Below are 144179 nucleotides of genomic sequence, written 5' to 3' on the forward strand. Positions count from 1 at the left end.
ACTGCAAGTGTGATTTAGTTATTGCCAACACCTGTTAGGTGCCACAGGTAAGTTACAGCACATTAATTACACAAATTAGAGAAGCATCACATGATTTTTTGAACAGTGCCAATACTTTTGTCCACCACCTTTTTATGTTTGGTGTGGAATTATATCCAATTTGGCTTTAGGACAATTCTTTTTGTGTTTTTTCATTTAAGACAAATTAAAGGAAGATAATACCAAATTTGCGTTTGTAATCATTTTCAGGAAGAAAATGAGTATTATCTGACAATTGCAGGGGTGTCAATACGTTTGGCCATGACTGTAGCTGCGAGGACTTGAACATGTTTTGAGCATGCCGAAAATAGGGATTTTTGTGTACTCACAGTAAATTCCTTTTCTCCGAGCCACTCATTGGGGGACACAGGACCATGGATGTTATGCTGCTGTCACTAGGAGGCTGACACTAAGTTAAGACAAAAAAGGTTAGCTCCTCCCCTGCAGTATACACCCTCATGCTGTCTTCCAGAGACCCAGTTCAGTGCAAAAGCAGTAGGAGATTAATAATAATATATCACGTAACATTAGAGTATAACATGTCAAAGAAAGTCAAAAGACCGAAAAAGGTAATGAGCTGAACAGGCTAACAGGGTGGGTGCTGTGTCCCCCAATGAGTGGCTCGGAGAAAAAGATTTTATGGTGAGTACACAAAAATCCCTATTTCTTCTGCGCCACATTGGGGGACACAGGACCATGGGACCTCCCAAAGAAGTCCCTGGATGGGAAACATTACAACCAAATAACTCCGTGTACCATCTGACTATAAATGGCGATGGCTGCTTGCAGAATACGTCTGCCAAGGGCCGCATCCGCAGAACAATGAACGTGGACATTGTAGTGTTTTGTGAAAGTATGCAGGCTGGACCACATGGCGGCCTTGCAAACCATCTCCGCCATTGTCTGGTGCCGGATGGCCCAGAAAGCACCCATCGACCGAGTGGAGTGTGCTCCAATCCCTGCCGGGATAGGACTGCCCCTGGCCCGGTAGGATTCTTGGATAGCAGACCGAATCCATCTGGATATCATGGCCTTAGACGCAGCCAAACCCTTTCTGTGACCCTCCGGGAGAACAAAGAGGGAGTCCGATTTGCGGAAATGAGCAGTTCTGGAAATGTACCTCCTAAGGGCCCGTACCACGTCCAGGGTACGAAGGGCCTTTTCGACCCTGTGTTTTGGCTGTGGGCAGAAGGAGGGAAGAATGATGTCCTCATTAAGGTGAAAAGATGAGACCACCTTAGGGAGAAAGTCCGGAAATGGGCGTAGGACTACCTTGTCTTGGTGGAAGGCAAGGAAAGGTACCCGGCAGGATAAAGCAGCCAAATTCTGAGACCTGTCTGATAGATGTTACTGCCACAAGGAAGGCAACCTTCCAGGAGAGGACAGTTAGCAGGACATCCTGCAGAGGTTCAAACGGAGGTTCCTGAAGAACGCACAGAACCAAATTGAGATCCCAGGTCTCTAACGGCATTCTGTAGGGGGGTACCACGTGGGAGACCCCTTGAATGAAGATCCTGACTTGCAAGTTGCAAGCGATCTTACGTTGGAACAACACAGAAAACGCTGAGATCTGACCCTTGAGGGAACTCAGCCCCAGGCCGGAATCTAAGCCGGACTGTAGGAAATCCAAAATGGAAGGGATTGAGAAAACAAGTGGAGGGCGACCTCAGAGCCTGCACCACGAGAAAAAGGTTTTCCAGGTGAGGTGATAGATGCAAGCGGAAGACGCTTTGTGAGCGCTTATCATGGTGGGAATGACCTGCTGAGAGAAACCAGCTTGAGTTAGAATCGAGGTTTCAACAGCCACGCCATTAAACGTAGGGCCCCTGAACTCTGGTGGAAGACTGGCCCTTGGCGAAGCAGATCTGGGCGGTCTGGTAACCGCCAGGGGACGTCGGATACGAGCTGAACGAGCTCCGTGTAGCATGTGTGACGTGGCCAATCCGGGGCGACAAGGATGACCTGAACCCCCTCCGTCTTGATTTTCCGGATCACCTTCGGCAGTAAGTGAAGTAGAGGAAACACATACGGGAGTTGGAACTGATGCCACGGGGATATCAGAGCATCCACTCCGATGGCCTGGGGATCCAGAGAACGTGCTATGAAGTTGTGGCGAAACGGAGGAACCTTTGATGTGGCGGGAAGATTGGGATATGAAGGTAAGCATCTTTGATGTCTATTGATGCTAGGAACTCCCCTCTCTCCATCGAGGAGATGACCGACCGGAGAGATTCCATCCTGAAGCGCCGTACTTTTACGTACTTGTTTAGGAGCTTCAGATCCAAAACGGGGCGTACCGTCCCGTCCTTTTTTGGCACGACGAAGAGGTTTGAGTAAAAACCTCTAAAGCTCTCGTGTTCCGGAACCGGAACGATGACCCCGCTTTGGCAGAGGGATTCGATGGCGCAGTGAAGGGCGTGAGACTGAGCTCCCGAACCTGGGAGACGAGAGGGAAAAAACCGTGCTGGAGGGGAGGTGGAGAATTCTATTTTGTAGCCAGAAGACACCAGATCCCTGACCCATTCGTCGTGGACGACGGAGAGCCAGACTTGTTGAAAAAGAAGCAGACGTCCGCCTACTTTGGAGGTGTCAACTGGAATAGTCCCCGAGTCATTGCGAAGGGAATCTGGCAGGCCTGGACCCTCTGGTTCTGAGTTGCCTAGGTTTTCCTCGCCAGGACTGATTTGGCCTGAAAGAAGGTCGAGAGTCTTTGTCTGTGGGTGCGGATCGTTCTGATCTGGATGAGGCGGCGGAATTGGACCAGAATGGGTTACAGTGAAAAGGCTGAAAGCGAAAATATTGTTGGCGCTGAAAAGCAGCTATGGGCCTGTGTTGCGGGAGGAACTTGCTCTTCCCTCCTGTAGCGTCGGAAATAAGCTGGTCTAATTTTTCTCCAAAAAGATGCCCGCTCTGAAAAGGAAGGGAAATCAGAGACTTTTTTGAGGAGGAATCTGCATGCCACTCTGAGCCAAATAGCTCTACTAATGGTGATGGAGTTCGAAGCCGCAGTTGCTGCACAGTCCGCTGCGTCGAGAGACGCATACATCATGTAGTCTCCTGCCATGACAATTTGTTTGGCAAGGTTCGCCACCTCAGACGGAAGTTCCTGTTCCTGAATGGATTTTGCAAGGGAATCTGCCCAGAACACCATTGCCTTGGCAACCCAAGCCGCAGCGAAGGAGGGAGATAGAGAGGAACCTGAGGCTTCGTACACTGAGCGAGCTAGGGAATCTAGCTGGCGTTCTGTGGGATTCTTAATTGAAGCACCATCAGGAATGGATAAGAGAGTTTTGGTAGCTAAGCACGAAACCAGAGGATCTACTAGTGGAGATTCCGTCCAATCTTTAACAAGATCTGTGGAAAAGGGATAATAGAATTAGTTCTAACTGGTAATTCAGTTTCTAGGAACCTTCCACGACAGCTGTATCGGAGGATGTCTCCCCGCCCTAATAGGGGACAGGAAACAAAGAGGTTAAATACCTCTCCCCTTCCTACAACCACCAGTGTTTTTTCTGGACACAGTAGCATGTATAGTTACCACTTAAGTGCAGGAATCAAGAAATAAATAAATCAGATAGGGAGGGAAATTAGTGCTGTTGTGGAAGGTTCCTAGAAACTGAATTACCGGTAAGAACTAATTCTATTTTCTCCAGTCACCTTCCAAGACAGCAGTATCGGAGTGATACCAACCGCTAATTTCTTTAGGGGGGACAACCGCTTGCAGAACACGTCTGCCAAACGATAGGTCCCTGTTGAAGTTGAGCCTATAGTGTCTGGTGAATGTATGGATTGACGACCAGGTGGCGGCTCTGCATATCTGCTGATATGCTTCCCCTCTCTGTCCAGGAAGTCGAGACTGAACGGGTGGAGTGGGCTTTCAGTGAAGCTGGAGGTGTAAAGGTACTGTCACACTCAGCGACGCTGCAGCGATATAGACAACGAGCCGATCGCTGGAGCGTCGCTGTTTAGGTCGCTATAGACGTCAAACACAGCAACTCCAGAACGATGCAGGAGCGATCCAGTAACGGCGACTCACTTATCGTTCTCGCTGGTTGTTAGCTCCATGTAAAACGTTGCTGGCATCGTTGCTTTTGATGTCAAACATGACGATACACGCCGACCTGACGACGAAATAAAGTTCTGGACTTCTAGCTCCGACCAGCGATGGCACAGCGGGATCCAGATCGCTGCTGCATGTCAAACACAACGAGATCGCTATCCAGGATGCTGCAACGTCACGGATCGTTGTCGTTCTCGTTGCAAAGTTGCTGAGTGTGACGGTACCTTAAGCATCTGAGATGAGTATGCCAGGCTAATGGCTTGCTTAATCCAATTAGCGATCGTGTTTTTGACAGCTTTCTTGCCTTTATTTCGTCCTGACCACTGGACGAACAGGTTTTGGTCCAACCTCCAACTTTCCGTCTGTTGGAGGTATAACAGGACCACCCTGCGGACGTCCAGGGTGTGAAAGACCTCTTCTTTTGGATTAGAGGGATCTGGACAAAATGAGGGTAATATGACGTCCTGATTTCTGTGAAAATCTGAAGCTACCTTAGGTGTAAAGGCAAGGCCTAATTTAAGGATTATACTATCCATGGTTATGGTCAGGAATGGTTCCTGGATTGATAAGGCCTGTAATTCCCCTATACGCCTGGCAGTAGTGATAGCTACCAGGAAGACGGTTTTAAGGGTCAGGATCTTTAAGCTAAAAGCTGATAGGGGTTCAAAGGGGTACTCGGTCAGACCTTTTAACACCAGGTTCAAGTCCCAAGGAGGGGTGTGGACATAGAGTCTTGGACGGATTCTAGTTGTTAATGTTATGAATTGTTTGATCCATCGATGGTTTGCTAGATCCTGGTCGAAGAAAGACCCAAGAGCTGACACCTGAACCTTTAGGGTGCTAGGTGAAAGCCCCAATTCTAAGCCCTTCTGGTGGAATTGAAGGATCTGTGCAATATTTGGGTTGAAAGGATCCGGTCTGTTTGGGGAACACCATAATGAGAACTTTTTTCCATATTTTGCCATAAATGGCGTTAGTTATTGGCTTCCTACTCTTTTGTAGGGTTTCGAGTCCTCTGGCTTTCAGGATCTCGGTTTCAGTAACCAGGCTGTCCGCTTTAGCTTGTGTAGGTCTGGATGGGTCAGGGGACCCTGTTGAAGGTCGCGTCTCTGGGGAAGCAGAATCGGGCCTTCTAGACACATGCTTGTCAATGCGCTGAACCAGCTTCTTCCTGGCCACAATGGGGCTACCAGAATCGTTGTTACTTGATCTATCCGGATCTTCTACAACATTCTGGGTAGCAATGGTATTGGCGGAAAAGCATATGCCAGGGTAAACTCCCAGGGGTGGGAGAAAGCGTCCAGTCCCTGTGCCTCGCTTGAGGGGGTCAGGGAGAAGAAGGTGTTTGATTTTTTGTTCCGATTGTTGGCAAACAAGTCCACATCGGGAGTTCCCCACCTCTGGACTAGGGTTAGGAATACATCCTGGTTTAGAGACCACTCCCCTGGATGGAAGTCCCTCCTGCTGAGGTAATCCGCCTGGGAATTATCCAATCCCTTTATATGTACTGCAGAGATGGACAGGTGATTTTCCGCCCAGGAAAAAATCCTTTCAGCAGTTAACTTCAGGCTCAATTGTCCTGTGCCCCCTTGGTGCCGGAGATAAGCCACAGTGGTCATATTGTCTGACATCACCCGTACATGGTGATCTTGGATGATGACAGATGCGGCTCTTAGCGCCTCTTCCACTGCTTTCAATTACCTCAGATTTGTCTCCTACATTTGGAGGCCACAACCCCTGAAAGTGGGAGCCTTCTATCACGGTGCCCCAACTTCTCTGACTTGCGTCTGTTGTGAGCACTCTGAGAGGAGTCTGATCCCAGCTGACTCCCCGATGTAGATTTCGGGAGTTCAGCCACCATGACAGGGAGGCAAAATAGGAAGAACAGCGCTCCAAACGGGTGTTCTCCAATAGAAAAGAACTTTATTCCAGCCATGGTACAACAGCTGTTGTACCATGGCTGGAATAAAGTTCTTTTCTATTGGATAACACCCGTTTGGAGCGCTGTTCTTCCTATTTTGCTGAACTTGTACTTTCCCAGGAGGGTTCCCTGGACTTTGAACGTGCGCCCTCAAGAGTGAGTGCTGTTGGTCATTCGTATACTGGATATACCATGACAGGGAGGATCTCACACGAGAGGGAAGGGGAATCTTCCTGGTTAAAGCCATCTGGCGTCCTCTTGAGTACATCAGGATGTGCGATTGGAGTATTCTCGTATGGGCCTGGGCCCAGGAGACTGCCTGGATGCATGATGTTAAAGAACCCAGGATTGACATAGAGTCCCTTAGAGTCGTTTTTTTTTTTTTATTTCTGAACCTGGAGATCCTGTGGACAAGATCGGTCCGAAGGTCCTTGGGTAGAAAGGACATTCTCTTCTCCGAGTCTAGAAGGACTCCTAGGAATTTCTTCCGTGGAGAAGGCTGAAGGTCTGATTTTGCCAGATTCGGGATCCACCCGAGCGATCCTAGGATGTCGAGGACCATTGTCACATCCTGATTGAGGCGTGAAGCGGATGGGGCAATGATAAGAAAGTCGTCCAGGTATGGAATGACACAGACCCCTTGCTGACGAATAAAGATTACCGCTTCTGACATGATCTTGGTGAAGACTCGTGGAGCAGACAAGACTCCGAACGGAAGAACATTGAATTGGTAATGGCTGATCCGCTTGTTTAGGGAAATCGCGAACCTGAGGAACTTCCTGTGGTCTGGATGTATCGGCACATGGTAGTATGCGTCCCTCATGTCCAACGTCGCCATCACCCAGTCCTGACCGATCAGCGGAATTGCTGATTTGATCGATTCCATTTTGAATCTTCGGTATCTTATTACATGATTTAGAGGTTTCAGGTTTATGATGATACGGTGTTTCCCAGAGGGTTTTTTCACCAGGAAGAGGTGGGAATAGTGACCTTCTCCTATTTCCCGATGTGGTACATGGGAAATCACCTCTGCCTAAAGCAGGTTTAAGATATCCGGCATCAGAGATTCCCGAAGTCCTGGGGATTGTAGAGGAGTGATAGTCAAATGGAGAGGACTCTCAAACTCCAATCTTAGGCCTTCCTGTATGGTACGCAGGACCCACTGATTTGTGGTGATCATCTGCCACTGGGAGAGGAATCCTGAGAGTCGACCTCCGACCGGAGAGCAGTCATTGCTTCTCAGAGGTCTGTTGAGGCTGGGGGACCAGGATATTTCTGGCTTTCCCTCCCTTGGGGTAACTCCACTGTCCCGATTTGCCCTTACCCCTGTAATTTTGCTGGGGGGTTTGGTCACGGGGGAACAAAAAAACAAAACGCTTTCTAGGGTTCTTTTGTTCCGGAAGGACCTTCTTATCTGAGGCTTTGTCCAAGATTTCGTCCAGAACTGGCCCAAATACATAATGACCCTGGAAGGGAATACCACAAAGCTTAGACTTTGAGGTAATATCGCCTCCCCAGGATTTCAGCCACAAAGCCCTTCTAGCTGAATTAGTGAGAACCGCTGATCTAGCGGCAACTCTTACTGATTCTGCGGAGGCGTCCGCGAGGAATCCAGTTGCCTTCTGGAGCAGAGGGAGAGAATTAAGAATATCTTCCCTAGATGTACCTTGAACAAGGTGATTCTCCAAGGTACGCAGCCAGAGAAACAAGGATCTGGCTACACATGTTGAAGCCACGTTGGATCTCAAATTAGTTGAAGTATCCCAAGATTTCCTCAAAAAGCTCTCAGTCTTGCGATCCATGGAATATTTCAGCTGAGAGGAATCTTCGAAGGGTAGTGCCGTTTTTTTGGTTACCCTTGACACTTGAACATCCATCTTAGGCATTTCAAATAGAGAACAGTCTCCCTCAAGGGGAAAACGGTTCTTAAACTCTGATGGGACGTTTAACCCCTTTTCCGGAAGGCCCCACTCATGGAGTTTAAGGCTTTCAATATTTTTGTGTATGGGGAATCCCTTCACAGATTTAGGCTTTAAACCCACAAACATGTCATCCTGCACAGAATGGCCATCCACCTCCTCTTCCACCCCCATGGTGCCCCTCACCATGGACACTAATTCCTCCAAATCCTCGGAAGAAAAAAGATATTTTTTATTTTCTGATTTGGGAGCAGAGGTAGAGGTAGAACTCTCATTATCCCAAATGTCCTCTGAACCTGAGGTATGCAATTCTCCCCATGGAGGACTGAACCTCCTGCCTGATGAGGGTTCTAATGCTGTCCATGAGTGAGGGCTGTTCAGTACACAGAACATCGTCTGTGCATGGTTGGCAGAGCTTCTTTTTATATGTGGAGGGAAGCTTGGACGCACATGCAGCACACTTGCGGCTGGGCACCTTATCCTTCTTAGGGGCATAGACCTTGTCTCCCTAAAAAGAGAAAGTCGGACTAAGTCGCTTAAAATTAAAAATGGACAGCAAGGGACATCATCCCACTACTTACAGCAGGGGGGTGAGCGCTGGGCTCCGCAGAAGCAGAGTGAAGGGATTTGTCGCCGTCCATATGGTCAGAGGTCCTGACTACAGAAGGTCTTACCTGGAGGCTTCCCTAGCCAGGAATAAATAGTATACCGAGGCTCCCAGCGAGATTGGTGGTGCTCCTCCTCCTCGTTAGGGTCCGTTTGGGGGGAGTCAGAGATGCCACTCCGGGTTGCCGCTGGATGTCCTAGACCAGGACGCTGATCGGCGCGCGCGGGAGCTGCAGCGCATGGCGCCGGGGAAAAAAACGGAAGTTCGGATGCGCGTCACTTCTGGTGCGCACGCGCCAGCAGCAGCGTGGAGGAAGGGTGGATGCCGGGCAGCTGCAGGAGGACCCCGGAGCACCGCACCGCCTTGCTTTGCCTCCCAAAAGAGGCGCGGGTAGGGCGGGTGAAGGTCCCAAGTTGCGTGGAAGACACTGAGATGGGAGCAGTCTGAAGGAGGAGAGCGGAGCCCCCGACCTAGACTGCCCGGCTACCAAGGTAACAGTGCTCACGATCGCCGGCTACGGCAGCACTATCAGAGAACCTCTTCATGCCCCATAGGGGACAGGAAAAACACTGGTGGTTGCAAGAAGGGGAGAGGTATTTAACCTCTTTGTTTCCTGTCCCCCATTAGGGTGGGAGACATCCTCCGATACTGCTGTCGTGGAAGGTGACTGGAGAAACTTCGATTCCAGGGCCTTTTTGCCCGTAAAACACTTATCCGGACGCTCCCTGTGTCGCCTGACTATATCCAGGAAATCTGGGTGAGAGGCGAACGTCTTATAGGAACACTTGGTTCTCGTAAAGGAGACGGAATGGTCCGGAGCAGAATAAGGGTCATCGTCCACTTTTAGTGCATGATTGACTGCCTCGATGAGGGAGTCAACAGTAGATCTAAACTCCAGAGCATCCGGGTCTAAGGATGCATCAGACTCATATTCAGAGTCGTGATCGCTACGAGCCCCTAGAGAGGGTGAGCGAGAAGTGTAGCTACCAGAGGCTGAATGGTGTGGTGAGTGCTCAGGAGAGGTAGTGCAGATCCGTTTTCTGGATGACCGTGCCTCCTTCCGGTGAGAGCAGCCCCTGCTGGCCGACGATTTCCCTGTTACGGAGGGATCTCTTAACCCATGAAAAAGAGTGCCCCGCTCCCCAGAGGTGTCATGAAGGGATTTAATCGCTTTGGCTAAAGTATCCATAGACTGTGACAGTGGCCCACTCAGGGGTGCTAGATACACTGGGGTCGGTGGCGGCGGAGGGCTCCTGGAGCATCGCAGGCTGAGCAGAGGGGGGAACTTTGAGGCCGAGGAAGTGGAGCCTGGCAGGTGGTACACGCGGTAATAAAGGTAGTATGCACCTTGGTGATCTTTTTGGCCCTTGACTGGGACATGATGTACCCCAATGTAAGTGATAGTCCTCAGGGTCTATACACTATGGAAGCGAGGGTGACGCTGCAAGGGAGAACCTAACGTGGTCTCCTTACCCGTGGTCCTGTGTCCCGCAAAGAGGTGAGGCGGCGGCGCTAATGAGAAGACAGCCGGCGTCCAGAGCGCTGCAGGTGGAGGAGCTGGAGCTGAGGTGTGCAGTGAAATGGAAGATGGCCGCCGGGGGTTGGGAGGGTAATCTCGCAGAGCGAGAAGTGCCAGGACCGGGGGCGGAGCCGCAGGATGATGCGAAAGGTGGGGCAGGGCCTATCGGGATGCGGCCTGTGCTAGGCCAAAGCCGGGGACTAAATTTGCGGCCTCGGCCCGGCGTGCAGCTCCGGCGCCAAGAAGGCCTATGGAGACCCTGAAAAAGAGTGCCCCGCTCCTGAGAAGGAGCCCTCCGGAACCGCTAGAACGACCGACCCCCCCATGTGGCACTTACCCCGAATAGAGGGGGATCGCAGAGTAGCTTGCAGCAGGTGAGCTGTGCCCAGGGTGGTTAGGACAGTGCAGGGTTGGGGAAACCTCTATCCACCATCCCCATGAGAGGGGGGTGGAGAGGAACAGTCCGCCTCCTTCCATCAGCCGCTTTCTCAGTGGCGATGCAGTGGGGGCTGCACGGACACCACAATGCAGAGTGCCTCTGAACAGCCGAGGGAAAACCTGGTGGGCAGGGCAGATGTCCAGCAAAAAAAGACCTGGCTGCAGGAGAGGATACTCCATGTGCTCGTCTGTAAGGAGGGGGGGGGGGGGAGATCGGTCCCTTGAAAGGAGCCCGGAACCCCCAAAAAATCAGCTCAGGCAGTGGCATCCCACGTCGCAAAAGAGGATAAGGAGAGGTAAAACTCCTGTGCTTGCCTGTTGTTGGTTCGGGGAGATCGGAGCCTTGAAAGGTTCCGTCGCCCCTTTGTCCGGTAACAAGAGAGTTAAATCCAGTGTGCCTCCTACGGACACTAAGCTTGAACTGGGTCTCTGGAAGCCAGCATGAGGGTGTATACTGCAGGGGAGGAGCTAACCTTTTTTTGTCTCAACTTAGTGTCAGTAGCATAACACCCATGGTCCATGGTCCTGTGTCCCCCAATGTGGCGAAGGAGAAATACTCGATTAGGACATGCGAGTGCTAGGACACCACCTTATCTGAGCACGCTCGCTCATCACTAGTCATTACGTGTGCTCCATGATGTGCTTAAAAACATACTGAACCCGCTGGAGGGCATTGGAATGGCAGCCACAGCTGGGGTTAAAATTTAAAGTAAAAGAGTGTGGACTTAGTGAAACTATTTGACCAGGTCAGATTTAGGAAAACCTAAGGTTTAGGTGTGTCAGTTTTTGGTTTGTAAGCTACAGTGCAGGAGCCCCCATGTAAGTCATGTCTATGTGAGACTGAACACGGGTCAGAGACAGAGCGCAAAGTCATTGCTGCACCCACAAGTACAGGGTGGTGCAGTCGCCCACGGCAATCGACTGTTCTGGATGATCCGGCTGTGACCTGGAGGATATTGTTTGAGTTATTTTCGTAAGTTGCCAAAATAAAGACATTACCGCCTGGTCATGAAATCCGCTACCTTACAACATTTTTTGTAGTTTTTTTTTGTTTGTTTTTTTTACATTGTTTGATACTTTTTGTATTACTGTATGTTATGTAATATGCAAGGTATTTTACTTATAATATGCAGGATATTTATCACATTTTCCATGTGTTCTTGTTTTAATCTCCCTTATGATGTCTCAATGTTATTACTATATGTCATTTTTAATTATAATTTAGTAGTAATTTGATTATTGATGTTGCTCTAAATGATACACATGGGTCTTACCACATGGATTGTATTTGTGGGGTTACTGTTACAGGGGAGCAAAGTGAAAGTTAGGCTAAGTTCCCATGATGAGTTTCGAAGCTGCGTATTTTTGAAAAAATGCAAATAACCCATCCTACTTAAAGGGTGCAGAAATGCTGCAGAAAATCTCCAACATCAAAAACTCACCAAAAAGCTCATGGTGGGAATTTGGCCTTACGTATTGGCCTACTTGCTCTAGGGCTGAACTGGATGCCTGTACAAGACGTATACTTAAAGGTACCTTCACACTGATCAACTTTCCAACGATCATGACCAGCGATACGACTTGGCCGTGATCGTTGGAAAGTCCTTCTGTGGCCGCTGGAGAGCAGTCACACAGACAGCTCTCCAGCGACCAACGATGCCGAAGTCCCCAGGTAACCAGGGTAAACATCGGGTTACTAAGCGCAGGGCCGCGCTTATTAACCCGATGTGTACCCTGGTTACCATTGTAAATGTAAAAAAAAAAACAAACAAAAAAAAAAAAAACACTACATAATCACATTCCGGTGTCTGTCATGTCCCTCGCCGTCAGCTTCCCGCACTGACTGTGAGCGCCGGCCGGACGTAAAGCAGAGCACAGCGGTGACGTCACCGCTGTGCTTTACGGCCGGCGCTCACAGTCAGTGCGGGAAGCTGACGGCGAGGGACGTGACAGACACCGGAATGTGAGTATGCAGTGTGTTTTTTTTTTTTACATTTACAATGGTAAACAGGGTAAATATCGGGTTACTAAGCGCGGCCCTGCGCTTAGTAACCCATTGTTTACCCTGGTTAGCAGTGAACACATCGCTGGATCGGCGTCACACACGCCGATCCAGCGACGAAATAAGGTGCTGGCCTTCTAGCTCTGACCAGCGATGTCACAGCAGGATCCAGATCGCTGCTGCGTGTCAAACACAACGAGATCGCTATCCAGGACGCTGCAACGTCACGGATCGCTATCGTTCAAAAGTTGCTGAGTGTGACGGTACCTTCAGTCCTCGCTGTAGCTGAAGGTTTCTAATGATCAGAGTAAGTAGTTACTGGCAGTCAATACAGTGTGAAGATAAAAATCAAGAAATTTTTAATCTTTCTCATCACCTACTAATTGGGTTAATTGGGCGATAAACACACAGATCTATGTAACATTTATTACAACCATTAAAAAGGCTTTAATTCCTCCGATATTGAGCACAGTACATTATGTAGTAATTATGCTATTTGCTTTATATCTAAATGTAAACAAAAAGAAAAGAAAACAATATTCAGCAGCCTTTGGTCAAACTAATTAATGAGTAAACCTGTCACTGAGTGGTACAACTGGGTAATCTTGAAATGTTTGCATTTTCCATCCACAACCACAGCATCTGTTCAATCACCGCAAACACACAAATTCCTGAGCTGGATCCAAAACAAAAACAGAACGTATTCAACATTGGAGGTGCCGGGATCTCAGAGCCGGATCCAACAGAACAGAACTTATCAGTGTAAGTGTCCCGATTCCTGAGATGGACCAAGTACAACAGAATTTGTTCGTCACCGCTGTGTATACAGATCACCTGAGCCAGATTTCCAGAATCGGCCGTCAGTTGTATATTGTGCACGGGCATCAAGATAATGGATAAAGAGCCAGGGAGTCTCCTTGAATAAGTGCTTTGTGTTTAAGGTTTCTTCTCATGGAGTCCAAGTGTACTGGAAGAGGGGACTAGCTCATAAGCCATCACAAAGTTCTATCTAGTCCATTAAACGTTTCGCCATTGCTTCAGCTAGGGATTTCATTCTCTCCAGGAATTACACGTATTTCCTACCTGACATTAACTGTAACATTATATCACCAGTACTCGCCTCGGCCCTCTTAGCCAGACTTTACACAAATATGTTACGAATGCCATGTATATGTGCTTGAAGAAAGGGCTTGTATGTTAAATTAAATAGAATAATAATATAATAAGTATCCGGCAGTTATAAGCCTCTTATACTCTTCTCTGAAACCAAATGTCATTTCATGGCTTATATAAAACCCGTAAAATTTCTAGCAGTCTGAAGGGCCTTAATTAAGAAGGTTAGAGAACAGTAGGAGTTCCAGAATTCTGTGCTTGTTCCCCGGATGCTTCCTCACTGCCAGGATCATCTGTGGAGGAAAAGACATTTCACAAGTCAATTGTGTATTCAGAATTACCAACAGTTCTAAAGAGACATCCAGGAAATAAGACAAGGAAGAGTACGATGCAGGTCACTTAGATAAAAACATTAATGATCCTAACTTTAATGATCTGGGCCATGAGTGATGATTTAGTACAAAATAATGTTGTAGCGCAATAGATATAAACAAAAAAAGCTACGCTTATTAGGGATCCACTCAAACAGAAGAAGAATATGAAGAACTCAAAAAGTGATTTAGTGCAAAACAAAGAAAAAAAAAAAAACACCAAAAAAATTATGTTTATCAGTTTGTCAAAAAAGTTTCAGCTGATAAAATGAGAAAAGACAAAAAAAAAACAAAACTGGTCATTAAGCCTCTCTGGCCTGATCATTTAATGGTTAAAATTGGAAATATAAACTATGGGGTTGAGTGAATTTTCTATGATCATGATAGGATTATGCAATTTAATATTTTGCAACACTAGTCAGCCATTAAAGGGAAGGTGCCATCAAATTATATTTTTTAATGCAGTAAAATATGAAAAATAATCTAAAAGGGTTTGATATTTTCCACTTTGAAACACTAGGGGGAGCAGCTGCAGAAATTTGCCATGAAAACCTTGCGTACAACTAGTTTACATTTTGACTGCATAAACTGGGGTTGGATTTGCGATTAATCCCAACGTGTGTTACACTCCGCGTATCTAATTGCACAGGTCTGCATTAGATACACCAGTCTGGGAAATATCACGCATGATGGGTTTAGATACACGGGTCTGGAGTGTATTACACATGATGGAATTAGATACATGGATCCGATGCATATCACAAAAGATGGGATTAGATACACGTGTCTGATCTACATATTGAGATTCTATAGATAACTCAGGGCACGTGTCCGCTCCTATAAACTGGTACAGCTGTATATTACCTTCAAAAATATACTTGTACCTTAACCCCTTTGTGACCGAGCCAATTTTGTACTTATTGACCAAGCCAATTTTTACAATTCTGACCACTGTCACTTTATGAGGTTATAGCTCTGGAACGCTTCAACGGATCCTACAGATTCTGAGAATGTTTTTTCATGAGATATTGTACTTCATGAGAGTGGTAACATTTAGTTGATATGAATTTTCTTTATTTATGAAAAAAATCGGAAATTTGGCAAAAATTTAGAAAACTCTGCAATTTTCAAATTTAAATTTTTGTGCCCTTAAATCAGTTTTTTTTGTTAGGAAGTTATAAGGGTTAAAAGTTGACCAGCGATTTCTCATTTTTCCAAGAAAATTTACAAACCATTTTTTTTTTTAGGGACCACCTCATATTTGAGGCAAGTTTGGGTGGTCAATATGACAGAAAATACCCAACAGTGACACCATTCTAAAAACTGCACCCCTCAAGGTGCGCAAAACCATATTCAAGAAGTTTATTAACCCTTCAGGTGCTTCACGAGAATTAAAGCAATGTGGAAGGAAAAAATGAACATTTTACTTTTTTCACAAAAAAATGTACTTTAGACCCAAACATTTTTATTTTCACAAGGGTAAAAGGAGAAAATGGACCAGAAAATTTGTTGTGCAATTTCTCCTGAGTACACCAATACCCCCTATTTGGGGGAAGGCCACTGTTGGGCGCATGGCAAGGCTCAGAAGGGAGGGAGCACTGTTTGACTTTTTGAACGCAAAATTGGCTGGAATTAATGGTGGGCGCCATGTTGCATTTGGAGACCCCTGATGTACCTAAACAGTTCAAGCTCCCTAATTCTAACTCCAACACTAACTCCATCACACCTCCTAACCCTAATCCCAACCGTAATCCCAACCATAACCACAACTCTAACCCCGACACCACAACCGCAACCCCCGACACCACAACCCCCGACACCACAACCGCTAACCAAACAAGAAAAGAGATATGCATAACAAATGGGATCAACCTTAAGAAAGTATAACTTTATTTATACAAAAAGGCACAACAGAGCAAGACATACACTTAAAAACCGAAAAACAGCACATGGCTGATAAGCCACATGCACCCGACACCACAACCCTAACCCCAACACCCCAACCCTAACCCTAGACCAACACCCTAACGGAAAATACTTTTTTTTAATTTTATTATTTTTTACCCAATTAGGGGGGCTATAAAGGGGGGTTTGATTTACTATTTTTTTTATTTTGATCACTGTGATAGACCATATCACAGTGATCAAGATGAAACAATAGGAAAAATCTCCTATTGTTGCCGAGTGCCGACAGGCAGATCTTGCCGGGCGCACTGAGCATGTACCCGCAATTTTCCTACAGGAAGAAGATGCCAAGGGCTGGGGGACAGAGCCAGAGGATGAGGATGCCACTAAAAGTGATGCAGGTCACAGACACCCCTGAGACTGAAAGCTGCGGTACAGTAAAGAGCTATTGACCTGCTTGGCAAAACAGTGATAGCACCGTTTGTATCTGGAAGCACAGAGGGGGGATTAGTACTATGTAGGTGCAGAATTTGGGGCACTATTACTATACAGAAGCACTAGGGGGCACAATTACTATGTAGAGGCACTAAGGCTACTTTCCACATCAGGTTTTCAGCGTCACGGTCAATCCGGCTAATTTTCAAAAAAACGGAACCAGCGAATGTTGCCGCCAGATCCGTTTTTTTCCCCATAAACTTGTATTAGTGCCGGATTGCACCGGATGACATTGCGTTTCGTCCGGTTTTCGCTGGATCCGGCAAATCTGCCATTTCTGAATTCTTGAAAAAACGTCCATAGCAACGTTTTTGGTCTCCAGCAAATAAGCCGGAAGTACCGGATCCGGAAAATGACGGATTCCTGAGCCAGATTCCGGTTTTTTAAACTGAGCATGCTCCAAATTTTTTTTAACCATTATTCTAGATATGCTACACGGATCCTTCGAAAAAAACCGGATCCGTCACATCAGTTTTTCACAATCTGCGCCGGATCCAGTTTTTACAACATTCGCCGGATTGTGCCTGATGCAAAAAACCTGATGTGTGAAAGTAGCCTAAGGGGCACAATTACCGTATTTTTCGGACTAAAAGACGCACTTTTTCCCCCCCAAAAAAGGGGGGGAAATGGGGGGTGCGTCTAATAGTCGCAATGCAGGCTTACCTAGGTGGCAGAGGTGCGGTGGCAGAGGTCCGGTGGCAGAGGTGCGGTTGCGGGGGTGTGGCGGCAGAGGAGGCGCAGTAAGCGGGGTCCCTTTCCCCGGTATAGTGATGCAGCAGGCCCGGTATGCAGCAGAGCCGGGTGAATCCTCTTGTTATCGGTGGTGGCGGCCATTTTCCGGAGGCCGCGCGTGCGCAGATGGAGCGCTCTGCTTCCCGGGGCTTCAGGAAAATGGCCGCCGCGATCTCCATCTGCGCACGCGCGGCCTCCCGCGGCCATTTTCCTGAAGCCCCGGGAGCAGAGCGCTTCATCTGCACACGCGCGGCCTCAGGAAGATGGCCGCGCCCACCGATAACAAGAGGATTCACCCGGCTCTGCTGCATACCGGGCCTGCTGCATCACCATACCGGGGAAAGGGACCCCGCTTACTACGCCTCCTCTGCCGCCACACCCCCGCCACCGCACCTCTGCCACCTAGGTAAGCCTGCATGGTACGCCAGGGACCCCTCTCACTGCACCTCCTGATCCCAGCACCTCCTGATCCCAGCACCTTCTCATCCCAGCACCTCCTGATCCCAGCACCTCCTGATCCCAGCACCTCCTGATCCCAGCACCTTCTCATCCCAGCACCTCCTGATCCCAGCACCTCCTGATCCCAGCACCTTCTCATCCCAGCACCTTCTCATCCCAGCACCTCATCCCAGCATCACCCCACCTTGCCTCCTGTGACCCTGCTCTGCCACCGCCATAAGATACTGTAAATTCGGACAATAAGACGGACCCCCATGTTATACAAAAATCTTTTTTTCTGCAATTTTCACCCCAAATTTGGGGTGCGTCTTATGGTCCGGTGCGTCTTATAGTCCGAAAAATACGGTACTATGTAGAAGCACTAAGGGGCACAATTACTATGTAGAAGCACTAAGGAGCACAATTACTATGTAGAAGCACTGAGAGGTACTATTACTACTGTATGTAGAAGCACTGGGGGGTACTATTACTATGAGAAAGCACTGGGGGTACTACTATTATGCAGAAACACTCAAAAAAAATGAAGGGAACACTAAAATACCACATCTATAATATAACGGTGGGAGCGTCACTCTGTCCGAAGCCTTTATAGACTGCGCAAGCGCGACGCACCGCGCCTGCAGTCTGGACCAGAGTGACGCAGCCAAGCTTACTTATCCCCCCCCCCCAATATACCGGCCATAGGGACTCCACACACCTGTGTATCCCCCATAATACAGCGGCCATGGGGGCTCCGTGCTCTGCAGCTCCAGGTCAAGGTAGATTTAGAGCCCAGCAGAGCTCCAGGACCTTCGATGATGTCACCAGCATGTGACCAGTGATGCGAGTGGGTGGAGTCAGCCCTCGCTGTGCTGGCTGCAGGGGTGCTGTATCCATTATAGCCAGCGCCGCACTCAGGCACTAAGCACAGCCGCACTCGGGCAGTACAGCCGGAGAGAGAAAGATGGGAGCAACATATGGCAGAATGGAAACAGGAACAGGCAGAATGGGTGCAGCACATTACAACAGAATGGGGGCACAGGATGGGAGCAGAACATGACAAAATGGGGTCGCAGGATGGGAACAGCACATGACAGAATGGTTGCGCACGATGGGAGCAGGATGGGAGCCGCACATGACAAGACGGGGGCGCAGGATGGGAGCACATGACAGCATGGGGACGCAGGATGGAGCAGCACATGACAGGATGGGGACGCAGGTTGGAACAGCACATGACAGGATGGGGGCGCAGGATGGAGCAGCACATGACAGGATGGGGACGCAGGATGGAGCAGCACATGACAGGATGGGGGAGCAAGATGGGAGCAGCACATACCAGGATGGAGACTCATATACCAAAATAAATGCTCGCCACCCGGGCGTAGAACGGGTTCAATAGCTAGTCCTATATATCACTGAATGAAATATTTCAGCTGCAATTCTTTAATCTTTACATAGTGGAATGTGTTGAGAACAATAAAACCTAAAAATTATCAACGTAAATCACAACTAATATCCCATGGAGGTCTGGATTTGGAATGATGCTCAAAATCAAAGTGGAAAATCAAATTACAGGTTGATCCAACTTCAGTGGAAATTATGTTCAGTTGTGTGTGTTGCCTCCATGTGCCTGTAAGACCTCCCTACAACGCCTGGGCATGCTGCTGATGAGGCGACTGATGGTCTCCTGAGGGATCTCCTCCCAGACCTGGACTAAAGCATCCACCAACTTCTGGACAGTCTGTGGTGCAACGTGACATTGGTGGATGGTGTGAGACATGATGTCCCAGATGTGTTCAATCGGATTCCGGTCTGGGGAACGGGCGGGCCAGTCCATAGCTTCAATGCCTTCATCTTGCAGGAACTGCTGACACACTCCAGCCACATGAGGTCTGGCATTGTCCTGCATTAGGAGGAAACCAGGGCAAACGGCACCAGCATATGGTCTCACAAGGGGTCTGAGGATCTCATCTCGGTACCTAATGGCAGTAAGGCTACCTCTGGCGAGCACATGGAGGGCTGTGCGGCCCTCCAAAGAAATGCCACCCCACACAATTACTGACCCGCTGCCAAACCGGTCATGCTGAAGGATGTTGCAGGCAGCAGATCGCTTTCCACGGCATCTCCAGACTCTGTCACATCTGTCACATGTGATCAGTGTGAACCTGCTTTCATCTGTGAAGAGCACAGGGCGCCAGTGGCGAATTTGCCAATCCTGGTGTTTTGTGGCAAATGCCAAGTATCCTGCACGGTGTTGGCCTGTGAGCACAACCCCAATCTGTGGATGTCGGGCACTCAGACCATCCTCATGGAGTCGGTTTCTAACAGTTTGTGCAGAACAATGCACATTTGTGGCCTGCTGGAGGTCATTTTGCAGGGCTCTGGCAGTGCTCCTCCTGTTCCTCCTTGCACAAAGGCTGATGTAGCGGTCCTGCGGCTTGGCTGATGCCCTCCTATGGCCCCCTCCACGTATCCTGGTGTACTGGCCTGTCTCCTGGTAGCGCATCCAGCCTCTGGACACTACGCTGACAGACAAACCTTCTTGCCACAGCTCGCATTGATGTGCCATTCTGGATGAGATGCGACTACCTGAGCCACTTGTGTGGGTTGTAGAGTCCATCTCATGCGACCACGAGTGTGAAAGCACAACCAACATTCAAAAGTGACCAACACATCAGCCAAAAACCATTGGCACTGAGATGTGGTCTGCGGTCCCCACCTGCAAAACCACTCCTTTATTGAGTGTGTCTTGATAATTGCCAATAATTTCCATCTGTCGTCTATTCCATTTGCACAACAGCATTTGAAATTGATTGTCAAACAGTGTTGCTTCCTAAGTGGACAATTTGATTTCACAGAAGTTTGATTTACTTGGAGTTATATTCTGTTTGAGTGTTCTCTTTATTTTTTTGAGATTATATAAAACAAAAAAGAAAAAAAATTAACAGCACTGTCCTAAACTTGTTAGTTGAAAAGCCGGTGTGTATGATGAATCTTAAATTAAATTTAATTTAAGACAGCCATAACCAGAAAGATCGCGGGTGCAACTCCATTGTTCCTGTTTCCTGTTCCTGTTTCCGGTTTCCATTGTTACAATTGTATTCCATGAAATGAAAAGAGAAAGAAGCGGAATGCAATCACCAATCTTCAAAAAATAGCAGCTTTATTAAGTCTTCAGCAGTGGAGCTCAGGCGAGCAGGAGCTCCACTCCTCTTCCCCCGGCCATGAAGTTATACTTATGAAGACTTAATAAAGCTGCTATTTTTTGCAGATCGGTGAGTGCATTCCGCTTCTTTCTCTTTTCATTTCATTTCATGAAATATAAATATATATATATATATATATATATATATATATATATATATATATATATATATATATATATATATATATATATATATAGCGCATCGGGTATTCTAGAGTATGTATGTGGGTTATGTAAGAAGATTTTAGAATAATACAATGAATACACAGAATTTGGCTGGCCAATTAGCGAAGCGTGGTTCAAATCCCGCACCAATTCGCGTCCGGAGTGTGCCTGTCGCTAATTATTCGCGGCCGGCCACGTAGTATATAGCACAGCCACGTAGTATATAACAGCCCACGCACTATATTGCACAGCCCACGTAGTATATTGCACAGCCCACGTAGTATATTGCACAGCCCACGTACTATATAGCACAGCCAGTATGGAGGGGGCACTGACTGCAGGGGAGCAGGGAGCGGCCAGTTCGCGGCTGGACAGTGACGCGGGATTTCCGTGACAGACAGACACGGAAGTGACCGTTAGACAATTATATATATATATATATATATATATATATATATATATATATATATATATATATATATAACACATATACATATATACACAGCATCTTGCAGCGGCATGCTATTCCATCTGGTTTGCGTTTAGTTGGACCATCATTTATTTTACAACAGGACAATGACCCCAAACACACCTCCAGGCTGTGTAAGGGCTATTTGACCAAGAAGGAGAGTGATGGGGTGCTACGCCAGATGACCTGGCCTCCACAGTCACCAGACCTGAACCCAATCGCGATGGTTTGGGGAGAGCTGGACCGCAGAGTGAAGGCAAAAGGGCCAACATGTGCTAAGCATCTCTGGGAACTCCTTCAAGATTGTTGGAAGAGCACTCCCGGTGACTACCTCTTGAAGCTCATCAAGAGAATGCCAAGAGTGTGCAAAGCAGTCATCAAAGCAAAAGGTGGCTACTTTGAAGAACCTACAATATAAGACATAATTTCAGTTGTTTCACACTTTTTTGGTAAGTATATAATTCCACACGTGTTAATTCATAGTTTTGATGCCTTCAGTGTGAATGTACGATTTTCTTAGTCATGAAAATACAGAAAAATCTTTAAAATGAGAAGGTGTGTCCAAACTTTTGGTCTGAATTGTATATTAGGGTTACGGCCTTTTTATTTTGCCTGTTGGCCAGGTTATCTTGAAACTGCCCCAAGACTCTTATATAGGGAAGCGGGTGCATTTCATTGTTCTTTGACCGAATGTAATAGAAGATCATTAAAGGGAACCTGTCAGCAGGATTGTGCACAGTAACCTACAGACAGTGTCAGGTTAGTGCCGTTATACTGATTACAATGATACCTTGGTTGATGAAATCCGTCTTGTGGCTGTTTCTTAATCTTTATTTTCAGTTTTGTGTTAATGATATGCTTGTGTCCTAAGGTGGGGTTGGTGTATGTGGTGCTCTGATTAGATATTCATAATGCAGCCTGCTGACAGGTCACCGATCCCTCACTGTCCCGCCCCCTAATTTACATAATGAATACCTGTAAGTACTGAAGAAAAAAAAAAAAGCGCTTCTGCAGGCAGGTGCAGCATTATCACATGTTTAGTGTCCAGTTAATAAGTATTCTTGATGTTATTGAGCAAGTGTAAAATAAAAAATAAAAAAAGCTATCGGTGTGTATAGAGATCCGATGGCTACTATTGCGTAGGCGCCGGTGGCACCATCTTGCTGGAGAAGAAAAATAAAATTCCTCCTCCAAGATGGCGCCGCCTGCGCAGTAGTAGCTCTCGGAGATCACCGATGCACAATCCTGCTGACAGGTTTCCTTTAAGCTCTATATTTAAAATATTTCCCTGTATCCCTTCAAGAGAAATCAGATTACAGTAGTTTATATTCTTCAAATGTGATCTGCATGCCGATCATCCGTAACCCACAAACCTAGTTCACACTCTCCGCACAGCGATTGGGCCTGTGTGCTCTCAAGCTAGGCTTCAGTCGGCCCTGGACCCCACCATTGTAGGTCCACACACATTCATCAACTATAAGCACACCCCTATAATCTGACAGCCTTTCACTATTTTATCATGGGAAATAGTGAGGCTGTGTGCACACGTTCTGGATTTTTTTGCGTTTTTTTCGCAATAAAAAAAAAATCGCAAAAAAATATGCTCACATTAAGCATCCTATTAAGAGAATGCAATCCGCATTTTTTGTGCACATGCTGTGTTTTTTTCCTGAGCGGAAACGCATTCCGGAAAAAAACGCAGCATGTTCATTAATTTGCAGAATTGCGGGGATTCCGCACACATAGGAATGCAATGATCCGCTTACTTCCTACATGTGGTTATGCCCACTATGCAGGAAGTAAGCGGATCATAGTGCGGATGGTACCCAGGGTGGAGGAGAGGAGACTCTCCTCCACGGACTGGGCACCATATCCCTGTTAAAAAAAAAGAATTAAAATAAAAAATAGTGATATACTCACCTTCTGATGGCCCCGGAGTCCTCCCGCCTCACAGCGCTGCACGCGGCGGCTGGGATGCTGTGTGCGAAGGACCTGCGATGACGTCGCGGTCACGTGACGTCATCCCAGGTCCTTCGCACACAGCATCCCAGCCACCGCGTGCATCGCTGAGGAAATCTGGTGACGTCGGAAGGTGAGAATAACTATTTTTTTTTATTATTATTTTTAACATTAGATCTTTTTACTATTGATGCTGCATAGGCAGCATCAAAAGTAAAAAGTTGGTCACACTTGTCAAACACAGTAGTGTTTGACAAGTGTGACCAACCTGTCAATCAGTTTTCCAAGCGATGCTACAGATCGCTTGGAAAATGCTAGCATTTTGCAAGCTAATTCGCATGCCAATTCCACATGCGATATACCAGCCGAAATTTCCGCGGCAATTCCGCAACATGTGCACTTAGCCTAATACTCATGCACGTGACTACTGTAACGGAACTGTACCAAAGGGTCAGCAGTATTATGACAACCTCATTAACATTTTTAGAATATTACAGGACACATCATCCAATTATCTTGAGCTGAATGGTTAAAGTTAATTGGACCATTAAAAATTCCCGGAATCCCATACTATACTGGAGTCATTTGGTTTTACTTACCGCTTACTAGTCAGACCCATAAATCTTGCTAGCAGCTTTCAAAGGTTTTATGCAGCGGTAGGGGAACAGTTAAACATCAGCCCAAGGGCATTAGATTCTCTAATGACCAGCTGTTAACTGTGGTTCTTTGTTTTTTTTTTTTCTTTTCCTGAGGTGAGGGCCCCAGCAGGAGACCACCCCTTCAATGAGGTCCATATGGTCTGATAGGTCACAAATAAAGGGGTTGTCTTAATGAGTCAATCCCAATAATTCTACATTGCAGCTAGTACACATCATCTAAGCAAACCATCTACAATTTGAACATTGATACTAAGGTCCAGGAACACAAAACTGTGTGTCTATAGCCACATATCCATCCTGGTAGGAGTTGGTCATTTGCTGTCAAGAATAAGGCTGGGGTGATGAGAAGACTTTGGCTGTAACACAGGTTGTGAGGCCAAATATTGAGGCCCCATGACGACTCGCGCAGTACTCTGATGTCAACAAAAAATACAAAGGGGTCTTACTTTTAGTGATTGTTTCTCGCATCATGGTACCCTGCGGGCCCAAAAGCCCCCCAAATCTTTATCATTACGCTGCAATGTCACAGCGGCACACAGCAGTCTTTGGCCAACTGATTTGTCTCAAAGTCAACGTGTACCCCCAGCCTCAGGAATATTTATTTTTCAGGATTATTACAGAACACAAAAGTCATTTTAACCACACAATGACATATGAAACCAAATACAAAGGACAACCCGTGTTATCGGTATAACAAATAGTGTTCTTATTCCGCTTTTCTAAAGGTCAAGCATATAACATTGCATACTGGTAGATTAGCGCTACAAAAATCGTATGCCCATTATATCTCGCTTTACCTAATCATCTTATTTTTTTTTTATCAGATAGATTTTTATTATCCGCAAAGAATAAACAATCAGAATAATTCTCATGGCAATGTTTCATTAAACATTTACAGATAACTTTTTCCCCCCGACTCAGAGCCCCCCCACCCCGCCCAACCCCAGAGACCTCAGCCAGAGCCACCCCACTTCCCATCATCATACAAACATTTGAATAAACATCCGTTATATTTCCATTGAATACTAGGTTCCCTATATTCTCATTTATCATCCTAATTCAAGTCCATCCACGGTTGCCACAGCTTGTGGAAGATGTCCAGCTTATTCCTTTTGGTGTAGATACTTTTCTCCAAAGTAAGTATATGCTCCGCTTGCTTAAGAAAGTCTTTTCTTGTTGGAGGTTCCTCTCTAATCCAAAATTTGGCGATCAATTTCCTAGCAATGAATAACAATCGTGCAATAGCTATTTTAAACATGTTGTCCGTAACAATTTCCTCCACATATCCCAATATGCAAGTCAGTGGAACCCTAGGGACAGAACATCCATACACCAGTTCAATACGATTTAAAACAACTATCCAGAAGGAGGACAGTCTAGGGCACTGCCACATCATATGCAATATCCCCGCCTGGGATTGTGAGCACCGAGGGCATTCCGAGTTCTGCCTAAGCCCAGCCTTGAACAACCTGTCAGGGGTTCTATAGGCCCTATGGATTACGAATAACTGTGATAGCCTGCCTGGTTCACTCATTGATATCTTGGGCACATATTCTAGGACCGACTCCCATCTATCATTGTCAATTATTCCCAATTCAGCTTCCCATTTCCCTTTGGCTCGGATGGGATATTTTTCCAGGAAAGAAAAAAGTAGAAACCCATATATTTCTGAAATCGCCCCCTTCGTGCAGCTATTCTTAAGGATATAGTCGAGCATGAGATCAATCTGTACCACTATGGCTCCCCTTTTATTCTGTGCCTGATAAGCATGAGAGATACGATTATACTGGAACAATTCAGACCGTGGCAACTGAAATTCTTCCTGCAACTCCTCAAATGTTTTAAGTCTGCCCTGACTTATCAGCTGCCCCAGCCGTTTAATACCTGCTGCAGACCAAAAGTGAAAACCCTCCCTCTGCCTAAATTCCGGTAGATAAATGTTGTCCCAAATAGGCGAGAATCTGGTGAACCCACTCACTTCCCTAATGAGTTTGACTTTTTCCCATACTCTGTGAATTAATTTGATAGTGCACCCATGTGAACCCATTTGTTTGAATTGTCCTCCCTACAAACTGTCACTCAAAACGTCTGCCTGTAGTAAGAACCTCAAGCTATTAGGTATTTGCACACTCCCTGCCTCCTCCCCCCATCCTTTGAGATGTTGACACTGTGCTGCTAAGAAGTATAGCCATGGATTAGGAAGTACAAGACCCCCCTCTGTTTTGGCCCTCTGAAGTATCTCCTGATTAAACCTAGGACTCTTTCCTCCCCATATTAATTCCCCAAACAAAGACCTAATCTTACGGAATCTGCATTGTGTAATCCAAATGGGAGAGTTATGTAGCACGTACAACAACTGTGGCATTACAATCATCTTTAAGAGGTTGACCCTACCAACCACCGATAAATGTAATTTGTTCCATGCCGCAATCTTGGTACGAATTTTCTGCATTAATGGACTTAAATTCAGTTCCTCAAAGGTAGTTAGAGGAAGAGCAATCTGAATACCCAAATATTTGAATTTTTGAACAATCTTTAATTTTGTGGTTATCGCCCTCTCTCCACTGCCAATACTGTCCCTCTCAATCAACAACATACAAGACTTATCCCAGTTTATTGTGAGACCCGAAAACCGACCAAACTCCTCAATCAAAGCAACCGCATTGCACAGGGACCTTTCAGAATCCTCCAGGAACAACAAAATATCGTCAGCATATAATGCAATTTTGTCTTCCCTCCTACCATAGATGAAACCTCTAACCTCCTGAGCACCTCTTATTTTAGCCGCTAACGGCTCCACGGCCAGAGCGAAGAGCAACGGGGACAGCGGACACCCCTGTCTGGTACCCCTAAACAGCGGGAAACTCTCTGACAAATTATTATTAACTCTAATTTTTGCCGTTGGGAACGAGTACAGCAACTTAACCCAGGAGATGAATTTTGGACCAAACCCCAGGCGATCCAGTACCGACCACAAGTAACTCCACTCCACACAATCAAAGGCCTTGTGGGCATCTAAAGACACCACAACTCTTTTTCCGGCATTGTCTGCAGGAATTTGCATATCTAAAAATAGCCTTCTCAAGTTAATTGCCGTGGATTTATTGGGCATAAAGCCAGACTGGTCTGGGTGAATCAATTTATCGATCACTTGGGACAGCCTGTTCGCCAGGGCCTTCGCCAAAATCTTTATGTCAGCCGTTAGAAGTGAAATTGGTCTATACGACTCTGGCTGTTGAGGATCTTTATCAGCTTTAGGAATAACCACCACAATGGCCTCTCTCATTGATGGAGGCAGCACTCCCCTCTCCAATGACTCAGAGAACACTCGCTCCAATTTGGACATTAACTCTGCATTAAGAATTTTATAAACCTCTACTGGGATACCGTCCGTCCCCGGAGCCTTGCCCCCCGCCATATCCGCCAAAGCCGCCTTCAATTCTTCCTCCCCAAGCGGTCTATCCATCCACTCCCTTTCCTCTCTACCTAGTCTGGGTAAGTCAACCTCTTTCAGATATCTATTCATTTCCTCAGGACTTTTATCCACCCTAGAAGAATATAATTTACTATAAAATCTCCGAAAAACGTCTAAAATTTCCTCCCCTTGAGTAACCATTTTACCTTCCTCTGTTCTTATGGAGTATACATGTGAAGAATCCCGCTGCGCAGAAACCACCACCGAGAGCAAATGTCCCACCTTCTCTCCCTCAGAATAAAATGTTTCCTTTTGAAAGGCTCTCAACCTATCTGCCCTACGCATATGGAGTTCATCGACCGCTACCTGAGCCGCCCTCATACGAAGTTGCGCTTCTCTTGAATTCTGAGAGGCCAGTGTCTCTTCCGCCACCCTCAGTTCCTCCATCACTGCATTGTCTTGAATTTTAGACTTAGTTTTATGTCTCGAGATGTCCCGGAATAAAATTCCTCTCAGGTATGCCTTCATGGTGTCCCACACTACAAGATTCCCCGCACTCCCTTCATTAATCCTGAAAAACTCCCCGAGTTCAGTTCCCACCTGTTCCATATCCAAATACTGTAGCCAGGAGGGGTGAAATTTCCATCCCAACCCCGTCAGACCACTCTTCCCAGTCATTTGTACCGAGACCAGTACTGGGCTATGGTCCGATATTACTCTAGGCCTATACTCCACCTCATGTATTAGATTATTCACCCCCCCATTTCCCAAAGCCACATCAATGCGAGATAAAGATCCGTATGTAGCTGAATAACATGAGTAGGCATATGTCCTAGGATTACGCACCCGCCACAAATCTATCCATCCTATTCCTCTTAGATAATTTCCAAAAGGAGTAGAGTTCCCTTCACTTCTCAACTCCGCATGTCTACCCTTGTCCCAGTGATCATTAGATATATTGTTCACATCCCCCACTATAAGGAGGGGCACCCCATCCCACCTACCCATAATTTCCAGAATCTCCTGTATCTTTTTCTTGGAATATGGTGGTGGAATATAAATTGACACAATACAAATTAACCTGTTAAATATCTTGCATACTAAAAACACAAATTGGCCGTCTTTATCGGTGGTTACCTCAATCTCTTCAAACGGAACACTAACGTGTATCAAAATTGACACACCTCTGGCATAATTTGAGAACAGTGAGTGATACGCCTTTCTCACCCATCTCTTCTGTAGAATAGCCACCTTTTCCTTCACTAGGTGAGTTTCCTGCAGACATATCACTGAAGGCCTCTGTTTCAGTACATATTGGAAAATAGCTGTTCTTTTAGTAGCATTTGCAAGGCCCCTAACATTCCAACTTAGGATTTTAACCTCCCCACCCATTGTAGCTTATAGAAACAATGAATGAGTTCAAGCTCCCTAAGGTCTCAACCCCAACTCCCACCCCCTCCCTCCTCCCCCCCATCCCCAATTCCCAACTGAAATAACTCTCCATCTCTCCCCTCTCTTAAGCCCACCCAACTCCTCTCTACTCTTAGAATATCAAAATAAACTCTCCCTCTCAATTTGAGATCTGGGAACGCTGTTTCACAGCTTAACGATAAAAACTCTGCGTTACTTCAGCTCCCCCGCCCACCATAGCCAAAATGCAAATTCCGTTGCGCCGCCGAACACAACCTGATGATATCAATATACCATAAAGTCACAGTATAAGTACCAGTTAACTATCAAACCAAACATAACAGTGAAGGGTTAACAATTGCCTCAGTAGCACTTAAATCAGTTTCAGCGGGTCTGCCCCGCTCTGACATGCTTAGTATTGAGATCCAGCCATTGTAACGCCTCCTCTGGATTTTGGAAAAAATGCACCCGATCCAGAGCCACCACCCTTAATTTTGCTGGGTAAATCATTGAATAACGGACATCTAAGTCTCGCAACCTCCTCTTGACCTCTCCAAACTTCATCCGAAGCTTTTGGACCGCCGCAGAGTAATCCGGATAAAGGGAGACCCGATTACCATCAATGGTCAGCTCATCACAATTCCTGGCTTTCCTCAACAAAATGTCTCGGTCCTGATAGTTCAGAATTTTAGCCAAGATAACTCTTGGGGCCGAGCCGGGGGGGAGGGGTCTGGTGGGCACACGGTGCGCTCTTTCAACGGCAAACATCTTAGTAAGGCCATCTCCACCCACAGCGTTTTTTAGCCATGCCTCAATATAAGCCGTGGGGTTGCTCCCTTCCGCCTTTTCTGGGACCCCCACAATCCTTAGGTTGTTCCTGCGGGATCGGTTTTCAAGGTCATCAGTCTTAAACTCCAGATCAGCAATACGTTGGATATACTTTTTTTCCCTGTTTAACAATTCACCAATCCGATCTTCTGCACTCCCAACCCTTTCTTCCACCTCTTCCACTCTCTTTTCAACTTTACGCATAGCAGAGTTTAAAGCGACCATCTCTCCCTTTAATTCATCCGCTCGTAGGTTTAGAGCCCCCAGGGCAGACTTACAGTACATCACCACTGAAAATATGTCCTTCAGAGTCGGCTCCTCCATTTCTGGCATGTCAGACTGTGCAGGCAGAACAGCTCCTGCGGCCCTTGTAGGAGATCCCTGGTCTGACCCACTGCACTGTAGCTGAGCCCCTCCTTCCTGCTGTTCTCCGGGGGCACCAGCTGCTCCAGACTTCACACCTCCAGCCTCTGACTGCAGATTTACAGCCTCCTCTGACCTGGCAAATCGCTCCAACTTAGCAATCACATCCATCTTCCTCTGATAAGCAGCGCTTGCCCTCGCCGCCTGCTCTGCAGTCTCGGCGCCATCTTGGGCCTGTGAGCTTCCCGCAGCTGTCAGCTCCTTCTGTCTCCTGCGTGTCATCCTCAGATAAGATTCCGCTCCTTCGGGTCACACCTCGCTCCCCGAGACTATGTGCACTCCTGAGAGTATGATTTGCGTTCGGCGGCGCCTCTAAGGGGTTAATACAGAGATAATGAAGCGGGAGAGCTCTGTTGCACGTCTGTTCACATCGCCTGCCAGGCCACGCCCCCCTAATCATCTTATTTGATCCTGTTCTGGCTCATATTACAATTTAAACTGAGAAATATATAACGAAGTTGTAGCCTCTTCTTGACTCAGGAGACATCTGCTCTATGTCCCTACCCCAGGAGCCTCCCAGTCTCTGCAGTAGGACAAATGGTCAATAAAGGGGTTGTCCAGTCTTGAGCTACAAGTCTGCAGTCAGTCACTCAAAAGGTACCTTCACACAACGATATCGTTAACGATATCGTTGCAACGTCACGCTTTTTGTGACGTAGCAACAATCCCGCTAACGATCTCGTTATGTGTGACAGCGACCAACGATCAGGCCCCTGCTGGGGGATCGTTGGGGAATGATCAGGACCTTTTTTTGGACGCTGATCACCCGCTCTCATTGCTGGATCCAGCGATGTGTTCACTGGTAACCAGGGTAAATATCGGGTTACTAAGTGCAGGGCCGCGCTTAGTAACCCGATATTTACCCTGGTTACCATTGTAAAAGTAAAAAAAAAAAAACACTACATACTCACATTCTGATGTCTGTCACCTCCCCCGCCGTCAGCTTCCCTGCACTGACTGTGTTAGCGCCGGCCGTAAAGCAGAGCACAGCGGTGACGTCACCGCTGTTACTGCCGGCGCTGACACAGAAAGTGCAGGGAAGCTGACGGCGGGGGACGTGACAGACATCAGAATGTGAGTATGTAGTGTTTTTTTTTTAACTTTTACAATGGTAACCAGGGTAAATATCGGGTTACTAAGCGCGGCCCTGCACTTAGTAACCCGATGTTTACCCTGGTTACCCGGGTGCTGTAGGGGGACTTCGGCATCGTTGAAGATAGTTTCAACGATGCCGAAGTCGTTCCCCTGATCGTTGGTCTCTGGACAGAGCTGTCTGTGTGACAGCTCCCCAGCGACCACACAACGACTTACCAACGATCACGGCCAGGTCGTATCGCTGGTCGTGATCGTTGGTAAGTCGCTTAGTGTAACGGTACCTTAAGTGACTGCAGATTTGCGCATCCTCACATTCTCCAATGCTGGCAGAGAGCGGTCATGTGACCACAAGGGTGCTATTTTCATATTCCGAGCCACATTCTGATGGGCACAGCCTCGCTCAATGCAATTCTGGAAACAGTCTAGTTGGAATGTGCCCGGGAGTATGCATATCACATGCTTGTGGTCACATGACAGCCCACTCCTGATGGTGGAGACTCCTCACAGTGCACACAGCACTTGATGTGAGGACTTACAAGTCTGCAGTCACATGATTGAGTGACTGCAGACTTGTAACATAAGATCAGACAAACGTTTTAGTCTTCCACTAAGCTCAAGGCAGTTTTCCAGCCAAAAACGTTATAGATCACCAAGATGTTATTAAATATGTTCTCTGGAAGATTTCTCCAAGATTGTGTCTGAAATACATGCAGCCATATACATTTCTCTGAAATGCTCCGGCTCCGCCCCTGGCTGTTTTTTCCCAGCACCCTTAGGCGATAGCCTGGTTTAACCCATTTGTGTACATCTGGAGACACCTGTCAATCATCTGGAGTGGTGCAGGGAAAAGGCGTCAAGTGCCTATAGGAATAAACAAGGCTAGCCCTCCAACCGCCTCCTCAAACTAGATTTACAGTGAAACATTGGAGCGTTTCAGCAAAAAATACGCTCTGATTCATGTTGCCCGTGGTGGCAGGTAGGCCAGGGTGATTTTTATTTTTAAACTCTGACTTTTTTCCTTTCCCTTCTTTCAAGAGCCATAACTTTTTTTTATTTTTCTGCTGACAAAGCCGTACGATGATTGATTTTTTGCAGGACAAGAAGCTGGTTTAAATAACGCTATTTTGTTTTAGCAAGGAATGTAGTGAAAAAGTGAGGTAAAACTGAAAAAAACAATTCTGTCATTTTTTTAGTTTCAGTTTTATGGTGTTCAAAAATGACTCCAGGTCAGAACGATTACGGTGTTGCCAAGCTTGCATAGATTTTTTTTTTCCCATTTAAAAAAAAAGGAGGAAGAAAAATTCAAACGTTTGTGGGAAAAAAAAAACAAAAAAAACAAAATTAGTTTGTGTCACAATATTCCCGAGACCTGTTAATTTTTTTTTTTTTTTTAATCAACAGAGCTGTGTGAGGGCTTACTAATTTTTGCGTGTGCTGATGGTTTTATTAATACCAATTTGATGTATGATGTATGTATGTAGATATCATGTTTTCACTGCATTTCTTTAGGGCAGAGTGGGTACCGAAAAACAACATGTGAAACATGTTATTACCCTAGAAAAGGGAGTTTACCAGAAAAGAGGGAAAGTGGAGTTTTATGATAAACTGTGGATGCCTTGGCTGGAATTGGGGTAGGGGAGGGATGAGGTAAGAAAGTTCTGGGAAGTTTTCTCCTGTTGGGATGTTTGTTTATAAGGGGACAGTAGGAGTAATCACATAATACTAAAGTATATGCCGATATAAGATATACTAAGGGAAGAATGCGAGCTGTCTAAATGGGGTGAAAGAGGGGTGGGGGAGGGATTGGGGTTGGTAATGTTGGGATATAAATTTGGGGGGGGGAAATCTTTTCAAAATCCCTGTATTGTTGTAAAATGTTTATTGTGAAAATCTATTTGAGTTAAAAAAAAAAAAAAAAGTGTCACATGGTCCGTCAGTATATACACACCTTTTCTGAAAGGCTGCAACACCAGTACGCAAGGGGCACCACTAACCAAATAACACCACAAAGACTAAGGAGATCTCCAAATAACTCAGTTATAAAAAAAAACAAAAAAAAACAAACAATTTCTTATGATCCCCGGAGCACCATCCAATTCATTATTATCAAACGGAAAGAACATAGTGCCACAACAAACCTGAAAAGAGAGAGTTGCCCACAAAAACTTTCAGCCTGGTTAAGGAGGGCATTAAATCAGAGGCAGCACAGATGCCAAAGGTAACCCTGGAGGAGCTGCAGAGTTCCCAAGCAAACACTGGAGTATCTGTCAATATGACCACAATAAGCTGTACATTCCATACAGGTGGCCTTTATGGAAGAGTGGGCAGAAAAAATACTTAACTTATACACAGAAGGCTTGCTTTGAGTATGCCAAATGACAAGGGGGAAACAGCCTAAGTGTATGGAGGAAGGAAGGGGCTGTCGTCAGATGAGTCTACAATTGAACTTTTTAGCCACCAAGGTAAACGCTATGTCTGGCACCAAATCAACACAGCTCATCACTCCAAGAATACCATCCCCACAGTGAAACATGGTGATGGCAGCATCGTGTTGTGGGGATGTTTATCGGCAGCAGGGACAGAGAAAATGGTTTGAGTCGAAGGAAACCCAGGAATATTCTTGAGCAAAAACTATTTCAGTCTGTCAGTGATTTGACACTGGTACAGAGAGTCACCATCCAACAAGACAATGACCCAAAACATACTGATAAAGAAACACTTTAGTGGTTTAAGGGGAAACGTGTAAATATTTTGGAGTGGCCTAGTCAAAAACCAGACCTTAATCCAATTGCGAAACTGAACAGACATGAAGATAGATGGTTTTCTCTGGTGAACAGAAAACTTGAAGGAGCTGGAGAAGTTTTACCTTGAGTAATGGGCAAAAATCTCAGTGGCAAAATGTACACAGCTCATACAGACTTATCCAAAACGACTTGCAGTTGTAACTGCTGCAAAAGGAGGCTCTACAAAGTACTGATTTAGGGGTAGTGAAAAGTTATGCACGCTGAATGTTTCAGATATTTTGTTCTATTTGTTGTTTGCTTCACCATAAAAAGAAAACCAAATGTTCACAGTCGTAGGCACGTTCCTTACATGAACTGGTGCCAACCCTAAAAAAAAAAAAAAAAGTGAAATTCCAGGTTGTGAGGTAGCAAAACATGAAATGCCAAGGAAAGGGAGATGGGGGGAATATTTTCCAAGCCACTGCATTGTATAATGCAAAACAAGGGGGATGGGGGGGACGGACATCTCTACTCTTTCCCCGCGATCTCGGGGGACAGGAGGATAAGGCCGGTTTCATATTTGCAGTTGTGTCCGCAGCGTTCCTGATGCATACATCCGCATGCATCTTGATTTCATATCTCTTACATTGTGGACACCGGTTCATGCTTTTGCTTACGCATGCGTCTTTTCGTGGTGTGCGTCGGGGCTGGGCTAACGCACCATGTTGCAATTTTGAGGCGGCAAATTTCCGTCAAATATGTGTAGGCGGATGAATACGTTAAAAAAACGCTTTACTGTCTATGGGAACGCATGTGTACGCATGTCTTTGCGTACGCATGCGTTTGATGCGCTTGCGTACTTCAGACTGCGCATGTCCAGGAACTGATTTAGACACGCCCTCCAGGAAATATTGAACGCATGCGCATAAAAAGCACAAACGCTGCATTTTTTTGCCGTCATGCGTAAGCTGATGCGGATGAAAAACGCTGCGCTAGCGTGCGTTAGCAGACAAGACGCTACAGACTACTGCAAATGTGAAACTAGCCTTAGGTTTGTTAGATATAGCATGTTATATGCTGCCCCCAGTGGTTTCTAGCAGTGGCTAATTTACAGCTACATGCACATTTCACATGTATGGGAAGAAGGGCACTTGTCTGGAGGAAAATCTGACTGTTCTGTATACAGATTGCGAACGTGTATGGCCACCTATGGTGCTCCTACAGGTGATGTAAAATACAGCAGGAAAAAAGGTGGCTAATAATTGGCAAAATATGCATGAGTTAGACCTTATTTTCACATAATTTAAGCCAAAAATCAGGAGTGGATCTTAATCACACATTGAATATAATGTGAAGTGTGTACTTCTTTGCAATCAGTACTGTGGATATTGGCTTTGAAATACTTAGGCAACATTTTGTCTAAATCTGTAAGGTCTAAATCATCCTGGACAAACACCTTGGTGTCAGCGGTTATTAATTCATTCTTTAGTCTGTATTACTAGCCACTATAAAAAACAAACAAACATTTTACGATACCCCTATTTGACATTTGGGTTTAGTATAATAAGCAGAGCTCCGCAATACAGAAAGGAAGAAAAATCACCAACAGCCAGGAACCATGTAGTGCGATTTATAAGACATAAATGAGCACAACTGTCCAGAGGACGTCATGGCGCCCAGCAGCGCGCTCACCTAGCAATGCCGTGGTCTCTCCGGCGTCCTCCTTGGCACTGCTGCACTGCTGTAAGGTGTCCCCTGTAGAAGATGTCGGCAGGTTGTTTATGTCACTTCTGTTATCCTCTTGGGCAAAACTTAGAGTCCCAACAGAAAGGCTGCTGCCAGCGATGGATTCAGGCACGGGAATTTCAAGTGTTTCCTCAGGCTCCACCTGAAAAATATTTACATTTATTACCGAAATATACACTTATTATAATCGCTCACTGATATCCAAGACCGATTACTTAAAATCAGACCTATAACTCAAATTCTTCTCCTGTGAGTCTAGTGGAACTAGTTGTATGTAACACACAATACAAAGTACAGGGTGTAGATGGTGCTGTTACGAGGTATGGCATGATGGCGGTGATGAGACAAAGAGGTGGCAGTCAGCAGAGTAACGACTTCCATTGAGTTTACAGCTCAGGTCACACCTTATTGCTGAACAGCAAGCTAATGCCTACTGGAGAAAATCTTGAGTAACACATTTTGGCTGGGGATTACTGACATCATATGTTTTATTGTACAAGAGAAACATTGGCATGGTACCTCCTTACCGGCAACTACCATCAGCCACGACATCTCTCCTTGATCTAACCAAGGCTGTGGAGGCGGTAAGCCAAACCTCCACCCCACAGCACTGGTCACTACTGAGCATGTACATAAAGTGCAGCACAGATTCATTTCTACTAAAAGCCGAGATCCTAAGATCAGGAACAGAACAGACATTTATAGGACATTTCATAACTTTCCCAAATTATTATGAAAACCTTTACAGCACATCCTGCATTGTACTATTGTATCCAATGTATTATATATTTTAGAAGTCGGTCCATTTTATACCGACTCCACCAAAATGAACACCGGCTCCACAACTCCGACTCCAGATCACTGGATCTAAGAAGTGTTCTCTCAATTTTGGCTGTATGAATTTTCTATAATAGTAATCTTAAGGCTTCATGCACACAACTGTATTATAGATGTACACCAGTTACATGTGGAGAAGAGCCATAATACAGCACTCATCATACCATGAGGGTTTCTGTACATCTGCATGTATATACATATACAGTACAGACCAAAAGTTTGGACACACCTTCTCATTTAAAGATTTTTCTGTATTTTCAGGACTATGAAAATTGTACATTCACACTGAAGGCATCAAAACTATGAATTAACACATGTGGAATTATATACTTAGCAAAACAGTGTGAAACAACTTAAATATGTCTTATATTCTAGGTTCTTCAAAGTAGCTACTTTTTGCTTTGATGGCTTCTTTGCCACTCTTGGCATTCTCTTGATGAGCATCAAGAGGTAGTCACCGGGAATGGTTTTCACTTCACAGGTGTGCCCTGTCAGGTTTAATAAGTGGGATTTATTGCCTTATAAATGGGGTTGAGACCATCAGTTGTGTTGTGCAGAAGTCTGGTGGTGACACAGTTGATAGTCCTACTGAATAGACTGTTAGAATTTGTATTATGGCAAGAAAAAAGCAGCTAAGTAAAGAAAAATGAGTTTCCATCATTACTTTAAGAAATGAAGGTCAGTCAGTCCGAAAAATTGGGAAAACTTTGAAAGTGTCCCCAAGTGCAGTGGCAAAAACCATCAAGTGCTACAAAGAAACTGGCTCACATGAGGACCGCCCCAGGAAAGGAAGACCAAGAGTCACCTCTGCTTCTGAGGATTAGTTTATCCTAGTCACCAGCCTCAGAAATCGTAGGTCAACAGCAGCTCAGATTAGAGACCAGGTCAATGCCACACCGAGTTCTAGCAGCAGACACATCTCTACAACAACTGTTAAGAGGAGACTTTGTGCAGCAAGCCTTCATGGTTAAATAGCTGCTAGGAAACCACTGCTAAGGACAGGCAACAAGCAGAAGAGATTTGTTTGGGCTAAAGACCACAAGGAATGGACATTAGACCAGTGGAAATCTGTGCTTTGGTCTGATGAGTCCAAATATGAGATCTATGGTTCCAACCACCGTGTCTTTGAGCGATGCAGAAAAGGTGAATGGATGGACTCTACATGCCTGGTTCCCACCATGAGGCATGGAGGAGGAGGTGTGATGGTGTGGGGGTGCTTTGCTGATGACACTGTTGGGGATTTATTCAAAATTGAAGGCATCCTGAACCAGCATGGCTACCACAGCATCTTGCAGCGGCATGCTATTCCATCCAATTTGCGTTTAGTTGGACCATCATTTATTTTTCAACAGGACAATGACCCCAAACACACCTCCAGGCTGTGTAAGGGCTATTTGACCAAGAAGGCGAGTGATGGGGTGCTACGCCAGATGATCTGGCCTCCACAGTCACCAGACCTGAACCCAATTGCGATGGTTTGGGGTGAGCTGGACCGCAGAGTGAAGGCAAAAGGGCCAACATGTGCTAAGCATCTCTGGGAACTCCTTCAAGATTGTTGGAAGAGCATTCCCGGTGATTACCTCTTGAAGCTCATCAAGAGAATGCCAAGAGTGTGCAAAGAAGCCATCAAATCAAAAAGTAGCTACTTTGAAGAACCTAGAATATAAGACATATTTCAGCTGTTTCACACTGTTTTGCTAAGTATATAATTCCACATGTGTTAATTCATAGTTTTGATGCCTTCAGTGTTAATGTACAATTTTCATAGTCATGAAAATACAGATAAATCTTTAAATGAGAATGTGTGTCCAAACTTTTGGTCTGTACTAATATATATATATATATATATATATATATATATATATATATACATACATATACATATACATACATACACACATACATACATATATATATATATGTATATACACACACACACATACATACACTGTGCAGAATTATTGGGCAAGTTGTATTTTAGAGGATAATTTTATTATTGATCAACAAGTAAGTTCTCAATCAACCCAAAAGACTCAAATATCAAAGCTTAATATTTTTGGAAGTTGGAGTGGTTTTTTTTAGATTTGGCTATCTTAGGAGGATATCGGTTTGTGCAGGTAATTATTACTGTGCAGAATTATTAGGCAACTTAATAAAAAACAAATATATTCCCATCTCACTTGTTTATTTTCACCAGGTAAACCAATATAACTACACAAAATTTAGAAATAAACATTTCTGACATGAAAAAACAAAACCCAAAAAAAGAGTGACCAATATAGCCACCTTTCTTTATGATAACACTAAGAGCCTTCCATCCATAGATTCTGTCAGTTGCTTGATCTGTTTACGATCAACATTGCGTGCAGCAGCCACCACAGCCTCCCAGACACTGTTCCGAGAGGTGTACTGTTTTCCCTCCCTGTAGATCTCACATTTTATGAGGGGCCACAGGTTCTCTATGGGGTTCAGATCAGGTGAACAAGGAGGCCATGTCATTATTTACTCTATGAGACCTTTACTGGCCAGCCACGCTGTGGAGTAGTTGGAGGAATGTAATGGAGCATTGTCCTGCATGAAAATCACGTTTTTCTTGAACGATACCGACTTCTTCCTGTACCATTGCTTGAAGAAGTTGTCTTCCAGAAGCTGGCAGTAGGTCTGGGAGTTGAGCTTCACTCCATCCTCAACCCGAAAAGGTCCCACAAGTTCATCTTTGATGATACCAGCCCATACCAGTACCCCACCTCCACCTTGCTGGCATCTGAGTCGGACTGGAGCACTCTGCCCTTTACTGATCCAGCCTCTGGCCCATTAATCTGGCCCATCAAGAGTCACTCATTTCATCAGTCCATAAAACCTTTGAAAAGTCAGTCTAAGATATTTCTTGGCCCAGTCTTGACATTTTATCTTATGGTTCTTGTTCAAAGGTGGTCGTTTTTCAGCCTTCCTAATCTTGGCCATGTCCCTGAGTATCGCACGCCTTGTGCTTTTTGTTACTCCAGTAACGTTGCAGCTCTGAAATATGGCAAAACTGGTGGCAAATGGCATCTTGGCAGCTTCACGCTTGATTTTCCTCAATTCATGGGCAGTTATTTTGCGCTTTTTTGCCCAATACGCTTCTTGCGACCCTGTTGGCTATTTGCCATGAAACGCAATTTGGCAATTTCAAGACTGCTGCATCCCTCTGCAAGACATCTCACAATTTTGGACTTTTCAGGGCCCGTCAAATCTCTCTTCTGACCCATTTTGCCAAAGGAAAGGAAGTTGCCTAATTAAGCACACCTTATATATGGTTTAGATGTCATTAGACAACACCCCTCCTTATTACATTGATTCACATCACCTGATTTACTTACTTGCTAGTTGGCTCTCAAGCCTGAACAGCTTGGAGTAGGACAACATGTATAAAAAGTATCATGTGATCAAAACATCAAGGTTACTTACCGGTAGCCGTTTTTTCCGGAGCCCATGACAGCACACCTGAGAGAGAGGGATCCGCCCAGTCGGGACAGGAAACCTACTGAAATAAGGTTTCAGTTGGCTTTCAGAGCATGAGAGGCCCCCTTGGTTAGTACACATGGCAATCTACCACCACATTATAATAATAACAAAAAACACCCAGCTAAAAGGGTGCAAAAAGAAGGGAGGAAATATACAGGTGCTGTCATGGGCTCCGGAAAAAACGGCTACCGGTAAGTAACCTTGGTGTTTTCCCGTCTCCCATGACAGCACACCTGAGAGATTTTTGGAGAAAAAAAAAAAACACCTTAGGGAGGGACCACCGCTTGTAGCACCCTTCTACCAAAGGTAAGGTCAGACGAGGAGGAAAGATCCAGTCGGTAGTGTTTAAAGAAGGTAGACGGTGAGGACCAGGTAGCGGCCTTACAAATTTGATTAATCGATACCTCTGCTTTTTCTGCCCAGGAAGTAGCCACAGCTCTGGTGGAGTGAGCCTTGATGCCTTCAGGGACCGGGGTACCACGTGAAGCATAGGATAAGGTAATAGCCTCCCTAATCCACCTAGCAATAGTACCTTTGGATACCCCATATCCCTTCTTGCTACCCTGGAAAGCTACAAATAGGGACTGATCCTTCCTCCACTGACTGGTCAAAGACATGTACTGTAAAATAGCTCTTCTCACATCCAGTGTATGGAATTTCTCTTCCCCAGTGTTCTTAGGATTAGCACAAAAAGAGGGTAATACAATTTCCTGACTCCTATGGAACTTAAGTACCACTTTTGGCAGATACGCCGGGTCTGTTCTCAGAACTACCCTGTCCTCAAATATTTGCGTGTAAGGAGGGGAAATAGACAGGGCTTGCAAGTCACTCACCCTACGGGCTGATGTCAACGCTACCAAAAGCACTGTTTTAAGAGTGAGGTTTTTTATTGACGATTTCTGTAAAGGCTCAAATGGACTCCCAGTCAGAACTTCTAACACTAGATTCAAATCCCACGGGGGAACCCTCTGAACTGCCACCGGCCTATACCTACTACAGGATTTTTATAAAGCGAGACATCCACCTATTGGAGGCCAGATTACAATTATATAAGGCTCCTAACGCCGACACTTGTACCTTAAGCGTATTTGTTGCCAACCCTAGTTGTAAACCCGTTTGCAGAAACTCTAAAATAGCACTTACAGGAGCCTCATCCCCCAAAGGTTGTCCTGAAAAATCTAGAAACTTTTTCGATGTTCTACCATAAATTCTAGAAGTAACCGGTTTTCTACTTTTCAACAAGGTGGAGACTAGCCCTGGTGAAAACCCCTGCTGACTCAGTAATGCCCTCTCAAATTCCAGGCTGCAAGATGGAAGCCCTTCACCTGAGAGTGGCATATTGGACCCTGAGTGAGCAGGTCCGGAATCTCTGGTAGAATCCATGGATCGGTTATTGACATTTGTCTCAGGAGGGAAAACCAAGGTCTTTTTGGCCAAAATGGAGCAATCAAAATAACTCTCGCCTGCTCCATTCTGATCTTCCTTACCACTGCTGGAATTAACGCTATCGGCAGGAAAACATAAGCCAGGCTGAATTTCCATCGGATTTGAAGAGCATCCACCGCCAAAGGTTTCTCTCTCGGGTCTAACGAACAGAAAGTCTCCACTTTTCTGTTGTGTAGAGTGGCAAATAAATCTATTACAGGTCTGCCCCAGGCCTGCACTATCTGTTGAAACACGCGGGGATTCAATGACCACTCTCCCTGCTTTAGCGTCCTGCGACTCAGATAGTACGCATTTATATTTTCGACCCCTTTTATGTGAAGAGCAGAGAGGGACAGTAAGTGGTGCTCCGCTAGATGTAGGAGGACAGATACTGACTTCATAAGGGAAGAGGATCTCGTCCCCCCCTGGTGGTTGATATATGCTACTACTGTATAATTGTCCGACATGATTCTGGTATGGTGACCCCGAAGGATAGGGATGAAATGTTTTACAGCTCTCTCTACAGCCCACAATTCTCTTAAATTGGACGCCTGCTGAGATTCTAGATGGGACCAGGACCCCTGAACCGAGAGAGTCCCTATAGAGTCCCTATATGAGCCCCCCCATCCTGAACCGCTTGCATCTGTGGTGATGACCTGCTCCATAGGAGTTACCCACTGGACGCCCGACTGCAAATGATCTCTTACTGTCCACCATTCTAGGGAATCTACCACCTCCAATGACAGACGTAGCTTCCCCTCTAAATGCCCTTTTAGCGACTTTTGTGCTGACAGGACCTCCCACTGCAACTGCCTTAGATGAAACTGCGCCCATCTTACTGCGTGTATACAAGACGTCAGCGAACCCAACAGGGACATAGCTTTTCTCAATGTCATCACAGGGTGTTGCATTGCTGACCCCACCAGATTTTGTATTTTGACCAGTTTGTTTTCTGGTAGAAGACAAAGTTGACGCTTGGAGTCCAGAACCAGGCCCAGAAAAGACTGAACCAACTCCGGCGTCAAACTTGACTTGGCGAGATTTATTTTGCAACCTAACACCTCTAGCGTGGCTGTGACCTCTTTTATTTGTGCCAGGCAGTGTACTGCTGAATTTCCTATTACAAGGAAGTCGTCTAGGTATGGAAGTATAACCACATTCCAAGAACGGAGGAAGGACATGACCTCTGACATAAGCTTGGTGAATATTCTTGGCGCAATAGACAGGCCGAATGGGAGGGCAGCGTATTGATAGTGGCTGAGAATTCCTTGGACATAAACTGCTACTCTTAGAAACTTTTGGTAGTCCCGATGGATTGGGACACGGTAGTAGGTGTCCTTTAAATCTATGGTCGCCATGAAGCAGTTTGGGAACAAAAGCTTTATCGCTGTATTTACCGACTCCATCTTGAAGGAGCAGTTTACCACCGACTGATTGAGATCTCTTAAATTGAAAATAGTCCTGAATGACCCATCTGGTTTTCGTATAAAAAAAAAAAAAAAAAGAGGGGAATGAAAACCTTTTCCTTCCTCCACCCCCGGGACTTCTACCAGAACTCACTTTGACCCAAGCACTAGTACCTCTGCTTCCAAAGCTAGCTGCTCTTCCGGGGATTTTCTTTGAGGAGTCAAAACAAAAGTCTGTCTTGGTGGACGAATAAAGTTTATCTTTAGGCCGTCTTTGACAGCCTTCAGAGTCCAATGACTGGGGGAGATCTTTACCCAGGCTGGGAAAAAGAATGAGAGTCTTCCCCCTACCCCTAGCATGGCGTCATTGGGAAGGTTTTCTTGCCGATGTTGAGGGACCCTTAAACATATATCCAGATCCTTTTTTGTCTCTGGAATCCCAATTCCTTCTATCTCCCGGGGGGCGGCCTCTACTAAATTTCCCCCTCCGAAAATAGGGCCTTCTAATGTCCACCGGAAAGCGAGGGAATCCCTTTTTCCTATCCCCTGCTTTCTCCAAAATATCTTCTAATTTCTGTCCAAAAAGGAAATGGCCATCACACGGTAAGGAACAAAGTCTATTTTTCGAAGGCAAGTCGCCCGGGCACCCCTTTAACCAAAGAGCATGTCTAGCCGCATTAGATATGGAGAGAAAACACCGTGTGCACTGCTACAAATAGGTGCTAAGACTTAGGTTCCCAAACCATCAATATATATAGCACAAGAAGTCTAGCACTCAACTTCAGTAACCGTTGAAACGATTTATTGGTAGCACAAGAAACGTTTCAGTCCCTTGGGACTTTCATCAGTCACGTGCATATGAGGGCCAATCTGGCCAATGAACTAGAGTAGAACACTACGTAGAAGATAATAGCGCAACCGTAGAGCGCCCCAAAACAAATGGACAAAGGGGCGGAACTAACAACTGGGGAACGGAGAACAAATGGTGGGTAATGACCACCTGCAGGAAAACACACCCGCAACTGAGCAGACTGGAGAGAGAGGGGAGGAGAACCGCCTCCAGACACGGCGTCCACCGCAAGTCTCAGACACAGCCGTCTGTCCTCCAGCGCTGCGCTCTGCTTCTCTGCTCTCCTCCTGTACTGTCTGGGAGCCGGAAGGCAGAGCGGTGACGTCACCGCTCTGCTTTCCGGCTCACAGACAGTACAGGAGGAGTGCAGAGTACAGCGCTGGAGGACAGACGGCTGTAGGTAAGTATGTACTGTTTGTTTTTTTTTACTTTTAGCATGGTAACCAGGGTAAACATCGGGTTACTAAGCGCGGCCCTGCGCTTAGTTACCCGATGTTTACCCTGGTTACCAGTGAAGACATCGCTGGATCGGTGTCACACACGCCGATCCAGCGATGTCTCCAGGGAGTCCAGCGACGAAATAAAGTTCTGGACTTTATTCAGCGACCAACGATCTCCCAGCAGGGGCCTGATCGTTGGTCGCTGTCACACATAACGATTTCATTAACGATATCGTTGCTACGTCACAAATAGCAACGATATCGTTAACAATATCGTTATGTGTGAAGGTACCTTTAGTACACCAGAGTGTTCTAAGGGAAGAGATGACTTTTTAGAAGACCTGGCAACTGCACCATCAATTTTTGGAACCTTATCCCATGTCTCCGAATCTTTCTCCTCAAAGGGGTAACGTCTTTTAGAAGCCGAGGGCAGATTACCCGATTTCTCCAGCTTCTTCCACTCCCTTTCTATAAGGGCTTTTACTTTGGAGTTAACCGGGAAAGTACGCTTTCTTTTTTCCTCTAAACCCCCAAACATAATGTCCTCCAGGGACTTGGCCTATTTTTCACCTTTAAGACCCATTGAAGCTCTAACGGCTTTTATTAACTTATCCGTGTTCTCAGTCAGAAAACATGGACGTCCTCCAACATCGCTATCTGAAGAGGAGCCGGGGGATATAGAAGAAGAGTGGAAGGGAGATAACAGTTCCTCCTGATATTCCTCGTCAGACAGAGAGACATCGGAATCTGAAATATGTTCAGGGTTCTTCCTACCCTTTCTCTTAAGTGCTGATTTAACTGAGCCTTCAACTTCGGCTCTAATTATGGCTCTAAGACTAGAGGCAAAGTCAGGGGTATCTTCCTGGATAGTCTTTTGGATGCAATCCACACAAAGCCTTTTCTGCCACTGGACTGCCAACGGAACTCTACAGAGGGCACATTCCTTGTTCTTAGACTTGGTGCTAGCCTTCCTCGGCGCCTGCCAAGCAAACAAAAAATGTAGCCCATTACCACCAGGGTGACATTCACGAAGATCACTCACCACCCGCTGACCATGAAGGGTACCGGATTCTGAGGCTGAATAGAAGCATGGACCGCATCCCTCCTAGACGCTGAGGAGTCCTGTGACGTCCGAGGCTAGCACATGGAGGATCCTGAGACCTATTAGGAGACCATGTGGAGGTGCAGTGGGCCCTGGGTTCCTTCCTATGCATGACAATGCTAAGCCTCTTGTGGCTGAAGTGTGTCAGCAGTTCCTGCAAGATGAAGGCATTGCTGCTATGGACTGGCCTGCCTGTTCCCCAGACCTGAATCCAATTGAGCACATCTGGAACATCATGTATCGTTCTATCCACCGTCACGTTGTACCACAGACTGTCCAGGAGTTGGCTGATGCGTTAATCCATGTCTGAGATGAGATCCCTCAAGGAGAAAATCTGCCGCCTGATCAGGGGCATGCCCAGGCATTGTAAGGAGGTCATACAGACATGTGGAGGCCACACGTACTACTGAGCATCATTTACTTGTCTTGGATCAGCCTGTAATTTGATTTTCCACTTTTATTTTGAGTATCATTCCAAATCAAGATTTCCATGGAATATTAATTTTGATTTACATTGATCATTTTTATATTTTATGGTTCTCAACGCATTCCACTATGTAATGAACAAAGATTTGCAACGGAATATTTAATTCAGTGATATCTAGGATGTGGGATTTTAGCGTTCCCTTTAACACACACAATGGACAGATGAACTATGTACATGATGCCTTCGCTACAGAATCAGTGGAGACCACTGGACTGACAGGGAAGTTAAAAGCTGAGATATAGTTATTTTATGCATATACACACACACACGAACATAATAAAATGACTACCGTATATCTCAGCTTTTAACTTCCCTGTCAGTCCAGTGGTCTCCACTGATTCTGTAACGAAAGCATCATGTGCATACGGTAGTTCTTCTGTCCATTGTAGCCAATCACTGGAATCAACAGAGATGATGGCATGTACAACACTTGACCAGTGGGACCAGAGACTGTCTGCAGTGGTCACACAAATGGTCACACAAATGATGTTCGGCTTTTGACTAGCTGCAGGCCAGGCTGCAACCTCTGGAAAGGTAACGCTGGAATTTGAAAATGAAAGTTTCGGGTGTTTTATTATGTCCTCACATTGCCTACTATTAGGCAAGTTTCATCATCATTGGTAACCTCTAAAGCTACTTAAGTTATATTTTAGTGTTCAGCATTGGTAAGGTAATGCTGGATGGCATACGTGTGCAAGTAATATATACCACCATACTTTATATATGGATACATGCATGAGCATACAATAGGCAATACATTCTTTGGATGTTTAGTTCTAGGAAAGCAATGTGGGGGGTTCTGAGGAACACGAAACAGATGCTAGTCAGATTTGGGAAGGTAGAATGAGTTTCCCAAGCAGTTGATTGTCTCATTTAATCTCATCATGTACTTCAAACACGTTCTTCTACCGTTCCTAATAATTGAATTCAGCAGGGCAGATGGTGGCCAGTTTCACCTGGAGGCAAGTTATTAGGGAGTTTTTTCAGAGCAGGACTTATTTTTATACTCTCTCACAATCTCCGCTGCGCCATGTGTCCCAACCACCAGAACACAGGGTCCTTCTAATTGCCTGAATGCTGCACATAGAACGAGAACTACAAACGCCAATATATATACAGATGCACAAAAGCTCCGCGTAATCACTTTCTTTATGGACTTGTACGGAACAGCAAGTTACAGAAATCATCTAAAAATATTCAGATGTTACGTTACAAAGACTAAAATATCCTGGTACATAGTACAATCCAGATCTACAAAATGGTACAAGTAAATAATAAATAACCAAAACTGTGAAACACTGTCCTGACCGCTCGCAGTCAACTACATATTCAAGTACAGTGAGGCTTTGTGCTCTTTACGTAGCTCCAGTAGCGGGTTCATAAAGTCCTCACCAGTTTAGTAATTCTGAATGAGGGGTTTGAAACTATCCCCATATGGACATCATTTCTATATTAATAACAGAACACAACTTTGTTATGCGCACACTGTCTTGTTCAGTCAAAAATTGACTAATGCACAGCAATGTAAAAACGCCCCTGCTGTGCACATATTCTGGCCTTTGTTACTTCATTTCACCAAATCAGGGTTTAAACAAAGCGAGATGGTTAAGAAGTAGTATTGTTCATTTTCTGCACGGTTTCTGCTACGGAGACACCAGATACTTATAGTTTAACCTATTGCAAAAAGTCAGCGGAAACATGACTGCAAGATGGCTTTTTCCTGTAGTGAATTTGCCTAGGAAACCCTCGGAGGTTATGCCAGCATCTTAAAGAGGATATCTGGGAGTTTAGAAAAAAAAAAAAAAAAAGGCATGTGGTTACTAACAGAGGCAACTACTTGTCTGTTGTACCCAGTGCTGGTCTTTAACCGCTCCTGCCAGAGATTCAGCTGCTGCCTATCATGAAGCTCCGGGGGCACAGTTTTTGCAGAGAAAGTTTGGGACCCGAGATGATTAGGTCAGCAAAGGGTTGGCAACTTTTATGCACTATGCGCCTCAGTGACCACATTCTGTAACGTTATGTGGTATAGCACTGCATGGCTCAGTTGATGCGATTCATAATTGCTTACACTGTTCAATAATATCACTCACAGTTGATCATGAAATATTAATAAGAAAAGAAATTTCACAAAGTGTCTTCTTACAACTGTGGCAATCTATTACAGTACCATGCTCAAATTCAGTGCTCTACAGGAAGCCAAACTGCATGGCCAGATGATTTATTTCGCATACTTGTGGTAATGGGACTGAATTAAAAACTTGAACCTAAAAAGATATTCCCATCTCCAAGATCCTAACCCAATATATAGTGGGTGCAATAATATTATTAGCAAATACCTCAAACTAGAAATGTAGAATAGTTTTTCTGATTTGCTATGTCTCTTTCCTTAGGTCCTGCAATGGCGTCACATTAGGAAAGAGACATAGCTAATCAGAAAAACTATACTACATTGCCAATTGGGCTTATTTGCTAATATTATTATGACACCTACTGCATACTGGGATATGATCTTGGTGATGGGAATACCCATTTAATCATTAATACAATGTCCATAATGTGCATTCCTGGAGACAATAGCAGACTCTTTCTAATCTTATGTGCATAATCACAAAGATAAGGCTGCTCTCCTTGGGTTGAGGCCTATGAGCTCAGGGGATGCCACTATCCAGACAAGGGATTTTCACAAACACAAGACCTTTTTCCCTCAAGCTGAGCTTATGGCTGTGGAAATCATGTTTCAATACCGGTGTATATACTGTAGCAAGAGACTTAGGGTACCGTCACATTTAGCGACGCTGCAGCGATATAGACAACGATGCCGATCGCTGCAGCGTCGCTGTTTAGGTCGTTGTGTGGTCGCTGGAGACAGCTCTCCAGCAACCAACGATGCCGAAGTCCCGGGGTAACCAGGGTAAACATCGGGTTACTAAGCGCAGGGCCGCGCTTAGTAACCCGATGTTTACCCTGGTTACCGTTGTAAAAGTAAAAAAAAAAAAAAAACCACTACATACTTACATTCCGGTGTCTGTCTCCCGGCATCAGCTTCCCTGCACTGTGTCAGCGCCGGCCGGCCATAAAGCAGAGCACAGCTGGTTACCAGTGAACACATCGCTGCATCGGCGTCACACACGCCGATCCAGTGATGACAGCGGGTGATCAGCGACCAAATAAAGGTCCTGATCATTCCCCAACAACCAACGATCTCCCAGCAGGGGCCTGATCGTTGGTCGCTGTCACACATAACGATTTCATTAACGATATCGTTGCTACATCACAAAAAGCAATGATATCGTTAACGAAATCGTTGTGTGTGAAGGTACCTTTAGTAACAGTACTTAAATGATAAATTAGTACTTTTCACTAGGTAAAAGGTGTTTTCGGCCCCATATAAGCTGAAGTGACAGGACATGCTATCTTTTTAGCAGATTGCATGAAATGGGTTTATCTGAAGAGAACCTGTCGGCAGGATTTTGTAATGTAATACTGATTACAATGATATCTTTGGTGAATAAATGCGCTTTTGTGATTCTCCTTCAGTCACCATTTGAAGTTTTCCGCTAATTAGATTTCGGTGCACAGGGGCCGGACTGTACGGGGGTCTTTTCCTCCCCGTCTGTGATTGCCCTCCGCCTGCTGCCGGTCTGTGAATGACAGGTCACTGCTGAGATTTCAAACAGAGGAGGCAGCTCATTCACAGACGGGAGACCGGGGAATCACAGACAGAGAGGAGAAGACCCCATGTACAGTCCGGCCCCTGTGCACCGGGTGATTGGTGAAGAAATCTGCCTAGTTAGCCTTTATTTTAAGAGAACGTGTCAGCAGAATTTAGCTCTATAAACTAAAGGCTAAAGGGGGCAGGAGTGACCTGTACAAGAAGCAGATGAGGCTGGTGGGGGATCGGAGAACTAGAAGACCCTGCTCACACGTTCCACCCCGAAGCACAGAAAATGTCATAAGGCGAGTATTAAACAACCACTGAGCAGATGCCTTCACATCAGGTATCATATTCATCAGAATCACAGTGCCATTAAGGCCATGCCTTTAGTTTATGGGACTAAATCCTGCTGACAGGTTCTATTAAAGGGTATCAATTTAATCTGTTACATCGCCATTACAGCCGCGTATTTGCTTTACGTTACAAAATTGTGCTGACAGGTTCTCTATAACATATTGCTTTTCTTTCTTTAAAACAAAGATGTCAGAAGAGGTCATGGCTATGCCAAAGGTAAGCGTTTTGGTGCTACCCTACAGTATTCAACAATGTAGGCTATTCAGGGTGGAAACATCAACCTTTGCCCCACTAGGTTAATCCGTGCAAGGCTTTGGTGTCATTCTTGATGCCTTAGAGCCTTCATCCCGGAACAAACATGGGGATTTTCTACTTAAGTAGTGTCAAGGAGTCTATAATTGCTGTAAGAACTACATGCATTTTAGGAATCCTTTAAAAAAAAACAAACACAAAAATAACATATGATCTGTTACAACCTGTAAAATGTAGGACCCCAATATAGCAAATGTAAAAATTAACATAGCAAAATGAGAAAAGGCTGCCATGCAATGTGGTTCTAACAGACATACCCAGAATCCAAGAGCTTTTATAACATCCAGTTTACACATAGGACATGTCCGGTGCTCCAGCAACCATGGGTCTATACACAGCCGGTGGAAGATATGTCTAATGGAGGGGAGAAAAGGGTCAGTAACAACGCATGGAAGCAGATTTACATCCAGCAAATTGAGAAACAAAAAAGTACAGTACATTTGTCCAGAAGTGTCGGGATTGAATTCTGAGGATTATAGCCTTTCCAGGTATAATTACTTATTCTGACATTCCAAATAAGTGGGGGTGGCCGCTGTAGGTATAATCTCTATAAATGTGGGTGAAAAATGAAGTGTCAATTTACTGAATGTATAAGAATTTCTGTGCAGTTTTCGGATTTTTGTTTTTATTCCCTGTGAGTGAAGCCATGCCCTCTAGTTAGCAAAGCAGTCTGCCCAACAGGAAGTCAAGCATGTTGGAAGATTGATCGCAATCAGACCTGACATTATATAATCTGAATGTCCAGTAATCTAGCACATGCACAGTATGCTATAATGGAGGAATCAAATGAATGTGTCGCTTTACAAGACCTGCAATCTGTAGAAATAATATGGACAAGCTGGGCATGAACTGGCCATTTCTGGTGAGTAGCATATGCGAAGGCTTTGCTAAGCAGGTGGCATGGTTTCACCCCCTCAAAAAAAAAAAACTCAATGAAAAAAAAAATAAAATAAAAAAGCCAACACTTCAATATATGTACAATTGAAGTCATGACATATAAACTTATTTTTACAGAATTCCAGACATGTGATCCCAGTACACATCCCACTATGTGAAAATGTCAGAATAAGAATGGAGATAATGATTTATTTCAGCTTTTCTTTCTCAAACTCAGCAGGGTAAATGGGCCATAAAGAGAAAATTTGAATATGACGGGTTATTTTTTTTTCTGGGAGAGGGGGACAATTTCAGTGATTTTTCTATCTGGCTTTTAGATAATTTTAGGATTTTTTTTTCTTCTTTTTAACCCCTTCACGACCCAGCCTATTTTGACCTTAAAGACCTTGCCGTTTTTTGCAATTCTGACCAGTGTCCCTTTATGAGGTAATAACTCAGGAACGCTTCAACGGATCCTAGCGGTTCTGAGATTGTTTTTTCGTGACATATTGGGCTTCATGTTAGTGGTAAATTTAGGTCAATAAATTCTGCGTTTATTTGTGATAAAAACAGAAATTTGGCGAAAATTTTGAAAATTTCGCAATTTTCACATTTTGAATTTTTATTCTGTTAAACCAGAGAGATATGTGACACAAAATAGTTAATAAATAACATTTCCCACATGTTTACTTTACATCAGCACAATTTTGGAAACAAAATTTTTTTTTGTTAGGAAGTTATAAGGGTTAAAATTTGACCAGCGATCTGTCATTTTTACAACGAAATTTACAAAACCATTTTTTTTAGGGACCACCTCACATTTGAAGTCAGTTTGAGGGGTCTATATGGCTGAAAATACCCAAAAGTGACACCATTCTAAAAACTGCACCCCTCAAGGTACTCAAAACCACATTCAAGAAGTTTATTAACCCTTCAGGTGCTTCACAGCAGTAGAAGCAACATGGAAGGAAAAAAATGAACATTTAACTTTTTAGTCACAAAAATTATCTTTTAGCAACAATTTTTTTATTTTCCCAATGGTAAAAGGAGAAACTGAACCACGAAAGTTGTTGTCCAATTTGTCCTGAGTACGCTGATACCTCATATGTGGGGGGTAAACCACTGTTTGGGCGCACGGCAGGGCTTGGAAGGGAAGGAGCGCCATTTGACTTTTTGAATGAAAAACTGGCTCCACTCTTTAGCGGACACCATGTCACGTTTGGAGAGCCCCCGTGTGCCTAAAAATTGGAGCTCCCCCACAAGTGACCCCATTTTGGAAACTAGACGCCCCAAGGAACTTATCTAGATGCATAGTGAGCACTTTGAACCCCCAGGTGCTTCACAAATTGATCCGTAAAAATGAAAAAGGACTTTTTTTTCACAAAAAAATTCTTTTAGCCTCAATTTTTTCATTTTCACATGGGCAACAGGATAAAATGGATCCTAAAATGTGTTGGGCAATTTCTCCTGAGTACACTGATACCTCATATGTGGGGGTAAACCACTGTTTGGGCACATGGTAAGGCTCGGAAGGGAAGGCGCGCCATTTGACTTTTTGAATGGAAAATTAGCTCCAATTGTTAGCGGACACCATGTCACGTTTGGAGAGCCCCTGTGTGCCTAAACATTGGAGATCCCCCAGAAATGACCCCATTTTGGAAACTAGACCCCCAAAGGAACTAATCTAGATGTGTGGTGAGCACTTTGAACCCCCAAGTGCTTCACAGAAGTTTATAATGCAGAGCCGTGAAAATAATAAATACGTTTTCTTTCCTCAAAAATAATTATTTAGCCCAGAATTTTTTAATTTTCCCAAGGGTAACAGGAGAAATTTGACCCCAATATTTGTTGTCCAGTTTCTCCTGAGTACGGTGATACCCCATATGTGGGGGTAAACTACTGTTTGGGCACATGCCGGGGCTCAGAAGGGAAGTAGTGACGTTTTGAAATGCAGACTTTGATGGAATGGTCTGCGGGCGTCACATTGCGTTTGCAGAGCCCCTGGTGTGCCTAAACAGTAGAAACCCCCCACAAGTGACCCCATTTTAGAAACTAGACCCCCCAAGGAACTTATCTAGATATGTGGTGAGCACTTTGAACCCCCAAGTGCTTCACAGACGTTTACAACGCAGAGCCGTGAAAATAAAAAATCATTTTTCTTTCCTCAAAAATGATGTTTTAGCAAGCATTTCTTTATTTTCACAAGGGTAACAGGAGAAATTGGACCCCAGTAATTGTTGCGCAGTTTGTCCTGAGTATGCTGGTACCCCATATGTGGGGGTAAACCACTGTTTGGGTGCACGTCGGGGCTCGGAAGTGAGGGAGCACCATTTGACTTTTTGAATACAAGATTGGCTGGAATCAATGGTGGCGCCATGTTGCGTTTGAAGACCCCCTGATGTGCCTAAACAGTGGAAACCCCTCAATTCTAACTCCAACACACCCCTAACCCTTATCCCAACTGTAGCCGTAACCCTAATCACAACCCTAACCCCAACACACCCGTAACCCCAACACACCCCTAACCCTAACCACAACCCTAATTCCAACCCAACCCTAGCCCTAAGGCTATGTGCCAACGTTGCGGATTCGTATGAGATTTTTCAGCACCATTTTTGAAAAATCCGCGGGTAAAAGGCACTGCGTTTTACCTGCGGATTTACCGCGGATTTCCAGTGTTTTTTGTCCGGATTTCACCTGCGGATTCCTATTGAGGAACAGGTGTAAAACGCTGCGGAATCCGCACAAAGAATTGACATGCTGCGGAAAATACAACGCAGCGTTCCCGCGTGGTATTTTCCGCACCATGGGCACAGCGGATTTGGCTTTCCATATGTTTACATGGTACTGTAAACCTGATGGAACTCTGCTGCGGATCCGCAGCGGCCAATCCGCACCGTGTGCACATAGCCTAATTCTAAAGGTATGTGCACACGCTGCGGAAAACGCTGCGGATCCGCAGCAGTTTCCCATGAGTTTACAGTTCAATGCAAACCTATGGAAAACAAAAATCGCTGTACACATGCTGCAGAAAAACTGCACGGAAACGCAGCGGTTTACATTCCGCAGCATGTCACTTCTTTCTGCGGATTCCGCAGCGGTTTTACAACTGCTCAAATAGAAAATCGCTGTTGTAAAACCGCATTGAAATGCGCAGAAAAAACATGGTAAATCCGCCATAAATCCGCAGCGGTTTAGCACTGCGGATTTATCAAATCCGCAGCGGAAAAATCCGCAGAGGACCAGAATACGTGTGCACATACCGAAACCCTAACCCTAACCCTACCCCTAACCCTAGTTCTTACCCCAACCTTAGTGGAAAAAAAAAAAATTTTTATTTTTTTTATTGTCCCTACCTATGGGGGTGACAAGGGGTGGGGTCATTTACTATTTTTTGTATTTTGATCACTGAGATATAACCTATCTCAGTGATCAAAATTCACTCTGGAACGAATCTGCCGGCCGGCAGATTCGGCGGGCGCACTGCACATGCGCCCGCCATTTTGGAAGATGGCGGCGCCCAGGAAAGAAGACGGACGGTCCCCGGGAGGCCAGGTAAGTATAAGGGGGGGGGGAGATCAGGGCACGGGGGGGGGGGGGAGGGGGGGGCGTCGGAGCACGGGGGGGGGGTGGTGGATCGGAACACGGGGGGGTGGATTGGAACACGGAGTGGGGGATCGCTGTGCGGGCGGGTGGATCGGAGCACGGGGGGGGGGAAATCGCTGTGCGGGGGGGATCGGAGTGCGGGGGAGTTTGATTGGAGCACGGGGGGTGTGATTGGAGCATGGGGGGAGCGGGCAGGAGGACGGGGGAGCGGAGCACAGGACCGAGGGGAGCAGACCACAGATCGGGGGGCGCGATCGGAGGAGTGGGGTGGGTGCACATTAGTGTGTCCAGCCATGGCCGATGATATTGCAGCATCGGCCATGGCTTGATTGTAATATTTCACCATTTTTTTAGGTGAAATATTACAAATCGCTCTGATTGGCAGTTTCACTTTCAACAGCCAATCAGAGCGATCGTAGCCACGAGGGGGTGAAGCCACCCCCCCTGGGCTAAACTACCACTCCCCCTGTCCCTGCAGATCGGGTGAAATGGGAGTTAACCCTTTCACCCGGCCTGCAGGGACGCGATCTTTCCATGACGCATATGCTGCGTCATGGGTCGGAATGGCACCGACTTTCATGACGCAGCGTATGCGTCAAAGGTCGGGAAGGGGTTAATGGAGTTTATCGCATTTTGAATATTTAAACAGAGTTTTCGTTTTTGTCAAACGGCCCCATACAGTATTATTGTTTTACCATTAGCCCCTTATAGTATGCTTTCCCCTATCTTGTAAAAATGTCACTAATTCTACAATATTGTCTCTCGTCCTGTAGTAATGGTCCCCATCTTGTAGTCATTTCCTCATGCTGCTCCCATCTTGTACTTTTAACAACGTCACACGTTCTAATGTAATGTGGAAATTGGAATTGCACATGGACTGTAAAATATAGAACATACTTGCATGGGAGAATACGAACAACATCTTTGGGTTTGTAGCTCTCTATGCACACCGCACAGTTTTCGGCTTCAATGTCGATACCCTGGAGTGGAGCAATTCAATAACACGTCAGACTGTCACATATACAATCCAATAAGCAGAAATGAGTCACATCCTGCTGACATTACACTCCAAATATTTCTACAGGCAAGTCCTGGATGACGACAGCAGCTCTGACAACTGTACACTGACTTGTCCAGGCAAATTCTGGTCTATCAGAACTAGTCCATAGAACAAGCTGGAGAATAACAAGCGCACGCACGGCAATGCCGTAGTATGGGAGGAACGGGACTGAGTCATCGGGCAATCACTTTGCAAATGTTAGATTTGTGGTTTCTAATTTGGTCGGCATAATATTTAGAAAGTAAATAATAATTGATAAAAAGAAGCCTGAGCCAAGATATAAAAGTACATTGATGTTCCAGATAAGTACAAGTTCCTGACCCAACATTTATCAAAGCGGCTGCATGGTAAAACTGTCATTTCAAGTGGCAAATGTGGTGGTGAGCTCACAGAAAGAACGATGAAAAAACTCCAAATATGTATTGACCATTTTAAGACACTGATAGAAATGTAGAAAAATGTGGGCTCTGACACTTAATAAATGAAAATAACACATAGAAGCTCCACAACTACCAGAATACTCTCCTTTCAATATGTAGGACTTTATTAACTTCCAGCCCAGCTGCAAATTTTAGGCAACACTTCAATAGTTAAGATGCAAAAAAAAAAACCCCATGGCATTTGTCGTGTTTTGCTACCTCACAACCTGGTGTCTCGCTGTTTGTTTTTTGAGGGTCTGCATCATGTGAACATTTGTTGTTGGGTTTTTTATTGTGAAACAAACAAGTCAAAATTACTGAAAACTTTGATACCTTTAGGCAGACATAAGTCAAGGCACATTTATGCATATGTTATTAACGCGCAAGTCATACATCTGCAGAGGTACAAATGTGACCTGATAGGAGCTAGCACTGACCAGGCGACATATAGAGAGGAATATAATGCATACTGTATGAACCACGACCACGTCAAAGATTCCAGAGGACTGAATATTCAGGAGGATGATCTGTTCCAACCAGTATTTAATTATACTGCACAGAACACTATTGACGCAGTTATGAATCACAACAGAAAAAGGAGAACAATTCATGATTGAGTAATCAGCTTCCGTATGAAGAGGGCCCTTTTTAATAACTTATTGTATATTTGTTAAAAGAGTTGGTAAGAGTTATCACCTGTGTATTTCACAGTCGGTATATAGACTGCAATGCCTGGGCCTGGATCTTCCAATCTGAACCGACAGCATCATAATTGTCTACATAAGTTTGGTTTTAGAAACTTCTGGTCAAACCGGGCATTGTGGACCATACATGGACCATGAAGTATGCTTGTGTGAGCCCAGCCTTAAAGCACCACTTCATTGCAGCACTGGAGTGGTGTGTCTAGTCTAAGTTTCCTGCCCCTAGTATTCTACTTACCAGCTGATATCTGATATCGGGGCTGCTCTGGTCAGTCTTCAGCAGTTTGTGACCTGTTGACTCACTGCAATGTTTGCTGGAGCGAGCCAGAGGTCAATTTTCAACTGAAGTCTATGAGAGCCTCATTCTGTCTCTCATGGACTTACATTGACCACTTGTGACCATTACTTCAGACAGTAAGAAGTTGAGGTCACTAGATGGCACCACGAGACCGAAGCGGCGCTGATAAAAGATGAAGACAGCGGCGAGCTAAAATGATACTGGGGACAGGGAGAGTAGGTTAGTAGCACCACTATAGCAGAGCTATAGCGGCGCTTTAATAGTGGTGGGGGAGTGGCTCCTTCTTAGATCACATCTAAATAATTATCACTGTGGGCTTTTGTTTTAAACCACATAATAAATATACCCTAATAATAACAGCTGTTATTTTTTTATTTTATTTATAAGCCTACAAACATGAGATTTATGCCTTTCAGATTCCCTTGTGTCCTTCCCAGAGTCTGATCACATTGCGATGTTAAGAACTCAAAAGGCAATTGCAAACCTATCTGTAAAACATTCTAGAATGTGTTAAAACAGCCTGAAAAGAGAGAATAATGAAAAATTTGGGATGAACACTTTGGTATACACTTCTTATTACCTTTTCTCCTTTCTTTACTCTATGCAACTGAAGCTGATTGATGGCTTTTTTGGTTTCCTTCCGGTTACCCTTTAAAACAAAGCAAATAAATTGAACTACAGTTAAAATAAAATAATAACTTGTCTTTATTGTACGTATCTTGTTTTAGGTGTATTTATACTGTCACATGGTTGCTCATACAGGAATACAAGTTAAAAAGCCACATTTATTCAATCAAATAGTAATGAAGATTAAAATTGGTAACACATATTAAACAAAGTTTGGATAAACCCACAATTTCAGTATAATCAATGATCTCATGTGTATGGAGGGGCCACCAGACCATCCCTCGACAGCAGATGTCAATGGAGAGAAATATCGAGCACATGGAAGCCAAGGTAAGAAGCATCTACAGGTGATTCTCGCAAAATTAGAAAATCATCCAAAAATTAATTTATTTCAGTTCTTCAATAGAAAAAGTGAAACTCATTCTATAGATTCATTACAAACAGAGTGATCTATTTCAAATGTTTATTTCTGGTAATGTTGATGATTATGAGTAAATTAGAATACTTTACAACACCAGATAGGGACTATATACATTAGACAGGACTGCTCTATTATGGTTATACCTTGGCGATTGGTGGAGCAGCTTAACATACTTTTTTTTGCAAAAAAACGTATTAACTAAATACCCTGTATTTTTTCATTTTTTGACCTCTCTGTGCGCTTTTGTGTTTTCAAGTTCTTTGGTGGTGTGAACAGGTTCCTACAGACTTATTCGCTATGCAGATGGCCCATGTGTTTTTGGTTTTATAACAACAGCTTGAAAAATGATATTAAATTCTGAAATGTTCGCCTACTGAAATGTATGTTGAGTAAATGCACTCAATACTTGGTCGGGGCTCCTTTTGCATTAATTACAACATCAATGCGGTGTGGCATGGAGGCAATCAGCCTGTGGCAGTGCTGAGGTGTTATGGAAGCCCAGGTTGCTTTCATAGCAGCCTTCAGGTCGTCTGCATTGTTGGGTCTGGTGTCTCATCTTCATCTTGACAATGCCACAGATTCTCTATGGGGTTAAGGTCAGTCGAATTTGCTAGCCAATTAAGTACGGTGATACTTGTGTTTTTAAACCAGGTATTGGTACTTTTGGCAGTGTGGACAGGTGCCAAGTCCTGCTGGAGAATAAAATTTCTATCTCCAAAAAGCTTGTCAGCAGAGGGAAGCATGAAGTGCTCTAAAATTTCCTGGTAGACGGCTGCGCTGACTTTGCTCTTGATAAAACACAGTGGACCTACACCAGCAGATGACAAAGGTTCCCCAAACCATCACTGATTGTGGAAAATTCACTCTCGACCTCAAGCAGCTTGGATTGTGGCCTCTCCACTCTTCCTCCAGACTCTGGGACATTGATTTCCAAATGAAATGCAAAATTTACTTTCATCTGAAAACAACACCTTGGACTACTGAGCAACAGTCCAGTTCTTTTTCTCCTTGGCCCAGGTAAGACACTTCTGGCGTTGTCTATTTGTCATGTGTGGCTTGACAAGGAATGCGACACTTGCAGCCCATGTCCTGGATAGACTTGTGTGTGGTGGCTCTTGAAGCAATGACTCCAGCAGCACTCCACTCCTTGTGAATCTCACCCAAATTTTTGAATGGTCTTTTCTTAACAATCCTTTCAAGGCTGCGGTTATCCCGGTTGCTTGTGTACCTTTTTCTACCACACTTTTTCCTTCCACTCAACTTTCCATTAATATGCTTGGATACAGCACACTGTGAACAGCCAGCTTCTTTAGCAATGACCTTTTATGTCAAGTCAGCAGTCTTTCCCATGATTGTGGAGCCTACTGCAACAATCTAAGGAACCTTTTTAAAAACTTACAAAGCCTTTGCAGGTTTGTTAATTATGCTAATTTCCTGAGATAATGACTTTTAGGTTGTAATTTTGTGAGAAACACCTGTATTTTGGACTTTAACATGACCATTGCCTTATGCCCGCAGGAGGTGGATTCTAGCAGCAGCTTATACCCCTCATATCCTGTGAAATACTTAAAAACTGACAGCTGATAAAACTATAGTCACCTGATTTCCATACTGATTTCCAGTATATAGGAAGCGTTGGATGTAATAAAATATTAACCAGGCAAGAGATATAATCATCATTGTGATGAAGGCAATGGCTACAAATACCACCGACTGACCACTGATGAATTCCTGAACATGCCTGGTGCCAACAGTGATGATCATCTTTACTGGTATATTTCGTCTCAAAAGCTCCATGATATCCATCCCTTTTGGGTAGCCAACCATTATAACCACAGTATTTCCAGTTCCTAGAAGACAAAAAAGAAAAGTCATCAGTAAAAAATTTTTATCCAACATAAAATGCAGCAATGGACAATAGGCAAGAAATAAAAGGGGATAAAATTAAGCAAATCTGCTCAATAATATTTAAAAAATAATAATCAACATTAGAATTAACCTTTCAGGTGTACCAACACTGCAGTTATGGATATGGGCTTTCCAATTTTGGATACATTCTGTAGTCTCACTTCATATACATATGCTGACTATTCTATAACCATTCTCAGGACTAAATTGGATTGACATCTTGGATCAGATGATTACAGTGAATACGAATATTGGTATCTGAGCTATTTGATGAGCTGAACAGACTTGTTCTTTCTGCAGTTCAGGACAGACTACATGAGAGGCTTCCCTGATCTAACAAACAATGGGACATCTGTAGAATTGGCATCTGCATATAATTACCGTATGTGGGGATGGCAAACAGAAACTGCAACCTAAAGGCAAGAACAATGCATATATACATGAATAATGCAACAATGAGATACATAATTCTACTCTACTGCCACACATCATATCAGCAAGTCTTATGGAAAAGCAGCATAAGCCACGGTCACACTGGATCTTGTGATAGTAACAGGATGCAGATTGTCTCGTAAAAAGGAAAATGGCTGTAAAAATAATACTAACGCTACTCACAAAGCAGCAGTATTTTGTTCTCCACACCGAAGATCACAAAACTTGGGTAACAAAAATCGTTGTTTAAAACCGCCATTACACTCTAAAGAATGAGTCTGCCCCAAATTTTTATTTATTTTTTTTAAAAAAGGAAATACGGTAAATGTGTTGTATATCTCAAATGGTATTTTTGATATTACAATGTTTTTGTTTATTTTTACTAATAGGAAATAGATTATCCTCATACTAATATTTTTCTAGCACCCAGAAAAATGGACCATTTTCCATTAGCATGCTGGATCCAATTGACATTCAATTTTGGTCTGTGTTCTCGTTTTTTGCCATCCACGGATCATACAATTCTCTTCCTAAGCTAACAACCAGGCAGTGAAAAATTGCCAGCATACAAATGCAAAACAGATGGCATCCGTGTGCTGTTTTTTTTTATTCACTTCAATGAGTATAATGAGCATGTGCTCTATCCACAAAAAAAGGATATCACAAATAATGGGCATGTTAATCAACAACAATAAAAAAACCTCACTCACTGCAAACAGACTGGAGTGTTAGGGTACCGTCACACACTGCCATTTCGATCGCTACGACGGTACGATTTGTGACGTTCCAGCGATATCGTTAGAGATATCGCTGTGTCTGACACGCAGCAGCGATCAGGGATCCTGCTGAGAATCGTACGTCGTAGCAGATCGTTTAGAACTTTCTTTCGTCGCTGGATCTCCCGCTGGCATCGCTAGATCGGTGTGTGTGACACCGATCTAGCGATGCGATCTAGCGATGCGTTCGCTTGTAACCAGGGTAAACATCGGGTTACTAAGTGCAGGGCCGCGCTTAGTAACCCGATGTTTACCCTGGTTACAAGCGTAAAACTAAAAAAAAACAAACAGCACATACTTACATTCTGGTGTCCGTCAGGTCCCTTGCCGTCTGCTTCCCGCACTCACTGACTGCCGGCCGTAAAGTGAAAGCAGAGCACAGCGGTGACGTCACCGCTGTGCTGTGCTTTCACTTTCACTTTACGGCCGGCAGTCAGTGAGTGCGGGAAGCAGACGGCAAGGGACCTGACAGACACCGGAATGTAAGTATGTGCTGTTTGTTTTTTTTTTACGCTGGTAACCAGGGTAAACATCGGGTTACTAAGCGCGGTCCTGCGCTTAGTAACCCGATGTTTACCCTGGTTACCAGGGGACCTCGGCATCGTTGGTCGCTGGAGAGCTGTCTGTGTGACAGCTCCCCAGCGACCACACTACGATTTACCTACGATCACGGCCAGGTCATATCGCTGGTCGTGATCGTAGGTAAATCGTATAGTGTGACGGTACCCTTACAGGTTTTATTTATTTTACTCACCTATATTGCGCCATTAACTCCGCAGCTCTTTACAGACATTATCATCGCTGTCCCCGATGGGGCTCACAATCTAAATTCCTTATCAGTATGTCTTTGGAGTGTGGGAGGAAACCGGAGAACCCGGAGGAAACCCACGCAAACACGGGGAGAACATACAAACTCTTTGCAGATGTTGTCCTTAGTGGGGTTTGATCCTAGGACACCAGTGCTGCAAGGCTGCTGTGTTAACCACTGAGCCACCATGCTGCCTACTGCAAATTCTACAATAATGAAGGGGGCTGCATGCTTCAGTAATTGTTGAAGCCCCCACTATTTATAACAGAAGAGATCATTTTAAAAAATATTAAAAGAAAATAAAGAATATCCTGAAACCAGATGGGCAGGTGCAAGAAATCCGAGAGCTTGCTCGAGCAGTTCCAGTCCATCTTTGTTGGTAAAACTAGGTCATGAAATCCCTTGGGGTATAATTTCCTATGATTATGCCCTGGCACTTTCATGACAAACACTATTAATAATGTCCCCAGTGTACTTGGGTGAAGATACACAATAGGAATTTACACTGCTGACCTTCACGAACACATTCATGTACAAATCAGATGTGATCTAGGAGATACAATTTCACACTAAATGAATGCTACCCCAATACTGCCAATGACTGACATTATAGTGCACATTCGCAGGACAATAATCGGGAATGAGCTTCCCGCTTTTTGGCTTGGCTAAGCAAGCTACCAATCATGCAGCTAGTGAGGAAACCACACAGTAAAAATTATTTTTTAAAGGGAACCTATCACCCCAAAAATCGATGGGGAGGTAAGCTCACCGTCATCAGGGGCTTATCTACAGCATTCTGTAATGCTGTAGATAAGCCACCGATGTTACCTGAGAGAGGAGATTAAGACGTTAGATTATACTCACCCAGGGGTGGTCCTGCTCCGATGGGTGTCTCAGGTCCGGAACAGCGCCTCCCATCTTCAGTCCATGATGTCCTCTTCTTGTCTTCATGCCGCGGCGCAGGCGTACTTTGTCTACCCTGTTGAGGGCAGAGCAAAGTACTGCAATGCGCAGGGCCTCTCTGACCTTTCCGGCGCCTGCGCACTGCAGTACTTTGCTCTGCCCTCAACAGGGCAGACAAAGTACGCCTGCGCCGGAGCCACGGCGTGAAGACCAGAAGAGGACGTCATGGAATGAAGATGGGAGGCGCCGGAGCAGACCTGAGACACCCATTCGACCAGACCGCAGCGGGACCGCCCCTGGGTGAGTATAATCTAACCTCTTTTTCTCCTCTTTCCGGATACATCGGGGGCTTATCTACAGCATTACAGAATGCTGTAGATAAGCCCCTGATGACGGTGAGCTTACCTCACCATCGATTTTGGGGGTGACAGGTTCCCTTTAAGCTTGCTTAAAAATAAATTGTTCTCGGCAGCACATTATCCAGCAAGGGAATGTTGAGAATATTAATATATTCTAGGTGCTTAGAACAGATCGTGTTAATCTAAAAAAAATAATACAAATAATTCATAATGATTATTCAATGGATACGCAAGTGCAGTTGGCCTATCTAATCAGGCTATTAAAGCAGAGGTCCCCAACTCCAGTCCTCAAGGCCCACCAACAGGTCATGTTTTCAGGATTTCCTTTGCATTGCACAGGTGATGCAATTATTACCTGGGCAAGACTAAGGAAATCCTGAAAACATGACCTGTTGGTGGGCCTTGAGGACTGGAGTTGGGGACCTCTGTATTAAAGGACTGCTAATCTGCTTACAGTGGGGCAAAAAAGTATTTAGTCAGTCAGCAATAGTGCAAGTTCCACCACTTAAAAAGATGAGAGGCATCTGTAATTTACATCATAGGTAGATCTCAACTATGGGAGACAAACTGAGAAAAAAAAAAATCCAGAAAATCACATTGTCTGTTTTTTTAACATTTTTTTTGCATTTTATGGTGGAAAATAAGTATTTGGTCAGAAACAAACAATCAAGATTTCTGGCTCTCACAGACCTGTAACTTCTTCTTTAAGAGTCTCCGCTTTCCTCCACTCATTACCTGTAGTAATGGCACCTGATTAAACTTGTTATCAGTATAAAAAGACACCTGTGCACACCCTCAAACAGTCTGACTCCAAACTCCACTATGGTGAAGACCAAAGAGCTGTCAAAGGACACCAGAAACAAAATTGTAGCCCTGCACCAGGCTTGGGAAGACTGAATCTGCAATAGCCAACCAGCTTGGAGTGAAGAAATCAACAGTGGGAGCAATAATTAGAAAATGGAAGACATACAAGACCACTGATAATCTCCCTCGATCTGGGGCTCCACGGAAAATCCCACCCCGTGGGGTCAGAATGATCACAAGAACGGTGAGCAAAAATCCCAGAACCACGCGGGGGGACCTAGTGAATGAACTGCAGAGAGCTGGGACCAATGTAACAAGGCCTACCATAAGTAACACACTACGCCACCATGGACTCAGATCCTGCAGTGCCAGACGTGTCCCACTGCTTAAGCCAGTACATGTCCGGGCCCGTCTGAAGTTTGCTAGAGAGCATTTGGATGATCCAGAGGAGTTTTGGGAGAATGTCCTATGGTCTGATGAAACCAAACTGGAACTGTTTGGTAGAAACACAACTTGTCGTGTTTAGAGGAAAAAGAATACGGAGTTGCATCAAACACCATACTTACTGTAAAGCATGGTGGTGGAAACATCATGCTTTGGGGCTGTTTCTCTGCAAAGGGGCCAGGACGACTGATCCGGGTACATGAAAGAATGAATGGGGCCATGTATCGTGAGATTTTGAGTGCAAACCTCCTTCCATCAGCAAGGGCATTGAAGATGAAATGTGGCTGGGTCTTTCAACATGACAATGATCCAAAGCACACCGCCAGGGCAACGAAGGAGTGGCTTCGTAAGAAGCATTTCAAGGTCCTGGAGTGGCCTAGCCAGTCTCCAGATCTCAACCCTATAGAAAACCTTTGGAGGGAGTTGAAAGTCCGTGTTGCCAAGCGAAAAGCCAAAAACATCACTGCTCTAGAGGAGATCTGCATGGAAGAATGGGCCAACATACCAACAACAGTGTGTGGCAACCTTGTGAAGACTTACAGAAAACGTTTGACCTCTGTCATTGCCAACAAAGGATATATTACAAAGTATTGAGATGAAATTTTGTTTCTGACCAAATACTTATTTTCCACCATAATATGCAAATAAATTGTTAAAAAAACAGACAGTGATTTTCTGGATTTTTTTTTTCTCAGTTTGTCTCCCATAGTTGAGGTCTACCTATGATGTAAATTACAGACGCCTCTCATCTTTTTAAGTGGTGGAACTTGCACTATTGCTGACTGACTAAATACTTTTTTGCCCCACTGTATATAGCGACGGTGTGCACGCTCAGCCTCAACACAACTCCATAAACGGACACTGGTAGGAGAGGGAGGACCTCCAACAAACACCTCGGAAGGCAGATAAGTGTGAATTGATGGAAAAAAACATAGACACCAGAAAAATAGAAGAGTTAACAATAGCTCTATGCATTAACTAATTGGCATCTCTCTATATAAGAGGGCTTTACACGTCCAGCTTTCACTTCGGTTGGGTCTTTGCCCCGTGACATCATAAACCTCCCAGTAAGTATAATCCTCCTTTGTTTACATGTGTGATCTCAAGCTGGATAATTGTGCTCATAATAAAGGAACATTAATGGAGAACCACAATTTGTTCTCCCAGGTTGATTAAACACATTAAGACTCTATCTTTCCTTTCCATTCTTCTTGCTTTTAATGAGATATCGGAAGCACAATTAAAGCAAACCTTTAATTACAGAGAATTCACGTTCTTGGGTAGCTTCTTTTGCTTTTCTACATAGATCATTGTGACTATGTAGACAAAAAATAAATAAATAAAAAGGATGCCCACCAGAACATTTGTTTACCCACAAGAGGGCAATAGGGTATGTGCACACGATGCAGATTTAGTGCAGAACTGCAGCAGATTTTTCTGCAGCAGAAACGCAGCAGAACTGCACTGTGATTACAGTACAATGTAAATCAATGTGAAAAAAAAGAGCTGTGCACATGGTGCAGAAAAATCTGCGCAGAAACGCTGCAGATTTCAAAGAAGTGCATGTCACTTCTTTTGTGCAGTTCTGCAACGTTTCTGCACCCCTCCATAATAGAAATCTGCAGGTGCGTTTTTGATGCGTTTTTTTATGCGTTTTTTGTGCAGATTTGTGCACAAAAAACGCATAAAAACGCACCTGCAGATTCTGCCAGGAGATGCAGATTTAGTGCAGAACTGCAGATTTTTCTGCACCAAATCTGCATCGTGTGCACACAGCCATAAGCTTGGATCCACTAATGGTCAAAATTAAGTAAACCTTCTTCGTCCCACTTTCTGCCAAGTTTTTAAGATCCGAAAAGAATTGAAGAACAAAACTGGGAGATCTCCAAAGAATCTTCATGAGTATCTGACATCTGAAGCTCAGGGTGCTCAGATCAAGAATTGCTAAAAAAATTTCATATTGCTGCAAATATTTACACAGTGTTTTCCCTGGAAAACACTTTGCGACTTTTAGCATTTTCACACCAGATAGCTATACTAAAATGGGAGGAGCTTGGGTGTAATACCGCGTGGCTATGCCCACCAATCAGATTCAGGAAAAGTGGTGGCGCGTCTTATGCCAGAAATGCTACCCAGGTCCCTGAGAAGATGTGCGGCAAATTCATTAAGTGGTGTGCGCAAAGCAAGTCTTACGGTAAGAACTCAGCCTATAGTCATCTCTCACATCATCCCTCATTCTCAAATGTCTATATCTTGGACACATACAATAAGAACAATACCGGTGGAGTAGGCGGTGAAAACCCACATAGGCATAAATGAAAAAATAATTTAGCCGCAAATTAAACTTATAAAAAATAAATAACATTGATCATAAAAGTAAGTTAAAAGATAATAGCCAACACTAGATCATCTTTTTACTTACAAATACTGGCATTTTAAGATTTTGCTGTGGCAGTTTTTGCAACAGTGAAGGCAAGAAACTGAAAAAGGATTTACTGTCATTTTGTCAGCATCTTTAATCAACTTGACATTAGTTTCTTTGAATCTAATAATTTAAATGTCAGCCGACATGACTACAGTCGTGGCCAAAAGTTTTGCGACTGATTAAATTTAGTTTTCACAAAGTTTTCTGCTTAAGGCTGTGTGCACACGTTGCGGTTTTTTCACGGTTTTTCCCGATAAAAACGCTATAAAACCCCCCAAAAACCACATACAATAAGCATCCCATCATTTAGAATGAATTCCGCATGTTTTGTGCACATGATGCGTTTTTTTCCGCGAAAAAAACGCATCACGGTAAAAACCGCAGCATGTTTATTAATTTTGTGTTTTTTTGCGGATTTCCCACTACAAAATGCATTGGGAAATGTCCGGAAAAAACCGCGGCAAAAACGCATGCGGTTTTCTTGCAGAAAATGTCCAGTTTTTCTCAGGAATTTTCTGCGAGAAACCCTGAACGTGTGCACATAGCCTAAGTGTTGTTTTGAGGTCACTAGTATACCATAATATATAATCTTTATTTTTATATAGCGCTAACATATTCCGCAGCGCTTTACAGGTTGCACACATTATCGTTGCTGTCCCGGATGGGGCTCACAATCTAGAATCCCTATCAGTATGTCTTTGGAATGTGGGAGGAAACCGAAGTGCCCGAAGGAAACCCACGCAAACACGGAGAGAACATACAAACTCTTTGCAGATGTTGTCCTTAGTGGGGCAGCGCTGCAAGGCTGCTGTGCTAACCACTGCGCCACCGTGCTGCCCATTCAAGCACACACATTGTTCTGTGGCCTCATGTGGCTTTACATGCACTTATATAGCAGACATGCCTGAATCACACTCTAGTGTCACATGCTCAGTAGCGATTGAGTCCCTGCGGTCACCGTGCCCCCAATTTGTAGTGATAGTGACCGGGGGGACTGTGCTAATTCCTGCCTGATGGCAACCCTTTGTTGCCTAATCAGTGCCTGGAGAATACCACAATTTCTGTATTTTTGTTCGTCCACCCACTTTTTGAGTATCGATCACAGGTTCTCAGTGGGATTGAGATCTGGGGAGTTTCCTGGCCGTGGATCCAAAATATAAATGTTTTGGTGCCATGTCACATTTACGCCAAGTGACATGCTCGGAAAATCATTATTCATCGCCAAACTGCTCCTACATTGTTGAGAGAAGTTGCTCCCGGAGAATGATTAGATACCATTATTTATTCATGGCAGTGTAATTAGACAAAAATTGTGAGTGGACCACTTCCTAGGATGAAAATCAACCCCACATATGAATGGTCTTAGAATGCTTTACTGGTGGTACGACATAGGGATCATGGTAGCGCTCATCTTTTCATGTCCAAACAGTCATGCTTTCAGATGTTCTAAACTGTCTGAAGGGGGCTTCATCAGATACAATAATTCCTCTGGAGACAAATCTCTGTACTTCCAGCAGAATGTTCGTCTGTTCTTGATGTTTTCCTTTGAGAGAAATGGCTTCTTTACTGGCCTCTTTTAATCCAAGCCAGCCTCCAAAAGCCTGAAAATAAGTGGAAATTGGGTGTTTGTGTTTAAACCCTTCACGACACCGTTAATTTCCATGTTCTCCTCACTTTCTTCCCAGAACCATAACTTTTTTATTTTTCTGTCCACGAAGACAAATGAGGGCTTGTTTTTTGCGGGATGAGTTCACTTTTGAATGACACCATTTATTTTACATTGTGTACTGGAAAAATGGGAGAAAAAATTCCAAGTGAGGAGATATTGTGAACCCCCTCGCAATTTCTGACACTGTTTTTTGGGAATTGTTTTTATTGAGATAAAAATTACCTAGCAATATGATTCTGCTCATCAGTACAATTAATGTGATACCAAACATGTCCAGTTTTTTTCATTATTTAAAATGGTGGAAAAAAAAAAATCAGAAGTTTCTATAAAAATTTTTCGGAGATCCATAACGTTTTCATTTTTTGGTCGATGGAGCTGATTTTTTCCAGGACGAGACAATTTTTATTGTTACCATTTCGGGATAGATATGACATTTTCATCGCTTGTTACAGCATTTTTTTGTGCTATTGCAGCGGAAGAAAAACAACCTTGATTTTGGTATTCTTGAATTTTTTTCATTTACAGATCAGGTTAATTATTTTTATATTTTAAAAGATTGTACTTTTGTGAACAAGGCGATAACACACGTGTATTTTGTTATCTTTATTTTTAATGGGGGAAAAGGGGGTGATTTCAATGTTTTGTTTTTCAGTGTTCTCATTAGTACCTTTAGGGGACTTCAAGTTGCGATTGTGTGATCGCTTGTGCCACAGCATTTCTGTATGTATTAAAAATCATCATCTCCTTTGAAGCCTAGCCTCCAAGGGAGCTCCTTAATGACAAGTATGGAGGTCTTCAACAGACTCCCTGCTGTTGTAAAAACCCATCGGCAAACCGCGATCACAGGAGTGCTGATGGGCGCTTACAATGACGTGCCCCATGCCGGCGCACTGTTAACGCCACCGTTATAAGAATATGACAGCCACCCGCGATTGTCAGAGGCAGGTCCTAACTCAATACACAGCCATTACCCACTGAGTATGGAGCAGGCTCACCCCGTGAGCCCGCTCCACACACCCAATTCAGACTTGCGCTATACTTGCAAGGCGGATGTCGTGAGTTTCTGATAAAAACATACTTTAAAAGGAGCAGGGGACAGAGCCGCGCTGTAGACTCAGACTATACACATGTAAGCAGAGACCTGTCAATCCAGGGCAGCGAGTGGAGAGAAACCTGGATCGGGCAGCACCCATCAACTTCTCTTTATGTTAATTTTCATAGCAAAGAATTACTGCAGTTTTTTTTTTGCAATTCATCTGATCAATCTTCCTATCACTCATATAGAAACTGAAGTAGCACACTTGTTGAAAACCTAAAATGGTGTCACGACTCAAACCGTTTGCCCAGGTCTGTACAGCTTCTGTTATCATTATTCCAAGAAATAGTCACGCAATTGAATAGAAAAATGGGGACGAAGGACTTGCTTTCCGAAACGCGTCGGGGTGCGTGTATGCTGGATCTATTAACCCCTAAGAGGTATACTTTCTTATACTTAACCCATTATATTATGGAAACCCTGTCTGTTTCTATGCACTAGTTTCACTTTATAGCTTATGGAGAGTATTGGTTTTTATTAGGAACCGTCTGTCCCTTGCACTTTATTTGAAATCACTTTGCACTTTTTGGGACAAAGTACATTTTTGTATATATTTTTACACATTATTTAAAATTATCAATTTTTTTTTTCTTATATATAAATGGGTTTTAGGTTGTGTTATATATCATTTTAGGCTTTTTTTAATGGATTATTTGAACTATTTATGTATATATATATATTTTTTTCATACTTTTGTCCCGCATACATGCGTATTGATTTTTATTATTTTATTGTGGATTATTGTTGCTACATTGCATTATAACCAATAAAAATTATATATATTTTCACTTATTCTCCTGCCTGGGTCCCTGTTTGTCCATTGCTCTGTATTGGTTGCTGTTTATATATATTGGAGTGGTTTCACTTCTTTTTCTCTTCTTAAGCACCGTAATAAATTTATTATATTTGTGGGCATATATTTATATCTGTGTATTTTGAATAATTATATTTATTGGTGCTTCTGTTGTGTTTTTCTAAACCAAGTAGACAGACCTGTCAGTTCAGATCAGGGAGCGGGGAGAAGCTGCCGAGAACCCGCCTGTCCGATTAGTTTGCCGAGTGGCTCGTTCCCCAGCTATTAAACTGCAGTTCTGCAATATGACAGCACTTGAAGATAATAGGTTCCTAGTCGTTTCATGTTTGAGTCTTCTCAAATCTTTGGCAGTTAGTGTGCGCTTTTTCACGTACAGTATATTACCGTATGTATATACCGTATATATATACCGTATATAGGGAAGTGCAGATGTAGGCATGCAGTGTCAATTCATATTATTATTATTAGAAGTGGAGAGGTAAACAAGGCCTGGTTGAGTGGCCACAACAAGTCACCAGACCTTACCCAGATGAAGGTTATCAAACATTATCTACAGTATATTCAAGAAAAGCATGTATAGTTGACAAAATGATTATACACACACAAAATGATTATACACACACATATATACACACACACACTAGATGGTGGCCCGATTCGAACGTATCGGGTATATGTAGGTACTATATTGCACAGGCTACGTAGTATATAACATATGTAGTATGTAACACAGCGTACGTAGTACAATGCCTACAAGTAGTATTCAACCCCCTGCAGATTTAGCAGGTTTAATAAGATGCAAATAAGTTAGAGTCTTCAAACAAGAGCAGGATTTATTAACAGATGCATAAATCTTACAAACCAAAAAGTTTTGTTGCCCAGTTAAATTTTTATAAATTTTAAACATAAAAGTGTGGGTCAATTATTATTCAACCCCTAGGTTTAATATTTTGTGGAATAACCTTTGTTTGCAATTACAGCTAATAATCGTCTTTTATAAGACCTGATCAGGCCGGCACAGGTCTCTGGAGTTATCTTGGCCCACTCCTCCATGCAGATCTTCTCCAAGTTATCTAGGTTCTTTGGGTGTCTCATGTGGACTTTAATCTTGAGCTCCTTCCACAAGTTTTCAATTGGGTTAAGGTCAGGAGACTGACTAGGCCACTTCAACACCTTGATTTTTTGCCTCTTGAACCAGGCCTTGGTTTTCTTGGCTGTGTGCTTTGGGTCGTTGTCTTGTTGGAAGATGAAATGACGACCCATCTTAAGATCCTTGATGGAGGAGCGGAGGTTCTTGGCCAAAATCTCCAGGTAGGCCGTGCTATCCATCTTCCCATGGATGCGGACCAGATGGCCAGGCCCCTTGGCTGAGAAACAGCCCCACAGCATGATGCTGCCACCACCATGCTTGACTGTAGGGATGGTATTCTTGGGGTCGTATGCAGTGCCATCCAGTCTCCAAACGTCACGTGTGTGGTTGGCACCAAAGATCTCGATCTTGGTCTCATCAGACCAGAGAACCTTGAACCAGTCAGTCTCAGAGTCCTCCAAGTGATCATGAGCAAACTGTAGACGAGCCTTGACATGACGCTTTGAAATTAAAGGTGGAGTACGTTACTTATGGTATTGACTGAAACCAATGTCCCCACTGCCATGAGATCTTCCCGGAGCTCCTTCCTTGTTGTCCTTGGGTTAGCCTTGACTCTTCGGACAAGCCTGGCCTCGGCACGGGAAGAAACTTTCAAAGGCTGTCCAGGCCGTGGAAGGCTAAAAGTAGTTCCATAAGCCTTCCACTTCCGGATGATGCTCCCAACAGTGGAGACAGGTAGGCCCAACTCCTTGGAAAGGGTTTTGTACCCCTTGCCAGCCTTGTGACCCTCCACGATCTTGTCTCTGATGGCCTTGGAATGCTCCTTTGTCTTTCCCATGTTGACCATGTATGAGTGCTGTTCACAAGTTTGGGGAGGGTCTTAAATAGTCAGAAAAGGATGGAAAAAGAGATAATTAATCCAAACATGTGAAGCTCATTGTTCTTTGTGCCTGAACTACTTCTTAATACTTTAGTGCAGTGTTTTTCAACCAGTCGGGTGTGCCGCGGGGAACGGGAGTCGGCTGTTCTCTGTGCCGACTGTCAAGCTGACAGCCGGCACAGAGAAGCTGCAGCGCGCCGGCTCCCGGAGATCAATTGTACTCGCAGACATCTACCAGCTGCGAGTACAATTGAGGCTCTGACCGCTGGGTCAGAGCGACGCCAGCAGCGTGATCAAGTCATGTGATCACGCTGCTGACGTCACTATCCGGCGCGCAGGAGACAGAAGACACTTGGTGGTAAGTGCTCCTGTGCTGTGGAGCTGAAGACACCGAAGATTCAGCGTGGGGTGGGTTTATGGGGAGTATGTGGGGGGATTTATTAAGCGTGTGGGGGGATTTATTAAGTGTGTGGGGGGGATTTATTCAGTGTGTGGGGGGGATTTATTCAGTGTGTGGGGGGGATTTATTCAGTGTGTGTGGGGGATTTATTCAGTGTGTGGGGGGGATTTATTCAGTGTGTGGGGGGGATTTATTCAGTGTGTGGGGGGATTTATTCAGTGTGTGTGGGGGGATTTATTCAGTGTGTGGGGGGGATTTATTCAGTGTGTGGGGGGGATTTATTCAGTGTGGGGGGGGGGATTTATTCAGTGTGTGGGGGGGATTTATTCAGTGTGTGGGGGGATTTATTCAGTGTGGGGGGGGATTTATTCAGTGTGGGGGGGGATTTATTCAGTGTGTGGGGGGGATTTATTCAGTGTGTGGGGGGGATTTATTCAGTGTGTGGGGGGATTTATTCAGTGTGTGGGGGGATTTATTCAGTGTGTGGGGGGATTTATTCAGTGTGTGGGGGGGGATTTATTCAGTGTGTGGGGGGGATTTATTCAGTGTGTGGGGGGGATTTATTCAGTGTGGGGGGATTTATTCAGTGTGTGGGGGGGATTTATTCAGTGAGTGGGGGGATTTATTCAGTGTGGGGGGGATTTATTCAGTGTGTGGGGGGGATTTATTCAGTGTGTGTGGGGGATTTATTCAGTGTGTGGGGGGGATTTATTCAGTGTGTGGGGGGGATTTATTCAGTGTGTACGTGGGGGGGGGCTGGAATTTATTTAGCATGTGTGGGGCAGGGTGCATTTATTCTGTGTGGAAGAGGATAGATTTATTCTATCGGAAGGGCAGTGGATATATTCTGTGGGGGTGAGTGGGGAGATGGGGGTGGACACAGTAGCAAGGGGAAAAATGTGTGCTGACAGTACTGGGAGCAACGGTGATGGGATGTGTGAGGACAGTATGGGGAGTCGGGGGAATGTGTGAGGGGGGAATGTGTGAGGAGGAAATATGGAGAGAGCAAAGGGGTATGTTAGCAGGGGGGATGTACAGGAGGAGGCTATTAGAAATGTGTGCAGACAGTATGGGGGGATGAAAGTGTGAGTGGACACATAATAGATACTGAGTAGTGTGAGGGTAACAGCCAGGAGGAGACAGTATGCCAAGTAGGAGGAGTGTAATGAAGGGGCACAGTAGAGAGACTGGGCTCTCTATGAGGGACACCGTATGAGAAGGCAGTGTGAAGTATGGAAAAGAGAGAGAGGGTAGTGTGGATGGCATGTACCATAAGAGGGACAGTGAGGGTCATATTATGTGCTGGGAATAAAGTGAGGGGCAATTATTTACTCAGGGGCTCAGCCTAGGGCAGATATTGTTATTCCGGAGCATTATAATAACACTGCTATCTTTAAGGGTGTTGTGTCGGGATGTGCTGCAGAAGACAGGAGAAGATGGAAGTCTGCAGAAACGAGCTCTGCCGGTGGATGAGAAGAGTCATCATGGCATCTGGATAAGGTGAAGATGAAAAGAAAGAGGCGACTCCACAAACAACGTCATCTATCAGGTAACTGGATGTAAATGTGTTTTTTTTGTGATACTAATTCTCATTTTTATTTGTTAGGAACATTAAAGGGGATGTCCAAGGTTGTGATGAGTCTGCAGTCATACTATGTGACTGCAGACTTCTGAATTCTCACAGTGCACACTGCTATCATAATTCTCTGATGTTGGTGATTTACATACATGCGGTCACGTGCTGACTAGACATGTGTGGCCTCATTCAATGAAAATGAATTGACTGAGGCCGGACACGTCTAGTTAGAATGTGGCCAGAAGTATCCAAATCACATACTTGTGCTGTCATGACCGTCCACTCTGGCCACCGGCAAAGGAGAATCCTGAAAGTGTGCAGTGCTTGCGCTGTGAGAATTCAGAAGCCTGCAGTCACATAGAATGACTGCAGACTTTCATCTCAAACCTGGACGCACCATTTTGGTTGGTGGTGTGCCTCGGGATTTTTTAAGTATAAAAAGTGTGCCGCGGCTCAAAAAAGGTTGAAAATCACTGCTTTAGGGGAACCACACAGAATTCTGGTGGGTTGAGGGGTTGAATAATAAATGACCCTCTGAAAAGACTTTTCACAATTTAAAAAAAACAATAAACAAAGAAATAACATTCTTTTTTGCTGCAGTGCATTTCACACTTCCAATGCCAAGTTAATTCCAAATGTGAAACCTGCTAAATCTGCAGGGGGTTGAATACTACTTGTAGGCACTATATATAGCAGAGCTACGTAGTATGTAACACAGCCACGTAGTGTATTGCACAGCTACATAGTGTATTGCACAGGTACGTAGTATATTGGTCAGCCACGTAGTATATAGCAGAGCCATGTAGTATATTGTAGAGCCACGTAGTATATTGGACAGCTACGTAGTATATTGCCATGCCACGTATGTAACAGGTTAAAAAATAAAAAAGAAACATACTCACACTCCGAAGGCCCCTTGTAGTCCTGTCGCCTGTGTACGGTGCACGCGGCAGCTTCCGGTCCCAGGGTTGGTATGAGCGCAGGACCTGTGATGACGTTGCCATGACATCATGGAAGGTCCTTCTCGCATAGCATCTTTGGAACCGGTACCGGCCGCTTGCACTGCCGAGGACAGCACGCACGTTGGAGGGTGAGAATAACTTTTTTTTTTATTATTATTATTATTTTTAACATTAGATCATTTTACTATTGATGCTGCGTACGCAGCATCAATAGTAAAAAGTTGGTCACACAGGGTTAATAGCTGCGTAACCAGAGTGCATTACACAGTGCTCCGGTAACGCTGGCATTAACCCTGTGTGAGGGCTGACTGGATGACTGGAGGGGAGTAAAGAGCGGCCATATTGCCACCGGACTGTGGCCGTCGCTGATTGGTCGTGGCAATGGTCATGAGCGTTTTGCCACAACCAATCAGCGACTTGGATTCCATGACAGACAGAGGTCACGACCAATGAATATTCGTGACAGACAGAAAGAGAGAAGGACAGACAGAAGTGAAGTGACCCTTAGACAATTATATAGTAGATAACACAGTATATGATAAAATGTGGTTTGTGGAATATTTTCCATATCACTTTCAATAGAATATTCTTTAAAACGGAAACTTATAGAACTTCATGTCATACTTTTATTATAATCAATGCTCCGCTGAAGTCCAGCTATTAGTGCTGGTATCAACAGCTCCTCTTTAGACTCAAAACTAACATGGGAGAATGCTTTTTTCCCTTCCCAGTGTAGGCAATTGTCCAGTGATGTGTGAAAATGGGGCTGGCTGACTAGTTAATTTCAAAGGTTAAGTCAGCCCCCTTATCTGTCACGAATGGACATTACATCATAAGTTCTTTTCGTGGAGCTGGATAATCTCTTTTCAACAGAAACCTGTCATCTGCAGAAATGCTATTTACTTACACATGTAGGTATAAACAGCAGGTAAAAAACATTTACCGTATTTACTCGAGTATAAGTCAACCCAAGTATAAGCTGAAGCACCTAATTTTGCCACGGAAAACTGGGTAAGCTTATTGACTCGAGTATAAGCCAGGTCTGCATTGTCCCCTCATCCCTGTCCTGCATGGCTCCCCCGTCCTGTCCTGGTATGCATGGCTCCCCCCGTCCTGTCCTCTTTTGCATGGCTCCTTATTCCCTATTCTTGTATGAATGGTTCCTACAAAAAAAAAAAAAAAAACATCCTACTCACCTTCCACACGCCCTCGCAGCATCTCGTTGGTCCCAGCATTGGCAGCTCTTCCTGTGCCAAGCGATCTTGTGGCCCTGCTCATTAAGGTAATTAATATTCCCTCCATTCCTAAGGGAGTAGAGAGGTGTGCATATTCATTACCTTAATTAGCGGGGGGCCACGTGGTCGCTCGGCACAGGAAGAGCTGCCGGGACCAACGAGATGCTGCGAGGGCGCGCAGGAGGGCGAGTAGGATGTCTTCTGGTAGACGGCGGTTGAGGTTGTCACTGTGCACGCTATATGAGAAATTAATATTCATTTTTCTTTAGCAGCAACACAGGTTTTAGCCACAGCTGCCGGCTCCTGCCTCTGTCACCTGCCGATCCCCCTCCGGCTTTCTAGCTTTCTAGGACAATTGACTCGTGTATAAGCCAAGGGGGGCACTTTCAGCACAAAAAAATGCTGAAAAACTCGGCTTATACATGAGTATATACGGTAAATTGTGTCTGACCTGCTGATTGAAGAATATACAGGGAGAAATTTAGGTTTTATTCTTCCTGCAGCTGCTTGTTTGCAGTCATCGGCGCGGTGTAGAGTGTTGTTACAGTCGCCACTCACTATATTATGAAGACATTGTCGGCACTCCTCCGCACACTGATTGACAGCTTGCTCTGCAGCATATGTGTGCAACAGGTGTTAGCCATGCAGACTGTGGGGGTACTGTGTAGAAGAGGAGTGATTACAGCTCTTAATAGCCTGGGAAGCTCCATGGGTGTTACCCCCTTTCCAGGCTATAATCATCAGCCCCCAGCTGTCCGCTTTCCCTCTGCTGGTTAATAAAATTTCAGGGGATCCCTTGCTATTTTTTTTTCTCCGGAAATTAATTTATTTAGTAATAAAATCCATGAACAGTAAGCTGCATACACAAAGTACTGATTCTATATCTCACACAAATACATGTGTGGCACCCCTAGGGGAATTTGCCACAAAAACAGTTACTGACACTGGATACAAATACTAAAATAGCAAGACTGCACTACCACCTCCAGCCAGAAGGGGGAGCTCCAGAGACTCCCCTTGATCCATTCTGGTCTGAGAGAAGAAATGGCAGTTGGGCCAAGGAGCTGATAGTGAGAGGTCATACAGCTGAATTTCTAACAGCCCTATGACGGTTTCCAGGCCCAAATCACCGGCCTGAGGAGAAAAGGGACAGAGAAAAAGGACATTGTGAGAACCGGGTAGCATTAATCACTACCCAGAACAGGCACAAAGACGGATACCGGATCCGTGGCTGTATTCATTATATATAATACAGCAACCGGAAAAACGTGAGGTGATATCAGCTTCACTAGGGCCGGACGCAGCAACAGACACAGAGTTCAGCGGTACTCCTGGAGGGGGTAAGCCGATAAAAGGACTCGGGTTGCCCGTCGAACCAGGGCCCCGAGGGGACAGATTGGGCCGGCAGCCAGTTCACATACAGCAGCAGGGCCATACAGAAACTGCGTACAATAAGAGGCGAAGACCCCAGCAAGGTCAAAGTAACTCAGAGTTCCCATACAGACTCCGGTGACAGGACTGGTTGTAAATCCCTTTATGTTGAAGTAAATTGGTTAAATGTTTCAGTGCCTCAGTCTTTCATTTGGACAATAGCCATCTATCTAGGATCGGGATCATCACCGCTGGGAGAACCTGCTGCTGATCAAGTAAGTGTCTGTTCCCTCACGATACCCTTTACACTGTGCATTGCCTGAGGCCACAGCACCGGGTCAAGCCACCCGTGACATACCCCTCAAGAGACAGACCCCATTGGTCCGGTGCTGGGTACCCCGGTCTCTTGGGCGTCACACATGCATAAGAATATTTCCTTAGAAAACTATGTTTAAATGACAGAATTGCTCTACTTAAAAGCTCATGTTAAAATCGAATTACATATGGATTACAATCATATGTCATTTGGATGTCAATCGGGTGCTAGGTTATAAAAATCAGACTATACTCGCATGAAAATTGCATGACACATCCTACTTTTCAGGAAAAATATTAGACCGATTTTTTCTTTTATGGTGATGGGTATGCGCCCTAAGTCTAATAATAAACAGAAAAGTTAAGATGGTAGTGGAACTGCATGCATAGAGAAAAAGAACTGAGCACAATAGTGGAAAACAAGGCATGTCAGTACAGTGCTGAAGAGGAAACCTGCACAGTATCGGCTCTGCCCACTCAGAATATACACAAGGACATGATGGTGCCCATGTGCCAAGCACAAGGTTAGGCCATTCTTTCAATGAACACTGATCCATCTGTTCAAGCTCTGACATCTACCGCTGCCAAAATAGGACTTCTTGTTATTTAATTCACACAATATTAAAAGATTCTCTATATTTTGTTAATATTTGGCTGCCACACATGCCCCTGGTACTGCTCCCATAAGATGTAAGTAAGTGGAAGATAAAGGTTTCAATATACAGTCCAATGTTTCAGCCTAGACAAAGCATTACTGTATTTGATTTAAAGTAGAATTTTAAGAACTAAAAAAGTATGTTTGGAGCCAGCACTGTACCAACTGTGGTGCCCGAGTTGGACCATGGCTATATATGATGGCCTTAATCTATGTTTGTCTTCTACAAAGGCTACATACACATGACTGTTCAGTTAGGCTAAACAGGATTTAAAAAGATCATAAAGATGGGATCAAATCCTAAGGCCACGTTCAAATGTTCGGTATTTAGTCAGTAATTGTAACCCAAAACCAGGCTTGGCTCAAAATTGAAGAAGTGGTGACATGTTTCTATTATACTCTTACTCTCCTGATTTTGGCTTACAAATACTGAATGTGGCCTATCGCAGCGTCTTACAGTCAAATGAACTGGATTTTCAGAAAGCTCATGTTCACTGTGATTTTGTTTTTATGTTAACACAGCATAAGCCGACCTGTGGTTCCAAATCCGCTACATGTCAATTTCTCTGAGCGATAAACGTGATTTATTTCTACATTTTCTCCATAGACTTGAATGAGATGAGTAAAATCTACAGACTAAAAATACACTTGTAATCCATACATGACTCAAAGTTTTACCAAAGCTAGCAACACAAAGTATCCAAAACAAAGCAGCTTTATTCAAAACCCTGATAAACCAAGGAGACAAAAACCACAGCAGAAAAAAAGGTTAGAAAGTCATGTAACAAACACACTAAAGAAACAAAAAAATATATGCAAAAAACACAATCGATATAAGTGGAGAGAAAATTGCTCCATGTTCCATCAGGATTTCATCAAAGTTTGATCCGTATGTCAGTTTTTAGCATTTCAACAGTTGTTTTAGGATGTTAGAAAAAAATGTTCTTTCATGAACCCACAGACTCGCATTGGCAAGTTTGATAAGTTTGATCGGAGACCCTGAGGAAAGTCGGACATATCGCCATGATGCTGTGCAGATCCCTCAGTCTTCGAAAATACACAGATATGTAAACAGCACCATAGATTAGAGGTTTGAGTGCTACCCATGAAAAACATGGATATAACTTGAGGTACGAGGAAAACTGATGTCTGAATGAGCCCCAACAGTTTAGCTTTGCTGCTCCTGAAGTCTCCAGGTAGACTGCAATGATCACTTATATCCTAATGTGGTGTCGTCAGGCATCTGACGGTTACAAATCTCTAGTTTAAACATAGTCATGTTCCTTGTCCAAATAAAGCAGCACTCCAGCGCTTAATTGAATGGTTGGAGTGGTGCTCCTCATCTAAATTCCTTGCACCTAGTCTTATACTCACCAGCTGCCATCTTCCCTTTTTACCAGCGCACCTCTGGTTGGTCTACAGAAATTGGTGACCTTCTGGATCGCTCCAATGTTTGCTGGGTGAGACTACTCAATGTAAGTCTATGAGGCCAGAACAAGGCTCCCACAGACTTACATTGAGAGCTTGTGACCATAACGGTCACTCTGACTTTCGGTCAGTTAGCAGTTGCGGTCACAAGTTGCAGGAAGATCTGAAGATGGCGGTTGGTGAGTATAATACAAGTGTCAGGGACCTTACATTAGTGGCACCACTCCAGTGCTGGAATAAAAAACGCTGGAGGGGTGCTTTAAAGCAAACATTGATGTAGGAGTTCTGAAGCGTATAGATTTTCAGAATGCCATTTCCTTAGGAAGTCACATTCTTCCTCAATCTTGGGCACATACTGCTAAGGCAATTCCAGCATCAACTGATGCAATTTTGCTACATTACAGTACCTCAATCATCAGAAATAACAGATAATAACCTTGTCACCACATTTGGTGCTAAATCTGCCTGGAACAGATTGTTCTAAAATTCTCTTAGAACAAAAGTCTTTGTGTAACATTTATGAGCCGAGCCCGCAGCTAAGCTTTCTTCATATGACTACCCTCTCTTAATTGGCACACCATCAAACAAAAGAGCCGCCTTGAACGAAGCTCAACATTTGTTTATTTATTTGTGCACAGATTCTCACAATGTGTAACATGCTGATGGATACGAGATCTCATATTCAATCCTCCTTGTCTCAAATTATAAATGAAGATCACAGAGAATTAAAAAAAAATAAAATGGCCATGAAAGACTACCATTGATATAACACTGCCAGCTCATGAAAAAACTGAGCTACTCCAGACATAACTGGATGCGTCTGAATATTAGGACGAATAAAAAAAACACAGAACACCTGAATCCTAGTTACATCAGCTTCATCTCATTTATTCTTTTTTACTGAAGGCTGCAGATTTAATGTTTTTATACATTGACACTTAAGGCCTGGATTCATCAAGACCAGTGATTTTCTTGCCACCCTTGATGAAAGTGCATTTTGGAGTCAGAGACTCCCGATTCACTAAGAGGTGCAAGCCTCTTAAAGCGCCACTCCAGCGTTTTTTGCTTTTTTTATTTCAGCACTGGAGTGGTGCCACTAATCTAGTTGGTGTGTGGTCAGTCATTGGATTCATACCATTTCGTACTGTAAGCAAGGGCTGAATACGGGGAGGGCGAGTAAAGCAGGCTTAAAAATCAAATTTTGCTTGTTTACAAATCATCAGTCTCAGAAGCACCTTGTCCTGTTTAAACAGGACATGTGCTGCCGAGATTATCGACAGCCTCCCTGCACGGAACAATCTAAAAGCAATGATTCTGGAAAGCACGGTCAGCCTGTGTAAACAGGCTATTAAATGATCGGCAATTGGCGAACACGTGTTATTCGTTTTCAGCGGCAGGCAGTACAATGTGAATGAGCTCTTAATTATGTGATCTACCACAGAGCCTGGGACAGGCACATGGGAACAACGCTGCTAAAAAATAAAAAAAAAAAATAAAAATGTATTGGAATTTTTTTTGCCCTACCATTCTAACAGCAGCCACAGTTACTGATTGCTGGGCCGAATCCAATCAACCAAACCCGCAGTAAAGAAGCGTCTCACTTTGGTGTTGAAGCCAGCAAGAAACATCTTCATGGCTGTGGTCTACCAGAAGACTGCGATCTGCCATACTGCCACTAATGCATTAAAGAAAGGCAAGAAAGGCACATTTTCCTATTTGCGGTACGTGTAAGTTAATACAATTTCAACCACTTAGTTCTATAAAACTGCGGAGGGAACTGAGAAAATATTAGGATCATTCTATGAAGAACTTTTCCTTAGCCATGCAGGAGGGTGACCTTACTTAGAGGCCATTAATGTTTAGATTTTATGACTAAGTGCATCGATTAGGAGACCAATCTTGACCAAGTCTATTTACACACTGATTTTAACCACATAGAAGTCGGCAATCAATCAGTAGATGAAAATAACCCTGATGATTTCTGCAGGTCTTGAAAATTTTAGTAACCTTGAGAGCAAAGCTACATTCAGGAATACAGCATTTTAAAAAGGGCAAAGTGAAATAAAATAAATGTCAAAGTATATTCTAGTCACTAACAAAACAGAAAACACATTGAAGTATAAAAACAAGCAGAAACTTAGGTTTTTCTAAGTGAATTAAGAATGGTTGGCTCTTCAGGACCTTTAATTAGTCTTAGTATATAACAGCTGCATAACGCAAGTTGTCTGGGACGTTAATATCGATGGCCTATCATTAGAACAGGTCATCAATGTCTGGTCGGTGGGGAGACATCTGGTACCCCTGCCAATCAGCTGTTTCTGGTGCCAACTGAAAGTGCTAAGTTGTAGAGCTTCACAGCACAGCTCCATTATTGGAATAGTGCCTTTGGCAGGGTACGGCACATTTACCCCCTTATTGATTCGAATAGGGGCAGATATACAGTACCCAACTGCTGCCACTATTCAGTTGATGGAGCTGTTCAGCTCTTTAATGAAGCACTTCCGACAGCCACTGGCACCGAAGCAGCCAATTAGTGGGGATACCAGGTGTCACACCCCCACCGATCAGACATTGATGACCTATCCTAACGATAAGCCATCAGTATTAATGGCATGGACAACCCCTCTAAGCAGGCCATATTTTAGATAGGTGTTTGCCAAACACTTGCTCGGCCATCAGTTATTGCACTAGAATTGCCAATGCACACACATATTTGGCTCTGCTGAGTTTGTAGGTGTTCACGACGGGCAGAGAGGAGTACGGCTTGGCCATCTAGTGACAGCTTATTGCACCCAAGAAAGAAAGAAAGTTAGGGCATGGAGAAATCCTTCGGGAGAATGTCAGGATACCATCATACACATTGAAATTGTCAGACAATATTATTGTGTATGGCCATTTTTTTGCTGCATTTAGGTGGGCAGATAATTACAATTTGGTAAATAGACTTGCTAATACCTGACTAACAAGCAAAACACTTGGTTGTTGAATGCGATGATTTTTAAGCTAATTTAATAGTCTTTGTTATCGGTAGTGTATGATCCTTTACAAACCACCGATAATATGATATTCCATGTGCAATTGTCAAGTTAGAACCTTCAAACAAAAAAAAACGAAAACTAAAATGCCCAAAGTAAAAAGCCATTTTAATGTTGTTTTGTATATTATCTTAAAGGGGATCTGTCAGGTCCCTCATGCATATCTGCTTATATTTTAAAGAGGAAGACGTTTTGGGGGTCTTTTTTCCTGTGGCTTTGCACAAGTATCTTTTTTGTTATTATTCTACATATAAGATAGCGGTCAGAAGTTAGGCCACATCTACAGGTCCTTCTCAAAAAATTAGCATATAGTGTTAAATTTCATTATTTACCATAATGTAATGATTACAATTAAACTTTCATATATTATAGATTCATTATCCACCAACTGAAATTTGTCAGGTATTTTATTGTTTTAATACTGATGATTTTGGCATACAACTCCTGATAACCCAAAAAACCTGTCTCAATAAATTAGCATATCAAGAAAAGGTTCTCTAAACGACCTATTACCCTAATCTTCTGAATCAACTAATTAACTCTAAACACATGCAAAATATACCTGAGGCTTTTATAAACTCCCTGCCTGGCTCATTACTCAAAACCCCCATCATGGGTAAGACTAGCGACCTGACAGATGTCAAGAAGGCCATCATTGACACCCTCAAGCAAGAGGGTAAGACCCAGAAAGAAATTTCTCAACAAATAGGCTGTTCCCAGAGTGCTGTATCAAGGCACCTCAATGGTAAGTCTGATGGAAGGAAACAATGTGGCAGAAAACGCTGTACAACGAGAAGAGGAGACCGGACCCTGAGGAAGATTGTGGAGAAGGACCGATTGCAGACCTTGGGGAACCTGAGGAAGCAGTGGACTGAGTCTGGTGTGGAAACATCCAGAGCCACCGTGCACAGGCGTGTGCAGGAAATGGGCTACAGGTGCCGCATTCCCCAGGTAAAGCCACTTTTGAGCTACAGAGAAGCAGCACTGGACTGTTGCTAAGTGGTCCCAAGTACTTTTTTCTGATGAAAGCAAATTTTGCATGTCATTCGGAAATCAAGGTGCCAGAGTCTGGAGGAAGACTGGGGAGAAGGAAATGCCAAAATGCCTGAAGTCCAGTGTCAAGTACCCACAGTCAGTGATGGTGTGGGGTGCCATGTCAGCTGCTGGTGTTGGTCCACTGTGTTTCATCAAGGGCAGGGTCAATGCAGCTAGCTATCAGGAGATTTTGGAGCACTTCATGCTTCCATCGGCTGAAATGCTTTATGGAGATGAAGATTTCATTTTTCAGCACGACCTGGCACCTGCTCACAGTGCCAAAACCACTGGTAAATGGTTTACTGACCATGGTATTACTGTGCTCAATTGGCCTGCCAACTCTCCTGACCTGAACCCCATAGAGAATCTGTGGGATATTGTGAAGAGAAAGTTGAGAGACGCAAGACCCAACACTCTGGATGAGCTTAAGGCCGCTATTGAAGCATCCTGGGCCTCCATAACATCTCAGCAGTGTCACAGGCTGATTGCCTCCATGCCACGCCGCATTGAAGCAGTCATTTCTGTCAAAGGATTCCCGACCAAGTATTGAGTGCATAACTGAACATTATTATTTGATGGTTTTTTTGTTTGTTATTAAAAAACACTTTTATTTGATTGGATGGGTGAAATATGCTAATTTATTGAGACAGGTTTTTTGGGTTATCAGGAGTTGTATGCCAAAATCATCAGTATTAAAACAATAAAAGACCTGACAAATTTCAGTTGGTGGATAATGAATCTATAATATATGAAAGTTTAATTGTAATCATTACATTATGGTAAATAATGAAATTTAACACTATATGCTAATTTTTTGAGAAGGACCTGTATTAGGCTAACGCAGTTACAAAGCAAGTCATTTCGACATCACATGTTTATCACTTAAGGTACCGTCACACTTAGCGACGCTGCAGCGATACCGACAACGATCCGGATCGCTGCAGCGTCGCTGTTTGGTCGTTGGAGAGCTGTCACACAGACCGCTCTCCAGCGACCAACGATGCCGGTAACCAGGGTAAACATCGGGTAACTAAGCGCAGGGCCGCGCTTAGTAACCCGATGTTTACCCTGGTTACCATCCTAAAAGTAAAAAAAAACAAACACTACATACTTACCTACAGCCGTCTGTCCTCCAGCGCTGTGCTCTGCACTGTGAAGACATCGCTGAATCGGTGTCACACACGCCGATTCAGCGATGTCTGCGGGGAGTCCAGCGACGAAATAAAGTTCTGGACTTTCTTCCCCGACCAGCGACAGCACAGCAGGGGCCTGATCGCTGCTGCCTGTCACACTGGACGATATCGCTAGCGAGGACGCTGCAACGTCACGGATCACTAGCGATATCGTCTAGTGTGACGGTACCTTTAATGTTCATTGAGCACCTGGAACCCATTTGAGAAAGACGCCATGTGGACATTACCTGGTGGAGTAGATCAGGGCACTGGGAAAATTGATGGAAGACCATTGTTTCACACTACACTATTGATGGAGAGTGTAAAATTGAAAGGACATTTCTGAATAATGAGACTCTGAAGAAAGTTTTGGAGAGAAAGCCTGATCCCAGCATATAAATATTTTATCAGCAGCGCCTGAGGTCGGGTTCACCACAAGTGCTCAGGTAAATGTATCCGTGTCACCTGTACAGAAAAGTGAAGCTGAAAAGCTCAGATACCGTTCTGCTATTCAAAGCTGAAATCTAATAACGTACAGAAGCATTCGAGACCATCCAAACCAAGGTTCATCATCATCCCAGGTATCACATTAGAAGAATCCAACACATACAACCATGAAAATTACTGACTACTCCTTCATGATACAACTGTGGTCATAAGCCTAAGTTTACTCTGTGCCAACACAGGAAACAGCCTCCTCATGCCTAAGGATGTGGACACAAGTCTAAACCGTCATTTCAGCACAAATAACTGGTGTATACAAAGTAAGTTACTAAAAATCTCACAAAAACGGCCTAAAAATGACTTACGAGGGATATTTTAAGTTGTTTTCCTGGAAGCTGTACCAGGATGTGGAGAGAGGCGCGTTTCACCTCAGCCAAAAATACAGACATTATGAGGGAATGGCCTTGACTGGTGCAAACACGATTGACGTTTTAGCTTAGTACCTCACGAGGTAGAGCTAAGACTAGGTTCACATTTGTACAATGCTTTCCCTGGACACAAATGCCTGAATTGTTAAAAGCTGTATTCAGACACCGCACATAGTAGTGTATCCAAAGACTAAAACAGGCACAAAATGGTCAAAATAATGTCCTTTTCTGTACGTTGTGTCAGGTTTACATCGGATTTTTTGGGGATATACAAAAACATAGCTGATCGTGTTGTTTGATCCTTATATGAAAGACATACCGTATATGGATTTTTCTTAATTATTCTCAATGACAGACATATTCATAACTAAAGCAGTACGTTTCAATACACCTAAGGCTACGTTCACACTAGCGTTCGGCTAGTGTGCGTCGCGCTAGCGTCGGGCGACGCAGCGGCGACGCACGCGTCATGCGCCCCTATGTTTAACATGGGGGACGCATGCGTTTTTGCTTGTTGCGTTTTCCGACACGTGCGTCTTTTTTTACGCTAGCGTCGGACCAAGAAAACGCAACAAGTTGCATTTTTCTTGCGTCCGATTTTCGTCAAAAAACGACGCACGCGTCGAAAAACGCAGTGTTTTTGCGTGCGTTTGCACGCGTTTCGGTGCGTTGTGCGTTGCGTCGCCGACGCAGCGGCGCACAACGCTAGTGTGAACGTAGCCTATAACATACCCGTTTTCCTGTTTGTACCAATAAAAGCTAGTTAAAGGGGTTCTCCAAGAATAGAAATAAAAAATAACTAACAGGAAATGACATAAATACATTTCTAAATACACTTAATTAGTAAATCACATTTACCAGAGCATCGCGGGTGCTCGAGTGACACGATCGAGCCCCTGTGGCCGCATGTTTCACGGAAGTTAGACTGCCACAAGACATGTGGGGATTGCCTGATATACTAGGGCAATCTCCACATGTTTTGTTGCTGTCTAACTAGCATTAGTGATGAGCGAACGTGCAGGGATGAGGTGCTATCTGAGCATGCTCGAGTGCCAATAGTGTGTCTTCGGCATGCTCGAAAAATATGTTTAAGGCCCTGTGGCTGTTTGACAGCCGCAGCAATATGCAGGGGTCTCCTGTTTGTTAGGCAATCCCTGCATGTGTTGCAGCTGTCGAACAGCCACGAGACATGCTGCGGCAAAGACTTGAACATATTATTCAAGCACGCTGAAGACCCTCGGTTAGTTACTTAGCACAGTTTGATCCGATTGCTGAACCCACCTGCCACCGACAATGCAACCTCTGTGGTAAGAACCTACACTATGAGGCATGTCTGGCAATTTTATTAAAAAAAAAAGTGGGGTTTTTAAGATGGCCGTCTAACAATATACGTGTACAGCTACAGGCACTAAGCTGATGACTGACAAGTGAACCAGCTGCTGGGCAACAGTCACACTGCCACCCTTCATCAGTGCAGGCTGTGACATAGGCACAGAAGCCATATGTGCGAGTCCGGGAGCAGGAGCGTTGGTTCTGCCTGCGCTTTTCTATTTGCAGGAGATGAGCAAACATCATTTGACCAGGGTACAGCGCAGTGCAAGAGGTTATAGACTTGGCCCATATGGAGAACAGATGTCTCATGCATGATGACCCTGTGCACATCCTGTATGTCTTCCTCCATCTGCATCATCACCATTGCAGCAATTTTTAAATAATTGTGGGTGGCAAATGCAAAAAGGGGCAGGAGTAGAGGAGCACAAATGGCTGACAATTACTGTATGTTCAAATACCAAAATATCTTTTTCCTGTTTTTTTTTTTTTCAGCAACACTATAAAAAATTTCCACTTTAATTTTTGCAGAAGCACAAACAGAATTTCATGACGTTCATGTCCCAGATGCAGCATGGCTTAGTAATAAGCATATTATAATTTTTATTACGATAAATTAAACTGCAGGATTACATATCGTTCAAGGTATGTGGAAAGATGGATATTAATCCCCAAAAACTATGCAATGGTGTATGTTAGTGGATGCATCAGTTATCTGAAAAAACAAACAAACAAAAAAAAAAACATCGACGTTTCCAGGAATTTCATTTTTCATTTGTAGTCCTTGAATCACTATGCAAAATAATATATATATTATATATACATACTATATATACATACATACAGTTATGTTATGGAAGGTAAAGTCATGTCTAGACCTGGAATTGTATAACTAGCCTTGTGTTCTTACTTTATTTTACACATTTATGCTGTCTTGATGATAGGTAAATGCCTCATATTATTCCCTACAGTCCAATGTCTGTGGTTCAATATTATCTTGGTCAATTTGCAAGAAAAAACACTCAAAGGACACTACAGAATAAAGCCCCCGATACACATTAGATAGCTGTCAGGTGATCGATGATCCGGACATCATCTATCTCGCCCCAACTCTCCTATACACAGCAGCGGGAAATGCTTTATCTCAGAAAAAGAATCAGCTGTGCTCCCATGCTGTCCTGTCTGTATACTCTTTTGCTTCCTCCCTGCTGTCCTGTCTATACTCTTTTGCTTCCTCCCCTGCTGTCCTGTCTGTATACTCTTTTCTCCCTCTGCTGCCCAGGAGCTGTGATAATAATAATAATAATAATAATCTTTATTTTTATATAGCGCTAACATATTCCGCAGCGCTTTACAGTTTTTGCACACATTATCATCACTGTCCCCATTGGGGCTCACAATCTAGAATCCCTATCAGTATGTCTTTTGGAATGTGGGAGGAAACCGGAGAACCCGGAGGAAACCCACGCAAACACGGAGAGAACATACAAACTCTTTGCAGATGTTGTCCTGGGTGGGATTAGAACCCAGGACTCCAGTGCTGCAAGGCTGCTGTGCAATCCACTGCGCCACCGTGCTGATCAGACCATGTTCCTGCATGGACACGGCCATTACACAGTACACAGCAGGGGCACATTTATAAGATTATCTCAGCACAGGGACATTTACAGTAATGTAAACACATCCAATTGTGGAAATTATTATTATTCCAAGATCTATTGATTAAAATGAACTTTAAAATTAAACTTTGTTCGTGGGGAAATCCCTTTAAGTAGTCATGCAGACGTCCATGGATCTCGGTCTGATCATGGACTGCAGTGCATGGACTGGACCGCGGGTTTCCCAACTGAAGCATTACAGCTTCATATATTTCTATGAGGCTGTCACATTTTGGTTGGGAAACCTGTGTTAGGTACTTTCACTGCGGTTTGTGATTGGACCAAGATCCATGGACGTCTGTATGAGCCCTTAGACTGTCGGCCAACATTAGTCAAATGTCTATGGGGGGCTTAAAGGGAACCTGACACCAGGAATAATCTGTGTCTGTGCTGCATTTCATAAATGGGTATGTAACCCCACCTGTATAAACCACCAAAACATTTTTAAACTCTCCTGCACCCTATGTATAGCCTGCTGGCCCGGTCCGATAGGCATCTATCCCTCCCCCGGTTTCTGACTGCCATCCTCCTGCTCTTACTTTGAGGCAGAGAATCTGTGTAATCTGTGCTGTGTAAAACAAGCCCTGCGCTGTCACAATGATATTCTATGCAGACAGAATGATCGTATTAACGACTGCTCTGTGTGCAATAAGGTGCAGTCAGCCTGTCTAAACACGACCACCGATCACATTACATGTGCCTGATCAGAGGTCTTTATGTTGCAGTCGGCAAGCATAAATCCAGCCACCCTGCCACAGATTTGTGTTCTTTTACATCCAAAAATAATAAAATGATAATTTTGGGATGCAACTTGATTTAAAGAAAATGAGATGTTCCTGTCTGCATCCATGAATTCAGATCAGGACACTTATCAGTCCCCAGATGTTTCCTTGCTGCAGCTCCATTGTTCTCACACACAAATAGCTTTGTCTGCTCCCTCTCCAAGGACAAACACCTTCTACAAAACAACAATACTGAATGATATCATCTGGAGAAGAACCCTAAACACACATAAAACAGTGCAACATTCTATGTAAAAAGCCAGGCAAACACCACAGTACAACCTGGCTGTAACGCCACGGATGTCAGGCGGCCATCTCTCAGCTTGTACACACACTTGGGAAGGGAGGATTGCTAACCACGTTGTGTACTCTCATATACACAGAAAGGAAACGTTGGCTGAACACGACATGTGCATGTAGATAGCATTTAAAGAGAAACGGTCATTAAGACTTAATTTTAAAAAAAAAAGCGTTAAAGTAGGATCGAGTCAAACAAAAGTTGACTTTCAGTCATATGCAAATTAGCTCCAAGTGTACTGGTGGGCATATTCGTGCACTTACAGTCCTCGGCTGCTCTTCGCTTCTCCATGCTGCCATTGTCCACCTCTCCTTGATTGACTATGCAGAGCAGAGTGACTTCATGTACCAGAGTCTCTTTCTCCACTGTCAATCAGGAAGCGTGTGATGGGTTAAGCAAGCCTGAGTACTAAAAGTGCACATGAGGCTTATTTGCATAAACAAAAGAATAATTTTCGGTGTGAAACAGCATTGGACAGCAATGAAATAGGTATTGTTGGAAAGGTTAAACCCCACTCCATTCTGCTTTGCCTCTGGTTTCTTAGTGAATGTTTTACAGGGAATCTGTCAGTAAATTAGCAGCTACAGGGAGAAAACGAGGTTATGTTCTCCATTTAGCTGCTGGCTTACACTCACAACTCACTGTACAGCCACACATGATTTAAAGGGGTTTTCTCACAGACAAAGTTAATTTTCATCAACCAAACCAAAAAAAAAATTTTTGCATATATGATGTTTCAGGCATCCATGGCGTATAAGACTCCTCACTCTGACATGCCAGGCCTGGCTTTTCACTCTCCACAAGGAGAAGAGTTACCTCTTAGATCCCAATCTTAAGCGTCTCACCTAGCCAAATTAGATCTCATACTTAGCACTGATGAGGGGCAATATCCCAAAACAGCGTATCTATAAAATGAGATTATGGTTTGGCTTTAATCCTAAATCATATGGCAAGACTAGATATTGACTATTGGGATTGCTACATCCATTAGATGGCACTAGAGTTTTAGTCCTCTTCATCTCGGAAGAGACAATTTGTATATTTAATTTTCCAGAGGAGCATGCATGACGTATAACTCTCTTCAATCCCCTTAGATCTAAGATTATCTCAGCACAGGAACATTTTTTTTGCAAACATCCAATTGTGGAACTCATTTTTATTTAAAAGGAAAAACCCTTTTAAACGCTATTTACTTGCTGATCACAACTATATCTGCAGGGAAATAGCATTCTTGGTAGTGACAAGCTCTGTTTAAACCCTTATGGGTCGATGTGCTATCAGTTTTAAGAACACATGAGAAAAACTGTTTAGTAAGTCATCATAATGGAGACAAGTCTCTTGACATAAACATGCTATGGCCTGCTCATGATCTAACTTTACTATGAGCCATTTCAAGGTCAAACTAGATATGATGGATCTAATCCCCAGCTATTCCCATGCATGATTTTTTTTCCATAGCACAGGCAAAAACAATCGCAGATGTGAATGTTAAACATATACCCCATTTATCTGCAGATTGAGTAGAATGTTAGTGGCTAGGATGAGGATTTTAGCAATTAAATGATCACCTAAATCCTTATCAAAGCCTGAATGAGTTTAGGGGGGCGATGGTGTTCTTCATCAGTATTATCGCCCAGCAAGTCTATTGGAAAACAACATTCCACATTGTAAACATGTACATTAAGTATTAAAGAACTGCAGGAATTAATGGAACTAAAGGTTAAGGTGTATTTCAGCCAGAAACATTTATCACCCCTCCATATACAGTTGTGCTCAAAAGTTTACATACCCCGGCAGAATTTTTGCATTCTTGGCCATTTTTTGAGAGACTATGAATGATAACACCAAAATTTTTTCTCTACTCATGGTTAGTGGTTGGGTGAAGCCATTTATTGTCAAAACTAATGTGTTTTCTCTTTTTAAATCACAATGACAACCTAAAACATCCAAATGTCCCTGATCAAAAGTTCACATACCCCATTTCTTAATACCGTGTATTGACCCCTTCAACATCAATGACAGCTTGAAGTATTTTGTGGTAGTTGTGGATGATGTTCTTTATTTTCTCAGATGGTAAAGCTGACCAGCAAAAAGCCTCCAGATCCTGCAAATTCCTGGGTTGTCTAGCATGAACTGCGCACTTGAGATCTCCCCAGAGTGGCTCAGTTGTATTGAGGTCAGGAGACGGAGATGGCCACTCCAGAACCTTCACTTTGTTCTGCTGTAGACAATGACAGGTCGACTTGGCCTTGTGTTTTGGATCGTTGTCATGTTGGAACGTCCTAGCACGTCCCATGCACAGCTTCCAGACTGATGATTGCAAATTTGCCTCCAGTATTTGCTGATAACGTGATGCATTCATCTTTCCTTCAACTTTGACTAAGCTTCCTGTGCTTTTGTAGCTCACACATCTCCAAAACATCAGCGATCCACATCCATGCTTTACAGTAGGAATGGTGTTCCTTTCATCATAGGCCTTCTTGACCTCTCCAAATGTAACATTTATGGTTGTGGACAAAAAGTTAAATTTTGGTCTCATCACTCCAAATTACCTTGTTCCAGAAGTTTTGAGGCTTGTCTCTGTGCTGTTTTGCATATTGTAGGTGAGATACTTTGTGGAATTTGCACAGTAATGGTTTTCTTCTGGCAACACAACCATGCAGCCCATTTTTCATCAAGTGCTTCCTTATTGTACATCTTGAAACAGCCACACCGCTAGTTTTCAGAGAGTCCTGTATTTCAGCTGATGTTATTTGTGGGTCTTTCTTTGCATCCCGAACAATTTTCCTGGCAGTTGTGAATGACATTTTTGTCGATCTACCTGACCGTGGTTTTGTTTTTACAGAGCCCCTGATTTTCCATTTGTTAATTACAGTTTGAGCGCTGCTGACTGGCATTATCAATTCCTTGGATATCTTTTTGTATCCCTTTCCTGTTTTATACAGTTCAACTACCTTTTCCCGTAGAGCTGTTGACAATTTTTTTGCTTTCACCATGACTCACAATCCAGAAACATCAGTGGCTGGATGAAAGATGCAAGAGTCTGTCTGGATCCCAGAAACTCACTCAGCTTTTATGCACACACACTGATTACAAGCAAACATGTCACAGGTGAGGATGTTACCTTTAGTAGCCATGCAAACCCATTTGTGTCAACTTCTGTGCATGTTATCAGGCCCAAATCACCAGGGTATATGAACTTTTTATCAGGGTTATTTGGATGTTTTGGGTTGTCATTATAATTTAAAGAGAAAAAACACAGTATTTTGACAATAAATGGCTTCACCCAACCACTAACCATGAGTCGAGAAAAGGTTTTGGTGTCATCATTCATATTCTCTAAAAAAAAAAGGCCAAGAAAGCAAAAGTACTGCCGGGGTATGTAAACTTTTGAGCACAACTGTAGGTGACACATGCGAGATCAATGGGCATCCCCACCAATCTCCAGAACACAGCACTAGGCTCTTTTTTAGTCCTACAGACGATGAATGGTGAGGCAGGGCTCATTATGGTACTTCGCGCCATTCAATCCTAGCGGCTAAGGAAAAAAAGAAAAACCAAGATTCACTGTTTTAATGATCAAAGGTGGTCCCAGCTAAATTCTTCAGGCTGCAATACACCTCTAATATTTTTCTTCTGCCATTTTTCACATCTTGAAATTCTCACTTGTGAAGCTCTTGGATTTCCAGCAGTTGTGTTGGAGGATTGAATCTTGACGTGGTATTATTGATTACTTTATCAATATTCAGAAATATATCAACCAAATCTATAATATAACGCTGGGAGCGTCACTCTGTCTGAAGCCTTTATAGACTGCGCAGGCGCGACGCTCCTAGCGTTACATTATAGTGTCAGGAAAAAAAAAATGGCCGGAAGGCGCGGACTGCCGGGAGCAGGGGGTCGGGAGCAGGGGGACACCGTGCACATATTTGCGCCCTGATTATGCTGTGGCACTTCATGCCACAGCAATTTGTTACTTACGCCATTCCTTTCCACCGCCATTTTCTTGGTCCTCCTGCTGCCGGAATTTTAGGCCCCCTGACTCCGGGCCATGAATTTCTCCCTGCTCCCGCAATCGGCGCATGCGCAGTCCGCACTTTCCGGCGCCATTTTTTTGGAAACCTCAGTGTGTCTTCAAGAAAATGGCGCCGGAAAGCACAGACTGCGAAGGCGCCGATTCCTGAAGCAGCAGCAGTGTACGGGGCATATAATATGGAGCATCTTATGGGGGCCATAAACCTTTATGGAGCAGTGTACGGGGCATATACTATGGAGCACCTTATGGGGGCATAAACCTTTATGGAGCAGTGTACGGGGCATATACTATGGAGCACCTTATGGGGGCCATAAACCTTTATGGAGCAGTGTACGGGGCATATACTATGGAGCATCTTATGGGGGCCATCAACCTTTATGGAGCAGTGTACGGGGCATATACTATGGAGCATGTTATGGGGGCCATAAACCTTTATGGATCAGCGTATGTGGCATATGGATGGAAGCAGCAAATTAAAGTACGGTGGCGCAGGATGGGAGCAGCACATGACTGAACGGGGGTGCAGGATGGCAGTAGCACATGACAGAATGGAGGCGCAGGATGGGTGCAGCACATGTCAGAATGGAGGCGCAGGATGGGTGCAGCACATGTCAGAATGGAGGCGCAGGATGGGTGCAGCACATGTCAGAATGGAGGCGCAGGATGGGTGCAGCACATGTCAGAATGGAGGCGCAGGATGGGTGCAGCACATGTCAGAATGGAGGCGCAGGATGGGTGCAGCACATGTCAGAATGGAGGCGCAGGATGGGTGCAGCACATGTCAGAATGGGGGCGCAGGATGGGTGCAGCACATGACAGAATGGGGGCGCAGGATGGAGCAGCACATGACAGAATGGGGGCGCAGGATGGGTGCAGCACATGTCAGAATGGGGGCGCAGGATGGGTGCAGCACATGTCAGAATGGGGGCGCAGGATGGGTGCAGCACATGTCAGAATGGGGGCGCAGGATGGAGCAGCACATGACACGATGGGGGCGCAGGATGGAGCAGCACATGACAGGATGGGGGCGCAGGATGGAGCAGCACATGACAGGATGGGGGCGCAGGATGGAGCAGCACATGACAGGATGGGGCGCAGGATGGAGCAGCACATGACAGGATGGGGGCGCAGGATGGAGCAGCACAAGACAGGATGGGGGCGCAGGATGGAGCAGCACATGACAGCATGGGGACGCAGGATGGAGCAGCACATGACAGCATGGGGACGCAGGATGGAGCAGCACATGGCAGGATGGGGACGCAGGATAGAGCAGCACATGACAGAATGGAGACCATATACCAATATAAATGCTCACCACCTGGGCGTAGAACGGGTTCAATAGCTAGTTACTTATATTGGGGTTTTTAACAGTACACAAAGGTAAGGGACTGCCAACACACAAGGTAAATCAGAACATTTTAGCTTCATGATCTACCTTGTTCTTCAAAGTGCCTGTTATCAGTGGAATTCAAGGATCTGAAGAATCTGGCATCCGTCAATCCTTTTGTTCTCCGTGAGATAAGCCGACAAAGGAGGTGTCTGGCAGCCACTCTATTAGAGCCTCGGCATAGCTCCTGTGTATGAAGGAGTCGGGAGAGATAGCTGTTGAACAGATGATGGTTGGGCCGATCGGTACCTATGGTGCAAGATGAGGCTTTATTGACAGGATCTACCAACCAAAGCCTTATATGTTACTTTCAGATCACCGGAGACCCAAAATGTGCTTATGTTGGGAAACTGCTGGATTACTATAGAGACACCACACGAGAATATTTCCAACAGAAAACAATTAGCAAAATCTGGGGAATATCACCTTTTTGTCATTTTTATGCCCAATTTTATTAAATGTGAAGAAATAAGTAATTCTTTCTTAAAAAAAAAAAAAGGTCAGAACAAAGGTATTTTAGGAAATTGTTAGGGTTCCAATGGGATGGAAGAAATTCTACAATATTTTGCCTGAGACAAAAGAACAAAAACAAACCTCAAGCACAAGCTGTGCGGAATATTCTCAGTGCCATATGCTGTGGATCTGAAGTCTGCAACATGTAAATTTCTGCTGAGGAGGTTACTGCTGCAATGCACAAGGTGAAATCTGGGCACTACTTCTACACTGATGACCTATGTATAGAGATCGGCTCCATATCAGATGGGTGGGGGTGCGACACCTGGCACACCCAATGAGCTGTGGTGGTGGCTGAATAGAAACAGTAAGGAACTGTGGAGTTCCACGTCGTTCACGATTTACATTCGGACAACACCAAAGGTGATAACGGCTGATTTTGGGTGTTGGACCCCACCAGCCTGATATTGATGCCTTGGAGATGGGTCATCAATGTACAAGAAGTTCAGAAAAATCATGAACTTTTACCCGTATAACAGCATCACGTTCCCCATGAGATTTAGTGGTTTTTTATTTTGTTCTTAAGACGCATATTCTTGGTTATAAACTTCATCATGTCTTGTTCTGGGATTGCTGTCTGAAACCAGCCTTAGGCCATGTTCACACAGTGCGTTTTTTACTGCGGAACCGCAGCGGTATTGCCGCTGCGGTTCCGCAGCAGTTTTCCATGCAGGGTACATAACAATGTAACCCTATGGAAAACAGTCACTGCTGTGCACATGGTCCGTAAATTCGTTTAAAAAGCCGCGCAGAATAGCTGCGGCAAAAAAGGAGCATGTCACTTCTTTTTCCTGAACCGCAGCGGTTCTGCACCCATAGACCTCCATTGTGAGGTCAAAATCGCAGTAAAACCCGCAGATCAAAAATATATCTGCGGGTTTTACTGCGATTTGATGTGCAGAACCGCTGCAGCAGGAAGTGCGGGGGAGCGGGCGGAAGTGCGTGGGCGGAGTGTGGCTGCCCCCCCGTGCTCCGATCCCGCCCCCCCGTGCTCCGATGCCCCCCCCCCCGTGCTCCGATGCCCCCCCCGTGCCCTAATCTCCCCCCCTTATACTTACCCGGCGTCCCGGTGTCCGTCCGGCCGTCTTCTCCCTGGGCGCCGCCATCTTGCAAAATGGCGGGCGCATGTGCAGTGCGCCCGCCGAATCTGCCGGCCGGCAGATTCGCTCCAAAGTGCATTTTGATCACTGAGATATAACCTATCTCAGTGATCAAAATAAAAAAATAGTAAATGACACCCCCCCCACTTTGTCACCCCCATTGGTAGGGACAATAAAAAAAATTAAGAATTTTTTTTTTTTTTTTCACTAAGGTTAGAATAGGGGTAGGGGTAGGGTTAGGGTTAGGGGTAGGGTTAGGGGTAGGGTTAGGGTTAGGGTTAGGGTTAGGGGTAGGGTTAGGGTATTTTCAGCCATTTTAGCCCTAAAAAGCTTCCTAGGAAACACACAGTCTCTGCATAGAAAACTGCATAAAAAAAGGATAAAAAAACGCATCAAAAAACGCATCAAAAAAGGACAAAAAAAGGACCAAAAAAAAGGACCTGCGTTTTCTGCCAAGAGCTGCAGTTTTTTAAAAAAACTGTCCTGAAAAAAAAAGGATGGAAATCCTGAACGTGAGTTTATTTACTCGGGTACATTTGTGCTTCACTTAGGATCTATTTTGGGCAAAAACAAAAAACCAAACTGATAAAACCTCATTACAGTGAAGTAATAAATCCGAGCTCCTCTGAACAACATCACAAGCACTCAGATTTACAGTAGTAGAGTATGGGTGCTGTAATATGGATAAGTAAATGGCCATGTGCATTAGGGCCTTAAGCGGTCTCCACACAGCAGATTAATCTGGGCAGATCCTGCCAATCTAATGGGCATGGAGGTCTACCAACTGTCCATCAATGGCAGATGTTGAGAGAAAGATGGATCAGGCACGCTAAATTGGGAACGATGATTTAAACATGTTTGTCACTTATTGCTCTAAAAGAAATAACATGTAAAAATAAATGTATTTATAAATAAAATATATTTCTTATATTTCTACATGGATAACCCTGGGCTGGAAACTAACCGTATCACACAGTGGGACTAGGGATCTCATTCGATAATAATGTCGAATATGTGCCACTCAAAGCATTTACAGGGTGACAAGTGAATCAGAAATCATTGCCACTGTATAAAAATATATAAATAAAAATATTGGAGAAAGTAAGGGTATGTTCACACATTGCGGTTTTTTTTTTTTTTTTTTTTTTTTTTTTTTTTTTTTTTTTTTTACACACAGCACGCTTCTGCGTCATTTTACTGTCCCAGCAAAGTGAACGAGATCTCTGACATCTCATGCATAAGCCGCTTATTTTTTTCTCTACAGATTTAAAGCAATTTCAGATCTGCAACATGTCAATTCTTCCACCTATTCAAATGAATGGAGAAAAACAAGCATTGAAATTGCCTGCAAAAAAACGCGCCACTCAGGCGCAGAATTTACACGCCGCTTTTCCGGCCAAGAGAAGCTTTTCAGTGCAGACGTTTCTACTGCAAATATTCATGATGTGCACGTACCGGAAAAGCACATCCACAGTAGACTGATCTGCAGGGAAACAACGGTGCAACATCTACACCACACTGCCGGCATTTTGTTACGGATTTCATTGTGAACATTCAACTAATTTTACCAAGTTCATTGCAAAGTTTAAAATCCTCAGGTAACATTGTAAATTTCATCCTCAGCTTCATTTACGCTACAGATTTTTCAGATTTTTTTCATTTTTATTCCTGATGTTGTTTTATAAGTGTAAACATGCTTATCAGAGACAACTTACCGTACATTTTTTCATATTTGCCCAAGACCTTAATGGCAGGTAGTTGGTAACTACCTGCCTGATGCGTCCGGCACCCATCTCTGCTGACTCGGACCGCTCTCCTGCTGGCGATTCTGCAGCTTCCATTGACAGAGCAGCTACTTCTCTTCTGCCATGTTGACATGCCCTGACCATCGATGTCATGCTGATTGACAGCCGGCTCATCACTGCTAATTTGCAGGGACCCGAATGTTAATCATCATGACGTTGGCAGTCAAGCCCCGCTGACAGACCAGCCTGGAAGACAAAGAGCTGCTATGTTGCCATGATGCAGCAGTATCACTGGCAGGAGCAGTCTGCAATCACTCTGAGATGGCGCCGGGCAGAACTTGCAGGTAATTGGCAAATACCGAACTATCAGCTATTAGGCCTATAGGAAAAAAATAAAATAGTCCCGAAAAATCCCTTTCAGAAAATAAATAAAATAAAGCGTTACCCACCAGTCTACCCATTTGACCACTGCAGCCAATCACTGGCCTCAGTAGCTGCCATTTTTCACCTAAAAGAAGTGACCTGACCGTTCTTCTGGCGTCTTGGAATGCATCAAGTACTTTATACATGGAATTAAATGACGAAATCTAGATTGCCACAAAATACCAAAAAAGGACATCAGAATAGATGCTTCAGGTAAAACCCCACCAGCGTCATGTAGACAAACCCTATCAGTACAGAAGGCGAAGGTCTCATCTACATCCAACCACTTACAGTTCTGAAAAGTCACATTATAACAGCTAGCTGAAGGGTAGTCAGACCAGACAAACATCACAGCAGATCATTCTGGTTCCCCCCATAATGTACATATCGCAGGAGTCATCACAGGTGAAGTGTAGGGGCGCCCCACTAGTTACAGTGCATGCTGTCGGTGCCATCACAGGTGCAGGGGGGCTCCACTACCTGCCGAATATGTTGTGGGTGACATCACAGGTGTAGGGGGGCACCACTACCTGCCGTACATGATGTGGTGCCATCACAGGTGTAGGGGGCTCCACTACCTGCCGTACATGATGTGGTGCCATCACAGGTGTAGGGGGCACCACTACCTGCCGTACATGATGTGGTGCCATCACAGGTGTAGGGGGCTCCACTACCTGCCGTACATGATGTGGTGCCATCACAGGTGTAGGGGGCTCCACTACCTGCTGAATATGTTGTGGGTGCCATCACAGGTGTAGGGGGCACCACTACCTGCCGTACATGATGTGGTGCCATCACAGGTGTAGGGGGCACTACCAGTTACAGATCACACTCAGTGCCATGTGCTACTTTCAGGAGCCACTCAATCAGCACCCTTGAATGTGTCAGCAGAGGGCATACTGCCACTTACCTAAGTGTGCCATAGGGACTGTGCCATTCCCATTCTTGGCCTCATTGTAGATGACAACAGCTGATGCCTTCCTGCGGGCAGCGTTCACCACTTTGTCTTTGAACGTGCAGCCTCCTCTGGCCACCAGCGCTATCCACGGCTCTTCCTCCTCCATGGCCCGGGCACTCATGCCAGGCACCGTGTACTGCACGTCAGGGTGGCAGCCCTCCAGCTGCCCGGGGTCTCGGGGGAAGCCCACCAAGCCCTGGACGCTCTCCTTGGGGGAGCTGTCCCCGTAGCGGCCGCTCTCGGTGGTGCCCAGCACCGTGCTGTTGGTCAGCGGCTCCGTGTACTCGGTGCGCACCAGGGCGGTGAACCACTCCATGGAGCGGCTGCCGGAGCCGGGGCACAGGGCGCACAGCAGGGAGAGCGCACACAGCCAGCTCAGCATCCTGTCCTGTGCCCCGGGAACAGTGCCGGGCATGGACCCCGCTGTGCGGCTCCCGGGACGGGCGGCTCCGTGTGACAGTGTTGTGATCAGCCTCCCTCCTCCGGCTGCTTCCCCCACCCAGGACTCCTCCCTTTCCTCTTCCCCGGTGCTGCCCAGGCTGAGCGCTGCCCGGCGGCTTCTCCATGTGGTGGCTGGCCCTGCAGTCAGTGCCAGGATCACCCACCTCCTGGACTGGCGCTAATAACGAGGCTGGAGTTGGTTTCTTATTCTGCATTTTTCCTTCCTGTTTTTCACATGATTACCAGCAAAAAGCGCAATAATGTGTCTTGCCTTAATAATCTTGCCTTGCGCGGGCGTGTACTACGGAGGACAGAGAATGAACTTCAACCCAATATTGCGGCCAGCAGGTAAGGAAAGGGTGAATCAAACACCCGAAATCCCCGCCCCTATGACCGAAAACCGGTCCCGCCAAATTCAGGTGACAGGTTCCCTTTAAGAGTTGTGAATCTGGCTTTCCTCCATCCATTAGTAATATATCCGATCTGGTGGTCGGGGGAGCGGACACCATGGGCCTGCGTGATTTCAAATGCCAGGGTGAATTTCAGCCCCAGTCTGTACCTGAGCATGACCCCCGACATATCAGTGATGGCTGCAAGGTGCGGGTCCTCACATGGTGGGATTGAGGTAATAGTGTGTGGTACCCCTACTCCCAGACACTGAAGACTATCAGAAGTAGCTTTTTACTTCTGGAGTCTTAGGGTAAGTTCACACAGGGCGTTTTTGCTGCTTTTTTTTTCTGCAGCAAAACCTGATCTTCTTGGCAGGAAAGAAGCTGCGTCAAAAACGCTGGTTTTTGGTGCGTTTTTATGCTCTTTTTTTTGTGTGCGTTTTTGCGTTTTTTTTTCTCTGTCCAGGCTAATGTGCTTGGATTTTCAGCAGCAAAAACGCACCAAATAATGATACCTGCGTTTCAAGTCAATGGGTGAAAAAACGCTGAAAGAAGTGACATACGCTCTATGAAAAAAAAAACGCAGCAAAGCACAAAATACTGATCAAACAAAAAACCAATGTGTGTGCATGAGATTTCTGAAATCCCATAGGCTTTGCTGGTACTAAAAAAAGCAGCTGAAAATTAGCATAAAAAACGCAGCAAAAACGTCCTGTGTGAACTTACCCTTAAGATCAGCTGAGCGCTAGACAGTCCCAGGGCAAACACGGGAAGGTGCATGGCTGCATCAGGTGCAGCTCTGTGTCAGTGACCAAAAGTTGCAAGCGTGGCCAGTGGTGTCAGTGACAGACCTAAGGAGATGGCCAATGCTACGGACAGTGGGGAGGGGTGGAAGGCGATGTTCAAAACAAGCCAGGCTGGCTCGGATGCCCTCCTGCAAGCTGCCCTGGCCAGGCTCCCAATATTTTGTAAAAGCATGGGTCCCGCCACAGCCTTGCACCGCCGAACACTCCTTACTCCCTGCCCGGGGCCCACTTGGGGCAAGCAACATGGCAAATCAGAAGAACTATACTAGATTTCTAATTGGAGGTATTTGCTATTATTATTATTATTATTATTACACCTACTACATATCGAGATAGGATCTTAGAGATGGAAATACCCCCTTTAACCCCTTTCTGACCTCGGACGGGATAGTACGTCCGAGGTCAGATCCCCGCTTTGATGTGGGTCCGGCGGTGAGCCCACATCAAAGCCGCGACATGTCAGCTGTTTTGAACAGCTGACATGTGCGCGCAATAGCGGCTAGTGGGATTGTGATCCTCCCGCCGCTATTAACTAGTTAAATGCCGCTGTCAAACACTGACAGCAGCATTTAGCTATCGCTTCCGGCTGCGCGGCCGGAAATGTGCGCATCGCCGACCCCCGTTGCATGATCGGGGTTCAGCGATGCGTCAGGATAGTAACCATAGAGGTCCTTGAGACCTCTATGGTTACTGATGCCGGCCTGCTGTGAGCGCCACCCTGTGGTTGGTGCTCATAGCAAGCCTGTAATTAAGCTACATAGGAGCGATCTGATGATCGCTCCCATGTAGCAGAGCCGATCAGGCTATGCCAGCTTCTAGCCTCCCATGGAGGCTATTGAAGCATGGCAAAAGTAAAAAAAAATGTTTAAAAAAATATGAAATAAATAAAAAAAATATAAAAGTTTAAATCACCCCCCTTTCGCCCCATTCAAAATAAAGCAATAAAAATAAAATCAAATATACACATATTTGGTATCGCCGCGTTCAAAATCGCCCAATCTATCAATAAAAAAAGGAGTAATGTGATCGCTAAACGGCGTAGCGAGAAAAAAATTCAAAACGCCCAAATTACATTTTTTTGGTCGCTGCGACATTGCATTAAAATGCAATAACAGGCGATCAAAAGAGCGTATCTGCACCAAAATGGTATCACTAAAAACATCAGCTCGGCACGCAAAAAATAAGCCCTCAACCGACCCCAGGTCACGAAAAATGGAGACACTACGGGTATCGGAAAATGGCGCAATTTTTTTTTTAGGCAAAGTTTTGAAATTTTTTTTCACAACTTAGATAAAAAATAACCTAGTCATGTTTGGTGTCTATGAACTCATACTGATCTGGAGAATCATAATGGCAGGTCAGCTTTAGCATTTAGTGAACTTAGTAAAAAAGCCAAACAAAAAACACGCATGGGATTGCACTTGTTTTGCAATTTCACCGCACTTGGAATTTTTTTTCCCATTTTCTAGCACACATCATGGTAAAACCAATGGTGTCGTTCAAAAGTACAACTCGTCCCGCAAAAAATAAGCCCTCATATGGCCAAATTGACAGAAAAATAAAAAAGTAATGGCTCTGGGAAGGAGGGGAGTGAAAAACGGAAAATCCCAAGGTCATGAAGGGGTTAAACTGATTTCATATTTTTCTTCAACATCTGATCAGTGGGTGTCAGGTCTCAAATCTACACTGATCTGATATTAATGAGGATAGGCCTTCATTAAGTGCTCTACAACCCCTTTAATTTAAGACTGTTACCATTATAAAGGTTTCAATTAAATAGTTCATAATAAAATAATCTTCTTTTTCTCATTTGTTGAGTAAGACATCAAGTGCTTTCTAGCCAGGGACAACTGCCTTAAGATTTCATTTCAGACAAGGTATTATTGTAGTGAGGGTCAGAAAATCATCCATAGTTAAGAAGATTCATCTTAGGGAAATGAAGGGCTTATTGTTATATAACATTGGCCATAAGTTACTATACATAGGAATATACTGAGCACCTGTACATGTATTGTGTAATATATACCCACTAGCTATATATAATATATTCCCTCTAGTATCTCCTCACCATGGTCCTCACATACTTTAGGAAAGCAGGGCTACGTAATGCAAAATGTAGAACTTTCCTCTTTCCATCTCTAGTCTCTTTTATTATTATTATTATTATTAATATATATATATATATATATATATATATATATTTTTTTTTTTTTTTTTTTATTCTAAAAACAAATCAGCTCTTCTATCCACTCCACTAAGTACACGATAATTGCATTTGTTTGTTTTTATATTTCTGTATTTTCTTCTGAAGTGTACTATAATTTATTTGGTTTCATTGTTCTTCTCTCCAGGTGTTTAGCCAACCAGTTTGAAGAAGACATGCCATGTCAACAGGAGATCTACCGCTGGGCTCTCGGATGGACGAGGAGTACGAAGAAGGACCGGCTACTAAAAAAGTGACGTGCCTGCTCACCGGGATGGAATTGTGGGCTTGGGTGGATCGGAACACCTGTGATCTGGTTAGCAATATACAGGTAGTCCTCGACTTACAACGTTGATCCGTTTTTACGCGGCGTTGTAAACCAAATTTCGATGTAAGTCGGACCATACATTCATACAGTACTGTACCATAATAACAGTACAGTACTGCAAACACTTAGCCTATCCGAACACCTTTACTAACACAGTACCCTACATAATTAGGGTGTTATGGCGTGCAGGAGACTCGCTTTCCTCGTGTAACCGGGTACAGTGTACAGTACTGGACTCTATTCTTCCGCCGCTGCACGTAGTTGCACGTAGTTCGACTTACGACGCAAAACCGCGTACGTCGGATTGAGGCGTCGTAGCCACGAAACGACGTAGCACGAGACCGTCGTAACCCAAGGACTAACTATATCAGAATATTTAAAGCTGATCTGTAATCAGATGTCATAATACAAACAGCATGCATAAATAAATCCCTTTGACCTGATGGGGCTGTTGTTCTTATTTGAATATCAACAACAGAATGGTCATGTAATCCTGATATTAGATTGAGCATTTTATGAGTGCAGTCATGGCTGTACTCATGAAATGATTTTTTTTATATCAAACAGGAGAACTGTAATAAGTGATTATACAGCCATTCTGATATTGGTTTTCAAAGTCGACACATTAGCCTCATCAGGTCTACAAATACATGCAAATTGGATTATGATTAATGGTGACATATTACTTTGATTATAATCACTTATTTCATTCTAGATCATGTCACAAGACCCTTACCATCGGGCATGGAAGAAAGACAGAAACGTCCATCATAGCTGGGCACTACGTTTGGTTCAAGAGGCCGAGAACATCTAATGCCGGACAGACACACAGGAGCAAACCAAAAGAGCAGATCCATACTCCTCTCTGGTAAGTGTAATATTGGTCTGGCAAAAGGGTTTCAAGATATAAATGTATAGTTCAAATCTAAAACAAATTTCTCCATCAGTGATAATTTACAAGGAGAAGAACATTGCCAGACGAGGAACGTAGCTGCTGGACCTACAAGGAGAACATTGCCGGATGAGGAATATAGTTGTTGAACCAACAAGGACAAGAGCACTGCTGGACGAGGAACATAGCTGCTGGACCTACAAGGAGAAGAACATCTAGAAGATATGGTGGATGAAGAACTGGATAAAGAAAATAAGTATTCTTAATAACCACAGACAACACACACACACTATATGCTGTATATACACATATTCACACATTATATGCTGTACACGCACCCTTGCTATTTTTTCACACTTGTTACATTTTATAGCGGTAACCTCCTTTAGTATGCCCAGAGGAAGGGCAGTGCAGCAGCCGTGGATTCCTTATAGGTTTCCTCCACTGTGGGTTTTTCCTGCCCTGAGTCTTGCTGTATGCTGTTTGTGAGTGATGGGAAGTACCTAGCACATCTATATATATATAAAGCTGAGTGTATGTATTGTGTGTGTGTCAGTAGCGTAGCTACCAGGGGGGCAGAGGGTGCGGTCGCCCCGGGCCCAGAGCTCAGAGGGGCCCACCTGGAGCTACTGCCAATACTAACTATATCGGCGTGCACAACACGCCGATATAGGTAAGCTCCACTGTAGTGCAGAGAGATATGATTTCCCTGCACTACAGCTGTCTGTTCTATAGACCGGGACGCTGAATGCCGAAACTGTACCTCTGCTGCAGGGGTCCAACTGCAGACACGCCCACATTGCACGCTGTGTCTGCAGGAGAGACCTCACAGCGCAGGGCACCGGCTTCTTCCTGCTGAGAGGAGCAGGACAAAGTCAGGACGTGGCTTCTTCCCTCCCTGAGCCCTGCGTACAGGAAAAGGACAGGAGATAGGACGACGTAGGAGCTCACACTGCAGGGGGCCGGAGGTGACTGCACTGTGCAGTAAGGAGGAGGCAGGACACTGTTCCCCTCCTGACAAGTCCCTGAGGGTTCTTGCATCCGTTTTGCTCTGTCTCTGTGACTGTCAGTCTCTCTCTGTCTCCCTAGCTCTCTGTCTCTCTCGCTCTGTATCGCTCACTGTCTTGCTCGCTCTGTCTGTCTCGCTCTCTGTCTGGCTCTCTCTGTCTGTCTCGCTCGCTCTCTGTCTCTCGCTCGCTCTGTCTCGCTCACTCTGTCTGTCTCGCTCGCTCTCTGTCTCGCTCGCTCTCTGTCTCGCTCGCTCTCTGTCTCGCTCGCTCTGTCTCGCTCACTCTGTCTGTCTCGCTCGCTCGCTCTCTGTCTCGCTCGCTCTCTGTCTCGCTCGCTCTGGCTCTCTGTCTCGCTCACTCTGTCTGGCTTGCTCGCTCTCTGTCTCGCTCGCTCTGTCTCGCTCACTCTGTCTCGCTCGCTCTCTGTCTCAGGGTCAGTCTCTCTCTTTGTCAGTCTCGCTCTGTCTCACTCTCTGTCTCGCTCAGTCAAGGTCTCGCTCTCTGTCTCTCTGTCTCGCTCTCTGTGTCTTTCTCTCTGTCTCAGTCTCTCTCTTAGTCAGTCTCTGTCAGTCTCTCTTAGTCTCTGTCTCAGTCTCTCTTAGTCTCTGTGTCAGTCTCTCTTAGGCTCTGTCTCTGTGTCAGTCTCTCTTAGGTTCTGTCTCTGTGTCAGTCTCTCTTAGGCTCTGTCTCTGTGTCAGTCTCTCTTAGGCTCTGTCTCTGTGTCAGTCTCTCTCTCTGTCTCACTCTCTCTTTGTTTGTCTCAGTCTCGCTCTCTCTCTGTCTTGCTCTCTCTGTCTCGATCTCAGTCTCTGTGTCAGACTCTGTCAGTCTCTCTCTGTCTCTTTGGGTATGTGAATATAAAGAACCCGGCACTCAACTTCAATGCAACTTGAAATTTATTGCGTAGTACAGAAAACGTTTCGGGCACTCAAGCCGACAAGCAGTGGACACCGCGTCAGGTCCCTGATCCAATAAGCTCCCAGCCTTAATAGGACTAGGGCATTCATTCTCCAGTGATTCTCACTGGATCTACTGGGTTCCGTTCATCTAGCAATACACAATCACCCTTAAGTACGTAACCGATGAAGGTCGCATGAGACCGAAACGTTTTCTGTACTACGCAATAAATTTCAAGTTGCATTGAAGTTGAGTGCCGGGTTCTTTATATTTATGGTACTAAGGTGTGGGAACCTACCCGTGCACCCCCGTAGCAGTGCTCACGTTTTTTGTTCACCGCACTCTTTGGGTATGTGCACACGTTCAGGTTTATTCGCGGCTTTTTTTTGTGATAAAAACTCATTAAAACGCATATATTATGCATCCTATCATTTAGAATGCATTCTGCAATTTTTGTGCACATCGCGGTAAAAAAAAGCAGCATGTTCATTAATTTTGCGTTTTTTTCATGTTTTTCCCACTATTCTATGCATTTGGAAAAAACAAAAAAAATGCATAAAAAACGCACAAAAAACGCATGCGGATTTCTGGCAGAAATGTTCGGTTTTTGTCAGGAAAATTTCTGCCAGAAATCCTGATGTGTGCACATAGCCTTTGTCTCTCGGTCTCGCGCTCTCTGTCTCTCTCAGCCTCGCTCTTTCCGTCTTTGTCTATCTGTCTCTCTCTCAGCATCTCTCTCTCTCTGTCTCTTGTAATGTGATCCTGTAGCCGGGGTCAGGGTCCTATCAGTCCAATGTGTCTCATCTCATATCAGTAAATACAAGATAACAAACATGAAAATGCCATTTATATAAACAATAAAAATCCCCATAAAGTTGAGGATAAATATATATGAGGAAGAGCCAAATAGAATAAAAATGGGAACAGCCAGTAGGTGAGTATAGATAATCACATATAGATGCATATGTATACTCAGTCTGAATAACATGGCCCACAAATGGGGAGAAGCGAAAAAAAGAAGAGATGACATACAGGGGGGCGCACTTTCTTCTTTCATTGTGTGATATTTTACCTCCCCCCTTTCTTCTGTTTTCCTCTTTCTTTCCATTCACCTCTTTAGGGTCTTTTCCAGACAAGAGTATTCTTTTTAGGGTTACCTGGATTCATTCAGGGACCTATTCCCATATGGTGGACTCTATACGCACTTACTGGTTGTTTTTATTTTCTGCAATTTGCAGTCCACAGAAAGGGACAGAAACCAGAATCCAAGGGAGAAACAACGTGAGGGCAAATGCGGGGGCCATTATATATGGCCATTATATATTTTCAATTATAGCAGGATCATCTGCTGAGGTTCCCCCTATACCCATGATTAAAGTGTGCCACCATAGTTGTAATCAAGGTTTAGGGGCCCACTCAGATGGTTCGCCCCCCCTGAGCTGAACCCTTAGCTACGCCTCTGGTGTGTGTGTATGTGTGTGTATATATATCAAGCTACACTCACTCCGCACACAAAGCCCCGTCCTTACGGCCTACGTTGTTAGCGCACACGGGTGGAGACACGCTCACCTCGAAAGCCACCCTGCAAAACTCACCGGCTGCGACGTCCCAGCCGCTGCGAGCTACAATCAGGGCCCTGCCTTCAAGGTATCAGTGCACAGCAGGCACAGGCCACTTCTAGCTCGTGTCTAGAATGGAGTTGCTTCTGTGAGGCATGACATCAAGGGAAAGGGAGGAGTCTCATGGATTACACCGCTGTGCTCATAACAGGAAGTTGCTGTGCACGTGTGAGGGGAAGAGAGGAGTGAGGTGAAAATGAGAGGAGTGTGGTGAAAATGAGAGGAGTGTGGTGAAAATGAGAGGAGTGTGGTGAAAATGAGAGGAGTGTGGTGAAAATGAGAGGAGTGTGGTGAAAATGAGAGGAGTGTGGTGAAAATGAGAGGAGTGTGGTGAAAATGAGAGGAGTGTGGTGAAAATGAGAGGAGTGTGGTGAAAATGAGAGGAGTGTGGTGAAAATGAGAGGAGTGTGGTGAAAATGAGAGGAGTGTGGTGAAAATGAGAGGAGTGTGGTGAAAATGAGAGGAGTGTGGTGAAAATGAGAGGAGTGTGGTGAAAATGAGAGGAGTGTGGTGAAAGAAGAGGCGTGAGGGGAAAATAGTGGAGTGATCGGAAAATAACAGTCGAGAGGTCAAAATGAGAGGTGTGAGGGGGAAAATGAGAGGTGTGATGGGAAAATGAGAGGAGTGAGGTGCTGCTTCAGTATGAGGCTGTGTATAGAGAGGAGAGAGGCGCTGCAGGTGGAGGTTGTGTATAAGGCCACATTCACACATTCAGTATTTGGTCAGTATTTTACCTCAGTATTTATAAGCCAAAACCACGAGTGGGAGAAAAATACAGAAGTGGTGCATATGTTTCTAATATAGTTTTCCTCTGATTGTTTTACTCCAAGTTTTAGCTTACAAATACTGAAGTAAAAATACTGACCAAATAACAAGTGAAGGAGAAAAGTGTGGTGCTACAGAAGAAGTAGGCTGTGTATACGATACGCTTTATTGAAATTAGTGCAATTTCCCTTGGGAGCAAGTGTTTCCAATTGTATATGGAAGAGGAGTGTGAGGTACTGCCGGAGGAGGCGACTATAAAGGAGAAAAGCTGTGCTGCAGAAAAATACTGTGTATAAAGGAAGAGCGTGAGGTGCAGGAGGAGGCTGCGTAAAAAGAAGCATGAGGTGCAGGAGGAATAAGGCCCCTTAACAGCCGCCGTTAAAAGTCATATCGCCAGTTGTCAAGGGGTTAATATTGTGTTAAAAAAAACGTTTGCTTCATTCTCATGGTCAACTTTACGTGGCCAGTTCAAAAGTTGGATCTGCCAAAAATCTGTTCATCTTTGTACCAGAAGGAAAAACCAAAAATGTTGTTTATCAAAAGGCTCTTGAATGAGTTGAAAATAAAATACTATCAATACTTGGGTAATCATTTAGTTAATTTGTGTTGCAAATCTGTAGTGTTGAATATATGATGTGAAATGTTTTTATGCCAGTCCTACAGATTATAAAAGATATTACAGCACAGTTACAGATAATGACTAGTGATGAGCGAGTGTGCTCGTTACTCGAGATTTCCGAGCATGCTCGGGTGATCTTCGAGTATTTTGGTCATGCTCGGAGATTTAGTTTGTGTCACCGGAGCTGCATGATTTGCAGCTGCTAGACGGGCTGAATACATGTGGGGATTGCCTGTTTGTTAGCTTGCTCGGAAATCTCGAGTAATAAGCACACTCGCCCATCATTAAGGCCTGAGTCACACTAGACCGTAATACGGACGAGTGCTATGCGATAAAAAATTGCATAGCACTCGGACCAATGTTAATCTATGGGGCAGCTGCTAACATCCATTTTCTCGGCCGTATTATACGTGCAAGAGAAATCGCAGCATGCTGCGATTTGCACCGTATATCGGCCGAGAATCGCCAATGAAAGTATATGGGTGCGAGTGAAACGCCCGCCAGGGCCATGGGGTACTCGGTACCCGTTCCGTGGCCCTGGGCGCCCATGTTAAAGGGACGGTCTTTAAAGGGGTTTTTCAAATAAAGTTTGTGACGCCACCTGTGGTATTCGGTCAGGGATGACCAACGTTGCTTAAAGGTACCTTCACACTAAACGACGCTGCAGCGATCCAGACAACGATCCGGATCGCTGCAGCGTCGCTGTTTGGTCGCTGAAGAGCTGTCACACAGACCGCTCTCCAGCGACCAACGATGCCGGTAACCAGGGTAAACATTGGGTTACTAAGCGCAGGGCCGCGCTTAGTAACCCGATGTTTACCCTGGTTACCATCCTAAAAGTAAAAAAAACGAACGCTACATACTTACCTACCGCTGTCTGTCCCCGGCGCTGTGCTTCTCTGCTCTGACTGTCAGCGCCGGGCAGCCGGAAAGCAGAGCGGTGACGTCACCGCTCTGCTTTCCGGCCGCTGTGCTCACAGCCAGAGCAGAGAAGCAGAGCGCCGGGGACAGACAGCGGTAGGTAAGTATGTAGCGTTTGTTTTTTTTACTTTTAGGATGGTAACCAGGGTAAACATCGGGTTACTAAGCGCGGCCCTGCGGTTAGTAACCCGATGTTTACCCTGGTTACCAGCGAAGACATCGCTGAATCGGTGTCACACACGCCGATTCAGCGATGTCAGCGGGAGAGCCAGCGACCAAAGAAAGGTCTGGCCCTCTAGCCCCGACCAGCGACATCACAGCAGGATTCTGATCGCTGCTGCGTGTCAAACTAAACGATATCGCTAGCGAGGACGCTGCAACGTCACGGATCGCTAGCGATATCGTTTAGTGTGAAGGTACCTTAACCCCTTAACCCCCAAGGGTGGTTTGCACATTAATGACCGGGCCAATTTTTACAATTCTGACCACTGTCCCTTTATGAGGTTGTAACTCTGGAATGCTTCAATGGATCCTGATGATTCTGACATTGTTTTCTCGTGACATATTGTACTTCATGATGGTGGTAAAATTTCTTTGATATTACCTGTGTTTCTTTGTGAAAAAAAAGTGGAAATTTGGTGAAAATTTTGCAATTTTCCAACTTTGAATTTTTATGCCCTTAAATCACAGAGATATGTCACACAAAATACTTAAAGGGACACTGTCACCTGAATTTGAAGGGAACAATCTTCAGCCATGGAGGCGGGGTTTTTGGGTGTTTGATTCACCCTTTCCTTACCCGCTGCCTGCAATATTGGATTGAAGTTCATTCTCTGTCCTCCGTTGTACATGCCTGCACAAGGCAATCTTGCCTTGCGCAGGCGTGTACTATGGAGGACAGAGAATGAACTTCAATCCAATATTGCAGCCAGCATGCAGCCAGCGTGTAAGGAAAGGGTGAATCAAAAACCCCGTCTCCATGGCTGAAGATTGTTCCCTCCAAATCCAGGTGACAGAGTCCCTTTTATTAAGTAACATTTCCCGCATGTCTACTTTACATCAGCACAATTTTGGAACCAAAATTTTTTTTTTGTTAGGGAGTTATAAGGGTTAAAAGTTGACCAGCAATTTCTCATTTTTACAACACCATTTTTTTTTAGGGACCACATCACATTTGAAGTCACTTTGAGGGGTCTATATGATAGAAAATACCCAAGTGTGATACCATTCTAAAAACTGCACCCCTCAAGGTGCTCAAAACCATATTCAAGAAGTTTATTAACCCGTCAGGTGTTTCACATGAATTTTTGGAATGTTAAAAATTAACTTTTAACTTTTTTTCACAAAAAAATTACTTCAGCTCCAATTTGTTTTATTTTACCAAGGGTAACAGGAGAAATTGGACCCCAAAAGTTGTTGTACAATTTGTCCTGAGTACGCTGATACCCCATATGTGGGGGTAAACCACTGTTTGGGCGCATGTCAGAGCTCGGAAGGGAAGGAGCGTCGTTTGACTTTTCAATGCAAAATTGACTGGAATTGAGATGGGACACCATGTTGCGTTTGGAGAGCCCCTAATGTGCCTAAACATTGAAACCCCCCACAAGTGACACCATTTTGGAAAGAAGACCCCCTAAGGAACTTATCTTGATGTGTTGTGAGAACTTTGAACCTCCAAGTGTTTCACTACAGTTTAACGCAGAGCCGTGAAAATAAAAATTCTTTTTTTTTTCACAAAAATAAGTTTTTAGCCCCCAGTTTTGTATTTTCCCAAGGGTAACAGAAGAAATTGGACCCGAAAAGTTGGTGTCCAATTTGTCCTGAGTACGCTGATACCCCATATGTGGGGGGAACCACTGTTTGGGCGCATGGCAGAGCTCGGAAGGGAAGGAGCGCCGTTTGGAATGCAGACTTAGATGGATTGGAATGCAGGCGTCACGTTGCATTTGCAGAGCCCCTGATGTACCTAAACAGTAGAAACCCTCACAAGTGACCCCGCCAGGGGGCGCAGCTTCGGTGACGGCGCCGCTAGTCATCAAAGCTCCGTTCCCTGCATTTCATTCATTCCCCAGTTGTTTACAGCTGGGAGCGGCCGCATTAGCAACGCTCCCGGTTGTAAAATGTAGATGCCCCCAGATATGGATTACTACGTGGAACTTGACTGTACGGCAGACAGGTATGGGATATTTTACAGGAGAACGAAGGCTTTGCTTGGATTGAGAGTACAATAAAGATTTTAAAACCTGTGTGTTTCATTATTTCATTAACCCCTTCCCGACCTTTGACGCCACGTAGGCGTCATGAAAGTCGGTGCCAATCCGACCGATGACGCCTATGTGGCGTCATGGAAAGATCGCGTCCCTGCAGATCGGGTGAAAGGGTTAACTCCCATTTCACCCGATCTGCAGGGACAGGGGGAGTGGTAGTTTAGCCCAGGGGGGGGTAGCTTCACCCCCCGTGGCTACGATCGCTCTGAGTGGCTGTTGAAAGTGAAAATGCCAATCAGAGCGATTTGTAATATTTCACCTATTAAAACTGGTGAAATATTACAATCCAGCCATGGCCGATGCTGCAATATCATCGGCCATGGCTGGAAACACTTATGTGCCCCCACCCCACCGATCGCCCCCCCCAGCCCACCGATCTGTGGTCCGCTCCCCTCCGTCCTGTGCTCCGCTCCCCCGTCCTGCTGTCCGCTCCCCCCGTGCTCCAATCACCCCCCCCGTGCTCCAATCACCCCCCCTGTACTCCGATCCACCCCCCCGTGCTCCGTTCCACCCCCCGTGCTCCGTTCAACCCCCCCGTGCTCCGTTCCACCCCCCCCCCCGCGCTCCGATCCACCCCCCAATGCTCCGATTCTAACTCCCCCCCCCGTGCTCCCCCCCCACCCCATCATACTTACCGATCCTGCCGGGGTCCGTCCGTCTTCTCCCTGGGCGCCGCCATCTTCCAAAATGGCGGGCGCATACGCAGTGCGCCCGCCGAATCTGCCGGCTGGCAGATTCGTTCCAAAGTGCATTTTGATCACTGAGATAGATTATATCTCAGTGATCAAAATAAAAAAAATAATAAATGACCCCCCCTCCTTTGTCACCCCCATAGGTAGGGACAATAAAAAAAATAAAGAATTTTTTTTTTCCACTAATGTTAGAGTAGGGGTAGGGTTAGGGTTCGGGATGTGCACACGTATTCTGGTCCTCTGCGGATTTTTCCGCTGCGGATTTGATAAATCCGCAGTGCTAAACCGCTGCGGATTTATGGCGGATTTACCGCGTTTTTTCTGCGCATTTCACTGCGGTTTTACAACTGCGATTTTCTATTGGATGTGTACAGCGATTTTTGTTTCCCATAGGTTTACATTGAACTGTAAACTCATGGGAAACTGCTGCGGATCCACAGCGTTTTCCGCAGTGTGTGCACATACCTTTAGAATTAGGCTATGTGCACACGGTGCGGATTTGGCTGCGGATCCGCAGCAGTTTTCTATCACGTTTACAGTTCCATGTAAACCTATGGAAAACCAAAACCGCTGTGCCCATGGTGCGGAAAATACCGCGCGGAAACGCTGCGTTGTATTTTCCGCAGCATGTCAATTCTTTGTGCGGATTCCGCAGCGTTTTACACCTGTTCCTCAATAGGAATCCGCAGGTGAAATCCGCACAAAAAACACTGGAAATCCGCGGAAAATCCGCAGGTAAAACGCAGTGCCTTTTTCCCGCGGATTTTTCAAAAATGATGCTGAAAAATCTCACACGAATCCGCAACGTGGGCACATAGCCTTAGGGTTAGGGTTGTGGTTAGGGTTAGGGGTGTGTTGGGGTTAGGGGAGTGTTGGGGTTAGGGTTGGAATTAGGGTTATGGCTACAGTTGGGATAAGGGTTAGGGGTGTGTTGGAGTTAGAATTGAGGGGTTTCCACTGTTTAGGCACATCAGGGGTCTCCAAACGCAACATGGCGCCACCATTGATTCCAGCCAATCTTGTATTCAAAAAGTCAAATGGTGCTCCCTCAATTCTGAGCCCCGACGTGTGCCCAAACAGTGGTTTACCCCCACATATGGGGTACCAGCATACTCAGGATAAACTGCGCAACAATTACTGGGGTCCAAATTCTCCTGTTACCCTTGTGAAAATAAAAAAATGCTTGCTAAAACATCATTTTTGAGGAAAGAAAAATGATTTTTTATTTTCACGGCTCTGCGTTGTAAACGTCTGTGAAGCACTTGGGGGTTCAAAGTGCTCACCACATATCTAGATAAGTTCCTTGGGGGGGTCTAGTTTCTAAAATGGGGTCACTTGTGGGGGGTTTCTACTGTTTAGCCACATCAGGGGCTCTGCAAACGCAATGTGACGCCCACAGAGCATTCCATCAAAGTCTGCATTTCAAAACGTCACTACTTCACTTCCGAGCCCCGGCATGTGCCCAAACAGTGGTTTACCCCCACATATAGGGTATCAGCGTACTCAGGAGAAATTGGACAACAATTTTTGGGGTCAAATTTCTCCTGTTACCCTTGGGAAAATAAAAATTGCAGGCTAAAAGATCATTTTTGAGAAAATAATTTTTTTTTTTTTTTCATGGCTCTGCGTTATAAACTTCTGTGAAGCACTTGGGGTTCAAAGTCCTCACCACACATCTAGATTAGTTCCTTTGGGGGTCTAGTTTCCAAAAATGGGGTAATTTGTGGGGGATCTCCAATGTTTAGGCACACAGGGGCTCTCCAAATGTGACATGGTGTCCGCTAATGATTGGAGCTAATTTTCCATTTAAAAAGCCAAATGGCGTGCCTTCCCTTCCGAGCCCTGCCGTGCGCCCAAACAGTGGTTTACCCCCACATATGGGGTATCAGCGTACTCAGGACAAACTGGACAACAACATTTGGGGTCCAATTTCTCCTATTACCCTTGGCAAAATAGGAAATTCCAGGCTAAAAAATCATTTTTGAGGAAAGAAAAATTATTTTTTATTTTCATGGCTCTGCGTTATAAACTTCTGTGAAGCACCTGGGGGTTTAAAGTGCTCAATATGCCTCTAGATAAGTTCCTTGGGGGGTCTAGTTTCCAAAATGGGGTCACTTGTGGGGGAGCTCCAATGTTTAGGCACACAGGGGCTCTCCAAACGCGACATGGTGTCCGCTAACAATTGGAGCTAATTTTCCATTCAAAAAGTCAAATGGCGCGCCTTGCCTTCCGAGCCCTGCCGTGTGCCCAAACAGTGGTTTACCCCCACATGTGAGGTATTGGTGTACTCAGGAGAAATTGGCCAACAAATTTTAGGATCCATTTTATCCTGTTGCCCATGTGAAAATGAAAAAATTGAGGCTAAAAGAATTTTTTTGTGAAAAAAAAGTACTTTTTCATTTTTACGGATCAATTTGTGAAGCACCTGGGGGTTCAAAGTGCTCACTATGCATCTAGATAAGTTCCTTGGGGCGTCTAGTTTCCAAAATGGGGTTACTTGTGGGGGAGCTCCAATTTTTAGGCACGCGGGGGCTCTCCAAACGTGACATGGTGTCCGCTAAAGAGTGGAGCCAATTTTTCATTCAAAAAGTCAAATGGCGCTCCTTCCCTTCCAAGCCCTGCCGTGCGCCCAAACAGTGGTTTACCCCCACATATGAGGTATCAGCGTACTCAGGACAAATTGGACAACAACTTTCGTGGTTCAGTTTCTCCTTTTACCATTGAGAAAATAAAAAAATTGTTGCTAAAAGATAATTTTTGTGACTAAAAAGTTAAATGTTCATTTTTTCCTTCCATGTTGCTTCTGCTGCTGTGAAGTACCTGAAGGGTTAATAAACTTCTTGAATGTGGTTTTGAGTACCTTGAGGGATGCATTTTTTAGAATGGTGTCACTTTTGGGTATTTTCAGCCATATAGACCCCTCAAACTGACTTCAAATGTGAGGTGGTCCCTAAAAAAAATGGTTTTGTAAATTTCGTTGTAAAAATGAGAAATCGCTGGTCAAATTTTAACCCTTATAACTTCCTAGCAAAAAAAAATGTTGTTTCCAAAATTGTGCTGATGTAAAGTATACATGTGGGAAATGTTATTTATTAACTATTTTGTGTCACACAACTCTCTGGTTTAACAGAATAAAAATTCAAAATGTGAAAATTGCGAAATTTTCAAAATTTTCGCCAAATTTCCGTTTTTATCACAAATAAGCGCAGAATTTATTGACCTAAATTTACCACTAGCATGAAGCCTAATATGTCACGAAAAAACAATCTCAGAACCGCTAGGATCCGTTGAAGCGTTCCTGAGTTATTACCTCATAAAGGGACACTGGTCAGAATTGCAAAAAACGGCAAGGTCTTTAAGGTCAAAATAGGCTGGGTCATGAAGGGGTTAAAAGACTATATAGACCAGAGGTGTCAAACTGCAATCCTCAAGGGCTGCAAACAGGTCATGTTTTCAGGATCTCCTTGTACTGCACAGGTGATAATTTATTCACCTACACACATAATGATTACATCACCTTGTGCAAAGCTAAGGAAATCTTGAAAACACGCATGGTTTGCGGCCCTCGAGGAATGCAGTTTGACACCCCTGATATAGACTATATATAAGTTTTCACGAAAAGTTGAGCCCATGAATCCATTTTATGTCCATTTTGCAAGCTGGCGAGAAAATCTCGCCATACGGATGTCACATGGATGCTTAGATGCCAGAAAATCGCATCCTCGCACTGCACACGGATGACATACGGATCACTGTTCAGGGAACATTTCTGCAATTCTCGTCTGTGTAAAACGGACCGATTTATTTATTTTTTTCATATATACAGTGGGGCAAAAAAGTATTTAGTCAGTCAGCAATAGTGCAAGTTCCACCACTTAAAAAGATGAGAGGCGTCTGTAATTTACATCATAGGTAGACCTCAACTATGGGAGACAAACTGAGAAAAAAAAATCCAGAAAATCACATTGTCTGTTTTTTTATCATTTTTTTTGCATTTTATGGTGGAAAATAAGTATTTGGTCAGAAACAAACAATCAAGATTTCTGGCTCTCACAGACCTGTAACTTCTTCTTTAAGAGTCTCCTCTTTCCTCCACTCATTACCTGTAGTAATGGCACCTGTTTAAACTTGTTATCAGTATAAAAAGACACCTGTGCACACCCTCAAACAGTCTGACTCCAAATTCCACTATGGTGAAGACCAAAGAGCTGTCAAAGGACACCAGAAACAAAATTGTAGCCCTGCACCAGGCTGGGAAGACTGAATCTGCAATAGCCAACCAGCTTGGAGTGAAGAAATCAACAGTGGGAGCAATAATTAGAAAATGGAAGACATACAAGACCACTGATAATCTCCCTCGATCTGGGGCTCCACGCAAAATCCCACCCCGTGGGGTCAGAATGATCACAAGAACGGTGAGCAAAAATCCCAGAACCACGCGGGGGGACCTAGTGAATGAACTGCAGAGAGCTGGGACCAATGTAACAAGGCCTACCATGAGTAACACACTACGCCACCATGGACTCAGATCCTGCAGTGCCAGACGTGTCCCACTGCTTAAGCCAGTACATGTCCGGTCCCGTTTGAAGTTTGCTAGAGAGCATTTGGATGATCCAGAGGAGTTTTGGGAGAATGTCCTATGGTCTGATGAAACCAAACTGGAACTGTTTGGTAGAAACACAACTTGTCGTGTTTGGAGGAAAAAGAATACTGAGTTGCATCCATCAAACACCATACCTACTGTAAAGCATGGTGGTGGAAACATCATGCTTTGGGGCTGTTTCTCTGCAAAGGGGCCAGGACGACTGATCCGGGTACATGAAAGAATGAATGGGGCCATGTATCGTGAGATTTTGAGTGCAAACCTCCTTCCATCAGCAAGGGCATTGAAGATGAAACGTGGCTGGGTCTTTCAACATGACAATGATCCAAAGCACACCGCCAGGGCAACGAAGGAGTGGCTTCGTAAGAAGCATTTCAAGGTCCTGGAGTGGCCTAGCCAGTCTCCAGATCTCAACCCTATAGAAAACCTTTGGAGGGAGTTGAAAGTCCGTGTTGCCAAGCGAAAAGCCAAAAACATCACTGCTCTAGAGGAGATCTGCAGGGAGGAATGGGCCAACATACCAACAACAGTGTGTGGCAACCTTGTGAAGACTTACGGAAAACGTTTGACCTCTGTCATTGCCAACAAAGGATATATTACAAAGTATTGAGATGAAATGTTGTTTCTGACCAAATACTTATTTTCCACCATAATATGCAAATAAAATGTTAAAAAAACAGACAATGTGATTTTCTGGATTTTTTTTTCTCAGTTTGTCTCACATAGTTGAGGTCTACCTATGATGTAAATTACAGACGCCTCTCATCTTTTTAAGTGGTGGAACTTGCACTATTGCTGACTGACTAAATACTTTTTTGCCCCACTGTATATGTTGTGTGTGATTCCAGCCTAATAATGACTTACCGCTGACGTTCTTTCTGGCCCAGACTGACATGACAACTTCTTCCAGCCAGGACTCGGCTGCAGGGAATACAAAAAAGAAACATTTCATGTCTCACATTTTCAGCACTGTCCCCAATGGGACTATTCACAACCTGCACAAACTCCTCACCGTGCTTATACCCCCAATAAATACTGAGCCGCTGCTGCCGTATGTATTCCTATTACTGCACTTACTGTGTGGTTCTCTGTGCCCTCTAAATTGTAAAGCAATCCTCTACACAGTGTGCAGAATTATTAGACAAGTTGTATTTTGATCACATGATACTTTTTACATGTTGTCCTACTCCAAGCTGTTCAGGCTTGAGAGCCAACTACCAATTAAGTAAATCAGGTGATGTGAATCTCTGTAATGAGGAGGGGTGTTGTCTATTGACATCAAAACCCTATATAAGGTGTGCTTAATTATTAGGCAACTTCCTTTCCTTTGGCAAAATGGGTCAGAAGAGAGATTTGACTGGCTCTGAAAAGTCCAAAATTGTGAGCTGTCTTGCAGAGGGATGCAGCAGTCTTGAAATTGCCAAATTTTTGAAGCGTGATCACCGAACAATCAAGCGTTTCATGCCAAATAGCCAACAGGATCGCAAGAAGCGTGTTGGGCCAAAAAGGCGCAAAATAACTGCCCGTGAATTGAGGAAAATCAAGCGTGAAGATGCCATTTGCCACCAGTGTTGCCATTTTTCTGAGCTTTGAACAAGAAACATAAGATAAAACGTCAAGACTGGGCAAAGAAATATCTTAAGACTGACTTTTCAAAGGTTTTATGGACTGATGAAATGAGAGTGACTCTTGATGGGCCACATGGATGGGCCAGAGGCTGGATCAGTAAAGGGCAGAGAGCTCCACTCCGACTCAGATGCCAGCGAGGTGGAGGTAGGGTACTGGTATGGGCTGGTATCATCAAAGATGAACTTGTGGGACCTTTTCGGGTTGAGGATGGAGTGAAGCTCAACTCCCAGACCTACTGCCAGTTTCTGGAAGGCAACTTCTTCAAGCAGTGGTACGGGAAGAAGTCGGTATCGTTCCAGAAAAACATTTTCATGCAGGACAATGCTCCATCACATGCCTCCAACTACTCCACAGCGTGGAGTAAAGGTCTCAAAGAAAAAAAAAATGACATAGCCCCCTTGTTCACCTGATCTGAACCCCATAGAGAACCTGTGGTCCCTCATAAAATGTGAGATCTACAGGGAGGGAAACAGTACACTTCTCGGAACAGTGTCTGGGAGGCTGTGGTGGCTGCTGCACGCAATGTTGATCGTAAACAGATCAAGCAAATTACAGAATCTATGGATGGAAGGCTGTTGAGTGTCATCATAAAGAAAGGTGGCTATATTGGTCACTAATTTTGGGGGGTTTTGTTTTTGTATGTCAGAAATGTTTATTTCTAAATTTTGTGCAGTTATATTGGTTTACCTGGTGAAAATAAACAAGTGAGATGGGAATACATTTGGTTTTTATTAAGTTGCCTGATAATTCTGCACAGTAATAGTTACCTGCACAAACAGATATAAAAAAAAAACCACTCCAACTTCCAAAAATATTAAGCTTTGATATTTATGAGTCTTTTGGGTTGATTGAGAACATAGTTGTTGATCAATAATAAAAATAATCCTCTAAAATACAACTTGCCTAATAATTCTGCATGCAGTGTAGAATATAGTAATGCCGGGTCCAAGTGCCCTAGAAAACAATGCCCACACTTTATCCCCTAAAAAGTAATATTGCCCTGTGTGTGCCTCTTTGACAGTCACAGTAACCAGTTCCCCTATAACAATACATGCCCACTTTACATTTAACACGCTGCAGCCTTTTTGCGTTTTCGTTTTTCGCTCCCCTCCTTCCTAGAGTCATAACTTTTTTGTTTTTCCTTCAATATGGCCATGTGAGGGCATGTTTTTTGCAGGACGAGTTGTACTTTTGAACGACGTCCTTGGTTTTACCATGTCTTGTACCAGAAAATGGGAAACAAATTCCAAGTGTGGTGAAATTGCAAAAAAAAAAGGGAATCCCACACTTGTTTTTTGTTTGGCTTTTTAGCAAGGTTCACTAAAAGCTAAAACCGACCTGCCATTATGATTTTCCAGGTCATTATGAGTTCATAGACACCAAACATAGATAAAAAATAACCTAGAGAAGTGGTGAAAAAAAAATCCAAACTTTGCTAAAAAAAAAAAGCACAATTTTCCAATACCCGTAGCGTTTTCGTTTTTTGGGATCTCGGGTCGGGTGAGGGCTTATTTTTTGCCCGCCGAGCTGACTTTTTTAACCCCTTTCCAACCTGTGACACAGCGTATGCATCATGAAAGTCGGTGCCAATCCGACCTGTGACGCATATGTTGTATCACAGAATGAATCGCGTTCCTGCAGATCGGTCGTAAGGGTTAACTCAAATTTCACCTGACCTGCAGAGACAGGGACAGTGGTACTTCAGCCCGGGGAGGTGGCTTTGCCCCACGTGGCTACGATCGTTCTGATTGGCTGTTTCACTTTCAACAGCCAATCAGAGCAATTTGTAATATTTCACCTATGAAACTTGGTGAAATATTACAATCCAGCCATGGCCGATGCTGCAATATCATCAGCCACGGCTGGAGACCCCGATCTGCCACCGACTGACGGTGGCGATCTGCTGCTGCCGTTAGTCTTTCCTCCCCTCCGTCCTGTCCTCCACTGCCCTCTCCCCTCCGGACACCCCCATCCTCCCCTTCGCCCCCCCGCTGTCCGATCCCACCCCCCCATACTTACCGAGTCCCAGTGTCCCTCCATCTTCTCCTATGGGCGCCGCCATCTTCCAAAATGGTGGGTGCATGCGCAGTGTGCCCGCCGAATCTGCTGTCCGGCAGATTCATTCCAGGTACATTTTGATAACTGTGATAGGTTCTATCACAGTGATCAAAATAAAAAGAATAGTAAATAAACTCCCCCCTTTATCACCCCCATAGGTAGGGAACATAATGAAATAAAGAAAATATATTTATTTTTCCACTAGGGTTAGGATTGGAATTAGGGTTAGGGTTAGAATTAAGCTATGTGCACAGGGTGCGGATTTGGCTGCGGATCCACAGCAGATTGGCTGCTGTGGATTCGTAGCAGTTTTCCATCACGTTTACAGTACCATGTAAACCTATGGAAAATCAAATCTGCTGTGCCCATCGTGCGGAAAATACCGCTCCGTATTTTCCATAGCATGTCAATTCTTTGTGTGGATTCCGCAGCGTTTTACACCTGTTGCTGTATAGGAATCTGCAGGTTAAATCCGCACAAAAAACACTGGAAATTCGCAGGTAAAACGCAGTGCGGTTTGCCTGCGGATTTTTCAAAAACGGTGTGGAAAAATCCGCACACAAATCCGCAACGTGGGCACATACCCTTAGGGTTAGGGTTGGAATTAGGGTTAAGGTTGGAGTTAGGGTTAAGATTAGGGTTAGGAGTGTGTTGGGGTTGAGGTTAGGGTTCGGGTTGGGATTAGGGTTAGGGGTGTGTTGGGGTTAGGGTTGTGGTTAGGGTTGGGATTAGCATTAGGGGTGTGTTAGGGTTGTGGTTAAGGGTGTGTTGGGGTTAGGGTTGTGATTAGGGTCATGGTTAGAGTTGGTATTAGGGTTAGGGGTGTGTTTGAGTTACAATTGGGTGGTTTCCACTGTTTAGGCACATCAGTGGGTCTCCAAACGCGACATGGCGCCACCATTGTTTCCAGCCAATCTTGCTTTCAAAAAGTCAAATGGTGCTCCCTCCCTTCCGAGCCCCGACGTGTGCCCAAACAGTGGTTTACCCCCACATGTTGGGACCCAGCATACTCAGGACAAACTGGACAACAACTTTTGGCATCCAATTTCTCCTGTTACCCTTGTGAAAATAAAAAATTGTGGGCTAGAAAATCATTTTTGAGGAAAGAAAAATGATTTTTTTTTATTTTCACGGCTCTGCGTTATAAACTTCTGTGAAGCACTTGGGGGTTCAAAGTTCTCATCACACATCTAGAGAAGTTCCTTGGGGGGTCTATTTTCCAAAATAGGGTCAATTGTGGGGGGTTTCTACTTTTTAGGCACATCAGGGCCTCTGCAAACGCAACGTGACGCCAGCAGACCATTCCATCAAAGTCTGCATTTCAAAACGTCACTACTTCCCTTCCGGGCCACGATGTGTGCCCAAACAGTGGTTTACTCCCACATATGGGGTATCAGCTTACTCAGGACAAACTGGACAACAACTTTTGGGGTCCAATTTTTCCTGTTACCCTTGTGAAAATAAAAAATTGCGGGCTAAAAAATAATTTTTGAGGAAAGAAAAATATTTTTTATTTTCACAGCTCTACGTTATAAACTCCTGTGAAGCACTTGGGGGTTCAAAGTGCTCACCACAGATCTAGATTAGTTCCATGGGAGGTCTAGCTTCCAAAATGGGGTCACTTGTGTGGGAGCTCCAAGGGGCACACAGGGGCTCTCCAAACGCGACATGGTGTCCGCTAACGATTGGAGCTAATTTTTCATTCAATATGTCAAATGGCACTCCTTCCCTTCCAAGCCTTGCCGTGTGCCCAAACAGTTGTTTACTTCCACATGTGAGGTATCGGTGTACTCAGGACAAATTGCCCAACACATTTTAAGATCCATTTTATCCTGTTGCTCATGTGAAAATGAAAAAATTGAGGCTAAAAGAATTTTTTTGTGAAAAAAAAGTACTTTTTCATTTTTACTGATCAATTTGTGAAGCACCTGAGAGTTTAAAGTGCTCACTATGCATCTAGATATGTTCCTTGGGGGGGTCTAGTTTCCAAAATGGGGTCACTTGTGGGGGAGCTCCAATCTTTAAGCACACAGAGGCTCTCCAAACACGACATGTCCGCTAAAGATTGGAGACAATTTTGCATTCAAAAAGTCAAATGGCGCTCCTTCCCTTCCAAGCCCTGTTGTGCACCCAAACAGTGGTTCACCCCCACATATGGGGTATCGGCATACTCAGGACAAATTGGACAACAACTTTCGGGGTTTTCGTTTCTCCTTTTACCCTTGAAAATAAAAAAATTGTTGCTAAAAGATCATTTTGGGGACTAAAAAGTTAAATGTTCATTTTTTCCTTCCATCTTGCTTCTGCTGCTGTGAAGCACCTGAAGGGTTTATAAACTTCTTGAATGTGGTTTTGAGCACCTTGAGGGGTGCAGTTTTTAGAATGGTGTCACTTTTGGGTATTTTCATCCATATAAAACCCCTCAAACTGACTTCAAATGTGAGGTGGTCCCTAAAAAAAATGGTTTTGAAAATTTTGCTTCCAAAATTGTGCAGAACTAAAGTGGACATGTGGGAAATGTTATTTATTAACTATTTTGTGTCACATAACTCTCTGGTTTAACAGAATAAAAATTTGAAAATTGCGAAATTTTGGCAAAATTTCCGTTTTTTTCACCAATAATCGCAAAAATTATCGATCTTTATTTACCACTAACATGAAGCCCAATATGTCACGAAAAAACAGTCTCAGAATCGCTAGGATCCGTAAAAGCGTTCCTGAGTTATTGCCTCATAAAGGGACACTGGTCAGAATTGCAAAAAATGGCCTGCTCATTTAGGTAAAAAATGCTTTGGTCACTGCGACATTGCATTAAAATGCAATAACGGGCGATCAAAAGAATGTATGTTCTTTTGATCGCCCGTTATTGCATTTTAATGCAATGTCGCAGTGACCAAAAAAACGTAATTCTATCGTTTTTAATTTTTTTTCTCTCTACGCCGTTTAGCAATCAGGTTAATCCTTTTTTTTAATTGATAGATCGGGCGATTCTGAACGCGACAATACCAAACATGTGTAGGTTTGATTTTAATTGTATTGTTTTATTTTGAATGGGGCGAAAGGGGGGTGATTTAAACTTTTATATCTTTTTTTCATATTTTTTTAAATATTTTTTTTTACTTTTGCCATGCTTAAATAGCGCAATGGGAGGCTAGAAGCTGGCATATCCTGATCGGCTCTGCTACATAGAAGCGGTGCTCAGATCGCTCAAGAGACCTCTGGTTGTCGTGCCGACGCATCGCTGACCCCCGATCACGTGACGGGGTTAGCGATGCACGCAGTTCGGGCCCGATAGTCGGAAGCGCTAGTTAAATGCCGCTGTCAGAGTTTGACAGCGGCATTTAACTAGTTAATAACGACGGGTGGATCGCGATTCCACCCGCCGCTATTTCGGTCACATGTCAGCTGTACAAAACAGCTGACATGTCGCGGCTTTGATGTGGGCTCAGTGCCAGAGCCCACATCAAAGGGGGAGACATGACATGTACCGTACTAGTACGGCGCATGTCGTGAAGGGGTTAATGTCCCGAGTCTCTCCCCTGAACAGCTCCCCTATACACAGTATGATGTTCTCTTATACACAGTATAATGCCCCCTCACTGTATATGTACTGACCCATTAATAACCGCCAAACTATTTAATGGCTCCAACATTGTATGATCTCACTAGTGATGAGCGAATATACTCGTTACTCGAGATTTCTCGAGCACGGAGATTTCGTTTTCATCGCCTCAGCTGAATGATTTACAGCTATTAGCCAGCATAAGCACATGTGGGGGTTGCCTGGTTGCTAGAGAATCCCCACATGTAATCAAGCAGGCTAATAGCTGTAAATTGTCCAGCTGCGGCGAAGAAAACTAAATCTCCGAGCACTAAAAAATACTCGGAGGACACCCGAGCGTGCTCGGGAAATCTCGAGTAACGAGTATATTCGCTCATCAGTACCTGTCACTAATCTCCACACTGTATGATGGCTCCCTAGATAGCCTCCATATAGCATAATACACCAGATAGTTCTTAATATAGTATAGTGCACTCCCCATAGGCAGACTCTATAGCATAATGCACCCCCATAGGCAGCCTCTATAGCATAATGCACCACCATAGGCAGCCTTTATAGTATAATGCACCCCCATAGGCAGCCTCTATAGCATAATACCGCCCCATAGGCAGATTCTATACTATAATGCACTCCCCATAGGCAGACTCTATATTATAGAACCAGAAACACATGGGCTACTTGCACATTGAACAAGTCTGTAGGAACATGTTCACACACCACCAAGAAACTTGAAGACACAAAAGAGCACAATGAGGCCAAAAATACTCTGTTGTAAAAAAAAAATCACTGTGCTTTTTTTTTTTTTTACAACAGAGTATTTTGGGCCTCATTGTGCTCTTTTGTGTCTTCAAGCCTCTATATTATAATGCACTCCCCATAAGCAGACTCTATATTGTATAATGCAGCCCCATTAAAAAAATAATAAATAAATACTCCCCTATCTTCCTCCTGATTCCTGCGCTGCTCTGAGCTCCCGCTCATCTCCGGACTGCGGGTGCCGAGTGGTGACTTCATCACGCCCGCTGTCGGTGACGTCAGACGCTGAGAGGGGGATGATGGGAGAGGGAGCATAACGCTCCTCTCATCAATGCGGTCAGCTGTATTGGCATATCTGCGTCCGAGACGCAGGTTCAGTTACTATATTGCCGTGCGGGCCCGCACGGCAATAGTTAAAGCCGCCAGCCACTCGGAGCCTGGCAGCTGATGTTAGCATGCATGTCGCCGACGTATGACGTCATGCGCTGGTGACTGCGCTCTTGAAATGCCTGGAGGGATTATTGCCGCAGGAGCGTGGCCAGGTAAGGAGAAAGGTGTTTTTTTGTTTTTTTTTATTGAAAACGGCAAGCCGCAATATGTTTCACTGGCGGGATAGAGACACATGGACCATGTGTCTTTATCCTGTCCGGGGCAGAATAAGATACGGGGGCAGGCTGGGAGATGGGGCAGAATGGAGACACGACAGAATGGAGACACGGTGGCAGATTGAGAGACGGGGCAGAATGGAGACACGACAGAATGGAGACACGGGGGCAGGTTGGGAGACGGGGCAGAATGGAGATGAGGCAGAATGGAGACACGGGGCAGAATGGAGACACGGGGCAGAATGGAGACGGGGCAGGATTGGAGACATGGGGGCAGGCTGGGAGACACGGGGCAGGCTGGAGACACTGAGGCAGGATGGGAGACGGGGCAGAATGGAGACACGGGGGCAGGATTGGAGACACCGCAGGATTGGAAGCACGGGGGCAGGATGGAGACGGGGCAGGATGGAAACATGGGGCAGGATGGAGACAGGGGGCAGGATGGGAGATGGGGCAGAATGGAGACATGGGGGCAGGATTGGAGAAACGGGCAGGATTGGAGACACAGGGGCTGGATTGGAGACACGGGGGCAGGATTGGAGACACAAGGGGCAGGATGGAGACACGGGGCAAGATGGAGACACGGGACAGGATGGAGACACGGGGCAGAATGGGGACACGGGGCAGAATGGAGATAAAGGACCGAATGGAGACAAGGGGCAGGATGGAAACACGGGGGCAGGATGGGAGACACGAGGGCAGGCTGGGAGACACGGGACAGGATGGGAGACACGGGGGCAGGCTGGGAGACACGGGACAGGATGGGAGACACGGGGGCAGGGTGGAGACACAGGGCAGGATAGAAGACGGGCAGAAAGGAGGCACGGGGCCAGAATGGAGACAAGGAGGCAGGATGGAAGACTGGGCAGAATGGAGACACGGGGCAGGATGAGACGGGGAAGAATGGAGACATGGTGCAGGATGGAGACAGATGGGGCAGGAATATTGGGCAGGATTGAGAAATGGGGCAGGATCATGGGGCAGGAACATGGGGCTGGATGGAGACAAGGTGCAGGATGGAGACAGATGGGACAGGATGGAGACATGGTGCAGTATCATGGGGCAGGATGGAGACATGGTGCAGGATCATGGGGCAGGATGGATACAATGGAGAGATGGGGCAGGATCATGGGACAGATGGGGCAGGATCGCGGGACAGATGGGGCAGGATGGGAGAACATGTGGCTGGAGCCAGCAATGGGACACATGAGGGCCAGGATCGGGGATATTATTACCATAGGGGCTAATTAAGAGATACTATTACTGCAGAGATGTATTTTTTTTATTTTTGGGGGATACTGTTTTAAATGGGGGAGGCGGTCCTGTTATTGTGCAGAGCAACATTGTTGCCTTTTTTTCTTCATCTGGTATAGTTTAGAATTTGGGGAAAAAAATAAGTAATATGTTCTGCAAGCAGTGCGCTAGATATGTGTTGTTTCCTGCAGAGACGAGCCCAGCATGGAAGAAGTGACGGCGGTCTGTGCTGGATGAAGATGAAAAGCGAAGATGAAGGTCTTCACCTAGAGACGTCACTGGTGAGTCAGTGTGTTACCTGTACACTGACACTATACACTGTATACTATATACAGCTGTCCTGTGTACAATGTCACCAGTGATCACTGTATTACCTTTACATTATACACTATATACAGAGCTCCTGTGTATAATGTCACCAGTGATCACTGTATTACCTGAACACTGACACTGCAGGGTGAGCCATTTATATGGATATATCATAGAAAGAGAAACACGCGGCAACACTCACCGAGCCTGTGGTAGGAATTCGACTTTATTGAAGCATCTTTGTAACAATCTTCACGGCACGGGGGAGTAGGGAAAGAAGAGGTGTGAGCAGGGAAGGAACGACGGCCGTTTCACGCCAAAGCCGGCGCTTCTACAGGTTCAAGCTGAGAGGATGTGACGCCCGGGGAGGTAAGTGTGAAGCCACCACCCCCTCAGTGTCAGTACCAATCAGACTTGCAGAGTGACAGGTGCAAAATAAAACAACAATTAGACATGTTAAAAACAATGGAACCAACATTTCAACTTGATATCAAAAATACTAAATATACTAAAAAATAGAGTCGCAGATTTATAAGATCAATTATGAAAAGTTTCAAGATCTAAAATCGATCTAATGAAAAAAGTCAATCTAATGAAAAAAAAAAAAAACTCCTTTCCTTATTATATCTCACATGGATGGGTGACTATTAGAGAAACAAAGAAAATAATGAGTCCGTCACTGTATATAATCCAAAAAATGTATCAAATACAAAAAACGCATGCTAACTACCAGGAAAGACCCTTTGTTGGCCAAATTAACCCAAAAATACAGACATGTCAATTTTTTCATTTAGACCAGCGGGTCCAGTTGCCCGTGTTCTCAGGATCCATCTAGCCTCTCGTTGTAATAATAATTTGTGTAGGTCTCCTCCCTGTCTGGGTAACACAACCTTTTCAATGCCTGCAAAGGTTAATACGTCCGGGTTACCATTATGACATTCCCTAACATGTTGAATAAGTCTAGGCACCCCTTTTCCTGAGCGGATGGATTGATAGTGTTCTCTAAACCGTACATATAATTTCCTTATTGTTTTCCCAATATAGAACCTCCTACAGGGACAAAAGATCACATACACCACATACTCAGTTTTGCACGTGATAAACTGCTTCACGAAGTGTGCACAAGGTCCAATATTCAGGACAGACTCCTGAATATGGAACCGGCAAAATTGACATTGTCAGCAGCGATGGTTACCTTTCGGAGTTGCCTGTTCCAACCAAGTAGTCTTTACCTTGGTTAATCTGTTTTGGACTAACATGTCTCTTAGTCTTTTGCCTCGTCTATTGGCGATAAGGGGTCCTCCTGCTGCTTTTTTCTCTAGGTCTCTATCTCTTTCTAGCATGTGCCAATGCTTTCTAATTATCGATCTAATCTCCCTGTCCATCGGGCCGTATTGGAAGCAAAAGGTGAAGCGTTGTTGAGGAACTGCACTAGAGTGCTCTAATAGAAAAAAGTAATAAGCCAGCTCACCAGTAACCATCGCAGGTGCTCGGAACTCCGCTGCCGAAACACGAGTAGAATCCAGGAAAAAAAAAGAGGTTGAGTTCCAGCTCCTTAAAATGAAACAAGTTTAATGAAATCCAAAAGTAAAAATACACGCAAATGACTGTGCTCCCTCCAGTGTATGCCCCTAAAGCAAGAGGGATTAATGGCTACGCGTTTCGATCCGAAGATCTTTCTCAAAGCCATAATTAACTGTGAATTGTGCTGCTCTATATACAGAGATCCACCAATCAAATTCACATAGTAAGTCACATGACATATCTAAGGTCCTGATAAAAACACTACAATACATACATAAAATAAGATAAAATATTCACTTCTTAGGTTAACAATAATGCAGCATAGTTTCAGTGCGTTTGTTTAATCTAGTAGAGATCTAGTATTTAGATGAAATATCCAATACGCCTCTCATGTAAGGAGACGCCTCCTAGTGTCTCCACCCCGAAGAGGCATGTTGACTCGTTCTATTCCTTGAATCTGAAAACCTGCAGTGCTACGTGCATGACAGGTGACAAAATGTCTAGAGGCCGCTGACATATTTCTATTTCCACCCTGCATATTAGTTATGTCATATAGATGTTCCCGGATACGGGTCTTGAGTTTCCTCGTCGTGCAACCCACTTATGATAAGTTGCACTCCGTACAGTTAATTCTATATACTATATTGGTGGAATTGCAATTGATATATTGCTTTATATTGAAATTTATTGTGCCCTCCGCATTTTGAAACATTTTGGCTACCATAGCATATTTACAAGAACTACAGTTGTTCGTACCAATGTTGCTCCCGGACAAACAATCGATTAGTCCACATTATACTTCACCGGTGTAAGCCCCAGAAACGTAAGAGTTTTTATTCACTTCTTATAGCAGCATGGCCACGGATCTGTCCAGGGACAGAGTACGAAAAACTGCACAGGTGTTTTCCACTCAACAAAAAGACGATACAAGTAATAATGTCTTAAATGAGAATTTGAGTAAAATGGAAACCCTAATATTGCAGGAAACTAAAGTGTGGTGGGATCAGACCACTTTGAATAACTATGTGGCCAAAGAAATGATCCCGAGGGGATTGTGGATTAAAAAACTTCCCACAACCGTTTACTCAGGGGAGTTTACTGAGGAATGGAACTCTGTTCTTAGTAATTGTTCATATAATCTCATGAAACTCATTATTAAATATGAGGAAACAAAATTACAGAACATCCAGCAAGAAATGGAAGAGGTAAATTCCGTGTTGGCAGTGTACAAATCAGATACACAATATGATATGTCAATGGTAAAAATTAAAGAAAAAGTGGCAAATCTGGAAGATCAAATTATGGAAATGTAAAAAGAGAAAATTTACCAGAGACTTTAATGATTATCAAGCCAACATGGTCTATAACTGGGGAAAATGGACTAATGAAAATAAAACCCCTAAATCCATACTCAAACAGAGCCAGTCTCACCAAAAACTATAGAAAAAGAGTAACCAAACCGCACGTCTACTTTACGTCCTCAGACCCGGATTCATCTGATAATCAAAGTGGTATATCGGATGCCTCAGGCAATGAAAACAGGATGACTACCCCACAAAACAATTACCGCCAGACAAAAAAAACAGGAGGCGGGGGGGGGGGGAGGGGGAGAAAACACAGACGAAAGAGGAATGACAACTCGCAACAAAAAATCACAGAAGAAATAAATAACTATGTAAATGTGTTGAATTTATCATCTAAATCCTTGACTCCGGACCAGACCCAAGTATTATCTTTGGGTTTAAATTTCGTACCAGATCAGGATTTTGATCTTTTTACAGCCATCATGGACACAAATAAATTTATAAGAAATTTGACTATTAAAAAGCATTTTCGACAAGGGGAGATTCCAGAAGATGAACAATATCATGAGGATAATATAACCCCATATGAAGCAGTGAGCGAATTCTCAGACATGGAATTTAAAGAACAAATGACATTGATTGTTTTGCAGGATCTTAATTCTGAAACAGTGTCAGACACAGATAAAGTGAATTTTTCTCAAACTTTTGACACCAGAAACCCTTATTATTATCCAGTCCAAGATAGATCAGAGTGTATGGATCGTTTCCAGGAAGGTGTAGAGAGGGAACTCAGACAATTGTATAGTGATAACATAAATCATGGCAAAAACAATCAAAAAAATATACCCAGGAAACTTCAAATTGCTTTAAAAGAACTCAAAAGTATGACAGATCTCACCATCAAAATGTCGGATAAAGGAGGGGTAGTGGTAGTGCTAAATACATCACATTACCACAATAAAATGATTGAGTTACTGTCCGACCAAAATACATATGAAAAATTAAAACTAAATCCATCAAGTGAAATTATAAAAAAAAAGGGACCAGATCATTAAGGAGGGACAAAATTTGGGAGTACTAACTAATAAACAAATAGACTATATTATGGTAGGGAATTCTACTCTTCCTATCATATACGGGGTACCCAAAATACATAAAAAAGAGGGCATTCCTCCCATGAGACCAATAGTATCTGGAGTCGGGTCGTGCAATGAGAAACTGTGTCAGTGGGTGGACTCTCTCCTTCAGCCTTTGGTGAAACGAACTCCAGGCTATATTAAAGACTCTAAAGAGATTTTGCGGGTCATGAATAATAGAAAATGGCAGGCTGGCCATTCATGGCTAAGCTGCGATGTTATTTCCCTATATACGTGCATTCCCCACAGCGTGGCACTGAAAGCAATACAGTATCATCTTGACAAATTCAGTAATTATTCTATGGATTTGATCAATTATCTGTTGATGGTAATTCAATTTCTTCTTACTAGCAATTTTTTTTCTTTTGATGGACAATGGTACATGCAAAAAACGGGAGTGGCCATGGGTGCTAAATACTCACCCTCCCTGGCAAATTTGGTCATGTCATTCTGGGAGATGGAGCATGTCTTCTCAGTGGCTAACCCGTATTTGGATCGGGTGATATGGTATGGCAGATACATAGATGATACCCTCATAATTTGGGAGGGTGATGTATCTGCCATACCGCCCTTCGTGGACTATCTCAATGATAACCAATATAATATCAGGTTTACGTATAAGTTTGATGGTGCAACTATTTCTTTTCTGGATTTGGAACTTAGCGGATTTAATGATCAGAACATTATTACTAGAACCCATCATAAACCAGTTAGTGGTAACACTATTCTACATGCGGATAGTAGCCACAGTAAACATACTATCAAAGCAATCCCGGTGGGAGAGTTCACCAGGATAAAGAGAAATTGCACCTTAGAGGGAGATCTGAAAGGAGAATTTGGGTTAATAGAAAATAAATTAAAAAACCGCAAATACCCCAAATGGATAATAAATCGAGCAAAAAAAATAGTAGAGGGAAAAGATCTGATAACATCAGAAAGGACTATAGATCGAAATGAAGGGAGGAAGCCATATATATGCTTTCAATATAGCCCCCAATTTAACAAAATTAAAAACATCATTTACAAATATTTGCCCATTCTGTATGAAGATCAACAATTAAATGCTATATTAGAATTAGGGATTAATGTAGTATCCAGAAGAGCTCCAACCATAGGGAGCCACATATCTCCCAGTTTATTTCAATCAAATATAGCCAAATGCAGAAAGACATGGTTGGATTATCCAGGTTTTTTTTAATGTGGTACGAACAACTGTAGTTCTTGTAAATATGCTATGGTAGCCAAAATGTTTCAAAATGCGGAGGGCACGATAAATTTCAATATAAAGCAATATATCAATTGCAATTCCACCAATATAGTATATAGAATTAACTGTACGGAGTGCAACTTATCATATGTGGGTTGCACGACGAGGAAACTCAAGACCCGTATCCGGGAACATCTATATGACATAACTAATATGCAGGGTGGAAATAGAAATATGTCAGCGGCCTCTAGACATTTTGTCACCTGTCATGCACGTAGCACTGCAGGTTTTCAGATTCAAGGAATAGAACGAGTCAACATGCCTCTTCGGGGTGGAGACACTAGGAGGCGTCTCCTTACACGAGAGGCGTATTGGATATTTCATCTAAATACTAGATCTCCAATGGGATTAAACAAACGCACTGAAACTATGCTGCATTATTGTTAACCTAAGAAGTGAATATTTTATCTTATTTTATGTATGTATTGAAGTGTTTTTATCAGGACCTTAGATATGTCATGTGACTTACTATGTGAATTTGATTGGTGGATCTCTGTATATAGAGCAGCACAATTCACAGTTAATTATGGCTTTGAGAAAGATCTTCGGATCGAAATGCGTTGCCATTAATCCCTCTTGCTTCAGGGGCATACACTAGAGTGCTCTGACTGAGTCTGGAAGTTGACCCACTCTATTGCATTTGATAAGACTTCTTCAGGATAACCTCTATTTCGGAACCTATTGCAAATATCTAGGGACTGAGTTTCAAACCCTTTGTGAGTATTATTCACTCTTCTGGATCTCAAAAGTTGGCTGTAAGGTAGAGATCTCTTAACATGTGGGGGATGACAACTTTTGAAATGCAGAAGCGAGTTAACGACCTTGGGTTTACGGAAAATCGACATGCATAATTTCCCCTCCTGAATGTCAATCGCAACGTTCAAAAAATCAAATTTTTGTCCCCCAAAAACATAGGTAAAGGACATACCCATATCGTTATTAGTATTTAAAAACTCTACAAATTGGGTGAATTCATTTTCGGTACCGTCCCATATTAGAAACACGTCATCGACGTATCTCAAAAAAAGCCTGATATTTTTCAAAAAAACATTACAGTCTGAGTACATATAGTCCTCAAAAACCGCCATGTATAGATTCGCGAAAGTACATGCAACCAGGGTCCCCATGGCAGTCCCCGTGGTCGGTTTGTACCAGGTATCTAGAAAGGTGAAGATGTTGTGGGTGAGGATAAAATGGAGACCCCCACACACGAAATCTATGTCACCCTGACTTCTATCTGTTGTCTCCAAAATACGTCTAATGGCTCCTATACCTCTCTTGTGGAATATTCGTATAGAGATTAACCTTGTCGATGGATGCCATGGAGAACCCCGGTTGCCAATCAAATTTCTAAATGTGACTGAGGAAGGACTTAGTATCTTTGATGTATGAAGGAAGATCCTTCAAAAGAGGACGTAGTAACCAGTCCATGTATTGAGATAAAGGCTCCGTGAGAGAGCCTATACCCGATACAATGGGTCTTCCGGGAGGGGATATGTCCGATTTATGAATTTTGGGGAGATAGTACCAATGAGGTTTGGTGGGGAATTGAGGGAGTAGTTTTTCTGCTTTCCTATGTGAAATGATTTTATTCTCCACTGCACTCCTCAAAAATGTGCATAATTCTCCCTTAAAACTGATAGAGACATACCCCAAGTGACTTGCAGCTGTAATCGTAGCAAAAGGTGGAGCAACAAAGTATTAAGTTAAAGGGGCCGAATAATATTGCACGCCCTTTTCAGTTTTTGAATTTCCACAAAAATTTAAAATAACCATTAAGTTAAAGGGGCCGAATAATATTGCACGCCCTTTTCAGTTTTTGAATTTCCACAAAAATTTAAAATAACCAATAAATTTCGTTCAACTTCACAATTGTGTTCCACTTGTTGTTGATTCTTCACCAAAAATTTACATTTGGTATCTTTATGTTTGAAGCATGATATATGGGAAAAGTTCCAGGGGGCCGAATACTTTCGCAAGGCACTGTAAATGGCCCACCCTGTATATACAGAACTCCTGTGTATAATGGCACTTATGGTGATATTAGCATTGTGGGGTTTTTTTTATTACTGATCAGTATTGTAGTGTTCAGTCACTATGTAGTGATAATATGTGGTCTGGTCATGGTGCAGTGGTATTTGTCCCTTGTATGGAATATTATTATGTCACTGTAGTGGTAATATGTGGTCTGGACATGGTGTGGTGCTATTTATTTTTTTCATGTGGTATTATAAGTCACTATGTGGTGGTAATATGGTGTCTGGTCATGGTGCGGTGGTATTTGTCCCTTGTATGTGATATTATTCAGGCACTGGTGGTAATATATGGTCTGGACATGGTGTGGCTGTATTTGTTCCTTTTATGTGGTATTATAGGTCACTATGTGGTGGTAATATGTTGTCTGGGAATGGTGTGGCGGTATTTGTTCCATGTATGCACTACAGTGTGTCTGTAAAGTCATTGTGCACTTTTATAGTTTACATTTTGGCGCCCTTTCTCTGGCCCAATCATATCAGACCTGTTCATGAGGAGAGATAACAAGAACCAATCAAACAACACAAACTCATTTAAGCTGTTGCTGAGCCCCCAGTCAGATTAACCCCTGATAAACTGAACTCTGATTAATACACTGCCAGGTCTGTGACATCATGCAACTACAACATTGGGAGTGCTGTGCGTTTTTTACGCACCGGTGTCCTTTGAAAAGCCGGCAATTCATATGCGGGTACTGTAAAATCACACTGACAGGTTAAAATAGAATAGTTATATACACATAGAATCTATATATACAATTGTCTAAGGGGTGCTTCCGTCTGTCGCCGAAATCCCGGGTCGCTGATCAGTGAAAGGCACAGTCCGGCCGCGAATTGGCCCCTCCCTACTCCCCTCCAGTCAGTGCCCCATCCATACTCCCCTCCAGTCAGCAGCCACATAGGGTTTTAGCAGTCCGTTAAACGGACTGCTAAGGACTGTGGCATAACGCGGTGTAACAGTCCGTTAATGCTGCTATTAACCCTGTGTGACCAACTTTTTACTATTGATGCTGCCTATGCAGCATCAATAGTAAAAACTTTATTTAATGTTAAAAATAAATTTAAAAAATAAAAAAATCATTATATTCTTACCTTCCGGCGCCTTTCCGGCTCCTCGCGACACTCCGGTCCCAAGAAGGTATTTCGGAAATGACCGGAGATGACGTAGCGGTCTCGCGAGACCGCTACATCATCATGTGTTATTGCATCAATGCATTCTTGGGACCGGAGCATCATGAGGAGAATTGCTAAATGCCTGGCCTGGATCCAGCAGCCGCCGGAAGGTGAGTATATAACTATTTTTTATTTTAAGTCTTTTTTTAACAGGGATATGCCCACATTGCTATATACTACGTGGGCTGTGTTATATACTGCGTGGGCTGTGTTATATACTATGTGGGCTGTGCTATATACTACGTGGGCTGTGCTATATACTACTATACATATTCTAGAATACCCGATGCATTAGAATCGGGCCACCATCTAGTACATACAGTGGGGCAAAAAAGTATTTAGTCAGTCAGCAATAGTGCAAGTTCCACAACTCAAAAAAATGAGAGGCGTCTGTAATTTACATCATAGGTAGACCTCAACTATGGGAGACAAACTGAGAAAAAAAAATCCAGAAAATCACATTGTCTGTTTTTTTAACATTTTATTTGCATATTATGGTGGAAAATAAGTATTTGGTCAGAAACAAACAATTAAGATTTCTGGCTCTCACAGACCTGTAACTTCTTCTTTAAGAGTCTCCTCTTTCCTCCACTCATTACCTGTAGTAATGGCACCTGTTTAAACTTGTTATCAGTATAAAAAGACACCTGTGCACAAACTCAAACAGTCTGACTCCAAACTCCACTATGGTGAAGACCAAAGAGCTGTCAAAGGACACCAGAAACAAAATTGTAGCCCTGCACCAGGCTGGGAAGACTGAATCTGCAATAGCCAACCAGCTTGGAGTGAAGAAATCAACAGTGTGAGCAATAATTAGAAAATGGAAGACATACAAGACCACTGATAATCTCCCTCGATCTGGGGCTCCACGCAAAATCCCACCCCGTGGGGTCAGAATGATCACAAGAACGGTGAGCAAAAATCCCAGAACCACGCGGGGGGACCTAGTGAATGAACTGCAGAGAGCTGGGACCAATGTAACAAGGCCTACCATAAGTAACACACTACGCCACCATGGACTCAGATCCTGCAGTGCCAGACGTGTCCCACTGCTTAAGCCAGTACATGTCCGGGCCCGTCTGAAGTTTGCTAGAAAGCATTTGGATGATCCAGAGGAGTTTTGGGAGAATGTCCTATGGTCTGATGAAACCAAACTGGAACTGTTTGGTAGAAACACAACTTGTCGTGTTGGAGGAAAAAGAATACTGAGTTGCATCCATCAAACACCATACCTACTGTAAAGCATGGTGGTGGAAACATCATGCTTTGGGGCTGTTTCTCTGCAAAGGGGCCAGGACTACTGATCCGGGTACATGAAAGAATGAATGGGGCCATGTATCGTGAGATTTTGAGTGCAAACCTCCTTCCATCAGCAAGGGCATTGAAGATGAAACGTGGCTGGGTCTTTCAACATGACAATGATCCAAAGCACACCGCCAGGGCAACGAAGGAGTGGCTTCGTAAGAAGCATTTCAAGGTCCTGGAGTGGCCTAGCCAGTCTCCAGATCTCAACCCTATAGAAAACCTTTGGAGGGAGTTGAAAGTCCGTGTTGCCAAGCAAAAAGCCAAAAACACCACTGCTCTAGAGGAGATCTGCATGGAGGAATGGGCCAACATACCAACAATAGTGTGTGGCAACCTTGTGAAGACTTACAGAAAACGTTTGACCTCTGTCATTGCCAACAAAGGATATATTACAAAGTATTGAGATGAAATGTTGTTTCTGACCAAATACTTATTTTCCACCATAATATGCAAATAAAATGTTAAAAAAACAGACAATGTGATTTTCTGGATTTTTTTTTCTCAGTTTGTCCCCCATAGTTGAGGTCTACCTATGATGTAAATTACAGACACCTCTCATCTTTTTAAGTGGTGGAACTTGCACTATTGCTGACTGACTAAATACTTTTTTGCCCCACTGTATATATATACACTGTTCAAAAAATAAAGGGAACACTCAAACAACAGAATATAACTCCAAGTAAATCAAACTTCTGTGAAATCAAACTTGAGACAGACTCTACAACTCACACAAGTGGCTCAGGTAGTGCAGCTTATCCAGGATGGCACATCAATGTGAGCTGTGGCAAGAAGGTTTGCTGTGTCTGTCAGTGTAGTGGCCAGAGGCTGGAGGTGTTAACAGGAGACAGGCCAGTGCACCAGTAGACATGAAGGGGGCTGTAGGAGGGCAACAACCCAGCAGCAGGACCGCTACCTCAGCCTTTGAGCAAGGAGGAACAGGAGGAGGCCTGCAAAATTACCTCCAGAAGGCCACAAATCTGCACAAACGGTTAGAAACCGACTCCATGAGGATGGTCTGAGTGCCTGACGTCCACAGATGGGGGTTGTGCTTACAGCCCAACACTGTGCAGGACGCTTAGTTTTTGCCACAGAACACCAGGATGGATTAGCTGGATAATAAAGATGGCAAACTGTGTTTGGTGTTTTTTGTTCATTAAAAGACTTTATTCTGGCTGTGTTTTTATTTAACCTTTAACAACTATAGGATTAGTGATGGATAGGTGTGTTAGGGCTTGCGGAACGCACCAAATAATATAAAGGAAGCTATAAAGTGCGTTTGCAGCCCGGGGTCCACCGTGCAGAGATATTACCTGCTGCTCAGCAATGGCGGACTGTATATGGCGGAATAATAGAAACACACACGGGTTAACTTCACCTGGTATGTAAAGAGATGGACCCTGATGCATCACAGAGCTGCAATACCGCAGAATGAATGCTAGTGTTCGGCCACAGGACTCGGCCCCAAGGACACGGAGTTAGAGTCCCTCTAGACCCACTAGCGTTCGGCGCCTCGCCTGCGGCGCTTGTGTGTTATGATTAGGTAATTCAGTACCACAAGGGACATAGTAGTCAGAGCACATACAGTGATCTGACAATAACCCAAAAACATAGAACGAGCTCTGAGACGTGGGAACTCTGCTGACCGCAATCCCTAATCCTCTCAAACCACACTAGAGGCAGCCGTGGATTGCGCCTAACGCTCCCTATGCAACTCGGCACAGCCTGAGAAACTAGCTAGCCTGAAGACAGAAAAACAGCCTACCCTGCCTCAGAGAAATACCCCAAAGGAAAAGGCAGCCCCCCACATATAATGACTGTGAGTAAGATGAAGAGACAAACGTAGAGATGAAATAGATTTAGCAAAGTGAGGCCCGACTTTCTGAACAGAGCGAGGATAGGAAAGGTAACTTTGCGGTCAACACAAAACCCTACAAACAACCACGCAAAGGGGGCAAAAAGACCCTCCGTACCGTCTAACGGCACGGAGGTACACCCTCTGCGTCCCAGAGCTACCAGCAAGCAAGAAAAACCCAATATGCAAGCTGGAAAGAAAAAACAGAAAACAAAATAACAAAAGCGGAACTTAGCTATGCAGAGCAGCAGGCCACAGGAACGATCCAGGAGGAAACAAGTCCAATACTAGAACATTGACTGGAAGTCAGGATCAGAGCACCAGGTGGAGTTAAATAGAGCAGCACCTAACAACTTCACCACATCACCTGAGGAAGGAAACTCAGAAGCCGCAGTACCACTCTCCTCCACCAACGGAAGCTCACAGACAGAATCAGCCGAAGTACCACTTGTGACCACAGGAGGGAGCTCTGCCACAGAATTCACAACACTTGTGTATATATATACATACACTTGTGTTTTGAAGAATATTTGGTTTGAAAATGATGTGTAAATGACATAGATAATTGCTGTATGTAAAAGCTCATGTTACAATCGCATTGCAGTCAGATAGCAACCACACTGCATTCTGATGTAAATCGGATACTAGGTGTGAAAAATTGGACTGTACTCGAATAACAAAACGCATTACACTCGCATGACACTTGTATTACACTCGTCCGACTCTCTCGTCCTGCACCAAAATTGGACCGATTTTAAAATCGCTAGTGTGTCTCCAGCCTAATAGCCCTACTACCCAGAAAATCTCTTATAGCCCTGCTACCCAGGGATAGCTGTTTTATAGCCCCTGGCCAGTCTGCGCGTTGCAGTTTGTGCTTGTAACGTGTTACACGTGTTGTGGCTCTTTGAAGACAACCATAATGCTGATGTGGCCCTCTGTGAAAATGAATCATAAAAAATAAATGATATGTATGAAGATGCATGTACACTCAAGCCCCAATTATTTTTCTGTCTTGGCATATAATCAGTAGCGTAGCTACAGGGGGTGCAGAGGGTGCGGGCGCTCCGGGCCCGGTGCTCTGAGGGGGCCCACCCGGAGCTACGCTACTGTAACTGTATCAGCGTGCGTGGCAATACAGTTACATTCTGCCGCAGAGCAGGGAGAATCGATCTGTCACGTCGTTAACGGCAATAAAGGGGCAGGACGGCGTACTGGGACCCGCACCTGTCCCTGCCACTATAATGGGGCCCTGGCTTTCCCTTATCTCAGGGGTACCTATGATGGTTAGGAGGCCTGAGCCGCCAGCGTATTCCTGTCTCCTGTGCAGGCCCTATCAGTGGCTCCCTCTCCCCCCAAGGGAGGCGGACTGCACCAGTGTATAAATACAAAAACTAACGGTATACAGACAAGGTAACTAAAAGTCTCAAACTCACCAAATGCTCACACAACCACAGAGGAAACACAGAAGGGAAGAGAAGGAAAAAAATAGGAAGGAAAACAGGTTTAACATGCAACCAAAACAGCAGACACCAATCTCTGTAAATAAACCTCCAAGCTCCAACACTACGCTCCTTCACACTCTCCAAGCCAGGCAGCTGAACTGATCACTGACAATAGCTGTAGTCAGGACTGGGTCTGTATAGAGGATGAGATTACAAAATCCACTTCAGCTGAGAGACCCAGCTCTCAGCAACTCAGCAATAAGGTTAACTCCTGCACTGCTGGCACAAAGCAGCCAGGTCAGAATACAAGAGAAGAGCTTCTGTTCATTGTGTGTGAATGAGGACCAGAGAGCTGCAGTTCTCTGGAACTTCTCTGTCGTGGTAGCCCCGTGACACAATCTCCCTGCTCTGCCGCCCGGCCGCTGTGCAGCCCCTGAGCAGGCAGAGGGCCCAGTGCCAGCAGTGGGCCCCCCGCCGTCATCGGAAGATCAGCTGTACCGGGGTCATTATACATTGTTGGAGCCATCAGTTTGGAGGCTACTAAGGGGTCAGTAAACTGTGTGGGTGGTACTATACATTGAGGGGGCATTATACTGTGCATAAGAGAGCATCATGCTGTGTATAGGGGAGCAGTACAGGGGGGGAGACTCGGGACATTATTAAATGTAAAGTGGGCACTTATTATTATAGGGGATCTCAGGTTACTGTGACTATCAAAGGGGCACACAGGGCAATATTACTTTCTAGGGGGCAAAATATGGGCACTGTTTTCTAGGGCACTTGCACCCGGCATTATTATATTATAGAGGGGTGCTTTAGAATTAATAGGGCACAGAGAACCACTCAGCAGGTGCAGTAATAGGGACACATACGGCAGCAGCGGGTCAGTATTGGAGTATCGGGTGCAGTAATAGGGACGCATACGCGCTCAGTATTGGGGTATCAGGTGGAGTAATAGGGACACATATGGCAGCAGGCCAGCAGCGGCAGGGGCAGTAATAGGGACATACGGAAGCAGTGGCTCAGTATTGGGGTATCAGGGGCAGTAATAGGGACACATACGGCAGCAGCGGCTCAGTATTGGGGTATCAGGTGCAGTAATAGGGACACATACGGCAGCAGCGGCTCAGTATTGGGGTATCAGCAGGATGAGGAGTTTGTGCAGGTTGGGAATAGATGGTGATGGGGCTGGAATGTGAGACGTGAAATGTGTCTTTGTTGTATTCTGTGCAGATGAGCCGTTGCTGGAAGAAGTCATGTCGGTCTGGGCCAGATGGAAAAGATGGGAAAAATGAACGATTCCATCAGAAAGAACGTCAGCGGTGAGACATTATCTGTAACTGTGCTGTGATCTCTCATATGTTCTGTAGGACTGGTATTTACCACTGACCATATGGCGGTAATATTCATATTGGTCTTCATATATAGATTATCTTCAGTAATAGCGTGGTCATCTGCTGATGTTCTCCTCCAGTATTAGGGCGCATCACCGAGTTGTAATCAAGGTTAACTGTGTAGTGATCTCTTATATGTTCTGTAGGGCTGGTATCTACCACTGACCATATGGCGGTAATATCTATTTTGGTCTTTATATAGACACTATCTTCAGTAACAGTGCTGTCATCTGCTGAGGTTCTCCTCCACTATGAAGGTGCGTCACCCAGTTATAATCCAGGTTACCTGGTTGGGGGCCCACTCAGAAGTTTCACCCCCCCTGAACCAAAACCCTAGCTACGCCTCTGCATATAATATTTCTGATTGTGAAAGGTATCTGGCTGCTAGCATATTA

General features: G+C 44.4%; 1 protein-coding gene and 1 long non-coding RNA gene across 3 annotated transcripts; one reads left to right on the forward strand and one right to left on the reverse strand.

Annotated features, from left to right (window-relative positions):
* Positions 1 to 12841: 12841 nt before the first annotated feature.
* RNF149 (ring finger protein 149) lies at positions 12842 to 101333 on the reverse strand. Of its 2 annotated transcripts, XM_069757604.1 has the most exons (8): positions 100682 to 101246; positions 96039 to 96239; positions 59636 to 59886; positions 57569 to 57637; positions 55408 to 55490; positions 50286 to 50382; positions 35603 to 35798; positions 12842 to 13911 (listed from the first exon to the last, which is right to left on the reverse strand). In XM_069757604.1, exons 1-8 carry the CDS (start codon positions 101142 to 101144, stop codon positions 13844 to 13846), a joined length of 1428 nt encoding a protein of 475 aa, XP_069613705.1. In that variant the 5' UTR covers positions 101145 to 101246; the 3' UTR covers positions 12842 to 13843. The 2 variants fall into 2 exon arrangements, with proteins under 2 accessions (XP_069613705.1, XP_069613704.1); XM_069757603.1 differs by lacking the exon at positions 96039 to 96239 and having other exon boundaries at positions 100682 to 101333.
* LOC138670354 (uncharacterized) lies at positions 101256 to 110667 on the forward strand. The gene is made up of 5 exons (XR_011319322.1): positions 101256 to 101518; positions 104717 to 104899; positions 105721 to 105764; positions 105844 to 109804; positions 109844 to 110667. It is a non-coding gene; the product is annotated as an uncharacterized lncRNA (long non-coding RNA).
* The last annotated feature ends 33512 nt before the right edge of the window (positions 110668 to 144179 follow it).

Source organism: Ranitomeya imitator, chromosome 3, assembly GCF_032444005.1.
Source record: "Ranitomeya imitator isolate aRanImi1 chromosome 3, aRanImi1.pri, whole genome shotgun sequence".
In the NCBI taxonomy this organism is placed as follows: domain Eukaryota; kingdom Metazoa; phylum Chordata; class Amphibia; order Anura; family Dendrobatidae; genus Ranitomeya; species Ranitomeya imitator.

Excerpts from the sequence above, each read along its gene's own strand:
- RNF149 (XM_069757604.1), bottom strand. The coding sequence starts at position 101,144 with ATGCCCGGCACTGTTCCCGGGGCACAGGACAGGATGCTGAGCTGGCTG. Across the intron at positions 57,638-59,635 it reads GAAATCAGTATGGAAATCAG|GGTAACCGGAAGGAAACCAA; the intron begins GTGACTATAGTT and ends TTTGTTTTAAAG. Across the intron at positions 35,799-50,285 it reads TAAAAGCTCTTGGATTCTGG|GTGGAGCCTGAGGAAACACT; the intron begins GTATGTCTGTTA and ends AATATTTTTCAG.